This window comes from Enoplosus armatus, chromosome 4 (assembly GCF_043641665.1).
Source record: "Enoplosus armatus isolate fEnoArm2 chromosome 4, fEnoArm2.hap1, whole genome shotgun sequence".
Taxonomy (NCBI): domain Eukaryota; kingdom Metazoa; phylum Chordata; class Actinopteri; order Centrarchiformes; family Enoplosidae; genus Enoplosus; species Enoplosus armatus.
The window spans coordinates 26,750,538-26,869,401 of NC_092183.1; the positions used below are offsets into that span (position 1 = coordinate 26,750,538).

Sequence of the window (118,864 nt, forward strand, 5' to 3'; positions counted from 1 at the left end):
TTAGTTATAGTGTTCCTAATATATTACAGGGTTCATACAGCTTTTTAAGAGTAAAATTCAAGCACTTTCAAGGTACCTCAACCAAAAGTTTCCAGACTCTCAAAGTCTTTATCATCATATCTTAATTCTTAATATAAATGCAATTGCCAAAAATAACTTTTACAGAATTCCTTTACACCCACATCAATCAATGTATATTGTCACCTTGTTTATTTTACCAGCTGTTCATATTAACTTTGTTTGCATGTTTTGATCATGGTTATTTAATTCTTGCTGGGACGGCAGGAGACAAACAAATATGACGACAGGATTGTTTCATTTCAAATATTGAAAGACTTTTAGTTTTAGTTTTGAGTGATAGTGCAGATGAAACACCAGATTATGTTGAAAATCAAGCATTTATAGAATATTCGAATTCAAGCACTTCCCAAAAAATGGAAACATTTTTCAACTAATGAAAATCCCCCCTGCCCTCTATGTTTTAGAAGAAAAATTGCCTTCATAACTTGAATCTGCTCTCTCCTCCCAGACTGCCTATATATTTCAGTTGGCTAAAAAAAAAAACCTTGATGCTCTAAATGATACAAATTAAGCCAAGAAGACATAAAAGTCATCTGTGAAAAAGTGCCCCATGTCTATATCAAGCCCCACCACAACATCTTTTTTGTCTTTCATGTCTGAAGATGGCTGTGTATACCAGTGGAGTGACACAAATGCATTCCTAAATGCTGGAAATAACAGTCAAGCAAAAAGTATTTGGATCTAAAAAGTCAGTGGTGGTAAGATGATTATTATTAGTAGTATTCAATTGTATTATGCTACCTAATGATACCACCTTCTTTCTGTTTTACACTCTCAAACAAGAGAATTTGGGAAGAACTTGTTTACTTACGTCTGTGTGTATGACATAATAAGACAGGTGAACACCAAGTGGTGTGGGAGACAACAAAGCACTGATTTCAGGTGATCCCTTTGCTCAGACTTGTGACATACAGTATTTTGATGCCCCGGGTGGAATCACAACCTTCTCAGGGAACTTACCTCCAATGAGACTGGTTAGGGGTTGAGCTGGTTAGGAAGGTTTGAGAGAACGTGTCCAGGTTGGTGCCTGTTGGTTCCTCAAGAAACGTTGCCTTGAACACAGAAATAAACACACACGGTCAACTGCAGACGCGCATGCGCGCAGCTAAAGCCAGCAGCTGAACCTTGTGTCAAAACACAGAGGGAAACCAGCAGCAGGCAGCGCAACATCTCACCTCGATTTCAGCTTTAGCTCTATTTTTCGGAAAAGTATTTGTCGACACAAAGTGTTTTTCATTTACGTCCGCGTACCATGACCGAACAATCAGCACTACTGCTTCGAAAACAACTGGCAGGTAATGTGAATACAAAACTGTAAGCAAATATAGCCGATATAAAGGCTACCTACCTAGCAGCTAACGTTAGCTTTTTTTTAGCTACGCAAAGCTATGTTTACGCCATAGGAGTAAGCTCAGAAAGCTAGCCAAGCAGCATAATGGGTTCCTTTATCACTGCAGTTCAGTGTGTGGCTACGCTGCCTTCATTAGCTGATCTCTGGTTGAAACAAAGGTACATATTTTAAAGTATGTGTGTCTCAAATAACATTATATCGGTACCGACACAGAATCGCAACGCCAACCTTGCTAGCGGGCTAGCAAGTTCGACATTAGTTAGCTGACGGAACAAAGGAATAATCAATCCAGGGACTCATCTGCTCTGATGACTTTAGCTTTGGTAATGATAGCGTTATACATTCTAAGCCTTTCACACACTAATATGCTACTATATCAGTAGCAACTTGATTTAAATGACAAAACCACCACCTCGCTATAGAAGATCAAATGCAACGTCTCTTATGTCAAATCTGGCTCAGACTGTAACGCTGGTTAGTTAGCGGCTTTCAGTGAGGACACGCATCTCAGTGTTCAGGCTCTCTATGAAGAAAACTCTCATTGTTTTCCTGGTGGCTTATTTTGAGATTCATCATCAGTATTATTACTATTGGTGGCAGCCGCGGGTCTTTTCTTATTAATGCCAGACACACGGATGTACAGTTTGATCAGCAGCTGACTGACAGTACCGTTCAGCGTCCGGATGGCTGTCTCCCGAGCCGGCTGGATAAATGAATGGGCCATCTTTTAAACTGATTTCTTTTTTTTTTTCTCCCTTTTTTTTCACATCATATCAGTGCAACGATAAGAGTAGAGCCATGATTGTTGTTGACACCCATTATAGCAGATATTATTAAAGTTTTTGACTCAATGCCTTGGTGTGAGTGATGTGCAAATATTTTGTTTATGGCTATGGTGCTGATGGAAAGATATCTGAGCTACAACACAATACAATCAGCATCCCAGAGGATGTGTGCTTTCATCATAAAACTGATATTATTTCAGTATTTCTCCCAGCTGTACACTGTAGTGACCTACTTTGATGAAGTTAGACCCAGTGTGATAATGCACTGTAGCTTGCCACAACAACAACTGACTGGACAGGATTCAGGTTGTCCCGTGTTGCTGTAATGACAGCCCCCCCCCCCTCCCCCGCCACTGCCACCACTACAGCCACTGATTTCAAACATTAGACATCCCATTATATGACTGATTTAGCATATTGTACTGATTGTACAATATGCTAATTTTGGTTTCTGCGTGGGGTCGTGAATCACTGTCTTCACTGGGGTTGATTCAGTTCAGTTCTTCGAGTTGGTGATTCAGTTCAACTGTGATTCATTATTTTTGATAATCACGATTTGATTCAGTGAACATTAGCCAAACTGTATATCGAATGAAGCTGCAGTAATGGGAGACTATGACTTATTCTCCTACAAAGTGACTAATAGACAGAATTGTCTTTAAATAATTCTTAAATGGAGACACAAAAACAAATGTTTCTATTACTAAACTAAATATTATATGATACCAAACACTGAATATCTCCTATGATGTTTATATTAGAGGAATGCTTTAAGCAAATTAGTCAATGCTGCAAATACTTTCGAGGCACTCATTTAACATACTTTGTTGTTATATTAAAAATGTTATGGTTGTAGCCAGAATCAGCAGAATTCATGCATTGCTTTTTAAGAGTAACGGTGGTAATTAAAGGGGCTAATACAGCGCTTATTACATATTCATTCTGGTCAGCAGCTGTTAACCTGCTTTGTATCATTCATTTGTTGTGAATGCAACATTCAACATATCCTGCTGCTTCACGGTATCATTTATATCAACAGCAGTTAACAAAAGGGAAAAAAACAAACAAGCATGCGGCTCACCTTAGGTTTACCTATACTTTCCCATCATACTTCATCCACGTCACTGACTTGAATGCAGATTCATTATGGCTGTGCCGCGTTTTCATTATCCTCTGAAAGTGTTTACTGTGCACCATTTCTTGCAGCAGCTAGGTTTTTGTTGTGCTGTTGTGGCCTATTTTAAAATCAATTGAAATCCCAGTTCTGTGTTTAAGGTTTTTTTTTGTATTTAACCTTACCTTGGTTGTTTTCATGCCATATGCAAATTCACTCACATTTTGACATGCACTTTGCCATGCAATGGTTTTCTGTTGAGTTGAGGTTGAGTTTGGGTCCCAAAGCATTGTTCTGACATTCACCAAATCCTGGATTACTGTTAAATACACTTTACAACACCCTCCATAAACTGGCTGTAGTGGAATAGTGTGTGTGCTAATTTGTCAAATTGTACCAATTGGCTTATTAAATTATTATCTATCACCACTTTCATCACTGTCCCACATATTTCTTGTGTTTCATTTCCAGTTCTTTGCATTAAAAGATACCGTATGCCTCTTTGTTTTTTTTTTCCAGAGCTCAACAAGAACCCTGTGGAGGGCTTTTCAGCTGGTCTGATAGATGACGATGACATATATAAATGGGAAGTTGTGATAATCGGCCCACAAGATACCCTTTTGTAAGTGAGAAATATTTGGTTATGGATGTCTTTGGTTGAGAAATATCTACATTACTATTTAAATGCATCATTTCTCATTTGTCCTTGCCCTGTTCTTTGTATTGCAGCGAAGGAGGGTTTTTCAAAGCATACCTAACCTTTCCCTATGATTATCCACTACGGCCTCCGAAGATGAAGTTCATCACTGAAATCTGGCACCCAAATGGTAAACACATTCAGCAGACTCTTTGACGTTTGCTTACTGCAAACTTAAAAATTAATATTCAGCATCTTTATTGGGTTATTTTGAAGGCTGTCGTCACTGTCATTATATTGGCTGCTGTTAAACTCACGCTCCCATCCTCCACAGTTGCAAAGAACGGGGACGTTTGTATCTCAATTCTGCATGAGCCAGGAGAAGACAAGTTTGGGTACGAAAAGCCTGAGGAGCGCTGGCTTCCGATCCACACAGTAGAGACAATCATGATTAGCGTTATCTCCATGCTGGCAGATCCCAACAGCGACTCACCAGCTAATGTGGATGCTGCGGTGAGTTACACTACTTATCCCATTCCCCTGACACTGGAAATCCCTTTCCCATTCCTGTTATCTGTGCAGTTCATGTAAATCGAGGATTTGTCATTAAAGGAATCTGATGTTGCTCCTACAGAAAGAGTGGAGGGAGGACCCTAACGGGGAATTCAAGAGGAAGGTGGCTCGCTGTGTAAGAAAAAGTCAAGAGATGGCATTTGATTAGGAGTCAATTTTAAATTCCAGGGTAAGTAAATTCAGCTAAGTAATTCTCACATGTGAAACCTTCCCTCTAGAAGTAATAATAATAATTATGATGTTCTTTTTTTTCTTTTGTTTTTCAGTTAAAGGAAATGCCTTCAGAGGGAAAATTTCAGCAAAAGGCTTTTGCACCCCTTGTTTTGCCAGTCAAAGGAATTGGTTGGCTTCAACCACGTTTCTGTGAACGGTTGTCATTTTCCGCAAGATGAGCCAATTTGAGAAACCCTACCAGCGAAATTCACCTGTTTCCTACCTGGAATTGTATATTTAATGTTATTTATTTTGAAAAATTAATGATGTAAGATATGTCACTACTGTAAATTAACTTGCTTTTTTATCTGCTGCTGAACAGTTTCTACTTTATACCAGGTTTCTTATGCAATTTAGTGGTCAAGATTGTGTAGAACAAAACGAAAAACCCGTTACCATTAGGTCATCACTTGTCCTCCCTACTGGATACTTACCGCCAGATAAAGGTCGGCCCACCAAATCTCTGTCAATAGATGTGATTTATTTTCAACACTGTCATTGAATCACTGTTGCCTTTAGTTGGCTTCACCTCCTCACAGTCCGCTTGTTGTTCAGAGGTCCAGGTTGAGAACGTTTAGGGACTTTTCATGCAGTCTTTCATTCTTCTGAGAAACGGCCTCCCATTAGCATTTTCTCCTCGTGCTGGTTGATGCCCAAGAGGTGTAAAATCATGACTCTCAAACCTGCATGATCCCCCTCAAACAGCTCTGTTATGTATTGTTGCTAGCTGTAGATGTAAATGGAATGCTTTACTCAGTGATTTGAGAGTCACTGTTTTATAACACATTGACTTGCACAAGCATAGCTAATGCTAACAGAAGGTTTGTTGTGCCAACTTCTCAGGAGCAAATTTCCTTAGGGTGTGGATTAGCAATCAGTAAGATAAACCTCTAATATTCCTGACCATTCCCCTTAACACGTGGCCCTCATGGTCAGTGAAGATATCTATTAATCTATTAATGATCACCTAGTTTAATGTCTTCTCACAATATTGTTATAAATCATGGACAACCAAATACAGTCTGTGAAAATAGCCTAAGCTGTGATTATTCCGTGGGTGTACTGGTAAACTGGCATCTGAGCTTACCTCAATTTGAAAGGATAAAAAAAAAAAAACAACAAAACAATTTGATGAGGATTATGGTCATTTGAGTTCTTGATCTATTAACATGGGGAATTTCAGGAGCTCCATAGTAGGGTTAGGCTAGTCATTCTTGTGTTGGGTAAATGATGCGAGTCTCATTCACTCAAGGGTCTAGACTCAGAGGAGCTTCGTGATTGGTGCATACTTAGATAATATTTATCACCTTTTACTTAATCACTGAATTTGGGTTGCAATTCTTGATAGAGACTTGAAGTTAACTCACCACTTAGTGAAGTATAAACGAGTGTTCCCATGGGAAATGAACACAATCCTGCGTTTAGGTTTTATTTTTTAAAGAGTACACACAGCCGTGTTTGGGTGGAATCTGGAAACCATTGGCTTTTCACTTTCATTGATGGTGTTGCTGACTATTAAGCCATGATGACATTGATTTTTAAATTGTGTTACACATGATTGGTCTTTGACTGACATTGAAAAATAGCTAACCATCTTTTTGGCGCATGCAATCAGGTTTGAAGGAGTTGGGTATGTTTAAATATGATCCCATCGTTAGTACATTCTGGGTGAATGTGATGTGTACAGTTAGTAGATTTCTGTAGACTCGATGATCACATAACTGCTGTTGACATTACCTTTTTAAGTCAGAATTTTCTAACCTACCATGACCTCCTCTGACCGGTGTTCACTGTATTTGCACAGATTCGGTGCGTTTGAAATGTCATTAAGCAATACGCTCTGAAAATGGTGTGTCCAGGTAATCCACCCTAACGCCATTATTTGTTTTTGGGTTGTTTTATTTTTCCATTTTGTGTCAATGCAATGTATATTGGACATGATGCTCAATAAAGTGTGTAAACAGAGTGGCTTGTAATTTAGTTTGTGTTTTACATTTTAGATGAGAACACGCTCGGGGTTCAAGTATATTAGACCTCTGCTCTGTAATTGGAACCCTGGGAATGGTGTCAGGTTTCAGGCTCTGCTGGCTGCAACCACACACACTGAGCTGATGAAGATGCCCCCAAGCTCTCCGACACACCGACGGGAACTATTGGACTTGACCATGAGGAAGCGGGTTACATTTGTTGAGCAGCTGAAAAAAGAACGCCTGTTAAAAAATGGAAGTGGTCACATGGTAATGAGGTAAGACCACAATGTGAGTGTTTCCATCTTTAATGGACGAATCTAGGTTCATTTCTTTTCAAATTGAGATTCTTGGTTTTCAGGTCTGCAGAATCTAACCTGAGCTGCTCAGATGGTGAGTCAAATATTCCTTTAAATGCTAACCAGACGAGAATCAACCTGTTGTTATTATTATTGGATTACAAAATAGATTATTTGAATGCCAAAATCTAAGTATAGATGTTTGCTTTCTGGCTGGTGACTAAACTAAACCTCTCTGCCTCTAACCCTAACCCTTCTGATGGTGGAAGAAGTATTCGCATCTTTTATTCTAAATTCTACTTAAGTAAACATGCAAAAGTACCACAAGCATATAATCATACGTAAAAGAATGGCCACTTTCAGCCTGTTATATTGTATATATTATTTCTATAATTACAGATACATTAACTTGTAAGCAGCGTTTCACGATTGCAGCTGGTCATGGTGGCGCTCATTTGAACTACTTTATATACTATTGGGTTGTTAATAACAAATAATATTTTAGAAGCCTATTGTGCAGTAAAAAGTACAATATTAGCCTCTGAAATGTATACGAATAGAAGAATAAAGTAGTATGAACTCAAAAAGCACAAGTTATGTATAAGTACCTCAATATTTTACTTAAGTACAGTACTTAGGTAAATGTACTACGTTACTTCATTTTTATGCAATGAATTGAGAAAATACAGACACTTATTTTTAAAATATTAAATTGTTTACCAATACATTATACACATGAAATCTAGACGTGCTGTAATGAGTTCAATAGTGTGTGCTATGATACACTGGAAGTAAAATAATTTCCAGTAAAACGTGTTATGTTTATTGCACTGCTTTTATAACACCAGAGATTATCTTAATTGTCAGAAATAAGGCGTTGTCTTGTGACATGTTGCCTCTGGCAGGTTTTGAGCATCTGCCTAATCAGCGGGTGAGGGAGGTGTACAGAGGAACACACATAAATGTGTCTGCAGGCGGCCAGCACATGAAAACAATACACATTCCCAAATCTATGATGTCTGCACCCTTCTTACAGGTAAACACGTAATGCTGGAATACACACTTTGGGTTTTTTTCTTTTACTGTCAAGGGCTTTGAGATGGTCTGAATGAGATTATTATAATATTCCTCATATGGAACAAGGTTGCTGTCAGTCTGCCACGTGTAAATACATCAGTCCTTGTTTCTTTCTCAGCATCCAGCCCTCACAGCTGGACAGAGACGCTACCTTTGCAGCATAGCAAACGTTTACAGTACAGAGCACATGAGGCAGCAGATGAAGCAGCACTATCTCAATTTGCTGCACACATGCGTTCACTCAGGTGTGTATCCGAACGCCTCAAACATAAACTTTGACCGCTGCCATCCATCTCATGTTGTGTTTTCTGTCGCCTAGGTCAGAATCCCACCTGCAGGAGGAGGTGTGGGGATCATCGCCGTGGAGAAAATAGCACCTTCGCAAAGGATGCAGAGAAAGATGTGGCAAGGGCAAAGCCACAAGGGCAGAAGAAAAGCAGCAGCAGCACAGCTAATTCTGACGTCATACTTCCAAAAATAGTCAACAGATGACGGATATGATGGCACATGGTTTTACTATTTTGAAGGCTTGCAGTGACTTTAAATGCCCCTAACCAAGAATGGTGTGCAGTCAACTTGTTACAAGCACTACTGCATTTAGAGTTATAGCTCATATTTAGTTGTTCTGTGAGTTGAATGTCTAGTTGTGGTAGTTGTCCTAAAATGTATGTGTATTCTTAATCCTGTTTGTATCCAAAATGCAATAATAAATATTACATTGGATATTTTGTTGTCCCTGAGTTCCAGCAGTCAGAATTAATATATATCCTTTCTAATGATATATATATTGGAAGCTATGATCAATATGATTATTATTTGTTTTCATTTGCACCTGACAGTGTTACATGTCTTGAATGATATATTTTCTAACATTAATATTAATTTGTATCATTAGCTATTTCAATAACTGCTTAAATTTAAAATATATTGTTTTCAGTGTCAGTATGTAACATCGGTCCAGGAACTACAGATGAAAAACGATCCTTTTGGCTAGTTCTGACACAATAACAACAGTGCACTGTCCCTAAATAAACCAATAAATAAATCATAGAAACTTGAAGTATCTTGAGGCTATTTTCTTGTAGTGAATAAAGTTATTAAATCTTACACTTGCAGGGGGAGGACCCCCTTCAAGCCACCTTGGCCCCCATGACAGAATCGGGTCTAGCTAAGCTAATTAGCATCGTACTGAAGCATCGCTGCTCGCGCTCTTAGCTCACAGTCCCGTGATGAGCTCGTGAGTTGAACTAATATTCGTGTCATCGGCAACCATGAACTGTGTACTTGAAGGAAATTGTGTAAAAGGTAGTAGTAGTAGTAGTAGTAGTAGTAGTAGTCTTTCTTTGTAAAGAAAATATTAGTATAAAAAGTGTAACTTGCATGTTGTAGAAGCTCACTTGAGGCTTGTAACGCATTAATTTATGATGAAAGGTGATGCTAGCTTGGCTAATGTAGCGTAACCTAGCTTATAGCAGTAAATTAACTAGCTACGGTTAGCCACTATTTTAGTGACATTATACATTTCAAACGAGGCCCGCCGGCAGTTGACCCACTTAAAATTGAAATAAAGCTAGCCTGGTTATAATAACACATGTAAACTATAGTATGTTGCTAACGTTGAACTCCGGTGGTGCCTTGTTGTGTTGCAGTGTTTGGAAAGGCTATTCATGCCCTGTCTCGTATTGGAGATGAACTATGGTTGGATCCCATGTTCAAAGGGGTGAGCAGCACCAAACAGCGTGTAGTTGAATTATTACACATTCTTAACCGGGGGGGGGGGGGTCCTGAGTCTCTTAGAGGTATAACGTTACATCTTGTCCACTCTTCTTATATTTTTCAATGGGTGCTCTCCAGATGTTGGGCCCCTGTCCGCTCCTTTCTTTCTGCCAGTGTTTGTCAGATAGCCCAATAATTGCTCAAAATAAGCCCAAATTGGTCAAATTAATTAATAATCTATAGCAACATTATTGTGGTTCATCACAAACTTGGTAAACTGCAATAAGCCAACAGTATGCCAACTTGAAGTGAAGTCAAATCAAAGTTGTGCTGAGTGACTGCATGTGTTTGCATAACTAAGGAAAACAATTTGAAAATATTTTTAATATGCCGTCATTTTAATGTATTTAAAAACCGGCCCAACTCATGGTAAACCAGCCAAAATCCTTTCCACCGGCCCAAGCCCATCTTGCCCAGACAATGCAACCCCAAACTGCCCAATCTGGCAAAACTGCTTCCTACAGGCAATGGCAGCAAGGAGCAGCATCTTGACTGAATCTCTCTCTCTCTCTTTCTCTTCGTCTTGAAGCTGGCACTGAGATCGGTGAATTCTGCTCATTCTGCATATGCCTGCTTCCTCTTCTCGCCGCTGTTCTTTCAGCATTACAGCCTGGGATCAGTTTCAGGGCAGGGCAGTGAAACAGTCACATGCAAACTGGTCATGAAGGTATATCAGTCATGTTGGTTATTCATCTGTACATACCTGAGGCACAAACATGACATGATAATGTTCTCCCTTTAAGACTATGATTGAAATGTCAAAGTGGTGATGACAATCTTGTCTAAAACGTGTATTTGTTTTTAAGTCTGTTCTGCCTCTTTTCCGGTGTTTGACTTCCATTGAGCGTAATGTGGAAAGATGTCAGATATCAATTAGCACTCCCAATGACCGAGTGATGATCCAGTTTTTCTGCAGGCATGGTAGGAAACATAGAAATATTTTTATCCTTTCTTTTAATAGACTTCCATAAACTCTGAAACATTTTCTTTTACCATGCTCAAAATGACTCCCAGACACTGCATTGCATGTTATCAGCACTTGGTGGCAGTGTGCTCCAAATATCCTGTCTGCTTCTGTGATAGGCCTCACTAAAACCCACAACCTACAGTTCCAGGAAAGCCAGGCTCTGCAGGCAGTGTTTGCCTCACGCCTCTGCCCCAATGTGCTGAAGGCTCCTGCCAGGTTAGCAGCTCAGTGTTCTGTTATCAAATTAGAGCCTCAACTTTCCATAACACACTCTGCAAATACAACTTCAGGAGCATATTTCTATGATTGAGTGGGACCCTTTTTAAGTCAAACAAAATCTTAGTTTTCTTAAGGCTAGTTTTTTTCATCTTTACCTCTTATTGTCACGACGAGTGGATTTACAGTGAAAGCTGCCAGCTGGATTCAAACACACACACAGCTTCAGTTCAGTGCAATTCAGTTTAATCAACCGGATTGACAAGGACATAATTATTAATACCCAAAGTATATAGACTTAGGGAAACCATCATCCGTCAGTAGCACAGCACTGACATAAGGCTCTCTGCTCAGAGCGTTGACTCTGTGTGGGTTTGCGTTTGTTTTGCTCTACCTCTGCAGGCTTCTCAGTGATATGGTGATGCATTTCCCAGTGGCCCAGGAGGAAATCACTCTGTCCATGACTCCTCTGAGAGTCAGTCTGAGAAATTACTACGAGGGGGGAAATGGTGAGCTAACTTTTACACTGTGGGATTTGGCCCAGGCCCGGGACAGTGCTGCGAGTGACAGATATCACATAAACTGTTTAGAAGTCGATGTGGCACCAGCTTTGAGATTGACATTTGGCAACCAAACCTGATAATGCAAATGCCTCATTTAATTCTCCATCCACATGAGAACAAACAGTGAAAAATGTTGTGAAGATACTATTTGACTTGTATGTGCTTCTGTCACAGATCACATGAAGACGATGTACACTGAGATGTCCTTACACCCAGACGAGTTTGACTACTTCCAGATCGGAGTGGACTCGGACATAACCTTCTGTCTGAAGGAGTTAAGGGTAACAGGGTTATTTTTGGAGGGTCTCTTTATCCTGTAACATGAGAATATTGTGTGTGTGTGTGTGTGTGTGTATCTTTTGAGAGTATATGTGTGTGACTGGCTTACTAGGTCTGGATACTCAAGTGTCCTAAAGTCTCTGTACTCGTATCGTGAACTTTCCCCTCACCGCTGTGGCTCGTCTTTATAGGAAAGATAGTGTGACCAAAGTGACGCATGTGATACCGCTACATAGAAAAAGTAATTGAAGTTATGAGTTGCAGAAATTATAGGCTCCATGTTGCGTGGCTCATTATGAAAGGTGTAACTTTCAAGCTAAGCAGGAATGTGTTTGTATTTAAGGGCTGGTTCAACTTAGGTCGATCTTAAACTATTTATATTTTGAGTAACAGCAAAACATTGGGTCTTAGAGAACTATAATGTCATTCGCAGAACAGCGTGCTCTGTAATCCACAGTGGTTTGTTACAGTGTCTAAATGAACACACCCCAATTTAAATTGCTTTTTTCTGTTTTGGCGTAGTGAACAAAGCAAAAGGACTTGGTCGGCCATTTGGATGAACAGTCCTTGTGTTAAGACCTGTTAATGAGACTTGACCTGCATTAACACCCACAACTCTTGTCCCTAATGTCTTGGAATGTGTCTTTTACACCCCGCTGTGAGGCTCCTCATTAGCCAGCCTAGTCTTCTTGTTCCTGTCGGTTTTGGAAAATCGGGTTTGGATGGATTTAAGGCTTTAAGTTTTAGTCGGCCTCAATTTGCCCCAGCATTGATGTTTTTCTTTATCCCGATCATTGTAAACATGCCACCACACTATTCTCAAAATCATCAGCTATTAGATTGTCAAAGTCGTGACACGGATGCACACAAGCTTATCTCAGTTTTTGCCAGTGAATTTGTTGCTGTTGTGTTTTTTTGTTGTGTTTTTTTCCAGGGGTTATTGTCCTTTGCAGAGTCACATTGCCTTCCAGTGTCAGTCCACTTCGGTGCTGCGGGAAAGTAAGTCTCTTTGCCGTCACAATCAGCTCGAGTAGCATTCGTATCTCAAGTTACAAAGACCAACGTCAGTGTGTGTGGTGCTTTACCACAGGCACTCCAAACCAAGTGTGTAATTAACACCAGACAAACTCAAACTCCAGTAAACTATTTTGTCTGTGGCTGGTGAGTCTGATTATATTACCAGCCATTTTACCCAGTGACCAGTGTGTCACTGATGCTGTGTGCAGGCCTGTGTGCTTCTCTGTGGAGGATATGGTCCTTGAGGCCTCTGTGGTGCTGGCTACTCTCATCGACTCTGAAAGCAGGGGCCCCTCTCAGCCTACAGAGACCCTGGCCCCAACTACTTCCAGGTGACAAACACTGCACTGGCTCTAGTCACACTGCTTATAATCCTGTGTGCAGTAATTGGGACCTGTTATCCCCTCAGCAGAGTTACACAGATAAGAGTAAGATTTATGTTCTTCTTCCAACTTCCCCGATCTACTGTGAGGATGTATTCGAGAGTATAATTGAATCTTCCCACAGGGCTCTACCTGAGCTTCTCTCCTGGCACTCAGTCAAGGCAGTTTGCCCTCATTGGCTGTTGTTAGCTTCCTAAGAGGGCATAGTGTTACAGCAGCCAGCCTTGTGTCTGTAACAGAGATAAATAGGGCAAGCCCGGGACATGTGGGGTGAGGTTAGAAGCCTGTCAGTGTGACAGTCCGTAATCCCTTCATCTCCGCCATGCTAGCCTGCTTGGCTGTTCAGCCAGTGTCGCTGTCCTGCTCCGCTAACTCTCTCTCTCTATGTTGTGCTGTGCTTCGGGCTCTGGGTGGAACGTGTTGCACCAGTCCCAGTTGCACTGTTCAACATCTTGGGTCATTTGTAGCTTGGTTTGCTCGTGTGCACTGCTGCAGTCTGCAGAGACATGGCTGACCCGATGAGTGCTCCTGTCCCCACTGCTCATGAATAGGCTACCACCTGACACGAATCATTCAGGCTGTTTCTGAACATATGCAGTACATTTTTGTTATTCGTGGCATGCTCATAAGAAAACTTGCTCGCCTGCTGCCTCTGGGGCCTTTTGAAGTACAACTAAAGAGCCTGAGGTTGTCTGGAGACTTTTTAAAGCCAGCTTGCTGTCTTTACATCTTCCTGTAGTGTTCCTCTTTATACTTCTGGTCTGTTGCTTCGCTGAGGTTGATGACACAACCATGTTACATGCACATGGTTGTTTTGTTGTCTGCTCATACTGTGCTTAAGGCCACTTTCAGTATCAGCTGATACAGAGCTACAGGCCCTGTTTGCGAATGCCTTTGTAAAGGTGAATACACATAGTGTTTTTAAGATTTCTCACTCATATTTTGTTAATAATGTCGGGTTTATTATCCTTGTTATTCTATTTGACAGTTTTAGTGTTAGAATATAACTTCATGTCTTGTATATTGAATATGTTGTTTTAGTCACAAACTACAAGTGCTCTGAGTACTATTTCAAAATCTCATTGTAAATGCACTGTTTTTATGTACTGGGGAATAAAGGCAACCAGGTCAACATGTAGTCAGTGTATTTAAATGTTCCTATCAGAGTTGTCCAAAAATAATTCCCCATTTTTTTCAGCCTTATGGTTGTTAGTGTTGCATTCCCTCATGTCATGTCATGACTATCTCCACTGCCTGCATCAGACATGGCAGTATAACCAACACCTCTCCTCACCAGGCTCAGTGATAATTCACATGCTCAGGAGTCACATTTCACTGAGACTTCTGTGTTGTCTGCTTAGGGATAATTATTGCTGCTATAGAACATGGCACTGTACGCCACAATTACACTGCACACAGTGTCGTGACTATTTTTTCTCAGGAACTGATTGTTAACTAAATAAATCACCACCAGCCTGCCGCATAGATGAGTGTGTTGGCCGTGTTTCCAGGTGTGCAGATGCTGCTGTTCTACCTGTGGGTTCATGTGAGGCAGACAGCAGGGAGCCTCAGGATATTCCTGCTATGACGGAGCTGATAGCATCGAGCCAGGGCAGCCCTATAATCAACCCACCTACTCTGACGCCTCAGACTCACGACCCCAACGGACCTGGTGTACCTGATGAGGCCTGTGCCAGCACCGCCACGACTCCTGCTTCCTCCATGGTAACAAGAGCTTCCTGTTGGTATTTAATTGTCACTAGTAACTCCATGCGGTCTCTCTTTAGTTCCTGAGGCTTGCAGGCTGACAGGTTACAGTGTTAACAGGTTGGGTGGCATTGTGAAGTGCCAAAGTGCTTCAAGTGTTTTACTTTGGCCTTGACTTAGAAGTATGCCATAATGCCTCACCATGTGAGGTGTGACTGAAGAAGACAATCAAGGGGACTCGGGATGTGAGAGATGGAAAGTCCATGTTCTACGTCACCACGATGAACCCAACCTTCTTGTTGGGATCAGTCAAAACTCTGGCACTTGAATGTCTTAGTCTGTGAATCTCAGTTTTGACTTTGACTTGGCACAGCACTAATATTTTCTTAAGATTTGATTTAAAACACATTGACCTTTTTTTCTTCAAAAAGAATCCAAAAGTAATTAAAGTATCCGATTAAAATAAAAAAGGCAACTCATTTCTGAAGCACTACAATAGTTTTAATAAGACTGTAGACGAACTTGTGTTGCCTCTTTTCCCCTGTAGATCTGCTCCCTCCTGTTCAGGGCCTTGTCCTCAGAGCAGGACTATGATGGTTGTGCTGTCCGACTGCCAGTTCTGGCATGTTACAGTGACGGAGAAGAGAATATGGAGGAAGTCTACACAAGAAGCCCTTCACTCTGATAACAGAGTTATGACACACTACTCGTTTCTCACTACTGACTGTTGTCAGTATGAAAGGATCTAAAAGGTATTTATTTTACTCTGTAGTTTAAGTAGTTTTTTAAGCATGTTGTTTATAGCTCAAACATTGCTTGTTTAAAGGGCGTTCAAAACGTTTCCCCACATTGTCCAGTTGGAAATTCACGAGAATGTATTTATAATAATAATTTATCAAATGAACTTGTTTTGGCAATTTGAGTGTGTGTAATACATTAGTATTATAGACCATTTGGTCTCGTCTGTGAAAACATTACTTCAGCCCGAAGATGCCACACCTGTCTGTTGATGCCAACTCTTAGTATGCCTGATGTCTGAGGAATGCCGTAGTACAAACACACAAATCGTACAAGGCGTTCTTGAGCATTATCTTTTTGAGAGTTCAGAGAGGTAAACGCACTGGGTGCAGAGCCAAATGTGATAATGTCTTGATGGGAAAATACAAGGCTAGAGGCATGGAGCCTGCGCCAGTGAAGAAAACGCCTCTGCAGTGTATTGTTCAGTGCTCGAGCGTGCCAGATCGTGTCCTGATCATATCAAGGCCATCAAACACAACAGGGTAATAAATACTATACTCTTTATTTAAATATTGTACAGATTTGAAAATGTTTTTTTGTTTTTTTTACAGAGCTTAGACCTTCATTGAATTGTACACCCAAAATATATATATAGACACATGCTCTGGTTGTAACAAAGTGTTTGGAAGAGGAGGATGAGAGACGACAGGGAGAGATGTCAGGGCACGTATGAGTCAAGAAGCAGGAACCACAAAGCTAACAATAGCAGTAGCTTCCGACTGGGAGAATTGCTTTGTAATATTGTTAAGGCCGATTAGATTGTCCTCAGTGCTAGAAAACACTTCAAACTCACATTTCACTGCCCATCAGCCCCATTTCAAAATGACACCTGACACTGCAGTCTTCCAGTGTGAACTTGTCAGATAAAGTAGGGAAACAGTCCGTTAGATAGTTGCAGATTGTAAACGGTGATCTGAAGATCTACAGGGAGCGTTTTCTAAGCGTGTTTGTCACTATTGCTAAACTCCTGACTGAGTGCGCAGAGGGAAAAAAAGGTTGAACATACTGTAGGTGAAAAGACCTAGTGTTAAGACAGCAGGGCATGATGGGAAAGCTGTTTTGACTCTTATGGCTACTCAACAGTTTCAGGCTTTGTGCGCAGTTCCTGGCACATAGTCGGGGCTTTAAGGATTTATGGACGTTTGCCAGTATCGACGACACCTGATACAAGGCACATCATCACAGCATTATACAAAATACAGATGTTACTAAGAAATATCTTTAACTTGGGGGGATGGTGGTAAATGCAGAGTGCAAATCTGTAGTAGTGATGTAATGGAAACATAATGACAATTGTTCACATTAAACCTGCAGTGACCCGACTTCAAAATGTGTCATTGGAGCTCTACAGCAGGAGGGCGAGAGAGAGGGAAGAAAAGGAAACGCTGATTGAGAACAACAGTTTCTAAAGCTACTCTGATGCAGCGATCAGTCCAAAGAATTCAACAATCCCACTGAACAAAGTAGTTACAAAAATACATTTGGTCACCTGACCAACTTCCACTGTGTCGAGCTTTATCAGATATGCTTCTTAAGCTTTGTGCGTTTAAGGCTGCGAGACCAATTAAGCCCAGTGGATATGGAGAAGTCTGGAGCCGTCACATCCATTTCATAGACACTAATTACACATACACATGAGTGCATTCATCACACACACATATTCATAGACATCACATGTAAATCACAATCAAGACTTAAGCAGCAGCTGTGAGATTAAAGGGAGGGCCTTGGTTTGACACAATATATATCTGGAGAGGCTTTGGAACTATAAAATCCTCACCCCCAACAGCCAGGAAGTAACAAAATGTGTGCAGGACTGCAGTGCAGTGGTATGGAAAAGACAGCTGCCGCTCTTCTTTGTGAAATCTTATTGGATAATAAACGTCACATACACTCTTTTTTTTTTTTGTTGCAAACATTTAACAAAACATCCCAGAACAGCACACTGGTCATACCCTACTGTCAGACATATGCTCCCTGCACCCACACACAAGGTTCCTAACTACCACTGTATCATAAGGAACATCCGCTTGCACAAGGCAGCCCATTTATTTAGCCCTAATGCTGCCATTTCCTGTGCAGTTCCCTTCTTGACTCTACTGATGGACTGCATCTTTCCCTCCCAGCAGCCCAGCATGGAGGCCGCTTTAACAGTCTACCACCTACCGCCTGGCTACATCTGCCTCAGACCTAGAATCTCAACTCCCTCCCTCCCCAAACCGCCTATCAGAGAAAGACGACTTATCCTCGTCAGACAGGATCCTCATCTCTAACATGCCCAATGACTGCTTATCCCGGGCAAGGGGATTATCCAGTGAGCACTGGAACACTGCAAAGATGCCAACACTGCAGCCTGGCCAAGAGGATGTTTCAGGCCTCGAGTCCTCTTTATCCAGCCCCTCTCTGATCACGATCACAGAGAAGTGGGCGTGTAGGACTATTTTGGTGGGGGAGAAGGGGTTGATGGTCAAAGCTGGGAGTTGAGGCAAAGTAGAGCCAGCACATGCGGGGGAAGCATCTGACATCAGTCCTTCATCCTGACCAGCAGGAATCAAAGCAGTCCAACACCTGCAGAGGCAGATGCCCCCCTGTTGCAGTTCCACACAGACTCTAGTCGGTGTATTCTGCCACTATGGACAGCAGCACTGTGATGTCATCTGGCTTTCCTCCTGCACAGAAAAGAACAGTGTCCTGTTAGGATGGTGCTATGTGAATAATGTTCAGCCTAGAAAACTCCACCCATTTAATGAAGCTTTGAAGAGACATAAGCTTCAGTTTCCATCAAGCAGAACTGAGACACTCACCTCTTACATTCAGTCCGTTGTCACAGGCAAACTGTGCAAAAGGCGACATGTAGTTGGGGTCATACGCCAGCACGTGGGCCTGCTCTGCGATGCTCCGGGCGGTCTGCTGGATGCTCTCGTAGTTCGTGTTCTGAGGAGCAAAAACCAAAGCAGGCGTGAAGTTTGTATGCCACACATATTTCTGATTCTGCTTCCAGCAGCAAACCTGTTTGGGCCTCGCTGCGACTTACCTTGAGTTTCTTCAGCTCTTGCAGGATCATGTAGTCCGGCATGTTGTCGAAGAGCCCGTCGGTGGCGGTGAGGATGATGTCCCCCAGCTGGACGTCGAAGGAGGAGCTGTCAGCCGCGTCGGGGCTGCGGGCACAGACGCAGCAAAGTCAGGCAAACTTGTTTAGTGTCGGTGAAAACTAAAAATACAAACTAACACTAGCGTCAGCAAGGTTGTGACCGCATTAATTCATCCTGTTTAAGCTTTTTTCGCTCTCCCTTTTACACCCCCATACAGGAAACCTGTCCCGTCTGAGCTGATGGATTAATCTGAACCTCTAACCCAGCTTCTCCTCCACTCGAGGAATACTCACTGATTACAGCACATTACTCTACCTGCTGGGAAAATGTGCCGACAGAGCCAGGCTTGACTCCCAATCGCTACTGATATTTCACCTTGGCTACAGAAACTTAATCACATGTGCAGGATGAGAATAAATTCAAAGGAATCACACGATCATCATCACATGAGGGCTTTGGAAAGAACACTCAGGTCTAATAAGAGGTGCTATCAATACAGTTAGGCAGGAACTAAGTTAGTCTGCCTGTGTCAAATTCACTTCTTGGAAGATGCCCTTACCCTGCTGCACACCCCACTAGCCAGTCATGAGTGGTATTCATTGCAAACTGTCTGGACTGCATCATGACGCACTGAGCCGGAGCTCCCAGGAACAGCCTGTGCTGTGATTTTGATGTCGCTGAAGATGCAGTTCCCGTGAAAAGAAAAGGAAGAGACTGCAAAGGCTTTTTCCCGGCAGCCAGGTAGAGCCACAGAAAGACACTACTGCACGAGCACCATGGGCACCCACAGGTTACATATGGAGAAACTTCTCTGGTGTATGCATTGGCTGAGCAGCTGTCACTGAAATGAATTGGCTGCCATGTTTGGATTCATCACCCATTGTTTTAACACATCCATGAGCCAGAGCCATTTCTCAAATGCCACCGGGGACAAACTCTGAAACGTCTTATCTACAATTAGAATTCTGAAGATAATCCTCAGACAAAATGTATGGGCTTAGCCATATTACGAGAATGTTTCCCTCATGTCTGATCACCACACCAAACAATGGAAACAAATCTCAATACATTCACTTGTGGTAAACAAATAAATGAATACTAGACAGGGCGACGTAACCCACCCAACATTAAAATACATATCCAGCTCTTCCAGAAGCACCTGTTGCCATTGTCTCACCACGTCAACATGCTCCAAATCTTTTATTTTTCAAGGAAACTTTTTCTTGTATTTTGCACTCAAAGGAATGTTGTTGATGATCTAGGATTGGGAGCTTAATCTGCTGTTGCACTCAGTGTAAATCCTTCTTAAACTAAATGACTAAAATGCACAAATTAAAAAGAAAGTGTCATTTCAAGCATCACATTAAATCCCCAACTCGTCATTTATGAGAAATAAAAATAAAACACTCTCATTCTGTAGCACTGGTGGCATGCAGCTCAGGTTCATCTTCCCTCCGTTTTTTCCGAAGCAGCTTTTAAGAGGCTCAGAATAATCTGCCCGGTTCAAGACTGAACGAGTGAAAAGGTGGCTGATCCTGCTGGTGCAGGGCCGCGGACTCTTCCGTTTGCCCATCAGCCCACACAGACTTTGACCCGGGTAAGAGGGAAGGCTTGGCAAACATCCAGCGCCTGGCCTGCACTCTACTGACGTCTACTGTGCTGCTGCTTGGCACACCACAGCAACGAGACAGGGCAGCACGTGGACCCTGACAAACTGTTCCACTACGGCTCAACGCGGCACAGTCGCTACATTCACAAGACACAGTTTCATGTGAGGGACACAGCGCAGTTTGTTTCAGCGACGCACCTTTGTTATGTCTGCATGTGATCTGTATTGTTATCAGGACTCTGTATCATCTGCTGTACAGAATACATGTGGGGTCTCATCTCTATCAGCTGCTCCATTAAGTACAAACACCTCAGCAAGTGCCGTCCCCAAACAGATGTACAAAGTGCTGCCTGTTGGGTGTCTCACCTGTCACTGAGGACGGCCCCTTCGGCCCCCGGGGGAGCAATGGACAGCTGGAAGGGTGTGTTGAAGTAGTGCTGCTGCTCGTCTGAGCGGTGGACCACCTCCCCTTCCCGGACCACCAGGAAGCCCGAGTCTCCCAGGTTGGCGGTGTGCAGCCGGTGACTCTGCCGGTCCAGAACCACAATGCAGGCCGTGCTGCTACCTGCAGACATACACAGACACACATACGTTTCTGATCCATGTCAATGCAAATGTTAAGCAAAGGTCTGAAGTGTCCTAAAAATGCAAATACGGCCAGCATCATCACTGGGTCTGCAAGAATTTATGTTTTGGAAATGTATATTCTGCGAGTGAGCCGGCATGCACAAAAGCAGGAAACTCAAGCAGCCAAATGGAATTAAGCCCTGATTCGTTTAGTTATTCACACCTGTGCTTTTCCTGTGATGTCAAAATATCAAGGCCCATCATGAAGAAATATCTTGAAATTTGCCATTCAGTTTTCTATTTTAATACATCACTTTCATTTCATGACAACAAAGCTGCTCCTCCAGACTCTCTACAGCTACTCAGTGCAGGAAATGACTCTGCGTTTGTGGAAGGACACCCATCTAAAGTGTGTTTGATTAATGAGGTTAGCCTGAATACACAAACTTGGCACACCCCAATCAGCGTAGTGGTTTTAAGAACTTTTGTAGTTCCACCATCTGGGTGATGGTGAAGAGGAAACATGAGCTGGTGGAGCAGGCGGACAGCGTGCAGCCACACCCTGCTGGTGATTCATCCGCCACACCAAAAATATGCTCTCTGGGATCAACCTTCAAAACCCCTCACACACTGTGACTCACTCCCTTTCTTCTCTGTTTTCTCTCCAGCAGCACAATTACACACAACATTCCCTCTGCAGTGAAGAGGGAACAGCACAATCCAGTGTTGTTTCCCCTGCTGCACATGTGACGGTGGAAAAGTACTGACACTCGCGGAGACAGGGATCTGTTCCTGAAACGGTTGCTCACCGATGTTACATGTTTGTGCACGCTATGTTGTCAGGAAGCGGCACGAAGGAGGAAAGGGATTCTGGAAGTTAACTTTGTGGGGCAGGTCAAGGCTTGGGACATTCCCGGGGTTTCTTAATGGGATCTGGCTGTTCTCTGACTCATGATGCAAACATCTCCATGCAGCCACACTAAACTAAGCAGATGGAACAAACAACCTAGCCCTAAATAGTGTACTAAGATCCAGACCACATGGAAAATGTACCGCTTCATTGGGAAAGCACAGAATGCCTCTACACCGCATACGTTGAACTGTACAGTCCAGCAGAGTGCATGGCATGGATCTTAATTAGTTTGGTGAGCTTTTAAACAAGGCGAGAGGACCTGAGGAGGGAAACTAGGGGTACCAGAGTCTGCAGTCCTACCAATGCCAATGGTTTGGAAAAGAAGGAGACCTTGGCAGTCTTCCTGTACTCATTGAACTAGATAGGATCCTTTGTTGAGGTACCACAGGTGGTGAACATGGCCTGAGCATAACCTTGCTTTTCCCCAGGCAGAAAATGAATTATGAATTCATATAAAACTCAAAACTATTGTGTAATGCATTGATAGGGTCTTTGGAACAAGTGGAGGTGGGCATGGCTCTCTCTATGAAGACTGAGATCCTGTGTTTCCAGTGGCGTTACTCACCCAGTAGTGGCACTTTGTTCTGCAGCAGCTCGTAGTAGCTGGTCGTGAGGACTCCCACGGGGTTGCTGGGGACAAAGCGTCCTTCCTTCACCAGCCTCTCGCATGTCTTCATCAGTGTACCTGAAAACTGAGATGGGTCTACTCCATAGTCCCGCCAGCCACCTACTCCATCTGCCACACCTACAGACAGACAGGTGTTCATTTAAAGAGGAATTAATAATACCCTTACTAATATTTGTGTTAATAATGCTGCTTTTTAAACCAACCCCACAACGGAACTTTTTTATTTTATTTTATTTTTTTTAAAACAAGCTCAGAAAAACAATCATTTTTGACATTCCTCAGACTCAGACTCCACAAGTGAGGATCTTGGGAGGAACAAGAACAATGCCGGCTGCACAATACAGAAAAACAATAGCCACTTTCACCAAGAGGCAAAAAGAACATCCAGTACAGAAAAAATAGTGTTCAAGAAGTCAAGGAAATGTCACAGAATGCATAAAGAGATCCTCCTTGCAAGCCTTCATCAATCTTTCTACAGAAACATGTTTTTGTGCCTTAATAAGAGCGCTTGTTCCCACAGGAGCATTTGGTCAAATCCAACATTTTCCTAGAAAGGAAACTTGTGTCTTGTTAGTCCCGGGACTGACCATACAAGGACGACCCTCTGCGTCTCCTCTGCCTGTGCCAGAACAGAGTAGCAGGCCTGCTCAAAGCAGACACACAACTAATCAAACCTTCCAAAAGGAAAAAGAACAAAACCCCGACTCTGTGAGAGGATGTCTTGATTTCTATGTTTCCTTGTGTATATTGATTGACTCAGTATGCACGAGCACAGAAGACATTCAGTGGAGCTGCACAGTCCTGCAGGGGTGTTAAATAACCGGTGGTTTATATGGGATTCAAGGATTTTAATTCCTGCATTGTTTCTGTTTACTTAAGACATTGATGGTGTGAGGAATTAATGCTCCACACAATATGAACCCAGGGGAGATTCAAGAATGTCAAAATACTGAAGTGGTGGTTAAGCCCATGTGAAAGCACTCAGTGTTATCACTCAGTGGACATCTCCATTAGCCTTCTGAACGGTATGATATTTTAACAAAATCTGGTCGCACGTGCAAGGTATTTAAGCCTTCAGATAAAGGGGGTGACCTTTGACCTCCCATTCACGTCATAGCCAGTGTTATACCGAGTGATGTCGCATGGCTTGGTTGATGTTTCTACAGCAAACAAAGCAGACACTCACCCAAAACATCCGCCGATCTGTGTCGGGCGACGAAGCACGCGTCGTCCCCATAGCACATCCCTTTCTTCAGGATGCCTTTGCGGAAATCCTTGCCGAAGCCGCAGCTCGCCGTCACCAGGCTGTAGTCGCGGCTGTCTGTCTGAGAGAGTCCGCCGATGACAGCTCTGGCAACCAGTCTACCGTACGACAGCACGGACAACATTCCCTACACACCAGCTCCCACCAAAACAAACCGGCCAAGCTAGCAGCCGTGCTAGCTTAGCGTCGACGTAAGCGCACAATGTTGACTTGCTAACTTGCTAACGAGACTGGAGGTGTGAGGCTGAGCGAGCCAGACACTGCCGCCGACAACAACAGCCGCCACGCACGCATACACAATGCCTCCCGCTGATATGACAGTACAATATAAAGTACAGCCTCGGGGAGCGTTATTCCTGCGCCGTGGAAACTTGAGAAAAAGATTCACAGAAAACGGTCGCCTCTTCTGCTCCGAGGGACCCGTACGCGCTGTTTCTCCGTGGCCATGGTGCCAGTCCTGCCTTTTGAGATGCTACATAACAGTAACTGCGAGTGAGCTGCCCCGTGGCCTCACACACTCCACTCTGCTAGCAAGGTCTTGTGACTGCCTGACGTCAGACATCATTACGCAATCTGCGTTCCCTAATAAGGGCATATCACTTTCAGCCAGCTTTTATCTCATTTAGAAGTACTGAAACTGTGCGTAGAGAGGCTTTATGAGCTAGAACTATGTATAGAAAAGTTTTAATGTTTTTTAAAAACTTAAAACGGCTGTTTGAAGCATAATACTAAACTGAGAAATATCAAAGTGGGGACAACATTTAAGAAGAAACAGCCAATTCCTTAAATTTTTTTAAAATAAAAATAATGCATTATTTTTCATACAGACTTGTAGCCCTTTTCGTATTCAATATTTCACCTTTCCTCCATTTCCTTGGCCTGGATTCTTTGCACCATATTCTGTCGCCCCCTTGTGGGTGTTGACTGGTGGGAGCCCCTTTGTTCATAAGGCGTTCTTGGCCAAGCATTGCAATGTACAATTTTGTTTTTCCGGTTTGTGTTTGTGCATTTTTTAAAAATGATGAAAAAAAAAAAAAGTGTTAAATGAACAAATGACAAGTCAGATACCAATGTCCCCCTAAAATACACTCAAAGTTTATTAGAAAGATTTAGACATTACAAGAGTGCTTCTTTATTCATTTAATTTAGCACAAGACTTGTTTAAAAATGTGATGCAGTGTAAAGTCAATATCCTATGACACTGACCGTAAATAAACTGTAAATAAAATTTTACATAAGTAAACAGGTGTTTGTGACCTTCCCCCATTGGTTTTATAGCCATTAATACCCATTACAGACTGTGAGAAAAAGATGACAAATGAATAAGACATGAAAGAAACTGGAAAAATTGTGCACAGCTTCAAACAAGGCATTCCTGTGCATAAATAGCCGTATTGTTACATTTTTCCTGATTGAACAGTCATATGTGGCAAAGACTAGCTGCAAAATGGAGTGCAAAACACCTGAGGTTTTTCATGGTGACATATCAATTTACCCCTGTGGACAAAACAACAAAATATTTTGCTTTCATCGGGTAGGAGTGAATATCTTTTCAGTATTGGCAGCATGAAGGATACCAATCCTTCAAATGCAGAAGACGAAAGCAGAACAGAGGACTGAGACCCCCCCCCCCACTCATTTCTTGGCTTGCTTGGTGACCATGTTGCGGGGGGGAGTCACAGGACGGCTGCCGTTGGGCTTCTTCTTCTCAGCTGGTTTCAAAATCTACAGAAGGAATATGGAGAGTTGGGAGCTGCTGTCAAACACACCTAATGATGAAGCCTTCCTTTTGCAGGTGAGATTCTAAGAAAACATTTGTGATGGCCTTTTAAAATTATTTTTATATTTTAGATAAATAATAGGTGAAATAGAAAAAAGATAAATGAATGTTGTACCTGCCTGCAGCCACAGATTTACTAGTATTTTGTCTACTAATTCCACACTTCGGTATCAGTTCTTTTAGCAGTTCTATCTGAACAATTGGCCTTATTTCTACACACAATCTAGCACTAGCAATCTAACACAAGATAACACCAACCAATTTGTATCATGTAGTTTGTTGTTGTTCAATTGAGCAGTACTTTACAGTACGTCAAATTTTAGTGCAATTTATATTATCCTAAAATTCTACATGCACAAGCAAAGGTACCTTACCTGAAAAGAGCACATGAGGGTCTCATCCACACTCATCATGGCACCAGCATTGTCAAACTCCCCACAATAGTTAGGCGCTGAGAACAAAGTGACGAGCTGCCTCTTTGCAAAGAATTCATAGCCATCCTCAACAACCTGCAAGTGAGATAACAACAGCAGGAAACACACACTTAAAAACCACTTGAATGGATGTTGACTGTCTGATATTGAACGTGAAGAGTGTCAGATACAGTCCAGTGCAGTGGTTCCCAACCTGATGGATCGGGACCCCCACATGGGGTCACAAGATGATTAACACAATTGGAAAGCAGAAAACTGCCACACAAAATCCTGTGTACATTTTTCAGACATCCCTCTGGTCCTTACTTTTTTTCTTGTGAATCACTTGATAATTTAACCTCTTCAGGTCTCTTGAAGTTTTTCAAATTAAACAAGGAGGCAAAAAAATCCTCAGTTGAGCTGGTCACAACCACTTAACTTATGCAACCAGTGATGAGGAGTCATAGGTATTTTCAGGGGTCGCAAGCCAAAAACGTTGGGAACCACTGTCCAGTGTACACAGTATGTGTGCTAGTTCCCTGCACAGTATGTGATGTCCTGCAGTCCTTATCAAGCTTTATCAGCATGTCTGGTGACCTGTCAATATACAGCCACGTCACAGTCACATTTCTGTTTACAATGACATGATTGTGATTGTGAATACCTGATGGGCACGACAGATGAGATCCAGGTCATGCTTGTGCAGGAACTTGGCCACCACCTCTGAGCCAAAGGTAAATGATACACCCCTGTCGTTCTCCCCCCAGCCCAAAACATCCTTGTCTGGATCAGACCAGAGCAGATCGCACAGCAGACCCTGGTCGGGCACATCAGTGGGGCGCATGATGCGTCTAATCTGCTCCATGGACTGAAGGTCAGGTGACAGTCCTAAACAGAACAGCAATAAAAGGACAAATAAACACACCGATATTGAAGTCACTAGCTTTTGCACATGGGTGAGGCCTACGTCAGTTGACAAACTGCACAGACAGCATAACTCAAGGACAAATGAGAGTTGCTGATGTCAAAGGTAGACTACTTTGGACATTCTGCATGAAACTAAAATTGCAACAGGGGCTAGTGTAAAAAAAAATCAAAATAATCAAACATCAATTTCTAGACTTTAAATATTGGTTTTCCTTCACATTCGAAAACAAAAACCCACCTCCGTGGCAGCAAAAGATCTTCTCATCGACAATGGCTGCAATAGGGAGGCAGTTAAAACAATCTGTGAAGGTCTTCCAGAGTTTGATGTTGTACCTTCTTTTACCTAAAAAGTTCAGGAAAAAAAAAGATTTCCAATTCAGCATTATTTCATAATGTAATTATTTCATTATTCCATAAGAGCACTACTTCTGCTGCATGTGCAAAACTCCACTACATAGACCCTGCGTGAAGACTAAAAAAGCCAAGTAAGAACATTTTTGTGCTGCAAGGTGTACTTAAGCCGCACAGTACGGGATACAAGACACAAAACCGAGAACTAAAACTTATGGATTAGGACATAATTTTACAGCCACGGAGGTACAATACTTACACTCGTCATAGAAACCATATATTCTGTTGATTGAAGCACACTCATGGTTTCCCCTCAGCAGGAAGAAGTTCTCTGGGTATTTGATTTTGTAGGCCAGCAGAAGACAGATGGTCTCCAGAGACTGCTTCCCCCTGTCCACATAGTCACCCAGGAACAGGTAGTTGCTTTCTGGAGGGAAACCCCCATACTCAAACAGCCTCAGCAGGTCATAGTATTGCCCGTGGATGTCACCTGCAAGACAAGGGTAAATGAATGCACCTACAGCACCAAACTGAATTGCATGCAATTGTGTTTTGAGTCACTATTTGCCCTTTGTCTCTCTGGTGAAATTGGAAAATATAAGCAGAAGCACTTCTCTTGAGACTGCATGTATTCTTTTTCTGACAGATACACATATAAACCTTACATACCACAAATCTTGAGGGGGGCCTCCAGCTCCAGAAGAATGGGTTGACTGAGAAAGATCTCCCTGGACTTCAGGCATAATCCACGAATCTCATTCTCCTGCAGCTGCACATTCTTGCCAGGCTTTGCCCCTCGGACTGCAACAAGAAAACAAAAAGTCAGCAGAAACAACAGTTGAAGGCGGCTCCAGCTAAGTTGGCATGGCCTGCATCAGTATGTGTAACCCCTCTATGGCGAGGCTGTGAGGGGCAAGCGGTGAGCATGTACACCGCGCCGGTATGCGCCGTGTTTGAGTTAGTGTGTGAGAAACAGTGTGTATTGGACCTAGTATGCCTTTTTAATGCCCCTCAGATACACACTGGGTGAAAATTGACGAGTGGCCTTAAAGACAGGCAAATTCACGCTAGCTAGCTAATGTGGCTAGTTATTTTACATGATGTTGATAAACACACCGTTACGCTACAGCTAACCACCGATCTAACGTTACTGTTAACATCATTCCCATAATAATAAAAAAAAAAACCCGCCAGGGTTTTATAGGTAATATTTCACATGTCCTTACCTTCTAAAAGACGTTGGATGATACTGTCTATGTTGAGCTTGTCAACATCAGCCATTGCAACGTTGGCGTGAATAAAATCGATTCAGGTCTCGGCGTTAACACACTTGTGAAAGCTAGCCCGCCTAGCTATCCTGGCATGAGCTACCTAACGTTAGCTTCGTGGATTTTCCGGCTGAGGGTAAAGATGTTGGCGCGACCCTGCTTCTGTTTAGCCGCTCGTTGACACTTGTGACAATCTAATAAGCTACTTAGACATCGCAGTCTAAAAAAAAAAGAATCTACATCCAATGTTGGCTTTCGCTAAAACACAGGGACTAAAAAAAATAAACGTCAACCGACGATACTAGCCGATAGCTAGCGATGGTGTCCCGTCTCTGTTTTTCTCTGCCGCACCTTGTACAGCTAGCCAGCGGCTTCAAGGAGGTTGCTGCTAGCTGCTCCGCTGCTGCTCCGCTGCTGCCCCCTGCTGTACTGGATGGAGAACGACTCTTTAACCCATTTAGACAAGACAAACAGCGACGCATCAACTTGATTCTTCAGTGGATGTTATGAGCTGATGATTCAGAAACCACTTTAAAGACACTAATCATATCCCTCATATATATATAATATATCAAATATTTGGCAGTCAAGGGGCAGCTATGGTATTACTCCAGTAGTTCATTCATGGCCCTAATTAATAATGGTCAGAATAATACAAGGACAGCACTGTTGCATTCGTATTATTATTTGCCATTTGGAGCAAAGCATAACGTTAGGTCCAGTAATTGTCTCAAAGGTATTCAAGTATTTGAAATGAATCTAAGGTTAGTCAAGGTTATGTCAAAGTGCAAATCACGTTATCCTAAAATACTTAATTGTGCAGTAGCTTAATTATTGGTAAGTCCTAAATAATAATAATATAGTAGTAGCAGTAAGACATAGTACTGGAAATGGCTAAGTATTTACAAGGTGATTGTGCAGCAAATTTGGGTACAAAGGGACAATTGACAGTGATGCAGTAATTATTGGTGTGTTCATTTCAGCCACATGCTCTGTATGTGCCAAAAACAAGCCCTTAAGTATTCTGACAGTCAGAGGATGAAAAAAAAAAAAGAAGCCATTCTCAACTCTGAAGTGGAGATCTCAGGTGCTTTGGCAGTCATGATATGTTGACAAGGTGTTTTGAGCTGTTTTCAGTTGCTAAGTTTAGCTTTCATATGAGGGTATTGCTATGAAACGTCGGTGTGATGTAGTTTTGGGCCGAGCACACATGGAGTCTGGAAAACCAAAGCTTACATTTCCCTTGAATACATGTGTATTTTAATCTTCCAAGGTTAAAGTTGGGAAATTGGGACACTTAGAGAAGGAAAGGGTTCATCCCTAAATAGACCATTTGAAATTACCCTCTGTAAGACTTTGCTTAGTTAGTGAAGGAAACTACTCCCTTTTGGCAGATAGACCTTTTCATAGACCCTTTTTGACTGGACACACAGATGTCTTTCATATTTTCTTTTTTAACCTTTACATCATCCTGCTGCTGCACAGTCAACACTGGGCTGAAACTCAAGCGATATTCAGCTAATTGAATATCACTACTGACACGACTATGGGAAGTAAAGCCACACACAAGTCTGTCTCCCTGGAGCCAAAAAAGGAAAAACGAGCAATTGCGGTTTCTCACGCTGCGATTAGCACACATCCTCACCGGCCCTCCTGACCACTGGAAGTCTCACCACATCATCAAAAGTTTGTGGCTGTGCAAATATGTATGTGAGTGGAAGTGTCCGCCTGTGATATCGACCCTCCCTTCTCAGATATCTCATAGCCTGTAATATCAAAACTTCCTTTTCTGTGGTCACATACACTTTTAATTTCACCTGTTACATATTAAGAGATTGCGTGTACATAATTTAGTAATAGGCATAACTATACATACTATAATAATTACATGAATACTTAATGAATGTATTAATACACAATAATATGATTCAACAAACTGAAGCTGAAATGTGACATTTTTCTGCCGTAGTCTGGGTGATCACGCACACATCTCGGCCAGAGGGCAATCGTGGCATCTATTCTTGGTCTTTCTCTTCCCCGTGTGTGATGACGTGGACCAGGTTATTGTAGTCAAGGTTTCCTGCTACATCTGGCGGGAACGCTGCAAACATCTGTTCCATCTGTGGGCAGGAAGTAAAACAAACAAACAAACCAAACAAAAAAAAAAAAAGGTGAAGTGGAGAATAGCATTCAATCAAAACTCAACATTGCCCGAGGTGGAGCTCTGACCTCTTCGGGGGAGAACCTGTCTGCCTGGGTCGTCAGCATCTCCGTCACGCTGTGAAGACAAGCACTGATGATGATGATGATGAGCAGGCTGGACGTTCACCTCTAACAACACTAGAGCGCTGGACTGTTACTCACAAGTCTTTCTTCAGCGTCCCTTTCCCCTCCGGATCAAAGACTTTGAAAGCGTTGAGGATGGTCTCCTCCGGGTCAGCACCTAAAGATGGACAGCGGCAGCTCTGAGTTGATGACGAATCAAAACAAAGGTAATAAAAAAGGCTTTTGCCATGGTCCTGATTCTACATGTACACTCCCCTCACCTTTTAGTTTCTCTCCGAACATGGTGAGAAAGACTGTGAAATTAATCGGCCCCGGTGCCTCCTTCAGCATCTCATCAATCTCTTCTTGCTTGACATTTAAACGGCCTAGAGAAGCATGGCAGATAAGGTGGAACAGGGTATGGAGCTGCAACTAACGATTACTCTCATGATTGATTCATCTGACTGTTGTTTTCTTGATTCATTGACCAATCGTTTGGTCGATAAAATGTTAGGGGAAAAAAAGAAAAATGCCCTCAGAAACCCGCGGTGACACCACTCCAAAGCCAAAGATATTCAGTTTGCATTACACAAGACAAAGGAAAGCAGCAAATGCTCACGTTTGAGAGGCTGGAGCCAGAGGATGTTTGACACTTTTGCTTGGAAAAATGACTCCACGGGCAAGTTGATCATCAAATATGATCAAAAACACAAAAGAGACAGGTTATCCACATAAACAGACACGCAGGTGGTCTTACCTAGAGCTGCAAAGGTGTCTCTCAGGTCGTTCTTGTCGATGAACCCGTCTCTGTTTTGGTCCATGATGGTAAAAGCCTGCAGAAGGTTTATTGTCAGCATTCACCACAGTATAACTGCTCAAATTTCAGTGTGAGAGGACGGCATTCGGCCCGAGCACTGACTTCTTTGAACTCCTGGATCTGGGCCTGTTCGAACATGGAGAACACATTGGAGCTGGCTCCCTCGGCTCTCTTCTTCGCTTTCTTCGGGGCCTGCGGGGTTTCCACAGTGACACTCTGATAAGATCCGGCACTGGCGGAGCCATCACCACCTGGCTCTCTGCTCCGGCTTCACTCATTATCGCTTTCGCTCGCGATGACGAGCCAATGATCGGCAAACTTACCAAAGCGTGGGGGGCATTAATTGCACAACAGGCTGAGGTTTACAGCGGGTGCATGCATTTCATTAGGAGGGATTACAAACACTGTCAGTTTGTTATGGAAATATTTACTCAAGCCTCCAATTTTGTGAGAATGCAGACTAAGCCTGGGGAGGGTGTGGTCCGCTGCCTGCACTCCCACAGTCCCAGGATCACATGAGGGATTATTCTATAGGGCCTGGGTGATGACAGGATGGTACACTGAGCCCTGTTTGATCAGAAATCCCTCGGAGACAAGGATTATGTCGAGCTATTTACATGACTGCCAAGGAACTGTGAAAAACAGTGTAAGGGGATGCAGCGTGATGACATCATGTTGCTTGGATTCGCGGGGCCTCTCGACAGCTGCTGTCTAACCCTTGTTGTGGATTAGCTCTCGAGCACTTGTATATCTCACGGACGGGACCTCTGGCGCTCAGCAACATTTATTTCTTTATTTTTGTTTTAAGAGGATTCGTGCAATCATGGGATGCGAGGCAGAATTTGCTTTTTCCTGATGCTGCCCAGCGCAGATCGCTCTGAGGGGACCGACAGACACTGAACTGATCCCAAAGACACATTAAATCATTCTTGACCTGTTTGTAGCCTGCACCTGTTGCTCCTTTCCTCATGTCTCCTCTCCCCTCTCCTCCCCTTTCCTCTCCCTTTATCTCCTTGTTTCCTCTCCTCTCCTCTCGTCTCCTCCTTTTCCCTCTCCTCTCCTTCCCTAGTTTCCTTTTCTTTCGTCAACAACCCTCTCCTCTCCTTGTTTCCTTTCCTCGTATCTCCTTTTTTCCCCCCTCTCCTCTCCATGCTACTATTACCAATTCATATTGTTGTTGCTGTTTTATTTTTATTTCCGCACAGCGAGTAATCAATAATCCATCAATAGGACGACTGGAGTGATGTCCTATTGATGATTTTTTTTTTTTTGTTGATCTGTTCTCAGTACCCATAAGCATATTGACACGGAGGATATTGATTCATCATCATTGGCGTGAGCGAGAGCAAGATGTATAATTCATCAAAACGAGCCATGACAGTATATCATGTAGATATAAAAAATGACCAAATAAGCACATGCAGCAGAAACAGAATGTCTCCTCACAGTTAAACAAGACAATGAAATCTGGGTCCACTCACCATGTTTCAGTGGCAGCCAGATGAGGACCGAGCAGTATCCTCGCTGCTTTATGATGGAGCAGCACACACAACAAGGGGTAGATATACTGACCCCACTGCCCTCCATAATGGAACATGCTTATGGGCTATAAATACTCCATGCCCTCTTTAGGCAGAGACCCAGGTAAAAAAGACCATTCCCTCACCACGACCACCCACCCCCACCCATTGTCAGAGTTCATGAGATTTAGGGATAATAGCCAAACGCACATACCGCATCACAGAGACCCAAGAATAACAACAGGACATAGCTTTGGCTCTGGAAGGACAGTTGTGTTTGTGACTGACAGTTGCACTTGATGGGATCCATCGGCCAGCTGTCCTGTGAGTGCTCCGCAGGGACCAAAACCATGTTATGATGGGACCCGTTTCATGGTAGCACAATTAACGGAACTGTTAGCCGAAGCTTTCTGAACCCCAGTGAGACTTGAACCCGAACAGCATGCCGTGCTGAGGAAAGCATCAGTGGGAGGCATATGATCATCATGTGATGTGTGGCGTGTGAGGGGAAACTGTTTGTGATCATAGAAGGCGAGATTTCAAGTGGCAAGTCAGCAACCAAAGAGCGTATATATGTGAAAGTCAAATCCAAATGTGTGGTTTACTTGTCTGAGTTGTTGCGTCAAAGCATAATCCCTTCCAATACAATGGAACTGAATGCGACAATCCACAGCCTCAAAACACAACTCAATCCACATCTCACACACTCACAGTCCTCCTGCACTTGGATGTTCTGAGCTTCACGGTGCAGAGTTTGACCGTAGAAAGGCTGTTTTCACGTTCACCTGCTGAAGAAGCAAAGCCTCTCCGGGTTTGGAAACCAATCAAGGTCCAGTAAGTGTGATGTGGAAACCTGAAACCTGCAGTGCGCTCACGCTGGGAACGGACTTTACAGAGAAGTAGGAGACGTATTGAGTCCAGCAGTTGGAAGCGAACAACATTAGCATATTCATAGATCCCAGAAGGAGTGGATGTGGTCTCAAGAATGTTTTACAAGCAGTTTTTTTTGACAAACCACATCAGACAGAAATTGTTATTGAAAGCGAGAGTATTTCATATGTCTTAAAACATGTGTGTGTGTGTGTGTGTGTGTGGGGGTCTTTAAGTCTTAACTTTTCATGACTTCATGTGTTTTGAATTGTTATTGTTGGAACTGCTTAAACTAGTATCTCGGTAGTTGTTTGAGGACTGCAGCAGGTCTCTGCAAAGTGCTTGGTGGACAGTTTCATCGCAGGAATTGTAGTATTTGATAAAAGGCTTGAATGAAAAAAAAAGGTTGAACTGACCCTTCGTGCCCTTTGAGGACCGCAGACATACAGCTTTTACGGTGATCATCCGTGGAGCATTCCCCTGAATATTACAGACAATGATGAGTGTGACTGTTTTGTGACTGAAACGCACCTTTATGACCTATATTTGCCATGTTGTAGCGGGGAAAGCACAGGTGGAATTAACAACCTTAACCTTACAGCTGCGCAGCGAATTAGAGGTTCCAGTCACAGGGTCCTGGTAACGTGCGTAACGGCTCACAGGCATGACTTACCGGGAAAAAAAAAAACATTGTTAATGTTGTTAGTGCCACCTGTGCTCTCCCGGCTCTTTGACAAAAAGCAAAGAAACGACAAACGCCTCAGATTCTAAGCCCGTACGAAAAGCACGGCAGCAACGATGGCGGACAGTGTTATGACCATATGACATTATGATATTCAGGAGGGGGTGTTTTGTCACATACTGCGGACCCCTTTATTTCTTTGGCCGTTCATTTACCCATCTTGTCCAGTGGGTAGTGCTAGCAACCCACAGCAAGAGACAGCTGAACCGCCACGGAAATGTGATCATCGTCAGCAGCAGCAGCAGCACTGGATCCACTCACTGTTGTCCCACCTGACTTCACACATATATTGTATTTGTACATATATTCTCAGTGTATTGGACTTTTAGTTCCAGTGAAATCACTTGGGACTTCGAGGCTTTTCATTATGTTGATGTCATTTCTATTCATAAAAATTGCAAGACATTATCACATTTTCTAATGAATATTTTAATCAACCTTAATATGGTCCACTAATCACCCACCCCGCCAAAGTGCAGATGCGTAGTTAGCCTCATCAATATAGGCACACCCCTGTGGCCCCCGTGTTCAGCTATACAGGTGAAACTTACAGACTGTGATGTGATTCTGTGCAGAACATACAGACGTGGGTGGGCCCTTCTGGTCAACTACAGGTCCCTGACTCTTATTATAAATCATATATATATATATTTTTTTTTTTTTACCAGGTTAAGGAAAAGTTAGGCCACCGTTCAGTGTTGTCTCGTTTGGTTAAACGAAGGTTGCGCCGTGGTCACCAAAGTAATAATCGCTGAAAATGGTGAAACATTTACACACAGTCAAAACAAAAGGGATTATAATTGCCTACAAAGCCTACCAGAGTCGGGGTGCTAAGGTTCTTCATGGTGGATCTAAGAGCACACGATGTATATACAAGGGGTCTTGTAGTAGTTGTAGAAACTTGCTGTTGTTTGCAGAACTGTGGTTTAGGTGATGCTTTTTTACCGCCATCACATCTCCAAACAGGCTCAAAGAAGCTGCGCTCGCTCACCAACGGTACGCCGTTTCATTAAACATACCGTCAGCACTTCCAAAGAAACCCCGTCATTTGAAATCCCTCACCCGGTGACCTCATCAAAACAATGATTTTCTCGCTCTTGGATAATTTCCCCTCTGTGCGCACAGTCCTCATTTGAAGTAATCACGCATTACTTTTTGGATTAAGCTTTTCCAGAGCAATGTATTAATTTGAATGGGGTGACAAGGTTACCGGAAGAAGCCCGTAGTGCTTTGCTCGAATGTGAGGTCACGATTTCATTCAGAAGCACGGAACTGATTGAGTCCACGAGATTCAGCAATTTTTGCACGAGGCTGAGTGTGGGTCGAGAGGCCTGACAGACAAAGCGTCAGCCTCCAGACTTGGGAGATTGTGGCTTGAGGTCCCACCTGGGTCCACACAGAGCCTGGGCGCTCTACAGAACACAGTGTTCCTGTCTGGCATCTGAAAATGTCTGTGATTACAAACACTTTGCTGGATCTGTTGGCAGAAGACAGTTTTTGTTTTTAGCAGGGTGTGCTATTTGGCACGGAGACAAGGTCAAAGATTCCGCTGAAAAAAAAAAGAGTATGTACTGGATGTCCTCACTTACTGAAGTGTCCCGGCCCAGAGCCTCAGCCTGTCCCAGTGTCACTCTTCACTCCCAGCTGGCCCTGCCCTTCCACCCCTCTGTTGAAGTGTGTATATAAGTTGGATACTGTTCAGGTCCTCTACTCAAATGTTAATTAGCATAAATGCTTGATTTTGAATGATGGATGTTTCAAAACTATGAGATTTCAAAATCACCAAACTGGGGACAGATTCTGCTGTGTCATCTCACCTTAATGAGTTAGAAAATCTATTCTTCTAGAGCTCAATTGTCAATTCTGCTTTTCTGACACATCACCATCTTCCTCATTATATTTGGATTCTTTTAGCCTCGCCCTAGAGCCACAAATAAAATGCAATAAGCACAACTTTTAATAATCTCCCTCCGCTTTCCCCCTAGGTGTTTGACTATGCCAGAGGAATATGTCATTGTCCCCCCCCACCCCCACCCCCCAAGGTGCTAAAAATATGACCCATGAGGATATCATTTCCATAAGGGATGTCAGCTAGAAGCTTCTGTGACGCTGTGAGGCTGCTGCACGGTGATCAGGAGGTGGAGCGTGGATTAAACCGTTGGTTTTGACGGACACCTTCACTCGGTGGTAATGGTGGTAATTAATGGAGGAAATCACACAAAGATCATCTGCGCATAACCTTGCTCCTAACACTGTGGTGTCAGCAGGGGGAGCACCTGGCACCAGTGTGTGTGTGTGTGCTCCCTGACCAGAGGAATTACTTATTTTAAGTAGACAAAGAGAACCCCCCCCCCCTCCTGCTGCTTTATTAAGTTAGACAAAGTCAAATATGTGACAGTTTATATCTGCTTAGAGTGTTGCTGCCATTCACTGCAATTGCATGAAGACCTTTTTTTTGTGTGTTCCAGTCTAAAAGCACATTATGGTCTTTTATTGCATGCCTGCATACTTTTACATTCTGATCATTTCCTGTTAAGACGAACCAAAGCATCAGTACAGTCGCAGGCTGTGGCCATCCGTACAAATGGATCCACAAAAATCCAAGTATAGTAAAAAAAAAACCAACATAATCACAACATGTGAAATGTTAAATATTGTCAAGTGGGGGCTTAAACCTGGGTTATTGCGTACAGAGTAATAATGTCTAGTTATAGCACATGGGTTCTGGGGGGAGCACTTTAAAAGGCATTACTGAAAGAATGAACTTTGCAACGTGTTAGGCTGCCGTCTTATTACAGGTAGACCCTCTGTGTTAAATCCCCTTCCCAGTCTGGACATGGGGTTCCACATGTGGGTACTGTGTCTGCTTTGCCTGTGTAAGAACAGTTGCGCTACATGTGTCGATAATGGAGCTGCCTCTAATGTTACTGTCCCGCGTGCTCCCGTGATAAATAAAAAAAAATAGTAATAATAATTTAAAAAAATAGAAAAGAAAAAAAAAAGTAGGCTTGGCTAAATTCCCTGAACTCAACTGATCGACACATCATCTCCTTCCCTTTTCCAGACGGTATTGATCAGCCGGGGGCTCTACGTCAGTATTGACGATAACTTTGCCAAAGCAGAAATCAAGTGCAATTGTCCGGTTACCGTCGGTGGGGACGCAGGCACGGATACACTTGCTCTTTACTTTTCAGTGACCCGGGCGGCTCGCCAAAAAAAATATCGTCTACTTTTTCTCTCTCCTCTGCACCCCCCCCCCCAATCCCCCTCCCGCCTCTCGCTGTCTTTACTTCCACTAAAAAAAAAAAAGAGAAAAAAAGAAAAAAAGAAACATGTTGGTAGACTTGTCAAACATATCGGCGGCGGAGTCTCGTGTTAAGTCTGTTGGTTACGTGTTTTTGAAAAGTGGGACCGGTGATGGTAAACGTTGTTTAACGAGGGGGGAATCCAGCCCACATATTTATTGCAGCCGCTGAAAAAAATCTCCTCAATATCCCCCAAGATGGCCGCCGATGTAGGATCGATGTTTCAATATTGGAAGAAATTTGATCTACGGCGGCTCCAGGTTAGTGCTATTCTCACCTTTCTCGGCTTGTTTTTTCCAGCGGTATGTCTTCTTACTGTGCTCCGGCGTGCGTTGCCCCCTTTTTTCGGGTGAATGTGGGACGGGAGCTGGCGCCGTTTGCATTGATAGTTATTAGAAATTGATCCCGCTTCTGCCTTTGTTCAGTTCAATCATTGATCAGCGGTGGAGCGACCGTGGAGCAGCACAGCCTCTGCGTTAGCCACACCGATCTGGGATCAGCACCGCGGACAGCACTGGTGTTTACATGCATTCGCTTTTCGGCTTTTTACATTTTTATTTTACTCTTTATCGGCCGCGACAAGCACCGTCGTACTTACATGTACGGAAACTTTTAATGCGCCCCCCCCGAATCTCTGCTCCTGGACGGAGGCTGTTAACTTTTTCACCCGGCTTAATGTTTTATGCGGTTTGTGTCGACGGCCGTTGCGTTGCTGCTGCATCTTTCAGTAGGCTATAGTACAATTTCTTGCATTTTTTTTGTTTGTTTTGTATCTTGAAGAATTTGCATGCTGGGAAGTTTCATTAGTGATTTTTCTTTTTTTTGTGGAGGGGTGGTGGGGGGGCAGTTTAATCTGTGGACGTTAGACATCCTGCTCGGGCGTTTTATGGAAACATATTTTTCATTCGTGTTGACTGTACATTTAGAAACGTTGGTCGTCACAGCCAGTTAGTTGGTTAAACCCCCCCCCCCCAAAAAAAAAGCAACAACAAAAAAACAAAAAAACCCCCAAGACGAGCTGGGAAGCGTTTCGGCGCTTAAACCCCAAAACATGTTAGTATGAAAGGGGGGGCATGTGGCAGGTGAGCGGCTTGTTTGCATCGCAGCCATAGCGGAGTGTGAGCCGCGCCGTCCCGCTGGATAGCACGGCAGCGCCGCTGTAGCATGTAGCATAAGCCGCCGGGCTGAAAGTTGCATTTATAAACCACAACGCTGACCGGCTGCTCGCTTGTGTTCCTGAAAGCAAACGTTGGAATAAGGTCGGGGAAAGCTAAACGCTGTCCTCAGTGTCCACTCTCCCCCCCCACCTCTCCTCCTCCTCCTCCTCTCCTCTCTCCTGAAGCCGCATAGGGCTGCTCGGCCGGGGGGTGGGGGGGCTGTGGGGGTGGGAGGGGGGCTGTGTAATTGTATTCCCCGCTAATGTTTGTAAATCAGCCTCGGCCGGCGCAAGGGCAACGTCTCTGCCGTTTGACTGATGTTCTGTAACATGAGAAATGACAGGAGCGCGGCAGTCCGGGTCCCTCGGAAAAGCCTACCGAGGAGGAGAAATCAGATCTGGTGGCTCTCGGTTGTCTTGTGCTGGTCGAGTGTTATTCCAGCTCCCGGCCGCTGGACCTCTCTCATCTCATCCAGGCTGGGATCCAGGGGGAGGAGGGGGGTTGAGAGGCGGGGGGTATTGTTGCTGCGGCTGCATGGTAGCCTCCTCTCGGCATGCTCTCGTCCCGATGCACCGTGTAACATTTATGATAGATGTACACATTCAAGGTTTTTCATTAAATGTGACTGAGTAGCCTGGGAAGCTAAATCTGAACTGCCCCTTAAGGAAGCCCAAGCCATTACCTAGTGTCATGGGCAGTGATGTAGTGGTATATAATAAAAAGGCTAGCCTCCAGCCAGTGATCACCACAGGGCATACGGCCACTGATATAAAGAAGAATTCATGATGCCTGCAGAAAACTGTTAATTCATGCTTGTGTTCCCTGGAATGACCTCATCCTCGTGTAAAATGAATCACTTTGCTGTGAAACAGTGGAACCCAAATCTACCGGCGGGAGGATTATTGTCACTGCTCATAAAAGTGAGCCAAACAGTTCCACCAGTGAGGAGGTAGGTGGAAGGTGGATGAAGTGAAGTTTTTGGTCTGTACCTGTGCAGCTTCCCTGGTCGTAGGCTTTTTTGCATCACGTGTCCGTGTAGTCCAGGTGATGCTGTGAGCGAACAGGTTCTTTTCGTGAGACTGCCTGCTTGTGGAAATGCAGGTTTTAGTCCACACAGCCTTAGTCTTCAGAGTGAATGAGGCTAAAATGCACATTCAAGATATAAATAGCCTTGAATTATTGCAACTATGAATAGTGCTCATTGATTTTGTCTCCTATGTCGAGTCTGGAAAAGTGCCCTTTTTTTCTCTTTTGTTTTTGATGCTTCTCAGCCGGTTTGTTCGTCATATTAAGTTTCCAAGGCGTTGGGAATGACCATTCGCCAGTTGACAAAAATGTTATTGGAGCACGCTAGACACATGCATGTGTGGGAAGTGGTGGCTGCGTTTTCTGTCCCCTTTAACGCTGAAACCTTTTAATATTTCACAGGGCTGCCATGGGTTTGATCACATTACCTTATTGTCTGCAGCCCTGGTAAATGTTCTTACAAGCCTCTGGTTGCAAACTAATGCCTGTTGCTTAAATGTGACATCCTCTGCTACATGTGTCGGAAATCAATTAATTCACTTATTTCTCATTCAGTCATGGTTGGAGCCGGTTTCTGGCAGTGTAAAATCATTACAGCTGTTTCACCACCGCAGCCCGTATAGAACAGTGCTCTCGCTATATGTGAGGACATCTACGAGCTATTTATTTTAGCGGTTCACGCCGGAACGTTTATTTTCTCATTACAAGTTATTATATCAGTAAACTGAGTGTGCAGTTTTTGAGTGTTTGTTCAGTAGATATGTGCCCCCGAGTTGTACAGGATGAATAATTCACCTGCAGGCTGATGAAAAGAGGGCAGGGAAAGTGCGAAGCGCTGAGGTGGAGTGACCTTGGTTCCTGCTGGCTGCAGGTCGCCCGGCCGTTGCTGTGGTAATCATTCACACCAGCCAGATGGCATTTCCGTGGGCGAGCATGAAAAGGACGGGTCAGGGTCTGTCCTGCCAGGTCCTGCCAGGCCCAAAAACAACTCTGGGCCAACACAGTACCTGGAGAGAGAGAGAGAGAGAGAGAGAGAGAGAGAGAGGGAGCGCTGGGCCTGTAGAAAGACTTTGCAGAGCCAGGTGATGAGAATGTGAGCTCAGACCTAGGTGGAGATGCAGTTTGACTACAGTCGTGGTTTTGTGTAATCCTATCAGCTGAAGTGTTCTGTTTATCATTCATTTATCACACATTACCTTTTTAAGCAAAAGCATTTGCAAGGACATGATCAAAGCAGGCCAAAAAGACTTTTCTTTGATTTTACTGTAGAAAACTTGGGCTCCATGCCTTTACTAGCAGCTACTTTAAGCCCTCTGTTGTTTTTAGCGATGTCGCAATGCTGCGCTCATACGGCGAAATAACGCTCCGCTTATTTGTTGCCATGTTTTAGCCCTGTTTCCACTCTCTCTTCCATGAATCTAAGAGGCAGTGGGGTTTTAGATCAGGAACAAAAGCTTGTGATTGTACTACATTTAGCATGACTCAGTTGCTCTGGTGTCAGCTCTAATCCGCACACAGAGACAACAGTATTGCCAAACAGTGAAATTGCTTTGCAGCCTGTGAGCCTGGCTGCCTCCGCTGCCAGCCTGCTCTGTGTGCTGTTTGCCAGTAGCTCCCCCACACACACACACACACACACACACACACACACCAACCCTGCAATCTCAAATTGGCTGTGAAAATCGGTCTCTGTCTTCCTTTCATTCATGCTTTCATATATTTGTTTGCTGATATTGTTAATGTCAAATGCATCAGCATAATCTCATTGTAGTGGAGAGTAAGTAAGTCCAGAGCGCCTCAGATGTTGTATTATTTATCATAATGACTGTTTCATTTCATTCATATGCTGTGATAGACATAAAAGGCTTTAAAGTTGACCTCCACAGTGGCTGCTGTATGGGCTCATTATCTCATTTTTCAAGACTTGTCTTTTGTCGTCAGGTCTTTCAGATGTTCAGCAGACGAAGTGCTGTATTCAAATGTAAAAGCTGCCCCATCATCATAATCAGTACTGGTTTGAGTCGCGCATGCCTCCCATATAAACATTTCTTAACATGCTTTCATTATCACCACTTCTGTGAATCGATGGGTGGGGCATGTCTGTCACGGTCCCGTATCCTTCGGGTTGCCCTTCTCTTCCTTTTGACAGGGACAACAAAGCAAATAAGAAAGAGGGGAGCTTTTACAGGACTATCTGGGGCAAATTGAGATGTGAAATCCAGGAGCCATAACCCCAGTACATAAAACGCAGGGAACATTAGAGAGCGAGAGGAGTGAAACAGACTTCAGCATTAAGCTGTTTAACCTCTCTGTGTAGCATTAGTGGTAGAGACTTCAAAGCAGATGCTTCAGCGTTGGAAGCAGAATGACAAATGGGTTTAGAGACAGCTACGGTGAGCATTCTCACAGGAAGACTAGGCCTGTCATTAATGTCAGCTTAATCACTTTGACCTTCCTTCAAGTAGATTTCCATACCTATCCAATCATTTTGCCTTGCTTGTGCTCCTGTTTGCAGACTGCTGTATGTGCTCCTGTTTGATAAGCCCGGGTGTGATGATGTTACTGTCTGTACCAGCGATTGTATGCTTGAAATGTCCTGAAATCTGTAATATTAAAGGATTTGTTCACGTTCAACTACAATTTTTAATTTTTTTCCCCCTTTGGTTTTGACATATATGTTTCTGAGATCTCTGCCTCCTCCCCAGTGCAATGAAATTTCCTTTCCGCTGTTCACAGCTTTGGAAAAAAAGAAACAGCCATCCATAGCCCTGACCTGGTACCATCATGTCACAAGTCACTGTTCTGCATCTCCGTCTCCTGGAATCAGACATTTCAGACCCTGCTCGTGAAATGTGTTACAGGAAGAATGTTAAAGTAGGCAATCTTCTTTAGGGACCTATAACGTGTGTGTGTGTGTGTGGGGGGGGGGGCACATTCGGTGGGTGCAAAGCAACAACATGATTTACAATGATCATGGAAGCTATATAAAGGAAAAGACCAAACGACCGTTGAAATGTTGCTCAAGCGCTCATTGACAGCAATGTCGTCATGGTAAAAATGCTTCTGGTCAACGTCCGAGCCCGATTTTAACATCACACTTCGCCGCCCCATTGCGTCCTTGTGCCACGCAGAAAGCTAGCATAGCGTCGGCTAACTTAAATAACGCAGTGCAGTGCTCCCGTAGTAGCTTCCAGTAAAAATAAAAGTAGCGTGCCGCGTAGTTTCATGTCATGTAGTTTCGGCTTCCATTGACACTGACTTGAATCCTGTTGCTTTTTCACTGTTTGAGTCTGAGCACAGCACCGTAGGCTGCGAAGAAGATTGAGTTATAAACATTTCTTCCAAACAAATTTTATGATCCACTCGGTGACTGGAATTAGTTCAAGTGATGGTCTGGTGGCCATGGACCCGGGGCTTGGATCCACAGACCTCTCTCTCTCTGTGAACAGTTTTCATTGGTCCCAACAACAAAAAAAAACGTGTTGTATGTTCAGAGAGTAACAGGGACATTGTTATTCTAGAAAGAGATGCTGCCGTTTAAATGTTTTCAATGCTGTGAGCACCTCCCCTCAACATTCCCCTCAGTTTTATTGGGCTTGAGCAGAAATCTCAGAAACCAAACCCACAAAACTCTAGATACCGCTAGAGGTGAGATATTTGGGTGAACTGAACCTTTAAACTGCCTTTTGAACCAGAGCAGCTGAAATTATTGACATCATGTGGACATATGATTTCATAGTATTGATCACTAATTGTTGTGGCTAATGAGCGCTAAGAATCTTGCCATTGCCCTCCGTCATATTTTGCCCCCCCCACAACGCTACCTGCCGTAATCTTTCTGGTTTCGGAGACTTGCTGCTTTAAATGCCTTCTCTTATGAAGCGTTGTGCCAAAAAAGCAGTACCCCCCCCCAATGTTTCAGCAGGAACGCCCCCTTGGTAGTTGACAGTGCTTCATAGCGAGAGACGCCAGATATTTCATAGCAGTGCGTTCTCCGTTCTGCTGCCCCTAGGCTGGAGCAATTGCTTCGCAGGAGTAAATAACCAGCTTTAACAAAACTTCAGGGACACATTAGTCTGCTGGAGGACGGCTCCATGGCGGTAGGGCAGCCTCTGCTTCCCTCACAGTGAGGCGGGCGGAAGCATCAGGAGGGGAGAGGTAATAGCTCATCGGCATGGGTATAAAGCTGTGTCCTCTCTCCCTGCTGACAGCCAGTCCCCTGCCCAGCAAGTCCATATTGAGCTGCGTTTCTCCACCGCGGCCTTGGCTTTATTTGTTTTGACTGTCTGACGCCACTGCAGACGTATTGAGCACCAGTCCTCTCTTGTTCATTTTACTGAGCTTACAATGAATCCCACTGCCCTCCCTCACTCAGTCTCTGTCTCTCTCCGTCTCTCCAGCTCTCTACCTAGCATGCCTCAGCTATATGTGGCAGGGTTTCACATGCTGTATTTCATTCCTCTATTGTCCATTTCGTCCTTCACGGCAAAAAAAAAAAAAATGAGAGCATGCCTTTTGTTTTGTTTTTTCTGTTTTTTTTCGCCAGGCCTTTTAGTACGGCGTGTGTTCTGATGTTGGTTGTCATGTAGCGTGAGTTAGCATGGTGTGAAGGGTGCTCCTGGGCCCCGGCGCACTCATGAGATCAATGCTTCACTTACCTTCTCCAGGTTGTCTTTTGGGATCTCTGCCGCTCTCATTATGTGCCACTGCTCAGAGTGTGTTTACCAGACTGGAGGAATAGCAGCCTTGCGCATGCCACCCATTTGTAAGGCCCGTTTGTCCTCATTTAAGTGGGAAGAGAGAAGACCCGAGAAAGACGGCCTCTTGGTGGTCTTTTGAGCATTAAACCGGCATTTGTTATTACTAAGCAGATGTGCTCGTATTTATCAAAATAATACAAAAGGTGTGTTATAGCAAAAGCAGATGGATCAGGCTTGTTGTGTTAGCAGGTCTTGTCTTTGTGCAGCTGCTACCCCCACACAGTTAATTACTCTCTTATTCATCCCCAACAATGGGAGGGGATAGAATAAATCTGAGCCGCGCACTCTCGCTTCTTCACCAGGAAGGTGCAGACTGGGACCCTAAAGCGAGCGAGTGGCTTCAAGAGGTACAGTTTATCATTTTTAATGGAGAGGAACAGGAAGTGGAGACATGAAGCTGGGGCTCTGTGATTTATACGCCGCCTCAGTCGGGGGAGAAAAGAGCAAGTCTATCTCCCTGTCCACACCTCTGGTCGTGCAGTCGCTCCCGCTCCGATCATGCCCCTTCGGCGTCCATCGTCTCCTCTTCAACGCCGAAATACACTCGCACTTTGTCGGAGCATCTCCAGGGAAATAACACAAACAGGAGAATTTTCCTATCTAACCATACGATTTTGGGGGGAAAAAATATCATTTATTATCCATTATTAATGTCAGCAATTATATATGTTAACACATGCGGCCTAATTAGTTATTGCTGGTGTGTAGGAGGTACAGTATCACCCCAAAATCAATCTGCATCTCTCCACTGCCTCCTGCCTCTCAGTTTATCTGGTTTTGTTGTTCCCTGAAAAGCCCAGTGATGTCATGCCTCCATTGTCACCTGTTCATTTACTTTCGTAGTGGAGGGCATCGGAGTATTGATTAGGGTTTGCAACTGTGTTAGCAGCTCTGCCGGTGTGTAATATAGGCCTTGAGGCTATTCTGTCTTCCCGTTCAGTCTCACGAGTGCTTTACAGACCTTGTAATCTTAATTAAATATGCAACTTTTGATCGCAACAGGGTCACTATTTTCGCATTTAAATGTGGTCACAGACTCACCCCCCCCCACTCCCCACAGCCCCCTCAGTTTAGAGAAAAGGCAGACATTTTGAATCTTAATGCAAAAAAGGGAGAAAAGAACAAAGAACTGAATTGAGTTGCTCCTTTTTCAATTTCCCTTGTTAGCCTCCTGCTGCATTCCCCCTATAGTTTTTTTTTTCTATTTTCTTTCCAGATGAATTTTATGATATTTTCCTCCCCTCCCCTCCCCTCCCCTCCCTCTTTCTCTCCTCTCTCTCACTCCTCGGCAGTTTTCCCCAGACAGGTTCCACAGTGTTTTAGAGGGGATGGATTTAATTGCTCTGTGGGGATTGGTTGGCTGTGCCGGGCTCGGCTGTTTAATTAGTGTACCCTGCCGGGATTGGTTTAATGCTTCATGATCTTGAAATTGTCTGATTGTTCAGCCCCCTGGGGACTCTCCCTGCCTACGTAGGCCAGCAGGTTTAGCTAAACATTGCTCCAGGCTTCTGCTGTATGCGGCAGGAGGAAGAGTATGCCTAAGGAACCGAAATTTGGTTAGGGGGGGTGGGGTAGGTAAACTTATGACAAACCAGGGGACATGCATCTGGAGTGGACAGTCCTCTGGGTTCTCCTGAGCGCTTGACTGCAGGGGATCCGTGCAGACCTCACAGGAATGTTTATCCTTACCATATTTCATCTCAGCTTGATGCTATATGGAAATGATCCAATTGACTATTAATGCAGTACCAATATTTAGACTGCGATACAGTGTTTCTTTATGATAAGCAAGCATGTGATTTTTAGCTGCAGCCAAGCAAAACAGTTTGCAATGCGTGTGGTTCCCTGCTCGGCCCACACCGTTCCTACATTTTTGCTCGGATGGCTGAATGGACATCTTGTATTTTTGAAGGGGCTCCTCTCGCCGCACGCTTTCGCTGACTTGTTGTGAATGCGGGAGGATCTCTGCTGCGATGAGGCCCTCAGGATCACTTCGCGCTGGGCTCTGAATGATGCGCTTGGTCACCTTGAGTGGGAGGGGAGGGGGGGGGGGGGGCTGGGGGAAATTACATTTGTGTAAATGGGCACGGGGTGTGTCTGCGTCCCCTCTGTAGCCTTCCACGGGATGCCCTTGGTTTTGGTTCAATCATGGCAGCGACGTTGACCTCAACAGTAAATGTGCTTGGCATCAGATCCTGGATAAGGGAAGAGCGTTGCGTTACGGCGGTGCAGTCCAGCACAGATAGTACCTATTGAAGGCTAAACTCATTCCGCTTCATCAGACTTATCGAGCCCACTCGCTCAAAGAACTCAACCTTCAAGTGCATAAATCTCCAGTGGATGATAATAAGAATACCTTCCTCTGCCTCTCTGCCTGGACTTTATAATGTATTTGTCCTCACAGTGAATGATGACTGAGTGTTCTGGTGCAACAATGATTACTTTTTGTCTGAGAGCTTTCTCTATTAGGAATCCTCCAGGTAGATGCCACACAGGCCATGTGTTCTGCTGTTGTTGACTGGATCATCTGTGCTGCACCCAGGGGGTCATTTACTTGTCTTATGCCTGTGTTTACTATTGTGTTTACGCCGTCGGAGACGCAGAGCGGATGCACGTGATCACCAAGGTGATAGACCGCATGGCAACCCGAGCCGCTCCCAAATGAGAGTTGCACCCTGAGCTTCATCCCCTTTCTCTCTGGGGGAGATGCCCTGATTACTGAGTGACTTTGTGCTGGAGTTGAGGGCCCTCTCCAGCTGTTGGGCTTGTTTGTGCAATGATGATAAGGGGTTGTGAGTAATCAGAGTTGGGTTGTGTAGACAATCTTTTAATCTCTCTATTATGAATGTTGTTCAGCTATGTTGGAACGTTTTATCCGTTTGTGATACATGTTACTTACTGCACTTCCTTTTCATTTAGCCAGAATATAAGGTGAGGTCTGGTCATATCGGTGGGCTTGGAGATATTCATTGTGTCCTGTTATTTTTACCTCAGGTTCAATTGCGGATCATGGTCAAAGTCAACAGTGCCGCTCTTTCATAAATAAGCCCTAAGACTTAATATTGCAGGGTTGGTTCTCCTTCAAATAAAAAAACATTATTGCATCCCGACGCCATCCCCCACAGCCTTTTGGGGGCCGGGTGTGAGTCCAGCGTCCGTCTAGACGTGCGGCATCATTAACCTGCCGCGACCTCGGCCCCCTGATGAATTCGCTCTCACATCCCCTGCAGCCTAGCGTTAGCAGCCCTCCTCCCGTCCACTGGGAACTGGGGCTCCTCTGGACCGGCCATTAGAGCCACTAGCCTCTACTGGCAGGCATTAATAGGCCAAGTGGCCGGAGCCTCTCTCAGACTGCTGAATAATTCACAGCGTCTGGGCCATGTCTAGTCCCGGGGCGCAGGGGGATGTGAACTGGGGTGCAGGGTGCAGGGGGCTGCACGGAGGTGCAGGGGTTAATAACAGGTCTGCCTCTCTGTGTCAGCAGCTGCTCAACCCCCTCCACCCCCTACAAATGCATCCAACCCCACCCCACGTATGAAAGAATCCTATTCAGTTGATTAGATTTTTCAAAATGGATCAATTTTTAATCAGCGGAGCATCTGACTACGGTCAATACCATTGTCGCTGGGAAGACAGTTGCTGGACAGCCGTCTTTATTTACAGGAATGTTTGTTTTTTACTGTATGCAGATGGAGAGGCAGGGAATGGCTCGCTCAAATCACTGCACCACTGCAGTCCCTGGCCTGTCCAGGCAGGGGTCCGGCCTCATCATGTATGTCTGCCACAACAACACCACCACCAAGGCTGCAGCAAATCCAACGCTCTCTGATCATGCCCTTTGGAAGATCAGTGGTGAATATTTATTCGCGTCAGAGCAGAAAGGTGGATTAGCCTAATGTCTTTTCCTGTGCGAATGTGGGCCTGTCCAACGAGACTTCTCTTACTCATTTGCATCTGCATAAGTAGTGAGTAGGAGTGAGGAGCCAACAAACTAGCTGTAATACTGCCATCAAAATTTCATTGGGCTGTGGGGAGACCCTAACATGTTAAATAATGAGGAGCCCATAAACTTAATGTTCAGAACCTCTCCGCAACTGCTGACAACGTCTAGTTATGACTCGATACGTAGGCAGAATTATGAGGAGATAATCCTTCTTCAGAGTGCTCCTCAGTTTGCACATCTGGTTCTTACAAACCCGACCCCCAAATATTCTTTGTGTGATCACTTCAGGGATCCTTCGGCATGTGAAGACCAGAAGAACTTTGTATGAAATACAAATACTGTCCCGTCAGAATGCGCATGGTATCAGTCTTTACATATTTTCTCAAGCTTTAAGAGAACTGTCATTGAGTTGTAAATAATTAACTCTTAGTGCTGCGTACATTTGCATTTTGATGGCTTTGAGATGGGTCCTCAAGATGAAACTCTATAAAACCAATGAGGGGTCAAGTTACAGGCATTTTTCACGTTTCTTTTTTTTTTTTTATTTGTATGCGCTTAAATACTGAACTTCACCTTCACAAGGAGGTACTGATTTCATCAACACAGACGCCACATCTAAGGCGGGTTTGGCTGAGAGCAGCCAAATGGCAGGTAGTCCCCAAACTCTTTCAATGGCGCTGAGTGAGTGAGAGCATAAAGGAGATGCACGCACATTTACGGAGGTGGTTGTATCAATGGTTTAGGAGGATGGTGGTAAAAATAAAAATAAATATGAGAGTTACTACCAATATGTGCAAAATGATTTACTTCCGTGACTGAAAATCTAGTGGAAATATTGGCACGGCAAGTGGTTCAGAAGTTATTGGCCAAAATGTAGAAGCGTTTAATCTGGACGGGTCTGGATCCAGAGATCCACAGACTTTGAGGAGGAAGAAGAATGAGCCGAAAGACAACGAAGAACAAAGCAGCGTGCAGTTGCGCGTGGCTCCCCTATGATAACTGTAACAACAGTATAATATTGTGTGTATTGTATTTAGCTTATTTCAAAACAGGTTCCTGAGCACTTCACAGTCATGACAGATAAAAGACTGAGCAGATGACACAGATCAATAGAAGAGAAGGACACTGAGGCAGCGGCGGAAAAGCTCAAATGAAATAAACAGAAGGTTCCAACATAAACAGCTAAATGATATCTTGTATCTAGTATGTGACATAATAACATATTGGCGAATGACACTGGCATGACATAATGGCAGCCCCTGTGTATGTCATCTATTCCTTAACCTCAATGGAAAGATATTGTTGGTGTCTATTGTACTGAGATCTATCTGTCTATTGTACAGTAAGGAAGCAAATCAGGAAAAAACAAACAAACACGTAAAATAAGGTAGAACGTTTGCATTACACTGTCACAACTGGAATCAATACGTGAAATCACAAGTATTTATCGTAGCTTTCCTTTTGCTTCATACTTGTGCTGCTCCAGTGTCTGAGTGACAATGGATGAAACAACAATATATATATATAAATATATATATATATATATATTAGATGGTGTAACTAGTAAGAAAGGCCTCTGCAGAGTTCAGACTTGACCAAAAAAAACAACAAACCAAACGATGTCCTCCATCTAATCTTCCTTCTTAAACATCAAACTTATGCAAAAAGAAGCAATGCTTTCACTAAGGAGTACTTATTTTTCGCTCACTAATGAAAATGTTTTGAATCTCCTTGCTGCTGTGCCAATGGCGCTGTCCCCCCCCCCCCCCTCACACACACCCCCCCCGTCTTTGCTCTCTGATTATAGAACGGTATAAACTGGGCGAGATTTTGAATTCTTAGCTGATTGCATGCCTGTAGCCATGCACCTTCTTCTGCTTTCCTCTCCAGACTTCTTATTCCTGATAGCCTCCTTTTCCTGGTACCAGTGAGATGCAGTGCACTTTATATGCAGTTATGCTGAATAGGTGCTGATGTATGTTGAAAACAGTTTTGCAGGTGCCTTGTCAAAATGTGCAGTGAATAGGCAGTAACACAGTTCTGTTTAATATGCTATCAATCAGCCGGTGGGTTCCCATTTGTACATACGGTATTATGAGGCTACTGTTCCCCAGTATGTCAGGACACTGCTGGTGTTTAGCTGCTCTCGTGTCCTCCAACCGTGTGTCCCTATTGTCTGTTTGTCTGTTTAATATGCAAAGGCGGTCATTCAGGGAGTCATTTTGGACCAGTGTAAACGAATCGGCAACAATGATTAGCTGGCGCTGCAGAGGAAGTGTCCATCATTGTGTTAGTGCATTTGGAGACCATCAGTCCTCCCTCAGGTCATCTCGCCGCTGCTCTCTCAGCCTCGCGGAAGACGCACTCTGAAAAACACCCAAACAAGCACCAGAGTAAATACACTGTAAGTGGAGTTACTTAATGGGAGATTTTGCGTGCTTAATTGCAAGTATGGATTGAAGGTCCATTAAAAGACATCAGTGTCTTGGAGTCCGGCATATAGTTTGAATATACTTGAAATGGATTGATCCATTGACTTCCTGGCTTTTTTTTTTCTTTTTTCTGAGAGAAGTAATTAGAAACAAAGAGTGCAAGAGCCTTTGGAAGATGATTTGAAAAGCAAGAAATAAAACATTGTTAGTATCCAGACAGTCCTGTTTCTGATCCTTTTTTTTTTTTGTTTTGTTTGTTCAGTGTATGCAAGCAACATGCTTCAGGGTGGCACCGTAGACGTCCTGAGGGAAATATCAGGCTTATTTATTGGAGCCTTTTTAGCCCCAGCTCAATAGCAGCAGTCTGATGGCCGGGGTACAGAGGGACTATCTGGCAGAGGAGGAGGTGGAGGAGGAGCTGGGCCTGGCGTCAGCCCCACTGACAAGCTCTTATTTACCGTCCAGATCTATGACTCATTTTATGTACCTAATCGTAAACCACAGAGATTTATCGGAGGTAAGGGGACAGTGGGGAATACCCCAGGAGACTGGCAGATTCATCCCCCATCCCCCCATCCTCCTCCCCTGGCCGGGCTTCAGGTTCACTCTACCTGGCCGAGCACGCCAGCACCTTCTGGGAAGATGGGAGTGTTGGAGCCCAGATGAGGAAGTCCATATTTCTGCCAGATATGGACAGCTGATAGCCCATCTAATAAAGAAGAGGGTCATAAAAATTGGACGGGCTAATGGATGACTCTATAAGGATTAATAACAGCTTATTGGTCAGGTGCAGTGACCTCGTGCAGGGCTAACAATGCACTGGCCAACCGGGCTGCAGCACAGCGGTAGATGACCAAACCAATAAACAGCGGGGGGCGGGGGGTGGGGGGGTAGGGAAATTAGATTGCTCATAACATTTCTGATAACTACTGTATCCCCCTATGTTTTAGGTTACCAAATCCTGGTTTGTAAAGTGCAGTAGAATTTTGTTGGTTTATAAATAATGTATTAACCTCAGGGAGAAAAAATCTAAAGGTTGACATCCTCACTTACCATCATTTTTTTCTCATGTCTGCCACTCCAGTAATGGCAAAGGGGGAAGCAAAAACAAGAAGGTATTGTGATACTGCCTTTGTTCTGACAGGAGCGCTCTCAGGGCCTGTTTTATATTCCTGCCGAAAATTAAAATTAAACTTTCATTGTTGTGCATGCTGTTTAATCCAATAACGATCTGATGTAACAAACTGCCGTAATATCTCTCAGCATACTTAATCGGAGCGGACTTAGCCCTGTCACTTTATATTAACCTCTGCTGCAACAGGAGAAGGGCTTCACTAATCTGCCATTGTTGGGTTTGGCAGTCTGGAGCTAGTGCAAAACAGATTTGGCAGTCAGTGCGAAAGTAAAGGCTTTATAATGACAGCAGGGCCTCTCTGCTATTTCAGCTAATAATGTCAAAATCTAATAATGCTGTGGCCCTCGGAATTAGATGGGAGGTGAATGGGTGGGAATAGTGGTGGTGCGGAAAAGGATTTTGGGAGGGATGGGCTCAGCCATCCCACCTCCTCCCATTATGTCACTCACTTTTTACACTGCAAATTGGCAAACAATATAATCCCTAATGACCTTTAAATTCTGTGTGTGTGTGTGTGTGTGTGTGTGTGTGTGTGTGCCCACCCACACAGTTGCCGGCATGTTTGCCTTGTGTTCTGTTGTATAGTAAATGTATAGTTGTGAGGAAGCCGGGTGAGATAGCGTACCATCCCGACATCTGACATGGTAGTTAGATGCCGTTGTGTTAACAGGATATTCGATTCGCCAGGAAGCAAGGGACCCAAAGAATCTCGGCTAACGGAGTGACCTCACACCGCTCAGCAAGGCGGCATCTGCAGCGTCATCAAAACACTCGACTCCCGCGTCTCCCCCTCCCACCCCCCTCCCCCGAACGCAGCCCTGTAACTTAACACAAAAAGCTGATTGGTCGCTCTCTCAGCCTCCCCTCATCCCCTCCGCTGTGGATGAGGTCTCAGCCCGGGAGATAAAATAGCAGTTATTTCTCATGTGCTATGCCATTTTGTCAGTTTGACTGTTCCACTTATTCAGTGTTTTTTGACTTGCTGAGCTTGAGGGGATGTGAGTGCCATTTCGCAGCCAGATCTGAGTTGTGTTGATTGAATTAGACAAAGTCGGAAGATAATTAAGAACCGCAAGGCGCTGCAAAACTGTCTGCTTCCAAACTGGTGAAAATGAGACGCTGCCACATCAATGAGCTAGCTGGCTCTGCTTGATGTCAGTGGTGGGTTATATCAGTTGACACCCTTACCTCCTAGTGCTGGAGCCAGTTTCCTCCTTTCCCTTTAATGTTTCTCCAAATATGATTAATCACAAGCCGTAAAACCGTTTCTTCTGACAGTGCACCACGTTTGCACAGCTTTGTTTGTTTCTTTCACGGTAGTAATATGATCCTCAGCTGCCAAGTGTAGTTTATGGCATAAACACAGCCGCCGAAGAGGCGTGTCTGGGAGTCAAGTGGGAATCGTAGCTTGGCCCATCATCTCTCATACTTAACTTGTGTGATTAAGCGGGAGTTTTTGTATTAATATTTGAGTCATTTCCGCACGTTTTCCAGCGTTGACCCCCTGATATTCTTGAATATATCGCAATAATTAGATTTCCCAGTCTTAATCGCTGCTAAAATCTTTTTATTTTCATTTTTTTGTACATCGCAGTGTTTTGTCGAAATTACAGTCTGAGGTGAGGCATAGTGAGCTACTGCTACTTGACTAAAAAAACAAATACTTTCCGGCATTTAATGACGTATTTCTTGTTCTTGTGTGTCTGAGGGGGGGTCAGACAGTTGGCTCTGTCTGGTAATGTGCTGGCAGCTCATGCGCATTCAGGCACTCCTCCACCTTTCTCTTTCTGTTTCACCCGTTTTATTTTTCACCCTATTTTATGGAGGTTGGCCATGTTGGTGCTTCACTGTCTTTTCCATTGCTGGGTAGGTAATCTAGCTGTGAGGTTAATGTGGAGAATCGTATAGCTCAGGCACAATAAAATCGACACAGTGAGACCCAGAGAGGTATGTTTATGGTAGCTGTGTGTCTGCCTTTGTGTTTGTGCGAGGCTGAATGTGAAAAAAGGGCTGGGACTGTTTCCGAGGCCCCCCCAAAGGGGCTGGACTGTTAGGCTAGGAGGGCGGGAGCACAGTGGAACATGGGGTGTCAAAGGCTAATTTTCAAAGCCACTCACGGGCGCTCATCTCTCACTGTGAAGTGGCAAGCGTGGCAAGTGGCTTGCACGTTGTCATGGATACTAAAGCATGGGACCCCAGAGATGGGGAGCGGGGGGACGAATGGCTGCCCTGTCTATAGGATTCCTGTCAGCTCTGGCCTGATAGATGGCATTGACGGATCATTTGTCATACTGTAATTGTTCTCAGCAAACACAGAATACCCACTAGTATAAACAGTAGTGTGCCGCTGGGCTAATAAAGCGGGAAAATGGAAAGGGATTCACTGATCCACTGCCTCTTTCACTTAAAGAGACAATGGCTCTGTTGTCCAGGCAAGGCGGTCTGATTAGAGCGGTGAGGGCTGAGAAAGGGCCCGGCCGAGAGAATAAAACAAGGCAATCATAAAGCAAACGGCAGTCACTTCTCTGTATCGATGTGGCTAGGCGGGGGTGAAGTCTGTGAGAAGTGTTGACAGCTGAGGGAACAACAGGAGTGGGTCTGCGAGTGATTCGTTTTCTCCCCCTTCTCTATTTGGCCACTGAAACGGTGAGGGAGAGCGCTTGTCCAAGATAACAAATACAGCACAAGTGCAGACGCGTAGCTGGGACTAGGAGCTCTATCTGCCAGGCTCTGAGATAGCCAGGCGCCTGAGCCGGGTACAAATGACTCTGGGTACAAAGGTACTGTTTGTTCACCCTTGTTTTGGTATGGACTCTGTGTCTTTGCTGTTACTATTGGGATTGACCTAGTGCCATCTCTCTGCTTGGAATGCTTTCTCAGTGTGTAGGGGCGCGCGGACATGCGTGACTGTCGAGGTAATGCGCGGGGACGCGACCTGGGATTTCTAACGTGAGCTGGAATTAGGTAAACTCCAACCCCGCTTGCATCAGTTGAGGTCCCGCGAAAAAACTTTGTGGGTTACAGATCAATGGCGATGGCAGAGCGCCAGGGCACCAGCTGGACGCGACAGTTCAGAGTTCTCACCACAACGCAGAGTTTCAACGTCCAATCCCGGACGATTCAGGATTTTGTCAAATCAGATCAAACTCGCCAGGTGCCCACACTCATCTGCTCACTTCATACTTATGCAGGGAGCGTGTTCTCAGCTCTGTGGTTCAGTTGCAAGCATATTTTAGGTAGGTGTATGATGAGTTGGCTAATGTGTGTGTGTGTGTGTGTGTGTGTTGGAGGGAGGCCTGTGTCCCGCAGCCTGCTGATGTGGTGTGCCGAAGTGAGCGCTCCTGGCACTCCTCGTGGAGCACTTCACCCCTCTGACTGTACCCTGACACACTGTGTGACGCCTGGAGCACTTTAGGCTGACCCGGCTGCTCACCTCCCGCCTGATGGACAGATTAAAGGACCATTAAGCATAATTACTGTTTCAGTTGGAGAGGCCAACTCATCCTGTCAGAAATGGTTACAAATTGCTGCACCTCTGCGCCCTGTATGGCTCTTAAATTCTGAATTTCATTACATTTGTCTACTTTCTTACTATCAACACGTTTGGGCTTTGACAATAAAAAAGAATCGGGAAGGCAAATGGTGATGGAGGGTGAGGGAATAAGACTTCAAATTGGGCTGAAAATGTATTTTTTGCAGTTTGCTCGGCGGTAGGTTTTCCAGTTTTTTGTGAATACGTGGCTGTAAGCCAATCAAAGTGAGCCTGATGGCTGTGGAGAGGAGTGTGACAGGTAGTTGATGTGATCTGGAGTGGAGCGGTGTGAGTGTGTGGTCTGCTGCGCTGTCTGTCTGATTATGTAAAATGTGGTGAGATGGTGTAACATTGGCTGGCTGTTGCAGTGGTTTGCCAGCTCCAGAGGGCCTGTTGCCAGTTTTACATGAGAATGTGCAGCAGTGCCTCGTAATGTTCCCCTCTCTGTATCCATAAGAAAACCCACACTGCCGCTCTAGGGAAATTGGTCGATACCATCAACTCAGCTGGAGGCCCAGGCGGCAGACAGAGTTTTCCCATTTTTACATCAACACTGATGTTTATTATGAGATCTCCCTTTACTGTAACCTGCCCCTCTTGCGCCCCATCTCTTCCTCATTTGGCCGATTATTACACCCATGGTGAGAACAAACAGTTTCCCTACTTAATAATTCACATCACTTTCATCTGATACTCAGTTACCATGGGCAATTTAGTAGTTGAATAATTTTGTGAAAAATTCATTTATTATCGCTGTGCGTTATGAATCTGGAGAGATGGAGAGTGGAGTGGTGGAGGATTTTAAATTGCGTCTGTGGAGCGAGGGATCCGAGGGTAGGTAATGTGTTCTAATGTTCTCAGCCATATGCATTGTTTTCAGGGCTCATCGGTTTTACATCGATTCCCACTGAAGTGTTTAATTGCATCATGAATATGATCTAATTCTGTCCTTTTCACTGAAACTGGAGCACTCTCTGCAAATGATGTACGGCCTTGACAGCACCACATCAGGATGTATTTTATATGGAATGTAAATTATAGTGTTAAATTAGCCTGGAAAGATAACTAGCTGGCACGGGGGAATGGACTCAACAGTTTAATTTAGTGTCAAAAGGCCGTGAAGGGATAAATCACCTCTCTCTCCCCTCTCCACTATGCCATATTAGGCTTTAATCATTCTCCTTTTCTTGTAATATCACTTGTTTCTCACTGCTGCCTAAGGAGTTCTTGAGAACTATACTGCATTTCTGGCAGCGTCAGTTGACTGCTTATAAATGCTTCAATTTGAGCACATGGAAGACGATGTTTGCCCCTTTTTACTTTTACAGGTTTTTTTCCTTCTTGAAATACACTTAATTTAACTTTCCCCCGGAGATCCGAAATGGCACTTGAAGATCTGGAAATAATTTTCTCGCCAGCAGCAGCAGCAGCAGCAGCAGCAGCATCTTTTTTTTTACGTAGTAGCTCTGAGAAAGGACAAAAGCAGGTGAGGAAGTGCGAGCCTTTCGCGGGCTGGTAGGTGGGGTATTCATGAGACAGATGAAAGCCATTAGGTAGGCTCTGGTTTATAAGACGGCCCTCTCACTGTTTCCTGTCCTCGAGGCTGGAGTGTGTGTCTGGAATGGCCCTGCCATTATCCGGAGTTACCCTCCATGACCCAAATAGGCCACTGTGCCTGGGAGCCGCCGTCTCGCAGCCTGGCCTATCTACGACGACTGCGTCCTTCACAACGACTGGAAGAACCCACCTGGCCAAGATCTGGGTTTTAATGTGAGAACTCGCTTGGCTTTTGTGTTCCCAGAGCCCTCGCTGGAAATTGCCATTCGCTTTAATTCAACTCTCATCCGCTTCGGCTGCGCGGGTAGACGGGTGCAGGGAGCGAGGATCGTGGCCGGATGACACCCTCAGGTGACGTGAATAAGCAGCTTCACGAACGTCCTGCCCTGGTTAATGACAGTCGGGCACACAGAGATATCTAAAACCAACCGCTCACCACTGCACAGCCAGGGCACCTCCTCTCTCCGTGAATTCCTCCCACTGTACTGCTGATTTTGACAGCTCCCTGGAGAAGAGGGCCCTTAAATTATCAAGTGGGGCTGTAGTTGTTTTCCTTGTTGTTTTCATCTCTTAGGAGGCGGGTAGGGTGGGCTTTGGGGAGGAATTGGTATGTTAAATGAGCTATGGGAGGTCTGGTGAGGCTTTTTTTTTTTTTTTTTTTAGAGTAGAGGGGGGTTCAGTCAGACGAGAATTGCTGCGTTGGGCGTTTGAGGCAGCTGTGTGAAGTCATTTTCCGGGAGTGCAAGCGGGAGAGAGGTGCGGATTAGGCAGCGCCTCTGAGCCGGAACAAGTCTGTCTGGGAAGGGATGAAGGCTACAAACCATAGATCTAATTCCCGCTCACGCTGCTAGACAGCAGAGACACTCACACACAGCCAGTGTGAATTAGGCCCATTTGCTCCCCTCAGTCTGAAGCGAGCGAACACGCGAGCAGACAGGGAGAAGTTGACAGACTCCTCACATCCTGCCCTCTCTCCCGACTCCCCCCGCGCTGTTTCCAGCCCACCTCCAAAAGCTGTCTCCAGCTCGTGCTCCCTTTTTTTATTTTTTATTTATTGTTTCTTGTGCTGCAGGTCTTTATTATTGCTGACATTAACATGAACACGGTACAAAAACAGGTTCCACTGTAATCCTGGGAGGGGTAAAAAAAAAGAAAAAAGGGCATTCCACTGGCAGTGCAGAAAATGTTTGCACCTGTGGCCCCATTGATTGCGTGCTTGAAGCTCCAATGCTCTGAAGTTCATGTCTTTTTAATGTGTGTAATGCTTTGCCTCGGGTCATGCGTTTGCCCTGAGGTTAGGGAAGGTTCATGAGGCCGCGTGCAGTGGTGGATTAGCCGATTCGCCTGCGTCCTTCTTCTTCTTCTTCTTCTTCTTCTCCCTCCCTCACAAACACAGCTTCTCCTCTAAGCCTCCACGTGCGCCAAACCAAACCTAGTGCCCTCTCGTCGGGGCACAAAAACCTGACCCCAGAGCCATGCAGTGAAGGGCTGAGATCAATGTGGCTCACCCAGATACGCTGTCCCCCTGCCTCTTTGTGATTGGACACAGTTTGCTTGTGGGTCGAGCACAGTTTTGGAGGGGCAGGAGGGGAAGTCGCAATTCAGACCTGAAATAACCTCTGAATGCTGCCCATCATGTCTCTGGTGATGTGCACGGGCCCGCAGGGCTCTGAGGCACTTCGACCTAAAGCGTTAACAGTGTGTCTGCTTTTCCCCTCAATTCCGCCACTGTTATAACACTTATTTCAGAGAACCTCCAAAAATCAATGGGATTGCTTTAGTTATAAAGGCTGGTTTTAGAGCTCTGTTAGTTGTGAGGAAAAATGGAGATGTTGGTGTAAGGGCCCCCTGTTTTCTCCCTGTTGTGCTTGCCTCTCCCATCACAGCCCTCTGCACCCTGCGTGCCCAGTAATGAGTTGTATTACATGCTCTGTGGTGGGCATGTCTTGTGTTAGGAGGCTGCATTCAATCTTTGTACTGTGAATGGAGGGGAAGGCTCTTTGTGCGTCTTTGAGAGGCACTGAATTGAAACGGTGTGCACCGAGTGAAGCTGATGAGGGGAGAGCGAGTCCTGAGAGGAACATGTGGATGCCTGGCAGGCAGCGAAACACTGTAGTATGTTTGTGTGCACTTGTGCGTAGACATGTATAGCAGCGTGTCTGCCAGTGCTCTCTGTGAGTTCACTGCAGAAGGGTGGAATTCAAGGAAATGGGCTGCTGAGCTGGATGTAAGTTGAATTAGCCTTAGTTATTCGGTTTACTTATCCCATATTTTCAAATGGCCTGCCAAGAGTGTAGTGTATATTATATGAATGAAAATCTACTCCAGTCAGCCCATTCATCACTTGAGCCTCTCATTGTGACCCTTTATAAGGACTGGCGAGGGGCCTAGCTATGGGCTAAGTGATTTTTATGAGGCAACATCATGGGGCTCAGGTCTTATTCCTTTTTGTAGGAACGCATTTTCTACTTAGATGGCAACAAACTGCATTTGCACTTAAAACATATTCTGTAATCTTCTGTTATTTTACATACAAATTGCATCCCGGGCGATGCATTCATCATTGCTCATATCCAGCCCACTCTTAAATGAAAAATGTATCTGAGATGAATAATGGATCCCTCCATAGTATAATTTTGTGTTTCTTGAATATAGTCGAGAGTTCCTCCTCTGGCTTATCCTCTAAATATTTCCCCCTTGCCTGGATGAAGTTTTAGAGGAGGGAGATATGAAGAAAAATCACTTATTTACCGTGGTTATTGTTTACCTGAGATTTTTTACAAGATGAAGCCTCCCCGACACACATAATGTATGGAATATGGCGCCAGAAAAAGGGATGCTGCCGCTGTGAATCATGGTGCAGCGACTTCAGGACGCTCCACATTTGAACGCCAATCAATCATGATCGTGTGCCGTAGCTTGCAGTGTATTACATGTGTAGTCTGTGGAACAGTTGGTTGGGAGATGATAGGGTTTGCAGCTAGCTAGCGTGCACAGGTGCTGGTGCCGTGGCAGTGTTGAGGGGTTCCTCTGGGGGCTATGGGTGGGCAGCCTTGTGTGAAGCTGGGAGAATTGAGGTTGAGTAGCTGAGCCCTCTGTCTTTATCTCTAATTACATGGTGAGGCTTGGGGAGATTGGGCAGAACTGTAAAGCCCCCACAGATAGCTCGGTGCCCCCCCACCCGGCTGTAACACAGCGGCGTCTGAGGGTGTGAAGCAGAACCAGGTCTGGTGGGGCTCTAATCCCACCGCAGACTTCCTCCCCGGGGAGTCCCCGGTGTTCTTTCCTCTCCACAGCAGCTCGCTCCGCAGTCTGCCACATTCCAACCCGCCGCTGGGGGAGAAGCACGGCGAGGCTCCGGCAGCCCACTCTGTCGTGCTCTACTTGCTCCTGTCGTTTTTTGTCGTCCCCAAAGTTTCCCAGCCCGTCCTCTGAGACACCCTGACACAGAGTTGCAGATGGGAGGCATTGGACCGAAGCAGCTGGTGTCACAATGTGGATTGGAATTCACAGTTGGGATAAAATATGAAACAAATATGTCATTATACATATGTTTCCCCACAGTTTGTTCACCCAGCTGTTTCCTTGCTCAGTCCCCCTCGCTCCCCCTTGCCTTGCCATATAAACCTGGGTAGGGTTGCCTGATAATAATCCATGATTTGTCCCATTGTGCCCCCATTTTTCTCAGAGTGGTTCCAGTTACTTTTAAGCATTATCCTCTGTAGCCGTCGCTTCACTCTGCTGGGTCGCTCATAAGAGCTCTGTATTCCGGATTTTAATGTTTACACTTTGTTGTTTTGATGATATGAGGCAACGCTATCAAAGCAGAGCGCCGAACATACTTCACTACAAATGAAAAAGGCAGAATTATTCCCAGTCAGTTGAGTGTCCTTTGATTCCTTTGCAAGTTTAATCTGCAGAAATCGATGAAAGGATGCATGTTGGGCTTGGGAGTCAACAGCAGCCGTGTTTGATGGGTAAACGGACAACCAAATGGATGATGTGGGGGAGCATTCATCTTTCTGTAGGCAAATTGGGCCGCTAGGTCCTGACTAATTGATTGATTGCATGACTTGCTGATACAATCAAAGCCTGGCCTGATTTATGGCGATAAATCGATTGATTAATAAGGCTTTCTGTGCCGGGGTCGGTCCGTGATGATAGTGAGAAATAAGTGTGTGTGTGTGGGGGGGGGTGGGGGGGGTTGGACACCTCCAAGTCACACATCCGTCTTGGAGCCGTCAGCCTTGTTGGTTTAGCGTGGTAATAAGAAAGGCCTGGATCTCCCAGCTGACATTTACAAAGAGCCGGCTAGCTATGACCCGCTCCCTAGATTAACCTCCACTTGTTCTCATAAGCACCACTGATATTAAAAGATGGGGACCAGCAGCAGCTGGGGGAAAAATGAAGTGTGACTTTCTTCGGTTCACCGTTTGCATACATCATTAGGGGAAACAACAAAAATCAATTGCACATTCCAGAATAAATAAAAACAAATATCTTGAGCAGCGTAATGCGAGGGCCTCTTGTTGACTCTTTCCAGATTACATTTAGCCGGGTGTTTAAACGCTGATTTACAGCAAGATGAAGTCCATTCCCTGCACTCGCCTGCCTGTCTGCCTGCCTGTTCAGAATATGAAATGGAAGTTAAACACTGTGAATCTCCAGTGTGGGGAGGAGGGCTCTGGACGTGTGGGCAGTGTAGCATCAAATAGATTGTGTTTCCTCCCGTGTAAACGCCTAATGTGTGCCGAGTGCTCTGACACAGATGAATGTAAGGAATTTGCTGTAAAGACTTTACGGCCCTTTTGAGAGACATGGCTGGGAACCGGCAGTGTGGAACCTGCTCCACGCCCCCCGCCCCCCCAACCCCCCCACCGCGCACACATGCACGTACACAAACGCCTGCACAAGTGCTTACACATGCACACATGTCAAGGCACACAGCCCTCCAAGGAGAGCAGCTACATCACACCGTTAAGGCTGGTGCGGACATCGGGGAAGCTTTTTTTATTTGCTTTGGGTCAGGAATGGCGGCCCTGATGATGTGATGAGGCTCATCTCGCAGCCCTGCTCCGTGTTATGGCAGAAAATAATCCCGGTGTTTGCTCTTGACCGGGCTCAACATCTAATATATGAGAGCTACCTTCTGCTGCCGAACAGGGCAAATTATAGAATGATTCATGTATAAACTGCCCTTTCAAGTGGCTGCTCCCATTCTGCGGCAACCGAACATGTCTGCCAGATCTCGGAGCCTTTGTGACGGCGCTGAAAGCTCTCAGCTGCTTGTTGTCAGCACTGGTTTTATTCCCACTCTCACCGCTCTATTTAGATTCATTTATTTTTGGTTCAAATGCTGTAAAATGAAAGTGTGATGGAGAGAAGGAGGGTAAAGGAGTGTTCCCTCTCTCTCAGACAGGTGGCCCTGGTTTATGTCGCCGGGCCCCAGGGGCCCCGCTAACTGAGTCTGAGCGAGAGGAGGGACCTGTCTCTCAGCGCTACGCAGGTGGTGTGAAACGCAGCCCTCTCTCCACACCTGAAATATTCAGATTCTTCCAGCGGCGTCGCTTTGATCTTGCTGCAATCGACAAGGGAAAACGGAGAGAGTAGGGGGGAGAAAACAACAAAAACAAGAGGAAGAGCAGCACACCTGAGAGCGAACAGATTGACATTTCTTAAGAGAGAATAAACAATCGCAGGTTAGCTGTGTTGCATCGCTCCAGCTTGTTGTTTCAGGTGAAAGTGGGCCATTGTGGTGATGGCTGCATCTTTGGAGCCTTCCTCCTCTCCCACTAACTGACCTCAATGGTGAAGCTTCACAGAAGCAAGTCCCCCCCGCAGCGCACTCCTCTCTCCCACCGCGAAAGAAACCGGAAAACAGACCTCGTCCCCAATTGCGTCGTTCAAGTTCAACACCATCTCTGCTCCCTCGAAAAACTTCAGCCGGGGGGGGGGGGGGGGGGGGGGGTCTTTGTGTTTGGAGCGCTGGCTGCTTTTCCTCGTTCCTGGCCATTGTGAGACCTCCCTGTCACTCTTCCACATTCACATCATCCACTTGAGCCGATCATTTGGCCGACTGAGGTTATCATGTCTTCTCCCAGGTTTCAACCCACCAGTCTGCTAATGAATCATAGGACTGTGTAATTAGTCACCCTGCATGTACCACACAATGACAATAGACACCCTGATTGTAACCACAGAGTTTGAGAGGAGCAGAACAATGGTCGGCCTTAATGATGATAAATAAGGTGTTGTAATTGGCCTTCGTTTGGAGCATTCAGTCATAGATTGTAATTTGAAGTTTCTAATTGGCGGACATTTAAAGTTATTCAGAGGATTGAGAGTGGATGCAGGACTGTTTGAAAGGGCTGTAATAAGATGTTTTCATGATACCTCTTGATACTATTTTGAATGAGACTTGACAATAAATGGAATTAGAGCCTCCCTGATCATACTAAGATGTGTTACCGGTGAACCAGCGAGAAATGGGAAGCGAGCGCATGTGTGTCCAAGTGTGTGCGGTGGAATTAAAGAGAGAGAAGTGTTGACAAGTAGGCTGTGCTCTGGTGCATCAGGCGCCAAAAAACTCTCTAAATGAAGCAGGGTATGACGAATAATGGCTGACAACACCAGTCACACCTTTTGCTGATGGTTGTAACGCTCACACGCTTCTCCTTCCTTTTGTGAGATTTAGCATGCCGTTTGAAGACAGCCTGACTGACTGGGGATTAATTATTTTGGATGATTTATCAGACTTACCAGTCCAGAGTTTAGAGAGGTGTCAAAATTAAATGTGATTTTCCTGGTTGGTAAGTCCTCCCGATCTATACACTACCTACACATTCCTGCACTGTGCAGTCAGTGTTGCTGCTGCAGAGTGGACAGTCGCTGAGAGGTAAGCTGTAGGGCAGAGCTTCCCGACCTGGGCAAGATAAAGCTGACAGGTCATGAGACAATTACCAGCGTATGGAAAGCATGCATATTTTTAACGCGTGAATTTGTGAATAACTAGATAATTTTACCTCCTCAAGCCTCTGAAAATGATTAAAACGATCATAAGCCTCAGGCGTTTGCAACCGCAGACAGTGGGTCGCAGTCGCTTCATTTTCAAGGAATAGCTTGACATTTTGGGAAATGCACTTATTTGCTTCCTTACCTTAAATGAGAATCTAAATGTACAGAAAAGTGAATAAGGGTATTTCCCAAATTTGACAAAGTCTACCTTAAGAGTCACAGAGGTTGACTGCCTTAGGGTCCTTTTTAACCCACGTATAGTGCCAGGTTAGTGCAATCCAAAGAGTGATATAATGGCTGCCTTAGAAACATTCATGATCACTTTTGTAGTTTTTTGTTGCGATTGACAACATACCTCCTAACTGGCCCTTTCTGAAACGCAACTGGGTAAACCAGACCCATCCCCAACCTCTCAGAATTATATGCAAATAGTATTTGACCCGAGTGTGACGGTGGTGCGTGTTGGAGCGGCTCCAGCCGGGCTGACGGCAGTAGAATGTGAAGGAGCAGCAGTCGGTGGTAAACAGATGGAGGGAGATGCCAGGTGATAGCAGCCCCCCCAGTGCTTCCCTGTCAGAGGCTGCGTGCTCAGCTCACGTTCCTAGCGCCGGGTCGTGGAGGTCAGAGGCTCCCCCCGCTCCGCCTCCCTCTGTCTGGACGGTCCAAATCTCACACACACACACACACACACACGCGCACTGTCTGCCTGTTATGTCCTTAACTGATATTCAGCCCAAGGAGGCCAGATAAGAGTTCATGTTGGATCTTTCACATGGACAGGCGCCAATGTGCCCCCCCCCCCCCAACACCAAACCGCCCCCTCCTCCCTGAATGGCTGGGGGGATTGCCAGTAATAATGTTGAGGCCTGACTAGACTGCAGTGATTGGGGCCATTGATTGTGGTGATTTGATTTATTGATCAGCCCCCCTCCTCAAATGTGGCGTCTGAGATGCAGGGCTAATCTCAGGCAGCTATGGCCAATCTTGTGCCTCACAGTGAATGGGAGGCGACAAGGAATGCACGAAAGGAAACTACACTTATCTTAATCACACAGTGGCCGCTGCTCTGCCTTGCTGCAGCCCCCCGCGTGCGGATGTCAGCGCACATGTGTCTCTGCACGCATGCGCATGTGTGTGTGTGTGTGTGTGTGTGTGCGCGCGCCTACTCGCTCTTTTGTGCGAGACCTTGTGTGCAAGTGTGTGTGTGTGTGTTTTTGCGTCGGTGTGCGTATGCAGTGGGGGTTGTGAGGCAGTACAGTCACCAGGCAGAACAGAGTGGATCTATAAATTGATGGAATTCAAAGCCTCCAGCATCGATTACCATTATAACAAACAGCAGCACACAGAATGTCTGATTATTTTTAGACAAAGATTCTGTGCTCTCAGCAGCAATTCTGCTGATGCTGTCACACTTTCAGACATCTGCCTATGATTGCAATTAGATGGGATACAAAAAGAAAAATAATACCCCATCTGCATTTTCCCCTCTCTCCTCCTCCTCCCTATTTTTTCCTCTTTAATTTGTGCTGTCCAAGCCCAGTGCACACAATAGTGATTTTGACTCAGTCTACCTCATTGCAGTACCTTGCTAGTTTTTTTTTTTTTCCCCCCAGTTGTCAACATTTTCCACCATTGGTTGTCTTTGTGAAAGGCCAGAAAACAGCTTACCACTACAGATGTAATCAAGATGAGCTAGCTTTAATGAATCAATGTCAAATGTACTCCGCGTTTTTAAACCATTCGCACTTGCGCAGGTTGTTGCAGCACACCTCTCTGCTCCGGTTGTTGTCACGATCATTGTCTTTGCTAGATGTGATTATCAGACTCCTCACCCTCTGTTTGCCGCCGTTGCCTACAATAGACATAAGTTGCCTCCCCATCATTTAAATGAAACATAACATACTTGACAACCAGCTTATGTCATAATCCTGGGTGCTTTGTCTTTTTACAGATTCGTTTCCACTGCCGGCCTCCATTTTTCTTGCCTGGTTTATCCCTCACCCAACAGAGGGACTGAAGGGACCACTCCCTGCAGTCTTTGTTACAACACACTTGCATAAACCTGAGACCTCTTAATGCAGTACGGCTGCCTGTCAGATCATGTGAGGGCTCCGCTCCAGATGCTGATAGGGTCCATCTTTGGTCAGCGTCAGAAGGCCAGAGCCCACATTTGTGGTGTATGTGAGTGGTGGTTGTTAATTGAGCTTCAAGTGTATTTACTGACTGCCAACAGGCTGCAGGTCTATCCTGTTAAAGCTAATAAGCTTATTGTTTCTGGGTCTTTGTTTTTGAGTCAGAAGGCACCAAGATTGCTTTCTCCTCGCAGATTGACTTGAGCACGCCAGGACTGGTTCCATGTTCAGAATCCCTCTTTCCTGTCCCTCCAGCCCCAATGACAGCTCCGCCCTCCCCTGGGGAAACTCATCAATTATGGCTGGATGTTTGACTGGCAGAGGCTTAATGACAGGAGCTCTGTATTGACCCGCTCGCCACACACTGAAAACTTGGTCCCCATCGTCTTTTTTAAAACCTGTCAAATGATTACCGAGAATCCTCTCCTCTGCGCCGCCAGTTGAACTCGCCTTTTCCCCCCTTTTTAAGTGTTCAAGGCATCAGACGCATCTACACGTTCATGCAAATGATTGATGAATCTCAACATAATGGAGGGAGATAAGTGAGTTTTATCAGGGATCTCAAAGGTGCCCTGGTTGTAGGCTGAAATGGATCACAACTGATTAGGAAGCAGAGGAAAAATCTTCTTTAGTATCTTTTGTCTCCTGAGATAGCATGGCGAAACGCTGCATTGTGGAGTTCCTCCCATCATCAATCTGGGCAAGACAACCAAAGTAGCAAACAGTCTGTTCTGCCTCACTTGCTTCCAGAAAGACAGACAGTAGGTTTCATTTGATGGGCTGTTGCCCAGGCTCCCCTCCCTTGTAATGGTCTAGAAACTGTGGGGGTGCTTTCAAAATAACCATGCCATTATGATAGCACTGTTTGGCTCACATACAGCATGAGTATTCACCATTCTCATCAGCTGCAATAAAAAGTGAACCCAGCTCTACGCCGAGGCCACTGAAGCACTGGCGGACTTAGAATCACCACACTGTTATATCTTAAGTACTTATAAAATCCACTCAAAGTCACTTCTAGAGGAATTTTCTCTTGGCAAGATTAGCCGGTCTGGGGCCATTTGAATCTAGTGGAGGTTGGCCGGCTTCTGAAAGCCCGCTCTCTAATCTCCAGGAAGGCTCATCCCAGATGGACTATAAGGACTAACAGGAATTTATAAAGTCCTGTCGCCTTATCCTATATTGCCATGGCCTTTTTTCAGTGACGAGTACGATTCACCGGGAATGACACATTTCCCTGCGAACCAGATGCATCCTAAACATTAGGATACTTTCTAAGTAGTACTTGGGATTTTTAAACAAGAGGAGCAGTCGTGGCAACCAGATGTATCGCCTGCCTTTGTCACGACTAGGAAATACGATTTAGACCCGATGAGACTGTCCTCACCAAGAAAACACTAGCACTGGTAAATGGCTGAATTTTAGATGGTGCTTTTATCCAAAGCGCTTTACAATTGGCCTCTCATTCACCATACTCATTCCCCCGACGGCAGCGAGCTACCATGCAAGGCACTAGCCTGACCATCGGGAGCAATTTGGGGTCCAGTGTCTAGACCAAGGACACTTTGACATGTGGACAGGAGGAGCCGCCCACAGGTCATTTGGTCAGTCACTGAAGGATAAGGCGGGTGATATTTTGTGTTTTCTTATTGTCAACAAATCCCATTACAGGACCAAGACCAGTCCCACTCCGTTATTAGTCCTAGCAAGTATCGCCCATCTAGCCAAAGCCTCAGACTTCTTTTCAAAGCACCCAGCGGAGATTCCAGGAAGTCGCTGCACCCGGCCGTCAAATGGTTGTCGCATAAAACGACTACTTGTTGTGGTTACTCTTCAGTGTTTTTCTAATGTGTTCATTAGTGAGCTTTAAGGCGTTTGGTAGCCAGGTTTGGAGAGAGCCGATCTCGCTGTTTCTCCCTCCCTCCAGTCTCCATGCTAAGTTAACATAAGCTAATTGCCTACTGGCTGTAGATTTGTCTCACCTGACTCTTGGCAAGAAGGCATGATAATAATAATAATAATGATAATAATTGGTTGACAATAACACAGAGATGTAGAAGATATGTAGTTGTGTTTACGTTTTTCTGACATGTGACCTCTTGCACACATAATGACTGAGAAGCAAGGGTGGAAGTCGCGCTGCAAAACTGGGGTGGATGGGTGGGCATGAAAGGTGTCTGACTTTGACATTGGAGAGCACTGTTTGCCCCCCATCCCCTACCAAGAGTCAGTGGTTTCTTTTAATCATGACCACAATCTTTCCATAACCTTTACCAACTAACTTGTTAATGCACTGACAAATAAGGTCAAACTGCCGGTGGGGGGGGGGGGGGGGGCCAGCTCAGAAAAACTCAGCACGGCGATGACAAATGACCTATTGTGTCACTTGGAGGACTTGTTGGCAGCGTGTCATTTCTCTGAACTTTTCTTAAGCCCTTGTTGCCAGTAGAAATGTATTACTTAGGCCAATACAGCTTGCCACAATTAAATGTGCAGCACGGTGTCACACCAAACGTTTCACTGCCAAGGCAACATTACGAGGTGCCTCGCTCACGGGAACACACCGGCATGTTGTTGTGTTAAAGTGTAGCATCTCGCCTCAGACTGTACACTCAGTCCCCCTTCAGCCACCCTCTGACCCGTCAGTCCTGGGACTTGAACCAGCAGCCCTTCAATTAACGGCCTACTTGTCTGACCGACAGGCTGCCACCGCCCCACGAGACCTCCCCCGTTGAAGTTTCCCTCGTCCATTTTCTCTCTCTTTTTTTTTTTTTTTTCTTCTTTGTGTGATAATTTATTAAATTGCCTTTAAGTAAGACTGCAGATTAATTAAAACACAGTCAATTTAATTTCCCGGCGTCGTATATAAATTTGCAGTGGTAATTGAATCCCCTACTCCACTTTTATATTGTCACCCGGCAGTTACAAGAGAAGATCCTCATCAATTACAGAGAATCAGTCAAAATGAAGAGGAGGTGAATGTACAGTTGTCTGTTCAGCACCGGAGAGCAGAGTTTGAATCTGCTTTTTTCCCTTTCTTTTTTTTTCTCTTTCCTGTTTGCTGAAAGAGCCGGGAATTGGATGACTGATCGATAGTATCGGATTTGCGGATGGCATGTGGTGCAGCTGAGTCCAGCATGAATGCAAGGTTCTGATGAAGGGCCTGCTACACAGACGGCTTTGAATAGCGGATCAGACGCGTTGCCGGGGTGGAGCTCTCATTTCACATAACGCAGACATGTAAAGAACCGATGTGCAGAGACATTAATGGAATAGCGATTAGGGTTGTTGTTGTAGCAAAAGGGTAATTTGGTTAAAGCCATGGAGGCTGCTGCCATGTATTGAAAATCTGTGCGGGATCAATATAAAGATCGGCGCAGGCGATGGGAGAGAGATTGAAAAGAGGCTGAAAATAGACCTGACCTGTGGTAATTACGACAGCAAGCGAGGTGTTTGTATGTTTGAATCAGGTCTTGGCCGGGCTTTAAACCCCCCACCCCACCCCCCAAAAAAACAGCCTTTCATTTCAGGAAGAAGCTCTATTTGTTTGCAAGGGTGTTTGTCAGGTTATTGGGTCTCTACACGTGACTCACCCCCCCCCCCCCCACACAGACACACACTTTCTCTCTCTCCCTCTAACCCCTCCCTCTCGCCCCGCTCCCTCACAGGCGCTCTATAGCCGTTGCAAGCATATTGATTATTTCAAATACTGATTATCTAAAAGGCCTTCTGCTACTGTAGGCATTGGATTTATTTTGGCTTAATTATTTATGGGCCAGGGCTAGCTGTAAGTATTACTGCTGTGAGATCATGAAGGATTACATTGTTAATATTCAGCAGTGTATTTTTATTTATGTACACTCTAAGCTTTACTGGATGAGCGTTGGCAGGCTCCCTAAAGTGCCGTCTCACTCCGCTCTCTTCCTCTCACCGCCCCCCCCCCTCTCTCTTTTGTGTGTGTTTGCAGAGGGAGCTAAACTCTGTAGCGTCTGAGCTGGCTGGTCGACAAGAGGAGAGCGAGCATTCCCACAAGCACCTGGTAGAGCTGAGCAGGGAGTTCAAGAGAAATGTCCCTGAGGTGAGTCCAGCACCCTCAAACCCCCCTCCACTGACTGTCTGCGTCACTGCTGCTGCTCGAGCCCCCGCATATACCTTTTATTCAGGGAGTTATTTACTTCTTTTGTGAAACCTGCATTAGTATATATTAACACTTGTGTGAAGTCAGGGTTAGCCGCCACCCCCCCCCCCCACACACGCCTCCCCACCCCCTCTTCCTCTTCCAGCAGCTCAGTTAATATTTAAATGCCGAGGCCTTGCAGTAACGTTAGCCTCTGGCTGTGTGTGATGAGAGGCCAGGGGGCTCATTTACAAAAGGTAAGCACAACTTTGATGCTTACTTTCAGCTCCGAAGCTTAAAGCACCAGTTTATGACCAAAAGTTATCTTAGTGTCAGAATTGGCAGCTGACTTTCTCCAAAAATGTCTGTGATGTAACAGGAACAGGTGTCTCGCCAAAACCCATAAGGAACGGGACTCTGACTGAACACAATCTGATGAATGTTAATGAAGATGAGCCCCCCCCCTCACACACACACACTGCACCAACCCTCCAACATGTGCTGCTTTTTAAAAATATATTTTTAAGCCAAATGCACCGTAGAAAATAAGTACAAAGAGAGGAAAAATGTACGCTTTCACGTTTTAAATGATTTTACGTTTTAAATAGCTTTCTTCTGAAAACAGTCCATACGCACAGTGGTGCAACGAGTCCCTGGTCTCTGTAATGAAAGAGATGAGGGACAGAATCCACTTTCCTCGCTCTTTGCCAAAATGCATTCTAAAGTTCAGCCCAAGTTAATGTGAGGCTTCAGCAGTCTGAGTTGGCCAAATGAAGCGGGTGTCTTCCAGACATGTTGGTACGATCCTCCCCCTGCGTGCCGCTTTCCGTCTGCTGCAGCTTTGGAGAGAAACACTAAGAGGGAGACCCATGCTACTCGTCTAACTCTGAATATTAGCTTCAGCTGAACTTCAGACTGCACGTCAGCACAGAATGGCTTTTGTTCCCATTCACTTTGGAGCGGGATCTCTTTGTGGCAACAACCTGTAACTCTTTTTGAATGTACACGTGGGTGCGTGAATGCTGTTTTAAAGCAGACTTGGGTGGGGGAAAAAAAGAATGAGAAGCTCTCCTTTAACGCTCACCACTACCCCGTTACACACTCCTCCACCTGGTCAGCGAAGCACAATATCCAAACACTCCCAAAAAGACAGTGTTCTCCAACAGGAATTGAGCAGGACTGAACACAGACGCTCGTACTGAACCCCACTGAGAAGTTCTTGTCATGGCAACATCATTGCGTCTGTCACCCGAGTTCACATCTTTATGTACCCGATCAATGAATATGCTGACTCTCTCCTATTACTAATACTGTAGCAGCAATAATGCTTTTAACAGTACGCAGAATTGTATGTGCCATTACGTATTATTTGACATTTTCAATACCACGTTGGGCATTTTATTTTATGTTTGCCGTCTGAGCATCACTGTGGTATTTTTCCCTTTCCCTCTGCTTCACGCTCAGAACGTGCCAAGACCTCATTCCACCTTACTTGTAAGGCAAAATGGCAATTAAGGTGGATTGAACTGGATTGATGAAAAGCGAAATCTATGAATGATACAGCTATGATTCTGTCCCCTTTTTTTTTTATCACCTTCTGTGAAATGATTACCCATTGACATGTAAGCTGAAGTCAAAGAGAATATTTTTTTTATATTTTATAGATGAGCCCTCGGGCTATTTGCTGTGGCTATGCTGGCTGCCTATCTCAGCCCGAGTGTGTAGTGTAGTGCTGTAATCTTGTCAGTATAATACAGGCGTTTAAGACAGGATCAGGCTGTCACCACTGGCAGCACAATCCCCTTACCTGAGGCTGTGGGAGCTCGCACAAGTCTGGATCCCTGAGCTCTAACGCGAGCTACTGGAAAGCCCCACTTTTCAAACATGCCCACTCAAACCCTTTAGGTTTAACCACTAATACCCACACCCCATAACAACATACCTCACCCACACACACACACACACGCGCAGTGTAAGAGGAGCTATGGAGAGAATCCATTAACATTAAAGATTTTCAGTCCTCTTTCCTATGGAGCTGTTTGTGCCTCGGTGGGGCCAATCTGATTCCTGAACAGGTGGAGAAAACAGAGCAGAAAATGCTGAGGCTGAGTTTGCTTTTTTTTTGTTTGTTTGTTTGTTTGTTTGTTGTTGTCTGTACGTAGGAAGTCCGGGAGATGGTGGCACCTGTTCTCAAGAGTTTCCAGGCCCAGGTGAGTCCACTGTCTTTGCATTTTACAGATACACGAAAACATAGAAACAGCAAAGTGGCATTTTTTTTATTTTTTTTTATCGATGATGTCCCAAGCCTTTTCTGCTCCACATTATAATTTACTGGAACAGGAGGCGCTCCTGCTGGAGACTATGTGGACATTGACCTGTGCAGATCGCTGTGCCTCCGGAGTGAATGATTGGATAGACAGGGCGAGGAATCCATGGCATACTTTTTCGTCTTACTGCTCATCTGGCGCTTATTGACTGGTGCCTTTTCTGTCAAAGTGAAGTAGCATCTATCTGCCATTAGATGATCAGATATCTGGCTTCTCATATTTTCTTGGCTGAGACAAGCCCTCATTTCCTGTTGTGATGGTGCATTCACCATGCCCCCCTCTGACGTCGCCATATTGAAAAAGTCATCTGATACCTACCAAGACTCTGCTCCAGCCATTAAACCAAGGTCATAAATCACATTTGTGAGCTGCGTTATGGTCCGCAAAGCAGAGGCTTATGGAAATGATACCACAAATATGTTTTCAGTCTCGCTCTCCCCTCCAAACTCCCGCTCAGCACTAACCTGAAAGCCCTATCATCGGTAAACATGAGAACACTCAGCATGGATTGTTCAGTTCTCTTGGAAGTGATTATTGGCAGATTCTTTTTAATGCTTTATAATTGACTATGCCCAAGCAGCCGTGCTCCCTGGCAGGAGCTATCACGTTCTTCAATACTACACTCCGCCATACTCTGTGGTTGATTTGTGTGCTAATTCAATTACTCTGCTGTAAAGTCGCACAAATATCAGAAGCACCCTTCCATGTCTTTTATTGTGCAAACAGGAACCCACAGGATTAATTTAAGCACCGCTGATGTCTGACAACTGGGAGTCTCGAGATGTTTCATAGTAGATAAAATAGATGGCTGATAATGAGCGATGATTTTTTTTCTTGTTAGCTGCGGGCCTCTCTGGGTACCTCTCGGTCTCTCTTGTGTAACTTCCACAGGCTTATGCTCTGCACATTGATAAGTAAGCCAGCTTGAGGTGGAAAAAGCCCCGGCTATTTTTTATTTATTTTTTTTGATCTCGGGGTGCAGGGAGCAACTCGGCACGCCATAATAATATAATCCTCTGGTGTTTTCTGATACACTTTGACCTTATTGGTAATGTCAAACAGCTTGCGGAGGCTTGTGAACTTTACCCAGCGGTAGTCTTCGCGACCTCAGTGTAAGCTGTGGGACCTCGACCTGCTGCTGCAGGGGGAGAAGGCGAGGAGAAGGTGGAGTTGGATGAGCTTGTTTGGCTGTGTGGTTTGGGATAGACTAAAGCTCCCCTGCAGCTGCACCGTACAGGTGGTGAATGATAGAAAAGTCCTGCCGTGTGTGTGTGTGTGTGTGTGTGTGTGTGTGTGAATGCATATATGTGAGAAAGAACTGGGTCCTTCCTTCCAGCCCCCCCCCCCCCCCCCCCACACACACACCTCCTCCTCCCAGTTCGGAGGCCCAGAGGAGTGCCTCATGGTATTTGGACCCTCATCATGCCACTTCTAAAGGAGAAGTCGGCTCCTTTGAAGTGTTTGCGACATGACAGGTTCTCTTTCTTTTCTTTTTCATTTCAATGTTCCCCACCCACTTTCTCTCTCTTCTCGCGTCCAATCTCGCCTTCTAATTATCGCTAACCAGGCGACTGATTAGAAACACGTTGCCGACCTAGTTTTTCCGAGGAGCTGGAGGAGGAGAAAGGGTTAATCCCAGAGCTGGTGGCTGTCATTGGTCGCTTCCCTCCTTCTTCTCCTCTTTTTCGTTCTGCTCTCCTCTTTCTTTCCCTGGAAGTTTGCTAATGAGGTCCCGTCAGAGCTGAGGAGAGGTGTTAATTTGGCCTTGTGAAGTAGGAAGGAGATTAAGGACAGTGAGGAGCTGAGTTTACGGCTTAAAATACACCGCTGTCCTTATTAATCCACAGGGCCCTGAGAGACCGGCGTTTTTGGTTTTATAATGAACACTGTCTTATAATGAAGGTAATTTTAATAAAAATTTACGGCGAAGAAGAGGAGATGGTACATGTCTCCATGGTCTCAGGCACACCTTTGGGGCTGAGGGATATGACAGTTATTTCTCAAATAACCGATCGCTGGAGACACGGGCCCGTCGGACCACGCTGCTCACACAGCTTTCACACGAGCTCTCGCTGCCATCTGAACGTACAGAAAGCTGCCTTCACCGAGTCTCGCCAAGACTATGCGGGCTTCTCAATGCAATTTGCACCTCCCTCTCACTTTTAGAGTGTAAACTCCCCTCAGGATAAACCTTTGAGAGGCGGAAGAGAGGGGAAAAAAAAGGAGAAAAGAACAGTGACGGATTTCTTGTATGTTTGTAGCCTTTTTCTTCTTCTTCGGGAGAGGCAGATTCCTCCTCACATCCGGCCTGTACCAATCTGAATATCAGGCCCAAATTAACCAGTCATTCTATTTTTCTCCTCTCCTCTTGATGTCGTTTGGTGCTCTCAGAGAAAGAAAACAGCAGTATGGGTCCCTAATTACTGAAACTTGCTTTACAATGATAATCCGTGGAGTAATTTAGCGTGCACAATGAGAGTTGTGGTGCTTGCGCAGATGGAGATTCTGATAAATAGTTTGTAACGTGTAATTAGCAGCTCTGCCGGTTACATACCATTAACCCCTCAAGCTCAGGAATCATTATTGGCCCTCATTATCAAGCAGCAAGGTACGATCGAGCTGACTAGACATCAAAAACATCAAACAGCTATTAAAGCGCTGCAAACTGGGGGCCGGTGGACACCTGTTTATGAGTCTAACTGTGCCATTTCTTCCCCCGAGGTTGGGAAGTGATGATGTGGGGGGAAGACAATGTTTTTATGTATGTTGTTGTTGCGGCTTGTTTTCTATGAGAGCACGGGAGGTGTTTTGACTATACAGCAGCTTTTCAACTCCATGAAACTGAGTAAAGAGGTCTCAAAATGGCTGCCGCTTCTCACCTATACGACTGGCTTCTCGTGTTCAGGAAAGATAGAAAGCTGATGTTGTGGGCTCGTACTATGATTTCTACATCTCCTTTTTGTACGGAGCTGATCGTGTAACCGTTATGTTTTGTGTTTTTTTTTTGTAATCGACCTTGTCAGACAGTGCGCTGTAGAATGACGGGGGGAATGAGGGATAAGGTGCGGCAGAAGTCTGTGGTTGCGTGGCTTGTCACATCCGTTCACGTCTCATTCATCAGACACGTCTGCAGCTGCGTTTTCAACCTGAATCCAGAGGTGCACGGCGTCAGATGATTTGACCAGAGCGGTGGCGTAGGAGAGCAGAGTGTTGCAGTGTTCTCAGAGACCTTGCCCACGGTGCCTTGCCCTGAGCTCGCTCGCCCGCCACGCAGCGAGGTAGACAAACACCGTCTTTGATCATCCATCGAGAGACGACCAGTTCTTCCTCCTTTTGATTAATTCCTGAAGGAAATGATAATTTCTCTTGAATGTATGAATATGTTATGAATAGTGGAATGAATCAAAGAGTAAAGGATGATAATTAATTACAGCGCTATGATAAAAGGCTGTGGGTGTTATGACGCAAGCTTCCTCCGTGTCATTATGAGAGGCTCCGTAATTACCTTTCTGCACGAGCCAGCGCTCCTGGCGCTGCTGGCGGTGAGAGTGCCGCTCACTGAGTGAGTCTAACGGTCATAAAGCTTTTCCCTGCCTAATTGTCTGAGGGGCTCTATGGCACTTTCATAGATGAGGGACTGCGCCGTTAGGAAAAATGCTCGGCGACGCTACAGCTTTTCCAGCTCAATGAAGACAGATCTTCATCATGGGCTAAACCTTGCGGTTATTAGGTACAGATTGCTTGAATGGATGGCTAACTTGGGAAGGTGGGGTCGGAACAAGTGAGCAGCAGAGTCTCGCAGTGCGATGCAAAAGCTGCTTCTAGACTACATACAGTTTTAAAATCAAGTTAGTGTTCATCTCTATGTATATTGTACATTATAGGCCCATATTTCTGTGCCAATAAACCAGATCCCTGCCTCACAGTTACCTCTGAATATTCCCTTTGTGTTATTATTCATGCCCTGCCTTATGTAAGGGGCATTTACGACACCCTCCTACTCACTCCCACCCCCCCCCCGGCTACGACCAGACTGCTCCATACTGGGCTGACGAGGTATCTCTAATGCCTGTCTCCTGCTCGGCTGTCTCAGGCTCATTGAGCAGCAGGCCAGGCCCAGGATCTCCAGGCCATTTCCTATTCACGGCACGTCCAGGCCTCCAGCCTATTGTGGGGAACATAATGGGCTCCAGGGCCATGTAAACCACCGGCTCTCTGCTCCTGGTTTATCACTTGTGTCCTCTTCATACTAAGGAGAGGGAAGGAAGGTGGGAGGCAGGAAAGTAGGGAGAGGAGAGAGAGACAGAGCAGCGGGGAATGGATGTTGGGGGGGGGGGGGGGGGCGGGGGTAGGGGTTGGGTGTGGGAGTGTAATTGGACATTAGATAATACCTTCCTTGAGTCTTTTACATCCTCTGCATCTCCAGAGGGTGAATGTCCTCGCCTGTTCTCAGTGCAGAAAAGCTGCTTTGACCCAAACTTAATGCACTTCTGTTCACTTACGGTTTCACTCTTCATTCCTTTAAAGTTTACAGTTATTGATTATGATTAGTCAAAGATGAACACCCTTATACGTGGCTGTCTTACCTCTGATACTACTTCTGATCTAATGCCAAAGTCCACACACTGACAAACAAACAGAGGCTTTTTTGGTCTTATTTTGAAGGCAGTTCCTGCTTTTCTGAGAGGCAGGCTCTTTTAATTTCACAGATTCATTTTACATCCTAAAACCATTCAGCAGAACATTTGCTATTAGCTCCTCTTTCATATTCAGTTACATTTCACTTGTTTACAAAGAGGCTTTGAGTTATCTAAATATTTAGTGGTAGCCGTAGTGAGTGCGCACTTTAGTTTGTGTGATTTGTTACAGTATTGTAGCTGACTGGAGATCAGGCTTGAAGTCATCAATATTTTACCGTGAGGAAGGTTTTTACTATTCAGTAGCTAAATAAAGACACAGCATGCTATTCATATCAATTCATTCATAAATTCATTCCATCACAACATGTAGGCCTGGCCCACAGGAAAGAGCAGTTTATATATAGACTGCATCCAATGTTGTGTTGGTCATACATACTACAATAGATAAGGTACTTTAAAAGCAAATCGCAATATTGATCTAAAAAAAAAAATGAGATGATTCTCCTGTATCGTTCAGCCCTTTTTAAAACACTTTCAAAGTGAGCCTGAGAGGAAAGAAGAGAGAAACTGGACAAAATAAGAGAAACAGGCAGTGACTTCTGACAGCCCGCTCCAGCTATAGCTAGCTAGTAACAGTCAGTATGTTGTTAAAGTCGGTACATCCCTTGTTTTCAACAAATAAACGCAATTCAAAAACACTCCAGTGGTCAATTTCTTTACAAATGAAAGAAAGGCAGAAATTGGCCTCGTGTTCAGTTTGAACACACCTGAACAGAGAAGAGTCCTGAAGTCAAAAAGTCTTTTATATGGAAGAGGAAGAATGCGTCATTCTTAAATGCAGCTTTGCCAATAACGACCAATAACTGTCGACTTGCGTGTTTAAACAGAAAAAGACGGTCATTTTTTTGTCTCCAGGCGTTTGCAAACATTTCAAAGGTGAACACATTTTTTCTGCCCAAACATAAATGTATGACTCAAGAATAAAATAAAAAAAAGCCATCCGTCTGTTTGTCAGAAGCTCAGACAGTAACTTTTAAAATGAAACATCATCAATTCAGTAAATGACTACATAAAAAAACCCCAGTAGCTGGGTGGCAGTGTTTCACCAGTGGTGCGCCATATTTCAGCTCCAGATTGGGCCTTTTGAAGAAGTTTAATATATCTGACTGCCCTTGTTTGTTTCCTGCGTGGTGACTGATTGTTGCGATTCTTCTGGGTGTTTTTATGCTGAGACGCCTCAACCTTTCCATCAGCCTTCCCAGTGTCAGTCTTATCCCTCCTCTGCTGTGATCTGATGGTGTGTGTGTGTGTGTGTGTGTTGGCGTGTTTGTTTTCCTGTCCTGACTGATGCCCTGTCGGAGCGTCCCAGTTGGGTGTATTCATCATTATGGATGCGTGTTTAGAGCCAGGGAAGCACACCAGGTAAAGAAGAGACAGAGAGAGAGAGGGGGGGGGGGGTGTTATAAATAGGCACTTGGCTCTCTAGCCATGTGGAATTGATGAGTTTCAGCACATTCTGCTCTGCAGTGCCAGGTTTAATTTCTACCGTCCTGACAGCACAAACCTCAGAGCCCGGAGACGTCACGCCTGACTGCCGCTGCTGTGCAAATGTTAGCCATGTTTGAGGATGGACGCACGCATAGCGCCGGCTGCACCGCTCCTATTGGGCGTCTGACTGGGTGTACATCCGCTCCTCTAAACCCCTGTCACCTTAAGAGACAGGCAATCGCATTCCCCTCCTGACCCCTCGCCAAACAGACACTCACCAGCAGCAGACAGTAACTAATCTCAGAGGCAGTTTCTAAGACCTAGCTCTCCTCAGTCTAACATGGTCAACTGCTTGTTATGAGACAGGTGAGAGCCTCCCTCCCCAATCCTCTGCTCCCTCCAGGCACCCTGAGCCGGAGAGCAGCAACACGAGCGCTAGCAGTGGCACTGTGTCTGAGATTCTCCGACTGCTGGCTCACTCTCAGCTGCTGGCAAGAGCACAGTCAAATTAGCCAATAAAAATGTGTGAAATCGGTGGCTCAGCGCCGGCGAGGACATGCCAGGAGAAATAAACATCAGCGCTCGTACAACCAGGAAAAGCTCATGTGAGGAGGAAAAGGCGGAACGGGGGAGCTGCTCCGCCAATTCCACGGCGCGATTCTCTGATTTCAGGCGCAGAATCCGAGCCGCGCAGACACAGTCAGAGAGCAAAGTTGTTTCTCCGCTCCATTGAACACCGAGACCTCAGCCTCAGATCAAGCCAGTGGCAGCACGAGTCAAAAGAACATGAGCTTCTGTCAGAGGATACACAGCCCACATGTGCTGCTCATCTGCGGTGTTTCCCCCCCCTCCCCTGCTGAAGCCTGGGAATACCAGTCTTCATTTCACATGATGCTCGGCTGTGAAGTTTAATTTCAGCAAAATCTAAACACGCTAATTAAATATCATAACTTTCTGAAGAAGGCTCTTGTAAAGGCACCTGAAATTTTAATTTAGACTTCAAAAGAGCGAAGACTTTAAAGCAAATCTATTGTTTTTCATTTAGACTTGCAATTTTCTTTTCTCTGCAGTGCTGCAGTACGTAGTTATGATTGATCTGGTAATTAAAATATGCAGAGAGGGAAAAATATTAACTGCTCCTTTTTTCACTTTTTTTTTTTGTTTTAGAAAACAGCCGACACATTTTCCCTCTCTTTCCAGCACAGATAATTAAATTTTGCACATTGATGTTCTTTACACAGCATTCATCGGCCTCATTATTTTTCCATTTTCATCTTTCTGGTGGGAGATCGATAGATTGATAAAATGATGGAGCCTATCTTAAATAATGCAAGCGGAGAAAAGTTACACTTACTTTGCTGCTGGCTAAGTGTTTGAACTTTTATTCTTCTTTCAAATTGTATTTAATATCCCATGAAGGTGGATCTCGCAGTATTACATGCTAGTGTAAATCATTTACTCCCATTTTTTTTGCTGTCCCGATGCAAAAAAAAAAGAAAAAAAAAGAAGAAGATGATGCAGCTCCTCTCCACTTTTATTGGGCCTATGGTATATGGGATGATGCTTGTCAAGGCTAATATCCTAAATGATAAAGAAACTGGCAATTCAAAGAAAGACAGCGTAAAGTAGGCCAATTAGTACCTAGGGAACATTTTGCTAGAAGAGATAGCAGCTCCAAATGTCACATGCACGAACATTAGGACCGATTGTTTATAATATGACCTGACAGTTTGGGTCTCTGTAATATGGGATTAACTACAATACTAATTAACATGTGGCTCTATTAAAACAAGCAGCTGCAAGTGAAGTAACTCTCTTAGCAGGGAGGGGAGCAACTCTTCTGATGTACACCCCGCATTAAAGTGTTGCTTCTTCGCCACAAATCAAATGTGTTTTTACACTTTTAAGAGATCTGCTTGTTTTACTCTTATTTTACGCTGGGAAATACGACGTCCTATATCACACCCGCCGCCCTTAAATATCTGAGCCCACAGATCAGAGTGTTCTTTGGCTTTGTCACAAACAGATATATGTTTTAAAGTCCCTCTGCAGGGCTCTCTGTTTCATCCCAGACATAAAGTGGCCACGGTGGCCTGAGGAGAGTGTTAAACACATCCTCAATTAAAGCAAAGTAAGTTTGCATCGCCTCGTGATTTTTTTTTTTTTTCCTGCAGTCCCTGTAATTGGGTCTCGGTGGATTTAGTGGGAGAGCTCCAGCTCTGCCGCTGGAGTGAAGGGCCCTGCCTGGAGAGGGGCCGAGGGGAAAAAAGCTGCTGGTCGCCAGGCCCTGGATGCTAGCAGCTGGCAGGAAGGAGCAAGGAGTCAGTGGCGGCGGCGGCCAAACAGGAGGGCAGGTGGAATCAGGGAGCTCCACCACGCTTCAGTCCTCACAGAGAGGCACTGTTACTCAGTTAGAGTACAGGAGACGCGGAGGTCCAACAGCCCCCTGGGGGACATGAACATGCAGGATTTTGTAGCACTCTGTTGCCTTTGGTGGAAAGTAACTAAGTGCATTTAGTCACGTACTGTGCTAAGTTTTGAGGTACTTGTATTCCCTTGAGTATTTCTGTTTCCTAACACTCTAATACTCCACTACAGCAGCAGTTACTAGTTACATTTCATATTAAGATTTCACATAAAAAAAAACATATAAGGCTTGTAAAATACAATAGATTGGTCAAGATTAAATGAGTGGTTGCCAACCTCTTTGGTTTGTGACGAATTCCCAAAAAGGCAGTGACTAGTTGGGGGGGGACTTGTCACAGATGTCTATGAGGTGTAAAATGATTTATTATTCCACAACAAAAGCAAAGATTATAGAAGAGCCCAAAGATGTATTTGTATTTGTGTAGCAGAACCTTTTGTTTTTTCACAACATCCCTTTATCCTCTCATCTCGTCTTTCTCTGGTGGCCCTTCGGAGGGAGCCGACCCCCCTAGGTTGGGAACCAGTAGACTAAAATGAAATAGTAATAAACTAGCTCCACTTCGACCAGGTACAACAGCAAAGTGCTTTATACACAGTCATGCATCTGTATTGACAATTTAATAATGTAATAATATATCACTCAAAGGGTCATTTTGTCGGCATAAAGAGTACTTTTACTTTGACACACTACGTACATTTTGTTGCTAATACTTCTTTTACTTGTAATGGAGTGTTTTCTTCCATCCATGGTAATCATTAGGCTTTCAGGCTTCCTGAAGTCTGATTTTATAAATCCATCACAAAGGAACAGTAGCAGACAAGTTAGAAATGTAGAACTGAGAGGTAAATTGTGCATAAGTGTCCATGATGATGTTGATATTGTATCGGTGTATGGTTGATGTTAAATTCACATATTGGTAATGCAGTTACCAGTGGTGATGAACGCATATGAACACGATGTAGGCCATCTAAAACCATCTAAAACAGCCAAAAAAGCAATATTTGTTCCACGGCTGTCTTCAAAATAGCAAACCTTGGAGGTCTCCTTGGGTCGTGTGGGTCGGTGTGTGTGTGTGTGTGTGTGTGTTTGTGGGCGTGTGTCTTCTCCTGGCGAGACATGTGAAGGACAGCCGAAGGTGCGGTGAGATCCGGTGATGGGCTTGTTTTATTACATCTCATATTGAGACCAATCTCTGTCCATTCACCTGAAGGACAGCCAGCTATTCCCTAACTAAATTAGCCAGCCGCTGTGGTGTGAGAGGGCCTCCACAGGCACGCAGAACCACGCTCTGACACACACACACACACACACACACACACACACACACACACACACACACACACACACAGAGGCTGGTACAGGCAGTCACGCAATAATGTGTATTTTTTCACCCCCTCCTCTCTCATGCCAGGACTCACACTTACATGCATAATCACATGTCCTGTCCCTCACTTTCCTACTCTCACATACACACAGACACACACACACACACACACTCCCCTGTTGAAGGCAGTGGATGTAGGGTAATTGCAGTCATTGTGTCAGGTTGCGTGTTTGTGCCCCTGTCAACGAGGCTGCAGACCTTGTGGGACCATGTGACACCTCAGCATTTTAGCATACCTGGCTATACTTCACCATGTGCACGTGTGTGTGTGTGTGTGTGTGTGTGTGTGTGTGTATGTGTGTGTGCCGCCACAATGCATCTACCCTTAATGTAGCAATGCATGGACTTTCAGCGCAGAGCGCAGTGTGGCTGGGAGGGTGAACGTTCTCTTCATGCTCTCTCTTCCCTAATGAAATGTCTTTTGTACAGTCTGTTATTTTTTTTTTTTTTATATATTTTTTTTTTTGTTCACTCACGGCGGATGTTCTAATGAGGCAGAGCCTGAAATAGCAGTGGGGCTAGCACTGCAGAACTATGACATCCCATGTGAGAACTTGCCCAAATCACAGTGGCTGCAGCCGTGCGTCAGGTTTCTTTATTTATAACCCGTACGGAATTGTCCTACACTCTGAGCATATGGAGGGTTATGTAACGCTCAGCATCCAATAGATAACCACTAAAGTCAGGTCCTATATATAAAGCTTGCTGAAGAGTTGTTTCTGAGGCTGCTCAAGATTGATTTAGAGCTCCTGGATGTCTGCTTCACAGTGATGCAACAAAGAGAATGGTTATTGTGAAGGAAAAAGAAATATTTCTATAGCATTCCTGGCTATTCCCTTTTTGAAGGACCAGTTCATGTGAAATGAATCAATTACCTCCACTAGCATCTAACCATGCCAATAGTCCGGGGTGTTTTCGCCCTCTGAGATTTCTGCCTCCACCTCAATACAGTGGATGTGATGCCACAAGAAACCACTGCACAACCACTGCATTTTTTAATTGAATTAGACTGAAAGTCCGCTCACTTTCCATTTTATCGGGCAGGAAGCAGAAATCTGGACAAAAGGAAAGCAAAACTGCATTACTACAAACCACAGAAGGTGCCACCATTTCTCTGTAATTTTGGTGAACTTGCCCTATTAAGGAATATTAGCAAATACACTATGAATGCTCGCTGGTCCGACCAATAGTTGCAGCGTTGTGTGTTTGAAAACAGCATCAGCCGGCGCTGTTACAGGGATCTCATCTGATTAGCCCTCATTCACTCAAACTGAAATGCCACCTCGCCGCCTGTCACATTGTGTATGAGTGATCAGGCAGGAAAGCTGGTCATTACAATCATGACATCAAATGCCTGGCAGCGGAGGTCAATCAGTGTACATTAACCAAACAGAGCTCATTTGTTTTACAGCTCTTAGTGGCGTGTTGGCACCAGCCTACATGAGCTTTAGGCTGGCATCCAGCGGGCACGGAGGGCCTCCCAGCAGAGCGGGAGCAAGATGGGCCTTGGCCAGCAGGAGGAATATGGAGGAGACAGAGGGGTGGGGTGTTAATGTGCCACCCCACCCCCAACCCCAACCCCAACCCAGTGTTCAGCCACTCAGCTGATTTATGTAGCTGAAACGAACTCCTTTACACTGGGCATTCATAAATACCTTAAAAGGTTTTAAAATGGCGGTCAGGCCGCTGCCAGAAAGAGGTTGCGCACTCATCTTTTGTGGAAAATCATTTTGGGGAAAATCCTTGCTCTCCTGGCCACTCTCTTCTTCCCCCTCTCCTTTTGGCCGCTACGCTTCTTAATCTGTGGGTGTTGACACGTCATTACACTGAGCGCGTGAGTTGGTGTGCAGACAAACGCATACACATACACTCAGTCCAAAGATCACTCTTAACCTTCACCTGGTCCTAATTATAGCAGACGAAGGCCCATTTCTGTGGCACTCTGGTGATCTGTCATCGACAGGCCCTCTCCAGTCTGGCTGGGAGTGATATCTCTCTGTAAAATATGTATGACATCAAAAAGCCTTAAAGGTTATTACAAATTAATAATGAGTAGTGGGCCGAGAGCAGTAAAAAATAGCCTTCCCTTGGTGTCGTGTTTAAATGTTTAATTTAACATGCTCCAGTATAAATGTGGACTGCCTCCCAGCAATATGTGCAGGGCCCCGAGGCCTCAGCACACTGTTAGCGGTCTGGAACATACGAAACCCAGACCACCGGGCTCACATGTATCAAGATCGACGTTCAGATTGGACGTGAACGATCATCCGTCTGGAGCCGTCAGCTGTTATCTTGAAAAGGCGCCGCGCTTCTATCTGCGCGTCTCTAACAGCATACAGAATTATATATATATATATATATATATATATATATATATATATATATATATAAAAAAACACTAAAGGAAGCAGCTTTACTCGCATCAAGCGCAAAATTCTCCGTAGACTCGGAGACATAGAAAAGCTCTTTCTGAGTGTTTCTCTGAAGCATGTCGAATCATTGGCCCTGAACCCCCCCCTCACAGTAATGTCTGAAGACACTGTACAAAATTGCTTTATTTATGCCTGTAATGTAAGCTGTCTGTTCTGGTGTTGCTCATTCTCTGCGGAACCGACGGCGGTGGCAGCCGAGTCTGGAGTGAATTTGCCGGGCAACTACCTGGGAAACATCAACAGTCATTAATTATGTAAAACTCCTCTCACAGTGGGAGCGGGGGGGGGGGGGGGGGGGGGGGGGGGGGGCTGCATACAACTGCAGCGCCCGCTCCTATTAGGCTCAATGTACTCTACAATGAGCCCCCACTGCCTGGGGGCGTGGGGGGGGATTATCAGCCTACCGCCACGACCCCCCATGGAAAGACACACACGCTGTACAGTACACGCGCGCACACTAAATGTGACGTTCTATTAAGTTCTGCACCGATGTATGCTTGTGTTTAGCCGAGGAGGAGAATAACAGGAATCTCTGCGCTGTCTCTCCTCCCTAGTCACCCCATCATTCACTTCTCTCCTGCGCAGGTCCTGTTAGGTCTTTTTCCCCCCCCTCTCTCTCTCTCTCCCTCTCTCCCCAGCAATTGTCTGCTTTCCGGCTTCCTCACTGCCGTGAATGAAATTGGCAAATCTGGCAGGACAAATGATATGCCATGTTTGTCAGGAGCGCCGGGTAAGGGGGCTCCTTCGTTGTTGATGGTGCCGCCACCAACGCCGCGCCTCTCTCCCCGCCACTTGGAGCCAAATTACCCACGGAGCCGCCCTACGCAGGGCCTACCTGAGATCTTCCTCCGAGCGCCGCCATTGACACCGGCAGATTTATCAAGCAAATAATGGAGCTAATTCCTGCACCATGTGTTTCCAATCCATCTTCTGCTAGCAGCAGACGCAGGATTGTTTGGCAGACTTCAAGACGTCTCCACAGCGCTGCGCTCCTCCGTCAGCTGCGCTCCTCCAGCCGCAGTTCAAGGCTCGTCCATCAGCGCTGCTCTTTTTAGCGGATGCGGCTTTGGCATGATGTTCCTCCATGCTGAAACAAAGGCAGCGCTGACACCTGTAATTAATTAGGCTATTATGCATTCCGCAATGATAATTGCCTCACTGGAAAGTCACCAGCCTTCTAAGAGGGAGAGAGAGGAGAGGTGGATGGAGAACGCCATCCATCATAGTGGAGCGCTCTCTCCCTCTCTCTCCCTCTCTCTCCCTCTCTCTCTCTCTCTCTCTCTCTCTCTCCCCCCTCGTGTCATGCTGTCTCACCTTGACTAGTGTAGGCAGGGCTAGAGAAACACTGTCAACATGTGTCTGAGGGCGAGATATGCAGCTGTGCCTCCCCCTTGCCAGGGCTGCTCCACCAGCAGCCTGCCAGGGTCCATCCACTCCAGGGCTTTGGCTCACATTGGCACAGTTACCCATGACACCCCATCTGTTGTAGCTTTGTTCACTGGGGCAGTACAGCACCGGGATAATGGGGGCACTTTATTTTTATAATTAGCCCTTACCTACACTTCTCCTCTCTTCTCTCCTCTTAACAGTTCTCCCAGCTCTGAAAATCTAGTCCAGGTGCACTCATTACTACTTTTCACAGCCCTCCCTTTCAGCACATCAACCGGTGCCTTCATCTTAGCCTCAGCACGCCCCCGCTCCCTCCCATCGTGCCGTGATAGATACGTTTTCAGCAGACACACTCTCCTCAAGGTTTAGGTCATTTGCGGCATCAAACATTTGAAAGCGCGAGCTCAAAGAAAATGACAACTCCTGTCTTTTGAACTACAAAGACATTCAGAAAAGATTTGTTTTCCTCCCTCCGTTTGTCTCTCAGCGGCTCTTGACTTTGACTTTGCCGTGACTTTGAGATGTTAGCGCCGGGGTTGGTGCTTTTGAATTTTGTCTAGAGGGCGGGTAACACGGCGCCTCTGCCGCCTGTTGATGGTGAGGGGGACCCAGAAGACACCTGCTGCGCGGTGGAGACAGCAGGCCCTTTGATCTGGGTTTAATGTCGTACCATGTTCTGTCTCTCGTGCCGCTCCGTGTGCCACGTCCGTTGGGCTTACGTCAGCGCCGCCTTGATCTATAGAGATCTGCTCTCCTCTCAGCCTGGTCATTATCGGCACACTCCACCGGGGCATTGACCCGGGGGTCTCGCTCATTTGGTCTTGTCTCATATTCAAGTGTAACACCTTACGTCATATATCATGATGTACCTTTTTAGCCATGCTAAATGGCTCTGGGGATAGCAGTGTCAGTCTGTACACCACTCTGGTCCAGACTGGAATATCTCTGCAACTATTTGATGGATTGACATGGAATTTTGTGCAGGCGTTCATGGTCCCCAGAGGATGAATGTTGGCGATCCACTGACTTTTCCTCTAGCGCCATCATCAGGTCAAAATTACAATTTGTCCAAGACTTTGGTTTATGACCAAATACCTGCAAAACCAATGACATTCCTGTCAGCCTCAGCTGCACTTTGTGTTATATATGCTAATATGCTACTGCTATGCTAAACTAAGATGGTGAACATGGTCAACATTGTACCTGCTAAATAATAGCATGTTAGCATGGTCATTGTGAGCATATTGTCATGCTGACGTTAGCATTTAGCTCAAAGCTCCACTGTGCCTAAGTACAGCCTCACAATGAAGCTAGCATGGCTGTAGACTCTTGTTTATTGAGTGCCAATGCAATAATAGCTGCGCAAACATAATATGAAAATCCTTCCTACCTCCTTTATGGATTAATAGGCTCCTGAAACCTGCCTTAAAACCTACATTGAAAATGTTCCGCCTTCATAAGGCCTCCGTGAATCCAGTTGTATTTTCACTCTGAGTTTGTCACCGCATCGTTGCAGCATGTATTCACATCAGGAGCGGATAAGTGGTACAAAAGAATATTGGTCAGCTTTGGCCGTTTATTTGGCTGAGACGGCAGCTCCGCAGTGGCAGAGCGGCGGTGGACGTCAGTCTTTTGTGAGCGCGGCGCCTTGACTGACAGGCACCGCTGATTGGAATTGACGTGGCGACGGGATGTGTGTCAGTGCTCTGACTGCTCATCTCGCCGGGCATCCAGAGACGGCCACAGCCACCGCCATGCTGCTACCACCGCTTCGAGATGGGTGTCACCATGATTAAATCTGCCCTCAAACACAGCCTGTGTGTAGTGTGCATCTGCGCGACTGCGACTTGACGTGTGTGTGTGCGTTTGCTTGCTCCCAAGTTCAAGTGTGTGTGTGTGTGTGTGTGTGTGCGTGTGCGTGGGCGTGTGTGTGTGGGTGTACACTGGTCTCTCACCGTCCAGACTGTATTGCAATAGTGTTTACCTCTGCCCTTCTCCTCCACCCACTCATCAGTCACTCCACACCAACTCGTCTCCCTCCTCCTGCCTCTCCTCTGAACCTACACTCAAACGCAAAACAAACGCCAGCAGTGACAGCTACAAAAGTGCTGGGTGGCAAAGCTAAAACATGATCTTTTGCCTGCGTCTGAAGGGAAAATTGTGGTTTTGCATTTGCTTCTTTTTTTTTTTTTTTTAGCATACAAATCACATATAAAGGAAACTGAAAGCACATAACTGAAAGCTTGCAGGTTTCCTCCTTGGATAGTTGAAACAACCAAATTGTGCTGTCCTCCATGAGTGATGCAGGCCGCCCTGTGGCCAGTCAGCCATTAAGATACATCTCTTAATTTTTCTGCAAAATCAGACTCGAAATCAGATCAGCTTTAAATTTTGACCTTTTATTTAAAGGCTCTTCAGAAGACAATATTGAGCAAGATATTTATACCTACTGCATTGGATTCCATTTGTACAGGAAGTGGAGGGACTTTCTGAAAGTTGAATAATTCAAACCACCAGACCATTGGCTTAGCTTAACCTTTGCATTGTCGGAACTATTAAGGAAATATTATTTATGGCAATATTATAAACGCATCTCTTTGCGGATCTGTATTGGAGCTGAAACAATGAGTCAATTAATCCATTAGTCGATTGACAGGACATTTATTTTACAACTTTTTAAATAATCAGTTAATTGTTTAAGTCATGTATCTAGCAAAAAAATGCTAAAACATTCTCTGGTTGCAGCTTCTCTAAAGTGAGTTTGATGTTTCATATAATTGTAAATATTTATAGGTTTAGACTGTTGGTCGAACAAAACAAGCAATAGGAAACTGAGTGGCCTTTTTCACAATTTTCTGATTATAGACTCAATGATTAACTGGTTAATCAAAAAAAGAATTGATAGATTGATCAATAATGTTGCAGCTCTAATATGTATTATTTAACCTGCCCCGCTCTAAGGTGGATATGAATCCCCTGTGAGTTGGATTGGCACTTTATTCTTGCAATTTTACTAAAAAATATTGTACTAGGAAGGGCTGAAAATTAAAAAAAGATGTTATCAATTGCAAGTTAAAAAGCTAAAAAGTGGGTTCCAACCACACAGGACCAAGGGTTAGTAATCGTAAAAGAAGAAGTGAAAGAAACGTAGGCAGAAACGGACACACAAGGCTCAAAATGGCGACACTGAAAATGGAAGGACAAGTGATGTGAGCTGTTGGAAATGTTTTACCCGTAATAATCTTTAGACTTCAGTCCAACTTAACACGGCATAATAGCAGAGCGTTGACCGTATTTTGCCTCATTTTCTCAACACTTTTATTAAGACCACGGGCTGAGCGTTTGTCAGGAATCCAGTGGATTCTTCTGGAAGGTGTTGTGACACGTGGCGTTGCGGTGGTGGTGGTGGTGGTGGGCTTCCCACTGTTTTGTTCTAATAAGCATGGAGCGGGACCGGGGTTGTTGTGACATCCTGTCAGCCTGTGGGCTGGACTGGTGCTCAGTGAGCAGCACAGTAGGATGGACTCCCTATGATTGTGCACTGACCTTTGCATCATGGGGAAGATGACAGGTAATTTAGAGGCCTCAGGGACTGTGGAACTATACATTTGCCGTCCCCAAAACCACCCACGGCACCAACCGCATTCACCTTGAGATGGGCGCAGTGTATCCATGAAAGAAAAAAAAAAAAACCCAAAAAAACGAGAATGGAAATCACATGCTGTGTGCACACCCGGGCACAGATGCATATGCAGACATGCTCTAAGCACTCGCACACTTATTTGCACGCACGCACGCACAGCGCAAGATCTGCCCCGACACCCGCCCAACTCCCCCATCATCGTCACGCACTCTAATCACCTGCATCATCACAGCCTATCCTCAAACAACCAAATCACAGGGGGTGGCAAACTGGTAAGGCAGAGGGGGAAAACGATGATTTAGGGTGATAATTGCATAATCACCAGTTGTGATAATTGTAATTGATGACTGCATAATTGCTAATTGCGCTCTTTATGGGAACCTCTCTTTTCTGTTGTCTCTCCGTCTCTCTCTGTATGTCGCTCTGTAGCCCTTCACTCTGCTTCCTCTACTTCATTCTAGATTTGTTCTCTCCTCCTTCATTTATTCCTCTTCCCTCAACACATGCTAGCTTGTTCTCACACAGACAGACAGACAGAGGCTCACTAGCGGGTACTGTAAGTATTCTCAGAGGCTTATCAGTAAGTATTTCCCAGCAGCCTTGTCCCAGAGGCTGTGTTCTGCCCACTATGTTGCTGCGTGAAGAGTTATGGAGGAGCGCTAACAGGTTTCCTTTGTCTCTCTCCTGCTACTCTGCCCCAGGCTTTACTCCTGCTTGTAAAATCAACCTGTGGCCAAGCCCATTCCCTCGGTAGCCATATCCTTTATCACAAAACGGGTGAAAACAAAGAATGCGCTGTGAGCCGGAGCCAGGGCCAGAGCCAGAGCCATATCTCGCATCCAAAAGAGGAGAAGAGATTTGCCAGTTGTAGTCTGTCCTCGAGCCGTGCCTCTCTGCTCGTATCTGTTAGCATGAGACTTCTGCCTCTGAAACCCAGTGTGCTGGGCTGGAGGTGGATTAGCATGGAGATGAAGATGACTCCCTGATCAGCCCATATTATGCACGACACCTCAGAGTGCTTTGATGATAGCAAGGGTGGGTTGGGTGTGTGTGTGTGGGGGGGGGGGGGGCATCTATACGCATAGCGGGCGCTAACGTGAGAAGGCATCAGGCAGGCGTGTGATTGATGTCTCTGCTAGCGTCTGTAGGCAGGTTAATGGTGTGATTGTGGAGGTAATCTCCGTGTTCTCTCGTTAAAGCATGATGGAGGGCCAGGAGACCCCGCGTGTCTCTGGAAGAAGGAGCCCTAGCCCTGTTGCCTTCACAGGCTTTTTTTTTTTTTTTATATGTGCAGTTGGGAGCCTCATTCCATGTGTATGCTTCAATGCTTCAGAGGAAGCCAGCCAGAGGCTGTCCTCCCTGCTGTAGTGGCCGTGTAGTTCAGGTGTAAGCTCAGGTTGATGATAGTTTGTCTGGGTGTCACAAAATGCTGCTAGAGCTTTTGCTCATTGCCACGTTGAAGAGCGGAGGTTTGTTATTGGCTAGTGGTGACACTCGCGGAATTGCTCCCGCTCGTAGTGAAAACGAAGCAAACATAAAAACAGTCTGTCATCAGTGGGTGTAAAGCAAACCTTAGCTGAACCAACACTAGCTGTTGACGTACTCATAATCCACACAGAAGGCTGGAGACGGTGTTTATGGGGCCACCGTGCTTCACACATTTTCACTGTTTGTGAACGAACATGCCAACATAAACGTCATGTCCAGGCGAGGAGAGGATGGGTGAGTCGGGGGTAGATGGAGGTTGGTGGGTGTGGGTGTGGGGGGGTTAAATTGGGGTATAGCTGAGTGAAACAACAGCCTAGTGTAGCAGGGAGCTGGCTGAGAGCTGCAGACTATTGCATCTGTATTGATTGGGCTCCAGCCTTTTCCATTTTCCATGAACTCCTCTGAGCTGCTCCAAGTGGGAGTGATAGGGGGATTTGCTTGATCTTTATGATATTTCTTTAAACATGATGCTGTCGTTATGCCTCCCCAGGGAGGACGCCAGCCATTTCCAGTAAATCAAAGGCTCTCCGTCCCTCGCTGTTTTCCACACACCTTATTTATAACCCCGCTAAACAGCCCCAACACACCGCCACCGCCGCCGCCACCACCATTCTCATAAGTGTTTTCAGCCTTTTTGCGAAATGAATGCTTTTCGAGTGCAGTCGTACCGCCGAGGAGCAGCCTGGCTCAGCCATACCGCGCACTTGACCCTCCGTTGTGGAGTCCATTGAGCCGATCCGACAGAGGCTGTAATCAACAGTGACAGAAATGACATAGACAATAGATGACAATAATTTGAATTCCGTCTGCTGTTGGAGTGGGGGGTCATTTGGTCGAGCCTGATCTGATTTACTGTTGCGGAGCAGAGGACGTCGAGAGGCAGCTCCGGCGCGTCCTCTGACTTACAAACAGGCCCGAGGTCTTAGCGGGAGCTGGGAGCAGGGTAACCCACATACCCACTAGTGCAGGTGCCCTCTCCATGGGGCCAGGTGGTGGCTAATTCGCTTTCTTTGTCCCTCCTAATGAATCGTTAATTGGTTTGCATCACCCGCAGAGCCGAGGATAGCAGGTGCCGAGTGCTGCTGGTGGTGGAGGAGGCCGCTGTCACTGGCGAGCCTTCTCGCGCGCCTGCATTTAACAGGCCAAATGTCACCTCACAACATGCCGCAGCTCGGCGGTGAAACAGGGAGGATATCGCCATAGTTTACGCCTTGTTTCTCTAGTTGTCAGTGCTTATGGAGAAACACAGCCTTTGATTTAGTTCATCTATGCACAAGCTATGAGCTGCAAAGCATTTCTCTGTTATACACGCTGAAGATACTGTACATGCAGGAATATTTGTTTCATTTATGGGAGGGATGCTGTGAGGTTGACCTTTGCTGTCATTACTATTGATTCATTGTTAGCTGTTTAAGATTTTAAGTGTTTTCTGCTCTGTGTAAAAGCATCAGTTTAATGCCTGAAATGTAAAGATGCCGTGCATTGTGAGTCAGACATACGCCAGGATTACATCAGTCGATGTTTACCTTAATGACGTCTTCTCCCCCCGCAGGTGGTTGCTCTGAACAAGCGCAGTAAGGAGGCCGAGTCTGCCTTCCTGGGAATCTACAAACAGCTTATCGAGGCCCCAGGTGAGTCTCCCACTAAGACCAGAGATGTGCGTCTTAACAAACAGCAGCAGCAGCCGCATAAACACCACGCTCACACACATCACTTCTAGCATTATCTTTTCCCCACTCGAAGATCACTCCCCGGAGATCAATTCCCCGTCAAACCTCCACCACTATCACTGGACCAGCCCTAGACACACAGAGACATATCATGTATATATGAAGCAACACACGCAAACCAAAAAGTAATTTTCTTGCCATAGATAGATATGGTACAACAGCACATGGATATAAGATACATAAAACCCTATACCCTGTGGCTCTTATCTATTTTTCAAAGTCTGCGCTCTCAGAGTGGTTTCCAAAACTCTGCGTGAGGCCACTTCAAAACCCAGCACTGGTCCTTGAGTGTAGCCTGGCTGAGGAGCGAACACATCCTTGAGGAGCTCTGCTGTTGATTGTGGAGGGCCAATTAAAATCCCAACTGAAGTCTGGCTTCGTGCGGAACGCCGGGCCCTTGATGAGGCCAATGGGGGGAAAAGGGAGAGAGGGGCAAAGACAGTAAGTTAGAGCGGAGGAAAGACATATTGTGTGTTTATTCAGTTGTTATTTCAATGCCAGGGCACATATACTGTATTGCTCTTTGTTGCAGGAGACGGCGGCGAAACGCAGCCCAATCTCGGTCTAGATCAGAGGAACACTTGTGGCAGGAGTAGAGAATGCTGTTTACAGATTCAATGAATACAAGATAAAAGTCTGCGTCAGAGAAATAGCGACGGCGGCAACTGACTTTTAAAGGTCTCCATTTTTCCTTGAAGTCCCCGGCTTGATATTGCGCCACCACACACACACACACACACACACACACACATACACTTACTCACACACACTTTGAATGGAGTTATTTCCTTGATAAGAAATACCATTCTTTGAAGATGTATTCAGTTTGATTTTCTGACCTATACCTTTTATATCAAGGCCTTAATTCAAGCCTGAGAGCATCTTGCGGGAAATATTTTGTCACAAAAGCAGAGAATAGAGTCAACTAAGAGTTGTAACGTTCAATAACAAAGACTTTAAAATAAAAACAAAGGTCACCCGACATCTATTCTTACGTGTAAGATAAAAAAAAACCCACAGTATCTTTAGTTTTCAAGGTACACAATATATTTTCCCTCTCTGTCTCTTCACACGGTGTATGTGTTCCCACAGAGTCCATGTGTGGTCATTATAGTAGACCTTCCTGTGTCAGGTTACATCAGGTGACGCAACACAGCCAGCCTCCAACCTCCACGTGACCTTACCTTTACAAAGGGAGTCTGTTTCACTGTATCACACAGTGCTGGGCAAATAGCCTGAAAAATGTAATCAATTACTCATGACTTATTACGCAAAGACAAAGTAATGACAATACTTTGATAATTACTTAACAGCGGAAGTAGTTACATTAGTCGTACGGTACTTTTCGTTAACTCAGCCAAGTTACGGAAAAAAGGGCCTTCCAACGACTTCACACTTGCCACACCCACTTCTGTTTGGAAATAGAAAATGATGCTTCGTGGTTTAACAAGCCGCCAGATTCCTGTTTTGAAGTATTTACTGAGCTAGCTTCGCCCCGCTGACTGCACGCAGCTCTCCAGATCTCCTGTGGCGTTCCGAACTCTCCAGCTCTGAACAAAACCAGCTGATTCCTGAATGTCGCATCACCATTTACGAACATAAACTAGCCAGCTAAGGCTAGCAAGCTAACGCGTCCCAGATGAGGAGATCAAGGATGGTTTACCAAGCGGGCCCAGCAAAATGTTGCCCCAGTGGCCCCTAAAAAGTGAATCTGGCCACTTTTCACACTTTTACGACACTTTTCTGCACACAGCTGGTGAACGTGGTGAGCAAAAGCGGAATGATGATTGAATGAATGAACGCCAGTGAAGATGAAGTCGGCCCCTGGCACCGCCTCCCCAGTCACCAAGGAACAGGTCGCAACGGATGGCGAGCTATGACTGGTCAGGGTCCAACTTGTCGTCGGCCATGTCTTTTCAGCCAGGTCGCAGCAACATTTTATGACTCAGTGATTGCCTGATGTGAGTCCACGCGACCATCTCGACAGGCAAAAATGTAGCATCGACTGATCCCGACTTTAGGCGCCTTCAGTGCCAGACATCCACCCACCTCTCGCAGACCACTGAGAGTATTTCTGTGTCGGGCTCTTGCAGTATCAGCCATCTGTGAGGAGGGCCTACAGTATCCTGTGCCTGTTTGTCACTGTACATCTTGCTGCTGGTGTCCAAGGTCACAACTCCCCCCCCCCTCCTGCCCACCCCTCGCTAGAATGGATGACTCCAGGTACACCGGAGGACAGTCATTTGGCTGTGGCCCCACTTCATTTCTCTCTGCCCCTCAAACACAACAGTGAGCTTCCCCACCATTCCCCCAACAAATGCTACAGCTCATGTATTTTTAATCTTTTGACAGATGCAATTATTCTTTACACGCCGTGCTCGTTAATCTTAATGCAGTTATTACTATTCATTGCAGGACGTTTTTTCCCTCCTGTTATTTCATTTGAAAGTGCCTCTCTCTCGGTGTGTGCGCGCGTGCTCATTTGTGTGCCGACACTAAGGCCTTCGGTCCAATCAGAGCAGGCCGACGGCAGAGTTAATGAATGCAAGGGGCGAACAAGGTGGGGGGGTGGGAGGGGGGGGGCACACGCAGCAGCAGCTCAATATGTGACCTGTTGTATCTGGCTATCATTAACATCTGGTCACATATCAGTTATCCACTTTGCCGTGCCCACTATTGAATACAAATAACATATCCGTTACATTTGTGAGATTGCAGCATGATAATGTTGCGCTTTGTTAATGCAAGATAATGCTCCTGTTCAATGGCAACTAGAATGCAACAGTAAACTCTGAACAGAAATAACTTCTTGATGCGGGTGATTGAAGTGATTCCCCCCCACCCCCCTCCTCTTGCCTTTTATGAGGCCCCTAAGCCGAGATGTCAATCCACTGGAGTGTTTCATTAGCGTTCTATATTTTGATTTGCCTGTGACATCTCCCCATGCTGTGCACTGTAACTCCTACCCAGTCTGGGGCTTGAAAGAGGCCTGTTAACAGTGTTTCCCTAACAATGTTTATATCACCTCCGCACGGTTTTGATCAGTGCAGATAAACACGTCCTGATCACTGAACGCTGAAAAACAGTGGCAGCTTCTGCCCGAATTCATCGGTTTCCCAGAGATGCACCTAACTTCCCCTCTCCTTTTCTTCCTCTCCTCCTCGCCGCCTCATTCTGCTCTCCTGGAGTGTGTGTGTCTGTGTCTGTGTGTGTGTGTGTGTGTGTGTGTGCGAGTGGCGTTTGAACGTCGGCGTTTGTTGCCACCTCTGTGAGAGCAGCGAGGCCCTGTCGCCAGGGGCGTAGCCCTGAGACTGACGCTCCAGGTGTTTGCTCTTCCTTGCCTCCTCTCAGTACACACACTCATCCCTCAGGATCCACCCCGCTCCCTCTCTCCTTTAGAACACAGCTCCTTTTATCTGAGCGGGGAGCTCACCGAGAGTTTCTGAAGATGCTGATCTGAATACACCCCTCTAAGTGTGTGTGTGCGCCGGGCCTACGGCATGTCTGATGCGTGTGTGTGTGCGTCTCTCTGTATGTGTGCGCGCCGTTAGTGGAAATGTTATGGCAACAGTGCTTGCTAGTGGTGACCACCGGTACTGCGGAGCAGAGCTCAAGCACAAGCAGCTTTTTGTCACATCAAGCCGCACGTCGTCTCGTGTTATGAGACGGTTGTAAGTGCCTCACATATTCACATGAGATGTTTCCCTCGGCTATGAGATTATCAGAACAGAACGCACTGACCTTAGTAATTCAGAGTCATTCAAATGCATAAAGAATAGTTGTCCCTCTTCAACCCTTCATATACATAAGCAAGCGCCAGCGAGAGAGGCCTGCAAGGCACAGCAGGCCGGCTTTATTGTAATTTTGCAGCTGAGTACCTACAGTCCGGATGAGAGCGAGGAAGGAGTGCCGCGTGCGTTTGTGGCGGTCTGTCGGAAAATAACGACGTATAAAAGCTGATGGAAAATGAAAGCTCTCTGGGCGGGACGAGATTATGCACAAGTGATTAATAAGAGCAGTAATAAACAAAGGCCCAGGAGATGTTTGAGGTGCTTAATAATGCATTATGTTCATAAAAAAGCTGGGCCTCTCCAACTGATCCCTGTGGAGTAGGAGACCCCAGAGGGACCAGGAGAGAGTGCGCTCTTAAAAGACAGCAACTGTGCATGTGTGTGTGTGTGTGTAGAAATGTCTGTATGTGTGTGTGTATGTGTGCCTGAGAGCAGATAAGATGTAACCATGGGATTCAAAAATGTAAAGACAATAGACTGGTGTATTTGATGAGGTTAATTCATAGTGATTCATCTTACATGTCTCATAAATACGAATGTGAGATAGGTTGTATTTTTATTTTTGTATAATTTGGTTTGGGTGTCATTGGCACTTCTTTTTTTTCTCTTTTTTCCCCACCGCAGCATCTCATGTTCATTTTAAATGCTAGCTCGCTCCGGCTCCACTCTTTGTTCCGAGCTTTAAAATGTGTTGGTATTGATGTCATTCCTTCTTCGTCCTTCAGTCTGTCAAACAAAGACATGGAACGGCAATGAAAAAGAACAGGTTAAGAAGTTTCTCTCTCAGCTTTGTTTTGTTCACACACAAAAGCCGCCGCTACCCACAATCGTTTTTTTTTTTTTGGTTTTGTTTTTTCATTCCACCTATCTTTTTATTTTAGTATTTTCTCATTCCTTCTGCCACATCAAGGTAAAGCGAGACTTCACTTTGCCATCTGAATATCAAGTGCTCGTTGGTTTAAAATGCAGCACAAACACAAAAGTCGTGTTTATGAATCTGTTACAAGCAGTTTGTGTTTTTTGTCGTCGAAGCTAACCCTTGACAGGCAGAAGAAAGGAGGCAGCAATTTATCTTCCATACCTTATATCACTTTACATTGTTTGTGAAGGTGGAAGTAAAGACTAAGTGTTCTCTCAACCTAGTTTTGGTTCTTGACAACAATATTACAACAGTGTTACTGTTTGTTGCAGCAGCGGCAGAGCGTGTTTATGGACCTTGAAGTCCACTCAGAGGAAAAAAAACAAGACTGTTTTGAATGAAAAGAAAAAACCTTGGAGCACAGCCTTGTAAATTAATTTGTTCGTGTTGTATGATGGGAACACAGCTGGCCTCATTAACATGCGCACAACAAATAATTATAGCGTTTTTTTTCTCTCTTCAGCCAGCCAATGCTTGGCTAATGGGCTTGCTGGGTTAATTATGTCAGAGCGTAATTACACAGGGCCCAGGGAGACATAATGGTGCACCCTGCTGCGCCCACACCGCCTAATGATGGTGTATCGCTGACAGGGCCAAGACGGACCGCCCCGACACACCTGCTTGTCTTGGCGCACACCACCCCGGTCCACCCCCACCCACCTACGCACACATCCAGAACCTGTGCACCGTCCTCCCCGGGTGCCACCTGCAGTTCGCTGAGCCGTCCAGCTTCTGACAGGCTTTGGCTCCCGCTCACCCTGGACTGAAGGCTCACCCAGATACAGCAACTGCCTCCCGCTTTGAGATGTGCAATAGCACAGAAACAGCAACGCAGTGACCACAAGGAAGCAGCTACAGGGTGGCAGCCTCATTATCGCTCAGCCGAAGTGATGAAATCCAATATCAATGCAGCCGAGAATGTGCAAAAACAATTAAAAGTCATGCTAACATGGCTATTAGCAAGTTAGGGTTTACCACAACTTAGGTCTTATCTTTGTAGTTTTGGCCATCTCTGCTATTGGCACTAATAACACTGTAATTTCTAACTTTGAGAACACACACACACACACACACACACACACACACACAGCAAGGTGCAGACCAGACATGTGACTTATAGATCGGCACAGATACTAAGTGTACAAAACATGGTTGCTTCTCATCTTTTTAATATGCTTTGTACGGAACACAATACAGGCTCCCCGCGGATACAGAGAATTAAAAAGGAGCATAAATACAAAACACACATATATTACTGCCAACTTTTTAAGATATTCCTTTCAGCAAACCCAGTTTGGTCACAGTCAGTTTACCTGAACATATCCACCCTATTGGCACATGTAGTTTTGTGTTCATGATGTCATTTATAATTAAACAATAATTGCTTTCTGAGTTCTGGGTACAAAACGAGGTCAGATGGAGCAAGAAAGACGAGCAGCCCGACCATCAGTTCGGTCAGCCGACCCAATTTTGAAGAGAAAACAAGGTGAACAGTAGAATTATTGGAACCGTCAGTTGTAAACATGCATCCTCTGGTTCAGTTTTGTCCCACTGTACTTAGCGTAGTTGTGTGTGCACTGTTCTCCTGTGCAATGAGTGATTATAACTGACATTTCAGGAGCGCACACTTCCAAATAAATTTGTTGTGAATCTGTGTAAACTGTCGGCTTGTTTAAACCTGTCTGATTGTCTGACTGCTTGAGTGTCTCTCCCCGTTGGACTTAGTTAGAAATGATAGAAATGATGGTCAAAACTACAACCCCCCCCCCAGAATTCTCCTTTCATGGTGACTTTACTGAACCTCTGTAAGCCGTCCTGCTCCTCTCAGTGGCCGTGGCTCCTGATGTATTAAATGTCCCGTGATTTATTAGTTTAAACGAGCTGCTGTGACCTGATCAGTTGTCATGACCTCGGAGCGGACAGCCAATCATCTGCGCTTAAGATAAGGGCCGAATTAAGAACTGAACCATTTCTTTTGCCCTGAGCGACGTGAGTCACCTGACGTACGCAGCGCCTCGTCAGCTGTGTTATATGTCGTGATTTACGGGAAATGCGAGCGGCCCGGTTTAGTGTTCCTCTTCCATTCCCGGCGTTATTTGGTGGATTTACCATCAGAGCTGCTCCAAAAAGAAGATCCAGCACTTCTTATTAGCTACGTCAATTAGTAGCTCCATTTTCCAAAGTTATCAGCAGTCTTTCTGGACTCCCCTTCAGTAACTGTAGATCCCGGGCCCTTGGAGAGCACCCCTGCTGCTCTACTTTGACGGGGGTTAATTTTGTATACAGACTTACGTTATATCCCCTCACTTTAAATTTGACTTTACTTTACTCCCCTGCGACTGATTGATAATCCTGGCTTGTCTATGTGTGAGAGATCCCTTACTATAATCTCTGTCCTTTGATCATTAAAAGTTGAAAGGATATATGGGAAAGAGGCTGATAAAGTGATTTCTGTGACAGTGGGTCGATGGAATAGCAGTGCTTTAAGTCATCCTGTTTGTCTTAGAAGAGCCGTGCTCTTAATAGTGATGTCCCTTGTGACTGATGCAATATCTCCGCAGTTGGTGTAACAATGAATGCAGACAATGTTTGACTGTAAACGGTCCTGGGAAAAATAGCTCAATCAATTAAATGGCCCAAAATGTTTGTCTGATGAAAATGCAGATATGGCGAGCTGCAATGTATGGCCAAAGATTTCAACAAATTGCACGTTGCAGAAGTTTTGGCTCTCTGATGAGCCTTTTTTATTTATTTTTTCTCCGTGGCCTGCCCGTCTCAGAGTTTGCATTCTCTCTGTGGCATCTGGCAAAGTTTAAACGTCTGTGGCTCCAACTTCTTATGAAAAGTCACTTCAGTCAGTGCCCATACTGAAGAAGGGATCCAATTGGGTTCCACACAGAAGTCTAAGATGAGTGGATGAAAGCTGTGGGAGAAAAGTTTGTGCAGCAAAGCAGCGATTTTCCTCCTCTTTTAGAGTTTTGAAGGGCTGTGGTGTGTGTGTGTGTGTGTGTGTGTGTGTGTGTGTGTGTGTGTGTGTGTGTGTGTGTGTGTGTGTGTGTGTGTGTGTGTGCATGCGCGTGGCTCTACATCTTGCCTCCCCCCTTGTCAAGGAGCTCCCCTGAGCTTCCCTCTCTGTGCTTTGGCACTAGAAGTCACCTCCTTTGGTGTTCGGCAGGCAGGTACACAACAGGAGCAGCTCTCTCTCTCTGAGCTGTTGAACTTTTCGGGAGGGGAAGAAAGGGAAGGGGAAGATTAAAAACAGCCCTGTGATGTGGAGTGCCGAGCTGCCTCCTGAGAATTCCTGGCATAATAATTTAAATGATCAAATGATACAGAGGAGACTTGTTAGCTGAGAAACAGCCTCCTAGTTGGCCCCATGGGCCCGGTGCTGCCGCGCATGCATTGCAAAACAGCTCCTCTGTTGTGCTAAAGAATCCCGCTTTTTTTTTTTTTTTTTTTTTACCCCCTTTTCAGGAGCAGACTTTTTCTACACTTTGCCTAGGTGTGTACTTGGGACTTAAGACTCCGTCACATATTCACGGCAATCTTTTTGTCTTCTTTGCCGTTCATCAGCATGTGAGAAGACTCATTAGATTTGATTCCTGCACATGTGAAGGGTCGGAACAGCACTTGTGTCATTAGGTCCAGCCTGTGAAATTTTCAAAGGCGCCTGAGTGGGGAAAGTCTAAGAGTCACTCTTTGGAAAGAAGTCTCTGTGGAATAGTCTGCCTCTGTTGAAACTGCGATGCAGAAAACTCGTGTGCTTTACAGGCAGCGCGCGCAGTAAAACAGCTATTTTGCTTTTTTTGAAAAGTAGGAGTGTATGAATATCATGTGAATCTTAGGAGTTCTTTCTACAGAGATTTGTTTGCGTCTGTTTCCACAGATCCAGCTCCTGTGCTGGAGGCCTCACACACCCTGGAGGAAAGGCTGCAGCATCTTCAGAGTTCGGCCCCCGACAGCGAGACCCTGGTACGGGAGATCAGCGGGCACTGGAAGAAACACCTGGAGTGCCTTGAAAAGACAGGTCAGGCCAAAATCATCTACATCAGGGAGCAACCCGGCTTGAATGCTAATTTTTCAATGCAGTGCCGAAGTGGCTGCCACTGAACGGATCTGGAAGTTGCGGGAAGTTCATTTAAATGTACCAGGTCTTAGAAGGCTGTGACTTCCAGCTAAATATCTGGAGCAATGTGAAAAATAGCCACTTTAAGATGACTATTTCAAATAAGTAAATATTTTTTAATTTTAATTAATTTCCCTGTTATAATATCAGAGCCCTCAGAGGACGGTCCAGCAGTCTCAGGGGCAGCAGTGACAGAGGAGGCCCCAGAATCCAGCTCTCCAGCCTCCCTGATGACCCCCAACAGCACATCGGCTCCGGGGGCCCCAGGCTCCCAACAGCAGAACTACCAGGACCGAGCTGAGGGCCGAGGGTGAGAGCCAGTGAACCGCTTCTTAGACTTCCTAAATTTAAAGAGAATGACGAATTAACCCTCTAAACCGCCTGCGCCGCCAAATAGTTTTGGGCATAATATGAAAGAGGGCATGTATTCTAAGATTGTCAAGGACAACCCTTAAATGTTCCCAACCTTTTCCCCACGCAGAGATGTTCTCACTTCATTTTAATGCTCATTAAGGGAACAGAATTCAACTTTTAATGATATAAGAATAGATTAGAGGGTCATTTGTCTTCTGTCTGCGATCCTGTACAATAAAGCCTAAATGTCCCCGTTCAGCTCGTCCTGGGGACATTTTGAGTTGAGTGAGACGTCTGCCACAACAGCAATAGTGAGAGGTTTTTAGAAAAGAAACCAAAGGTGAATGTGCATCAAATGAGGCTCCAAAAGGCACCTTAAAACACAGTGAACACCTGCGTCTTTCACATGCGAGTTTAAGTTCCGATGTTCACAGCGTGCTGTTTCTAGGTGGTAAAATGAACAACATTTTCTGTCTCAAGGCATAAAAGGTTGCTTATTGTAGCTTTAAATGGTGTGGAGTGAAGTAACTGACAGAGTTGGGGTTTTTTTTTGTCCCAGGGAGGAGGAGGAGAGCGCCAATGTCAGTTTGGCTGCCAGACTCTCAGAGGCCGAGGAGAAGATCAAGGTTCTGCATTCATGTAAGTGGTTTAAAAACTGACACGTATTGTAGCTGTAGCTGAAATTACATTGCCACCTATCGAAGGGCCAATACGGGTGTAATTGCTGTATGCTGAAACGCAGATGTGCCGCTGCTGCTTTGTTGACATAAGTTAAAACGAACGCATTTGTGAATGAAATTTGGTTTCCGCCATCATCTTTCAGTGAAGCGTATTGACTGTTAACGGTGCCCCTGCATTAGTTATGTTAGAACTACGACTGGCCTGTATTTTGAATATGGAAAATATGTGTCCCAAAATTATATTGGCAAATAAATTCAGTAATGCAGCTTTAAGTTCAAAGTTCATGTGTTTTTTTTAAAGTTAATGTCTCACTTCCCCTATCTGCCCAGCTCTGAACACTGCACAGGCAGAGCTGCTGGACCTGCGGTGTAAATACAACCAGGAGATGACGAACAAGTAAGATTTGACACTTTGTGTTTACTTGACCACATATTTGTGACAAAACTTTCATACATCGTTCCCCCTCCCTCAAGTCGTGGTGGTTACGCGCTTGCCACCTCCGTGGCCTTCCTCACTGGTGCTCATTGTAGCGTTTGAAGTGCTGAAGCCGCTCTTCTTTATTTTGCCTACATAAACTCATGTCTAAGTGTAGAGCTGAGGAATGCCATTGTAAAGGCGAGTGAGAGAGAGTGACTCAGCCGCTAATGCAGGTCGATGAGAGAGTTCTGTGTTTGCCTTCACTGGCAGCTGGGCCTTGACAGCCCTCAAGAAGAATTGCTCCATTTAAAGATTGCTTCAGAAAACACTCTACCTTGTCCTGGTCTTTGAGCGCAATGTATCCACCGCACGCCTGAAATGAATCTGAGCTTGTATGAGGGATGTCGATAGACATTCAAAGTAAACACTCCTTTGTTTGGGTTGTGCTCCAGAGCACAGTCAGCCGCTGCTAATGGATTTTCTCCCAGGCTTAATCCATGGCACAATTGAACTGATGTTTCTAGACCCACTGCCATCCATTTTGTTGGATTGGACACATTTTCAGTTTGGCCTTACCTTTTGTGTGCTGCTGCAGTTTCTAACACCATCTCTGTTATGTGGTTTGTCATACAGTTGTGTGTGTGCGTGTTGTCCTGGTCGCATCCCTCTGGGCTAACAGTAGCGCCACTGACCCCAGAGCTGCAGCCGCAGTTATCCCTCCCCGACGCTGAGCCTCCGCACACGGGGCCGGCCTCTATTACTCTCACTGACTGTTTCCTCAATGTTGATAAGAAAGACTATTTGTCTGCTTCGGCTTGAGTAGCTGAGCAGGTAATCAATACAAAACATTTTCCGTACTGCACAAGTTCATTAAACGCGGAGCTGACACCTGTTAGTGTTTGCTGTCAGCAGGGCGCCATCTATCCTGGCCTTATTGATAGGACCGGGGCATGGCCTAGACCCTCTGAAACCAGGGGCTGCACCACGCAACACTGATGATCATTAATGCCAAGAGCAGGTTTGGTTGGAGACGGTCTCCGTATGTGACTGATTCCACGCCTCTCTGTAACAGAGTATTGTCTTTAGCTTGAGTCCTCATGACACAATGATTTTATTGGATCACTAATATTACGCAGCCAGGTGTGAGACAATGGGAACAGTGCAAACATGAAAGAGAAGGAAGGTTCGGCTGAATGTAGTTTGTTTAATATGGATTAAAAAAGTCTAATGTGTTCTTTGAACAGCTTTTTCTTTTGGTGAAAAGGACCACAGTGTCCCAAAACTTGAGAAACCTATGTGCATATTTAAATCAATCACAGCATCCTCGTTAATTCCTCCCTATCTACCTTTTGAAAAACCAGGTCCCAAGTGTGCAAAATGAAACTGTTGAACTTCAAACAAGCCTCATGAATAATCCTGCCCATGCTTCTGTTTAAATTAGATTACGCTGATTGTTAGATGTATGGAGTTTAATCTCCACAGAGCTCAGAGGATACGAATCCTACCTCCATCCACTGGCCACAGCTACGACTGAGGACACGCAGGTCGTGTCATCTGTACCGTATATTTTTAATGACCTCTGGAGGAATTTATACTCAACAACAAATTACTATTTTGGATGTAATCCCAGAATGTTCCTGGTATTTTGGACAGGCTTTGAGGCAGCATCAATTTAAAGAAAGTATTATTGAACAGTTGGTCACATTTGGACTCATGACCCCATTATTTCTAACATCCTGGCTACAGTTATATGGTACTGAAGTGTCAGCAGAGGGGCAGTGATACACTCAGTTGCCCCTTCATTGGGTGCACCTAGCTAAAAGTAATGCAGCCAAACACAGCAGTCCTACAGTAAAGTCTGCCTTCATGAGGGTTTTTTAAACGAAGAGAGCTGTACCACACCATGTAAGACCAAAATAATGGATTATTGTGGAAAGCAAAACTCCATCTTTCGATTTCCCTTGAGAAACTGTGCTTTATTTCCAAGGGGGATCATTTTAAACATAAGTGTTAATTTTACACATTAGCATTACCATGGAGATGGTAGGCGCTCTGAAGTTAAGGGATTGTCATCAGAGGGACCACCAAGGGTCACCAAGCCCCTGTAGAGCTGTAGAATGAAACACTTACAAAACACAACTTTTGTAACTTTTATCTTTCCGATGTTTGGTTTTGCTCTGAATTGATCATTAAACGGTTTTAACCTCTTAATATTTAGATTTCCTGAAATGTATATGGGGAAAATAAAAACATGACATTTACTTCTAGAACACAGGCCTCTTAAGAAGTGAACCGTAACTGATGATAGAAATAAAACAAACATCAGTTGGGCTTTGTTTTTTTTGTTTTTTTACGTGTTTGCTGTTTATTGGAGAGTGAGAGTGTCTCCTCAGTAACCCTGTGGTTCTCTGTCTGTCGTGTGTGCGTGTGTGTGTGTGTGTGTGTGTGTGTGTTCTCCAGGGCAGAGGAGGTCGACGCCATCGTGGCGAACCTTGAGAAAGCAAACCAGGTGAGTACAGTCTTCCTCTGCACTTCCCTGATTGAGATGCTCCTTCGTTAAGGTAATCATTCCTGTAATCAAGCCTTGGCTTTAATTAGACACCCTCCGTCCTGTGCACCCCCTCCTCCTTCCACTTCCACCTCCCCTCCCCTGAGTGTGTGATTAGCGAGTGTAAACCTGAGCCCCCGTCGGTGGGCGCGCTACGGCAGCACGGCTCCACTCAGCAGAGAACAGGAGACTGCCGAGCGCGACTGATGCCGGAGTGCCGAGCGCCGGGGTTCTTAGTTATCTCGCTGCCTTGATTGCTTCCTGTCCTGGTGATACCTCTTTTCTTCTGCTCCTTTCTTCTCCCCTCTGCCTTCCTCTCTCATGCTCTTTTTCTCACTCTGCTGCTCTCTGCCAGCAGCTCCTAGATAAATGTTCTCAAAATGAATCATTAATTAGCAGGCCGGGTGTGACAGAGCAGGTAAACAGTTTGGGGAATAAAGTGGGATGACTAAACAGCCCCCTCAGCAGCTCGGGCCCCTGCGCGGGTTTATACTTGGGATGTAAAGTTCCAGAGCAAGGGCGCCGCCTTTGATTTATGTGTATGCTCTCACCTTGATCATCTCATTAGCCAATTGATGTGGCTGCTGTATGAAAACTGTAACGCTGTGATGCGGTGTCTGTGCGCAGAGAGCGGAAGTGGCCCAGAGGGAAGTGGAGAGGCTAAAGGAGCAGTTAGCCAGTGGCCAGAGTGCCGCCACAGGGACCTGCCACCCAGCAGAGGGCGCTAGCAGGGTAAGAGTAATGTCTGCTGAACTAAGTATATGTACTTAACTACTGTACATTTTGACATACTTGGTTACTTCTATTATATACCACTTTGTACTTTTTACTCTACTACATATATGTGACACTACTAGTTACTGTGCAGATTTTACATTTTACAAAATTCAAAATGTTATGCTGTTAAAAATAACGCTCCCAACAGTATGTGACAATACATTCAAATTCTGCTCACATGTTCATCACTGATAATAATAAAATAATATAACATAGCATAATATAATACTGGCAGGGGCCAGCCTCCGGCATTGTGAGTACAATTCTCAATAACGTCTTGCACGTTATGATTTTAACTGTAAATTTGAATGTAATCCAGTCTTTTAATTACTGCGTCTTAATCAAAACAAGGACAGACTAATATATAAAGGTAGTCATCACCTTGATCAGCTGTCAAACATATAATGTAGGACAAAGTCTTTAAACATGATCATGTAAATATCTCTTCTTTGACATTTGCTAATTATGACTAATACACCTGCATTTATTTACTACGCATCTGTTCCCTCATCATCAGATGCAAACACTTTGAAATAACATACATAATGTTCGCTGAAGGTCTAAATAATATTAACCCTGCAGAGGTTGAGAATCACTGCTGGCCTCTCACTTCTTCTCTCCTCCTCGCTCCTTTTATCACCTTTTTCTTCCTCCCCCTCACACACTATCACGTCTCCTTCTCGCCCCGCCAGGAGAAGAATGAGAAGGGCGAGGTGTTGCCCTCCCAGCTGGAGGCCGCCCTGCTGGCTAAAGACCGCGAAATCCTCCGTCTCCTTGAAAACGTTCAGCGGCTGCAGTTCACGCTGCAGGAAGTTCAAGAGACCTCGGCCAATCAGCTCCTAGAGCTGGAACGGCAGCTGGCCTATAAGACAGAAGCTATCGAGGTGAGTGGGCACGTGAAGTGACAGAACGCAGTCCTCAGTGGCTCTGGAAATAAATGAGATTCTTATTAACATGAAATAAAACGTGCTGCTTCTGCTGCCCTTTTTTTTCTTCTTCCCGTTTCAGAGATTAGAAGCTAAACTGCAATCCCAGATGGACTATGAAGAGATTAAAACTGAACTCAGGTGATCATTTTAGTTTTGACTGAATGTGTGACTCATTAATAACAATGTGAATTTAAATCCCAAAAAATGGACGCTCTCTGCATGCTTGTTTCTGTCCGCAGTATCCTGAAGGTGATGAAGTTGGCTTCAGCAAATGGCAGCTCGTCCCAGGTATATACACTCCTGCACCGTCTTACTGTCCACACTGCAGCCTTAAACAGATCAGTCTGTCGCTTCCCAAAGCAGACCTTTGGTTTCTTCTTAATGTTCTCTTGGTGTCAGGGAAGAAAAACTACAGCAGTGCCATTGAATGCCTCACTGATCGTCATCCATTATGAGGATATCTACAGCCACTGTAATTGATTAATCGAAAATTAACAGCTTGTGTGTGTGTGTGTGTGTGTGTGTGTGTGTGCAGGATTCTGCCAAGGCTGCAGAGGCTCTTTTGCTGGATAAAGAGGCCTTTCTTCCATCTCACAAATACCTGGTGGATAGGGCCCGAATTTTGCACAGCATCGGTAAAATAAATGTCTCTCATGTTTCATTTTCTGTCCATAAAACCGAGTTTAAATAGTTTACCACAAGATTCTTAACGGGGAGCAGCGAGTTTTCTCATCTTCTAAAAACTCCCCATAGTTCACTGATTGCTTGGTACTCATTGGTCAGGCTCAATCAATTCTGGAGTCTATGTTTTTCCAGACTTAAATCTCTTTGCATGAACTGAGCCTTCAAGATGTAGTCTGGGTTTGCAAGACTAGAAAGCCAGTGTGTTACTGCATAAAAAATCTGTTATCAGCTAGATAACAATTGGTTGGTTTGATTCCACTTAGTAGTGAAGCCGTGCGGGTGAGTGTGTGTGTGTGTGTTGTATGTGAGCATGTGTTTTCTGTCATCAGAGGATGACCAGTGTGAGGATGCAGGTAGGGAGACAGGCAGGCCGCCCGGCTCCCATTCGTCCTCCTCTCAGGCGGACGGCCGTGCCTCTCCCAGCCCCGGCCCCCCCACCCTGGACGGCTCCTCCTCCAGCCACGACCTACCCCGTCCCTTCTCCGTGTCGCCGTGCTCCGGGGACAGACTGTCGGGGGACCACATCCTTCACAAGCAGCTCCTTTCCCCACACTTTAAAAAGGAGGGCCTCATGGCTTTTCCCACCGCCCTCTATGCAGCCAAAGTCGCCCTCATGTCAGCCACCCAGGGGTCTGCGGGGGCGGGCAGCGCCGACGCTGGCTTGCCCAGCGACCAGTCGGAAAGCGGCAGCTCAACCGCAGGAGACGAGGACCAACTGGACACGGCAGAGATCGCCTTCCAGGTGAAGGAGCAGCTGCTGAAGCATAACATTGGCCAGCGTGTGTTTGGCCACTACGTGCTGGGCCTCTCCCAGGGCTCGGTCAGCGAGATTCTGGCAAGACCCAAACCCTGGAGGAAGCTGACTGTGAAAGGCAAAGAACCTTTCATTAAGATGAAGCAGTTCCTCTCTGATGAGCAGAACATCCTGGCACTTAGGACCATCCAGGTCCGCCAGAGAGGTGAGTGGGAAAAGACAGCGACATGACAGAAAAACATGCAGGTTCAGGTTATTAAGAATGAAAGTATAGTAGTTACATATATAAGATTTATGTCTTCAGTGGAAATACGTGGACTTGGTTTTGGTCTTTTCATGGGATTTGTTGACAAGTAGAAGATTATGCTTGAAGTAGAGTAGGTTAAAGTAGTTCTGCATAAACCAATGGTCATTAGCAACTGACAGTTAGGACCCTCACGCTTGTTTTGTCTTGAAAGTTGATGGTTTTCGATATAATGGTGAAACAGGTGGCCAAAGCTACCAAAATAAGAACTAGGTTGTTAAAAAAAAAAGTTTTTTGGAGAGTGTTTGAAGGGATCTGCGAGTGTATGAAGCTGCGATGTACCGATACATTTTTAGAGCAGATGTAATCATGCCATCTTGTTTTGGTGGCTTAGCTTCTGGACCTGTGTACGTTTAAACCTTCTAATCTACTTGGACCTCATCCTTGACGTCTTCGCAGCTTCCTCTGCCATGTTTGTAGTGTTACTTTTAAACTTTGTTTTCTCCCTAGATTCACAGCTTTTGAAAGTTGAGCTTCCCGTATACTGCAACCTCAGACAGCACGCGCTCAAAGGCAGCCATTGATCTACCAGTCAAAAGCAAAGCCTTGGAACTGCTCTCTGATCAACCATCCCACTCACCCCCCCCCTCTCCCCTCTCTCTCTATCTCTATCTCTTTCTGTTACCCTCTGTGGCAGGGAGCATCACTCCGCGCATCCGAACTCCTGAAACTGGGTCAGACGACGCCATTAGGAATATCCTGGAGCAGGCCAAGAAGGAGATCCAGTCCCAGAGGGGAGGTGAGGATGGAGCTGCGAGTCATAAGTCATAGTTAAAAGCCATATTGATTGATTTTGGGTTTTGTTTATTTATTTTTTTATTGACAATGATGTTTACAGTTTTTATTATGAATTTCGATCACAATTGTATTGCATCTAAAGTGGAAAGTGAATTTGAGAATGCATCAGCGTCAGCGTTGCATCTTTCTTCTTCAGGTGACGGCAAGTCATCTCTGAACAGCTCATCAGGCAGAAGCAGTAACGGGGCAGGCAGCAGCTCTGATGATACCATAAAGAGCATCCTAGAACAGGCCAGGAGGGAGATGGAGGCCCAGCAACACGCCCTGATAGAGATGGAGGCCTGCGGGAGGGCCCCGACTGCCAGCTCAGGAGTTCAGGTAGAGCGTCTGGGGCCCCCAGAGCGCTCCAGGGGCCTGCCTTTACCCATCTCCATCAAACAGGAGGAAGGAGGTTGCGTTACAGTCTGCATGACCAACCCCATCAGCAGCCCCCAGACGCCCCTCAATGTCCTCTCCCCGGCCGCCTTCGTCCAGAACATCATCCGCAAAGTCAAATCAGAGATCGGTGAAGCCGGCACCTACTTCGACCAGCACTGGTCTCAGGAGCGGGGCTCAATGGTGCTCGGTTGCGGAGGTAGCTCTCGTCCCTTCAACTCAGTCTCCCCGTCCTTGTCTTCCTCCTCCTCCGGGCCCTCCGCCTTGCCCCGGCCCTGGCCCCGCCTGGAGAACGGCGAGTGTCTCCCCAACAGCGAGGAGGCCTCCGCTGCCGAGGACGAGCTGGGGCTGGGCCGACCGGTGGAGGTGAAGGTGGAGTCAGACACGTCGGTGAGCGGAGAGTCTCCCGGCCCCGGGCCCGGAAGGCTCTCCTACTACCCAGCGTACATCCCCCGTGCCCTCAAGCCCACCGTGCCGCCGCTGACTCCGGAGCAGTATGAGATGTACATGTACCGGGAGGTGGACACCATTGAGCTGACCAGACAGGTGAAGGAGAAGCTGGCGAAGAACGGCATCTGTCAGAGGATCTTCGGTGAAAAGGTCAGACACTGAGGCACTTAATCTTTCAAAAACCACAAGCAGCCTGCTCGTGCTCTGCAGAATCTTACACCGCACTGAAATATTACATTTTGGAGATTGAGCTGAATATTGAATTAAAACATTTTCATAGGTAATAATGATAATAAGGCTTTCAGGCAGATACTGCTCTCTGCTTTGTTGAACACTAGATGATATCAGTGCGTCCACAATAACATTGATCAAGGTCTAAAGAAGAACGCAACTCAATTTGTAAACTGGGTTTTGCGTTAATTCTATTCCTTAATGCTAATTTCTGTCATGATCGGCGCCGTGATGCAGCTCCACAGACACAGTGCCTTCTTGTTTTTCCTGTGCATTGCACATTTGTCGCACTGAGTGTTTTCAGATCTTTAGACTACATCTAACATTCACTAAACACAAACCCCATTTTCATTATTTATAAGTAATCCCCCCCCCCCCATTAAATGTAATAACCGGCCGCACCACTTTTAGCAGCAACAGCCGCAGCCCAACACTTGTTATGATTTGATGTCAGTATTTCACTTCGCTGCGGAAGTATTTCAACCTGGTCTCTAGTCTTTAGGCTGAGAGACACATTTGAAGTGCCTCAGTCCAGCTATTGCATCGCTGCTGAGTGCACGGCAGCATCTCAGTTCTGCTTTTGTGGTTGGGATCATTGTCTTGTGGCATAACACAGCCCACGGACAGATGACTGGACTCTTCTCTTCTCTTATAATTTGGCAGAATTCATGCCTTCCTTAATAATGGCATGTCCTGAGCCTCCCCACACCATCGCACAACAACCATCACGGTTGACTGTCTGTATGACGACCGTATCACAGTTGCTTCAGGCACAGCTCTGCATAGGTATCATTAGTCTGAAATGCTGTATTTGCTTTACACTGGGTATACTACAACCTGCGTTATCTGAAACGCTCCACTTTTTGGTTTCCGCCTTCTGAATCCTATTTGCCATCTCTTTCTTATTGTGGGGCCATCAACACTGTCCTTAGCTGAGGGGCTTGCATTCCTTTGGATGTCTTGCTATGATCCTTTGTGACTCCCTCAATGAGTTGTCGCTCCTTTGGGTTGCGGCCACAAGTCTCGCCATACCACACATAGTATTCTGCATTCTCTCCAGATTGATAGATTTCAACAACTCATCTCACGTGGAATTTCCTTGTGGCACAGTGTGCTTGCAGGAATTTTTGTGGTGATTAATTAGCAGTCACATGCGGCTGATTGAGTAACAAAGTGCGGATATCTTTCTCAAATGGCTGATATCCGTGTTGGATAAGTTTGTTCCTTAAATGAATGAAATTGTAATTCCAATGTGTTATCCTCAGGTCAAATGTGACATTTTATCCAACAAACTGGACCCACTGGCTGAGTGACAAATATGCAGCAACAGAGGAAATCAGGAAAGGAGAAAGATGTATTCACAACAATATTTTATTTGTGTTTTTCTTGAAATGAGCTGCTGTGTGTTGTGTGTCAGTTTAGTTAGTTCAGCCCCAGAAAATATGCCTTTATTTCCAGAAAATCCCTCTGGGTGTTTTTCCAGGCACCTTTTGTCATTTGTCACAGTACATCCTCCGTGGAGTAGATAACACATTTAGTTTTCATGGTGCACTTTTGAGGATTTTAAGGGTTCAAGACTTGATTCTCCAGCTTGGGCCTTTTTTGCGAGAGGCATTCATATTTCTGAATACCTGACATTTGACTGTACTGAGTTCCTCATAGGTTGAAGACAGAGCAGCAATTTTATTTAAACACGTTTTTCTGGCGCATTCAGGTGTGCGTTGAGATTTTATTCATAAATTGACAAGGTGAAAAATAGAAAAATATTACTTTTTCTAAATGTTTTCTGTTGGTTTATGACCACACACATTAGTGGATTCATTCATGATCACACAAAGCACACTGTGGCTGTTAAAATGATCTGTAATCTCCTTCACCGTGGATTTTTTTCATCTCCATGAAATGTCATGCAACTCCAAGACTGTATGAAAAGACGCTCAACATAAACATTTGTGGCGTATTGCTTCCCTCTAGTGGTTGTTTGCTGAAAGTGTATCACTGAGACCATGTGTCAAGAGCAAAGATTCTTTTTTTCTTTTGTTAGTATTGTTTCAGACAGTCACAGTATATTAACGTGTACTGTACGGCTCAGGTGCTGGGGCTTTCTCAGGGCAGCGTGAGCGACATGCTGTCTCGGCCCAAACCCTGGAGCAAGCTGACCCAGAAAGGCAGGGAGCCCTTCATCCGTATGCAGCTGTGGTTACTGGATCAGCTAGGCCAGAGCCTCAGCCAGCCCACGAACCTGTGCCACGCTCAGGGTGAGACTGCAGTTTACACACACACACACTCACGTATACTACACACAGTGGGACTTCTGCAATGGCTACATCTAGACTATAGGTTTACTGTTTTTTTTGTGATGCCCCCCACCTCCAGAAAAAAGCCCAGTGACTGCCCAGTCCTCGCCCTCCCCGCCTCCTAGTCCAGCAGAGAGCCACCCAAGTCCGCTGGTTGAGCCCGTCAGCCTCTCCCTGGAGAGCAGCAAGGAGAACCAGCAGCCCGAGAGCCTGGGCCTGGGGTTGCCCCCCCACCCAGAGGGAGGGAAATCCACTCCCAGCCTCATGGCCCTGCATCAGCCCTCAAACCCACTGGGTATCCAGGAGCTGGTAGCCATGTCTCCGGAACTGGACACTTACGCCATCACCAAGAAGGTCAAGGAGGTGCTAACAGACAACAACCTAGGTGAGTGTAAGTTCACACTGTGGGGTCGGGCTGTCACTCCTTATGAATGCAGACACACAAGTCCTACATTCACTGTGTATGTTTGTTTCCCACAGGCCAGCGTCTTTTCGGGGAGACCATCCTGGGTCTGACTCAAGGCTCGGTGTCGGACCTGCTCTCCAGGCCCAAGCCTTGGCACAAACTCAGCCTGAAAGGCAGGGAGCCGTTTGTGCGCATGCAGCTGTGGCTCAATGATCCTCACAATGTGGACAAGCTGCGGGCCATGAAAAAGATGGAGAAGAAAGGTGGGGACCCAGAGTGTATACTGCAGAATATTTCAGTGCAAGTTTGAGAATGAGTTGGTGTTTTGTAATCCCCTAACGCTGGATATCACTGTCTTCCCTCCAGCCTATCTGAAAAGGCGATACGGGCTGCTGAGCACCGGCTCGGACAGCGACTCACCCAGCACTCGTTCTGAGTGTGTGAGTCCGGCCCTGGCCTCCCTGGACCTGTGCCCCTACAGCCAGGTGAAGAAGCCCCGGGTGGTGCTGGGAGCTGAGGAGAAAGAAGCTCTGAGAAAGGCCTACCTCCTGGAGCCCTACCCCTCTCAGAACACCATCGAGATACTGGCCTCCCAGCTCAAACTTAAAACCAACACCGTCATCAACTGGTTCCACAACTACAGGCCAGTCAATGACCTTTGTGACCTTTGTGACCTTTGCTAATGGCTGCCTCTGTTGTTTTCATTACTACAATACATTTGCTTCAAGCTGCAACTGGACACCTGAAATGTAAATTGGGAAAGTTAAACTTAAATATCTTGACACTTTGTCTAACAGCAGTATTTGTGTGCAGGTCCAGGATGCGACGGGAGGTGCTGATGGCAGGTCTGCCAGACAATGACACGGATGCTGAGCACCACAGCTACTCCCCCTCAGTGACGCGGAGCCCCCACTCTGATGGAGAGGAGAGGAGGCTGCAGCAGCCCTCAGGACCCATCCCCTCCTGCCTTCCCCTTAGCACCAACACCGCACTGCCTCATGTCAAACAGGAGGCAACAGACAGGGAAGACGAGGGGGAGGAGGGAAGGGAGGGCTCCATGAAAAAGTCGAGAGTTCAGTGTTTTTCCACAGCGCTACAGTTCCCGCCGTTGAAAAGCGAGCACGAGGACTCCATCGCTAGCTGCCGCGAGCCCCGCTCGGCTGGCCAGAGCCTGAGGCAGGAAGAGGGGATGAGCAGCCAGGCTCAGGGGCTCTACCGTGTCGCCGTCTCCATAGACGGTCCCCAGAGAACCAACCAGTCCAGGCACGAGGGGGAAGACTCCGGAAAGTCACCTGTTGACCCGGTCAGCTTCAAGGCCTCGTCAGAGCCCTGCCGCAGCAGCCTGGAGGTCTCCCTCAACTCCCCCTCTGCTGCATCCTCACCCGGCCTCATGATGTCAGTCTCCCCCGTCCCTTCCTCCTCTGCTCCCATATCGCCCTCGCTGCCCAACCCGCCCTCAACAAGCACCAATCACAGCCTGGACCCTAACCTGCTCCTTCCCTTCCAAAGCCCCAAACTCAACAGAAGCACTCAGAGACGCAATGAGAAAATGGCCAACCTCAATAACATCATCCACAGGCTAGAGAGGGCAGCCAATCGAGAAGAAACACTGGAATGGGAGTTTTAAGTTCCCATTTACTTGTATCTAGTCCTGATGACCCTCGCGGCACACAGGAGAGTCTCAAATAGAAGCTTCCTGAAGACTTGGAACGGAGCCTGGCTCCCGAAGGCCTGTCCTCTCTGACTGATAACTCATATGAAACGGGAACGCCGAGCTAAACACATGGCTGAATTCCCTACAAGAACTTAAAGGGTTGAAAAAAAATTTATAATTGTGTATTTGTTGTTTTGTTTTTTTTTGATAATGCATACTACTTTGAAATATATGTGACAGCACTAGCTGTTGTTTTACCTATTGGACTCGACATGAAGACTTTTGCAGCTATGGTGTCATAAAATGTACACTGAAGTTCTGTAGATTGCCACTGGGTGAGATTAAAAAAAGACCCCTGTCTTAAGCCATCAAAAGCACTATAACTATTTGAAAAGAGACATTGACCAAATTTGCTACTTTTTGAATAGCAATTTTTCAGATTTTGTCTGTAAGACTGGACAGTTTAAGTCAAGTAACATGAAATCCTATTACTGACTGAGGGATAGTCCTTTAAGACTCTAAATATTCAACATCTTGTATGTACTTAGTTTCTTGGTGATATGTTTTGAAATATTTGTAACTCACACGTATAAAATGTGGTTGTACATGTTGTAGAATTGTCTGCAATAGCCTTCTCTAAACCTGATGTAGCATGGTACTCACCTGACCCTGTTATCCTCTGTAGTTAGTCACCTGTGATTATACTTGAGCGAAAACAAGAGAAAAAAAAAAAGTTGAAAACCCTGCAAAAAATAAGAAAAAAGGAAACGTTCAATCTAATGAGTAGAGTACTTTTAGTGTTTTCTTTTCTTTTTTGCTTTGAATAATCCTTGAGGTTTACAGTTTAGGGCCCTTGTGCTTTTGGTAGTAAGTGAAGCATTCACTACACAGGAGCACAGTTTACACGATTTCTTTCAGACTTACCTCTCTGACCCTCTAAGGCACTGGTTCTCAGACTGTAACAGGCCAAGACACAGGACACCTGGTTTACCTCAGATTATGTTGATGCACATCATGCTATGACCACGTGTTTCATTCTTATACATGAACGTGACCCACACTTATTTGAATCAACGGAGGGAAGGTACTCCGTGTCACGCCTCAGTCGTGCAGAGATCAAACATGGAGCAAGTGGCGGGTTTTAGCGAATCAAAATCTGTCTTTTACAAAGAATATGCTGCTGTTTGAAGAGATAAGGAGCTAATAATTCTCTTATATGTGTGCAGTATGATCCTCCTCACAGGTAACACCTGACTGAGTGCACTTTCTGAAAAATGGGTCATTTGCTGTAGCTAGAATAATGTGTATTTGATCAAACACCTCAACCTCTAAGCACTGAGATGTTGTTTAGCCGGGCAGTTTGACGTGAGGTTGCAGTGAGCAACACCACAGCCATGAGTTGATCTCCCTCGGGGGCTAAAGCTCACAGTATGTGAGAGCATGATACAGTGTGACCTCTCATCGACATGAAAACATCCAATCTGTAAGTACACTATACTCAAGAACACAAAAGGTTACAGGTATCCCCTCATATTATCTTTGACCACTTGTGTATTGTGTCTGTAGTTTCTTTGTCATGCTTGCAAGATGTTCTTTATGTATTTTGCCTCTATTTTATACTCAGAACAGTTAACTAGATATTCAATACCTCGTGTATGAACTACTTACAGCACTTAGATTTTGATAATTGTGAGGACTCAAGAAAATTTCAAATATCAACATTATCCTAACTTAGTGTCCACAAGTCTTTGCCTTTACTGTATCGTTGAAGTTGGTAGTAAACACTTGCACATGTCTACATAGTTCAGAGGACTTGGATTGTATTATGTAGAGATATATATTACACAATTACTAAAAAAAAAAAAAAGAATATCTTACATTCTTGGAACAAAATGTGCTGATTATATTGAAATAGAGTGTACAGATTTAATAAACCAAACCCATTCAAGCCAGTTCTGGTCTGGCAAGCTTGCCCACGTTTTAGACCTTCTCTCAGGGTAGTCTTGCTTTTTAAAGCTTTACTGAAACAGTTGCTCTCATCAGTGGTGGTGAATATGATAAACATTATGTGGTGTAGAGAATGACTCTGTTATATATTAAATGGACCTGTGGAAGTTGTGTGTATATGGGAAATGCAACTTTCACAGAAAGCGGTGGTTTGTTGGAGAGCTGTTGCTGTTTTGTAATTCATTACACAGATATGTCAAAGTGCAGTGTAGATTGGAACTACCAGGATGAGGCTAATGGGTTGCATTTTTTGAGATCAGTAGACTTTGCTCTCTAAAATACTGTTTTTGTTTTCTCTTGGAGCCACAGAAGATTTTTCTCTGGTTTTCTTACCACCATTTTTGTGCATAATATACTGTATGATTAGAAGTGGCATTTCTTATGTGGAAATTTCATTGTCTTTCATGGCAACATGGACTTATGACTGAAAAGGAAATGTATTTACGCAGACCGTTAGCTCTTCATGTAAAGCCC

The 118,864-nt window shown here is 45.4% G+C and overlaps 6 protein-coding genes across 6 annotated transcripts; 3 read left to right on the top strand and 3 right to left on the bottom strand.

Moving 5' to 3' along the window:
• Window positions 1–1,227: 1,227 nt before the first annotated feature.
• On the top strand, window positions 1,228–6,719 carry LOC139283804 (ubiquitin-conjugating enzyme E2 G1-like). The gene is made up of 6 exons (XM_070903845.1): window positions 1,228–1,376; window positions 3,851–3,953; window positions 4,061–4,158; window positions 4,303–4,481; window positions 4,603–4,710; window positions 4,808–6,719. Exons 1-5 carry the CDS (start codon window positions 1,334–1,336, stop codon window positions 4,687–4,689), a joined length of 510 nt encoding a protein of 169 aa, XP_070759946.1. The 5' UTR covers window positions 1,228–1,333; the 3' UTR covers window positions 4,690–4,710; window positions 4,808–6,719.
• A 2,646-nt stretch (window positions 6,720–9,365) lies between these two features.
• rad9b (RAD9 checkpoint clamp component B) lies at window positions 9,366–15,690 on the top strand. Its single transcript, XM_070904656.1, has 11 exons — window positions 9,366–9,402; window positions 9,747–9,817; window positions 10,403–10,540; window positions 10,680–10,794; window positions 10,957–11,056; window positions 11,459–11,565; window positions 11,794–11,900; window positions 12,833–12,897; window positions 13,125–13,247; window positions 14,810–15,023; window positions 15,553–15,690. The coding sequence occupies exons 1-11, from the start codon at window positions 9,369–9,371 to the stop codon at window positions 15,688–15,690; spliced, it is 1,212 nt and encodes a 403-aa protein (XP_070760757.1). The 5' UTR covers window positions 9,366–9,368.
• A 599-nt stretch (window positions 15,691–16,289) lies between these two features.
• On the bottom strand, window positions 16,290–24,333 carry pptc7a (protein phosphatase targeting COQ7 a). The gene is made up of 6 exons (XM_070904655.1): window positions 23,799–24,333; window positions 22,550–22,729; window positions 20,871–21,069; window positions 18,838–18,961; window positions 18,608–18,737; window positions 16,290–18,472 (listed from the first exon to the last, which is right to left on the bottom strand). Exons 1-6 carry the CDS (start codon window positions 23,998–24,000, stop codon window positions 18,414–18,416), a joined length of 894 nt encoding a protein of 297 aa, XP_070760756.1. The 5' UTR covers window positions 24,001–24,333; the 3' UTR covers window positions 16,290–18,413.
• A 626-nt stretch (window positions 24,334–24,959) lies between these two features.
• Window positions 24,960–28,941, bottom strand: ppp1cc (protein phosphatase 1, catalytic subunit, gamma isozyme). Its single transcript, XM_070904493.1, has 7 exons — window positions 28,574–28,941; window positions 28,017–28,148; window positions 27,607–27,837; window positions 27,235–27,339; window positions 26,734–26,957; window positions 26,031–26,165; window positions 24,960–25,601 (listed from the first exon to the last, which is right to left on the bottom strand). The coding sequence occupies exons 1-7, from the start codon at window positions 28,626–28,628 to the stop codon at window positions 25,512–25,514; spliced, it is 972 nt and encodes a 323-aa protein (XP_070760594.1). The 5' UTR covers window positions 28,629–28,941; the 3' UTR covers window positions 24,960–25,511.
• A 1,472-nt stretch (window positions 28,942–30,413) lies between these two features.
• On the bottom strand, window positions 30,414–33,215 carry myl2b (myosin, light chain 2b, regulatory, cardiac, slow). The gene is made up of 7 exons (XM_070904494.1): window positions 33,179–33,215; window positions 31,800–31,889; window positions 31,638–31,713; window positions 31,162–31,266; window positions 30,980–31,058; window positions 30,845–30,893; window positions 30,414–30,735 (listed from the first exon to the last, which is right to left on the bottom strand). The coding sequence occupies exons 1-7, from the start codon at window positions 33,179–33,181 to the stop codon at window positions 30,631–30,633; spliced, it is 507 nt and encodes a 168-aa protein (XP_070760595.1). The 5' UTR covers window positions 33,182–33,215; the 3' UTR covers window positions 30,414–30,630.
• Window positions 33,216–38,257: 5,042 nt separating this feature from the next.
• On the top strand, window positions 38,258–116,356 carry cux2b (cut-like homeobox 2b). The gene is made up of 22 exons (XM_070904421.1): window positions 38,258–38,394; window positions 70,790–70,900; window positions 73,102–73,149; window positions 93,711–93,789; window positions 102,485–102,625; window positions 102,875–103,034; window positions 103,638–103,717; window positions 104,089–104,155; window positions 106,637–106,685; window positions 107,352–107,456; window positions 108,194–108,385; window positions 108,510–108,568; window positions 108,670–108,718; window positions 108,966–109,065; window positions 109,444–110,073; window positions 110,810–110,911; window positions 111,107–111,945; window positions 114,119–114,284; window positions 114,403–114,708; window positions 114,804–114,992; window positions 115,096–115,372; window positions 115,543–116,356. Exons 1-22 carry the CDS (start codon window positions 38,332–38,334, stop codon window positions 116,354–116,356), a joined length of 4,626 nt encoding a protein of 1,541 aa, XP_070760522.1. The 5' UTR covers window positions 38,258–38,331.
• The last annotated feature ends 2,508 nt before the right edge of the window (window positions 116,357–118,864 follow it).

Excerpts from the sequence above, each read along its gene's own strand:
- LOC139283804 (XM_070903845.1), top strand. The coding sequence starts at position 1,334 with ATGACCGAACAATCAGCACTACTGCTTCGAAAACAACTGGCAG. Across the intron at positions 3,954-4,060 it reads GGCCCACAAGATACCCTTTT|CGAAGGAGGGTTTTTCAAAG; the intron begins GTAAGTGAGAAA and ends TTTGTATTGCAG. Across the intron at positions 4,482-4,602 it reads CAGCTAATGTGGATGCTGCG|AAAGAGTGGAGGGAGGACCC; the intron begins GTGAGTTACACT and ends TTGCTCCTACAG.
- rad9b (XM_070904656.1), top strand. The coding sequence starts at position 9,369 with ATGAACTGTGTACTTGAAGGAAATTGTGTAAAAG. Across the intron at positions 9,818-10,402 it reads TGGATCCCATGTTCAAAGGG|CTGGCACTGAGATCGGTGAA; the intron begins GTGAGCAGCACC and ends TTCGTCTTGAAG. Across the intron at positions 12,898-13,124 it reads CACTTCGGTGCTGCGGGAAA|GCCTGTGTGCTTCTCTGTGG; the intron begins GTAAGTCTCTTT and ends TGCTGTGTGCAG.
- pptc7a (XM_070904655.1), bottom strand. The coding sequence starts at position 24,000 with ATGTTGTCCGTGCTGTCGTACGGTAGACTGGTTGCCAGAGCTGTCATC. Across the intron at positions 22,730-23,798 it reads CAGATCGGCGGATGTTTTGG|GTGTGGCAGATGGAGTAGGT; the intron begins GTGAGTGTCTGC and ends GTCTGTCTGTAG. Across the intron at positions 18,962-20,870 it reads GGGGCCGTCCTCAGTGACAG|CCCCGACGCGGCTGACAGCT; the intron begins GTGAGACACCCA and ends CTGTGCCCGCAG.
- ppp1cc (XM_070904493.1), bottom strand. The coding sequence starts at position 28,628 with ATGGCTGATGTTGACAAGCTCAACATAGACAGTATCATCCAACGTCTT. Across the intron at positions 27,340-27,606 it reads ATATGGTTTCTATGACGAGT|GTAAAAGAAGGTACAACATC; the intron begins GTAAGTATTGTA and ends TGAACTTTTTAG. Across the intron at positions 26,166-26,733 it reads TCATCTGTCGTGCCCATCAG|GTTGTTGAGGATGGCTATGA; the intron begins GTATTCACAATC and ends TCTCACTTGCAG.
- myl2b (XM_070904494.1), bottom strand. Across the intron at positions 31,267-31,637 it reads AGACACCTTTGCAGCTCTAG|GCCGTTTAAATGTCAAGCAA; the intron begins GTAAGACCACCT and ends ATGCTTCTCTAG. Across the intron at positions 31,059-31,161 it reads GTTCGGAGAGAAACTAAAAG|GTGCTGACCCGGAGGAGACC; the intron begins GTGAGGGGAGTG and ends GTCCATCTTTAG.
- cux2b (XM_070904421.1), top strand. The coding sequence starts at position 38,332 with ATGGCCGCCGATGTAGGATCGATGTTTCAATATTGGAAGAAATTTGAT. Across the intron at positions 104,156-106,636 it reads AACCAGGAGATGACGAACAA|GGCAGAGGAGGTCGACGCCA; the intron begins GTAAGATTTGAC and ends TGTGTTCTCCAG. Across the intron at positions 108,386-108,509 it reads ATAAGACAGAAGCTATCGAG|AGATTAGAAGCTAAACTGCA; the intron begins GTGAGTGGGCAC and ends TTCCCGTTTCAG.